Source organism: Podarcis gaigeae, assembly GCF_964106915.1.
Source record: "Podarcis gaigeae genome assembly, chromosome: 7".
Lineage (NCBI taxonomy): Eukaryota > Metazoa > Chordata > Lepidosauria > Squamata > Lacertidae > Podarcis > Podarcis gaigeae.
The window spans coordinates 6286529-6398662 of record NC_139683.1 but is presented as its reverse complement, the minus strand read 5'-3'; the positions used below and the strand labels follow the sequence as shown (position 1 = coordinate 6398662).

At 46.2% G+C, this 112134-nt stretch overlaps 1 protein-coding gene across 4 annotated transcripts; it reads right to left on the bottom strand.

Moving 5' to 3' along the window:
• Window positions 1–10802: 10802 nt before the first annotated feature.
• On the bottom strand, window positions 10803–101108 carry SLC45A4 (solute carrier family 45 member 4). Of its 4 annotated transcripts, none has more exons than XM_083749139.1 (9): window positions 101048–101108; window positions 56802–56932; window positions 49037–49702; window positions 26710–26898; window positions 23313–23492; window positions 21456–22531; window positions 20104–20203; window positions 19672–19883; window positions 10803–18077 (listed from the first exon to the last, which is right to left on the bottom strand). In XM_083749139.1, the coding sequence occupies exons 3-9, from the start codon at window positions 49275–49277 to the stop codon at window positions 17712–17714; spliced, it is 2364 nt and encodes a 787-aa protein (XP_083605265.1). In that variant the 5' UTR covers window positions 49278–49702; window positions 56802–56932; window positions 101048–101108; the 3' UTR covers window positions 10803–17711. The 4 variants fall into 4 exon arrangements, with proteins under 4 accessions (XP_083605265.1, XP_083605264.1, XP_083605267.1 ...); XM_083749138.1 differs by lacking the exon at window positions 101048–101108 and adding an exon at window positions 98895–99091; XM_083749141.1 differs by lacking the exon at window positions 56802–56932.
• Window positions 101109–112134: the final 11026 nt, after the last annotated feature.

The following is a 112134-nucleotide window of genomic DNA, read 5'->3' as shown; positions in this document are numbered from 1 at the left end:
TGCTTCGCGAGCTCACGAAAAACAGGGAAATGACTACCGAAGAGAGGATAGCGAGTTTGCAAAACGCAGTGACGCAGTTGACTGCAGAAATTGCGGCTTCCAGAAAGAAAGAACAGGAAGCAGCTGCTGCCTGCCAGGATCTGCGAACCAGGTTAGAAGTGCTAAGTACACAGAGGCTACCGGCCACCAGACCAGAAGGGATTGGGCTGGGAAACAGAGGAGGGAGCCTGGTATCTCACTTCAATGGGGACCTGCAGGAGTATCCTAACTTCAGAGCAGATGTAATTTATGCATTGCAGCTGCTTGACAAAGACTTTAAAAATGAGGAAGAGAGAGTGGGATTTATTATTTCGCATTTACGGGGGGAGGCAAAATCGTGGCTGCGCAATCTATGGAGAGACAAGGATCCAGCCCTCCAAAATGCGGCTGCCTTCATTAAAGTGATGGATGCGTGTTTTTTATCTGAGATTGATGTGGATATCGCTAGGAGGGAGATTCACGGACTAAGACAAGGTAAAGCCACTGTGAGGCAATATCATTCACGTTTTTTCGGATTGGTGAATGTACTAGCCTGGGAGAAAGAATCGCCTGCCGTCAGAGACCTGTTCTGGGAGGGGTTGAGCGGAGCTGTGAAAGACGAGATCGCAAGGGGGGGAAGACCCCAAACCACCAAGGACGTGGTGGAACGGGCACTCTCCATTGGGGTTCGGTTGGAAGGACGCCCTTGGGGCAAGGAGGAAGGGCATTTGGGACGCACGCCAGCGAGAGGACTGCCTCCCTTCCCCAAGGAGGCGGCGCGCGCTCGATCCATGCCTCCGCTGGGAGGGGGAGAGGAGCCGATGGAGATAGGTGGTGCTAAGGCTCACTCCACAGTCGGAGCCCTAACTCCGGGAGCAGTCAAGATGAAGCCTCCTAGAGGAACCAGGAAGTGCTACATCTGCGACAGTGCTCAGCATATGGCAAAAGAGTGTCCCCAGCGGTTTCACAAGCATACTGCAGCCGCAGCGACAGTAACAGACGCAATTCAGCAGAGGGAGTCGCAGCAGGAAAACTCCACTGTCTGGCTGGAGATGGCGTCTCTGGGGACCAGCCAGACAAGTCAGTGAAGCAATCCCCAGGGATCTTACAGCCCACCGACCCCCTCCCACCCAAACCAGTAGTGCAGCTCACCGCATCCCTTCAGCTCCCCAATGGGCTACTTGTGGAAATTCCCATCACCATCGACTCGGGGAGCAATGCAGATTTTATAGACATGCAGTTCATACAGCAACATGGCATAGCCCTTCTGCCAGCGGCGGTACCTCTGAAAGTCGTCACAGTGGACGGCAGGGAGCTACTGGGAGGGCAAGTGCTACAGCAGACGCCGCCAATGGTGATGCGCATTGGAAACCACCGTGAGGTCATCAGCTTCAACGTCACCCGCCTGTCAGACACGCCCATAGTGTTGGGAATGAGTTGGCTGGATAGGCACAGCCCGGCATTAGCTTGGTACCAGCGGCAACTGACCTTCGGCTCCTCTTACTGCGCAGAACACTGCATCCTGGCGGACTTGGAAGATGAGGGGCACGAGGATGGACCACAGCTGAACTTGGGCATGTTGCAAGCGGTGCCTAACAAATACAAGGAGTTTTTGGAGGTCTTCTGCGAGAAAGAGGCGGATAAGCTGCCTCCCCACAGACCCTACGACTGCAAGATCGACCTCCTGCCCGGGGCGACGCTCCCGACGGGGAAACTGTACTCCATGTCTGAGGATGAATTGCAAGAGCTCAGGGAGTTCATAGATCACAACCTGAAGCGGGGATTCATCCGGGAGTCCAAGGCGGCAGGAGGCAGTCCCGTGTTCTTTGTAAAGAAGAGGGATACGCCCCAGAAGAGGCTGGTCGTTGATTTCCGCTTCTTGAACCTCAAGACCAAGCCCTCAGCCTTCCCTATGCCCAAGATCGATGACCTGCTGGCGACGGTGAGGAAGGGTCGCATCTTTACCAAGTTGGATCTGCGCGGAGCGTACAATCTCATTCGCGTACGGGAAGGCGACGAGTGGAAAACAACCATGTTTACGCCGCTGGGCACTTATGAATACAGAGTTATGCCTTTTGGATTAAAAAATGGTTCCCACTGCTTTCAAGCCTTCATGCATCATGTCTTGGCGGGTCTCCTCTACAAGAAGTGCGTCTGCTTCCTGGATGACATCCTAATCTTCTCGGAATCGCCGGAGGCTCACGAGAGAGATGTTAGGGAAGTTCTGCAGAGGCTGCGGGAGCACAGGCTGTACGCCAAGCTGGAGAAGTGCCAGTTCGACAAGACGGAGGTGGATTTCTTGGGCTACAAACTGTCCGACAAGGGACTGGCTATGGACGGTGCCAAGGTACGTGCAGTACTGGACTGGAAGAGCCCACGCAATAGGAAGGAAGTACAGAGGTTTGTCGGTTTTGCCAACTTTTATCGCAAGTTCATCAAGGGTTTCGCCATGCAGACAGCGGCCATCACCGACACCCTCAGTTCCAAGAAGAAGAGGTTCATCTGGACGGAGCAGGCAGAGCAGTCCTTTCAGAAGCTCAAGCAGCTCTTCGCTTCCGAGGAGAACCTACTGCACGTAAATCCCAGCAGGCCCATGAGAGTGGAGACGGACGCCTCAGACAGGGCCGTGGGAGCCGTTCTGTTGCAGCAAGACCACCAGGGGGACTGGAGGCCGTGCGCTTTCTACTCCAGAAAACTCAGCAAAGCGGAGCAGAACTACACCATTTGGGACAGGGAGTTGCTGGCCATACATGCAGCCTTCAAGGCGTGGCGGCACTTCCTCGTCGGAGCCAAGCACACGGTGCAGGTCCGCACAGACCATAAGAACTTGGAGTACTGGCGCACGGCGAGGTTCCTGAACCAGCGACACATCCGCTGGGCGGAGTTCTTTGCAGATTTCGACTTCAGAATTGAGTACATCCCAGGAAACAGCAACGTCTTGGCGGACGCGCTGTCCAGAAAACCGCAGTATCTGGAGGCAGAGGCACCGGCGGCGGCCAAGCACATTTTCACACCACAGGCGTGGGCATGCGCGTCAGCCATGGTGGACCTGGACGCGGTGTGCCGCGCGCTGCAAACGGACTCATTCGCCCGAGCCAAGATGGAGGAGGTGTGCAGTGGCAAGGCGAGGGGCGACGAATTCCAAGTGCGCGACGGCCTGCTCCTACGCAAGGGAGTCCTCTACGTACCAGGAGACAGCCTCCGCGCGAAGGTCCTGCAACAGCTGCACGACGCGCCCAGCGCGGGGCACTTCGGCAAGGAGAAGACGGTGGACTTAGTAGCCAGAGACTTTTGGTGGCCTAAGATGCGGGGGGATGTCGCGGACTATGTCAATAGGTGCGACACCTGCCAAAGGGCTAAGCCTGTGCACCAGCCGCCGGCGGGCCTGTTGGAACCGCTACAGACACCGTTCGTACCGTGGGAGAGGGTGGCCCTGGACTTTGTCACAGATCTACCCAGCTCAAGGGGCAAGACGGCAGTGCTCGTGGTAGTGGACCTGTTCACCAAGATGGCCCACTTCATTCCGTGCGCGAAGGTGGCCACGGCCGAGCAGACCGCTAAGATGTTCATAGACCACGTGTTCAAGGTGCACGGCCTACCACGGTCTATTTTGTCCGACCGGGGGCGCCAGTTCATCTCCAACTTCTGGCAAAAGCTGATGGGATTCCTGAACGTCAAGGTCAGCCTGGCGTCGGCGAGACACCCGCAAACTAACGGGCAGGCGGAAAGGGTCAACGCCATCATGCAGCAGTACCTGAGATGCTACGCGAACCAGCAGCCATCGACCTGGGTGGACTATCTACCGTTGGCCGAGTTTGCCTACAACAACACGAAGCACGGGTCCACGGGGGTGACACCATTTTTCGCCAACTACGGGAGGCATCCCAGAACCTTCCCGGGTCTGGACACAGTGCGGGAGGGGGAGCCACAGGGAGCAGAGGACGTGGCAGCGGAGTTGCAGGAGATCCACGAGCAGCTCAGGAGGCAGTTAGAGTTGGCAAAACAGGCTTACAAAGTGCAGGCAGATCGACACAGGAGGGTTGGGGAGGACATCCAGGTGGGAGACTGGGTCTGGTTGGCAGCACAAGCAGTTCCAGCCAGATCGTTAGCCAAGAAGAAACTAGGGCACAAGCAGCTAGGGCCTTACCAAGTAGAGGCGCAGATCAACCCAGTGGCCTTCCGGTTGACACTCCCGGAGGGTTCCAGAATGCACCCGGTCTTTCATAGATCAGTGCTCACGCCCTACAGAGAGCCCCACAGGTTTCAAGCACCGGGGAAGGCGCCAGACCCGCTCAGGGAAGCGCCCAAAAAAGGGGAGTCGCCGAAAGGGGAGCCACTTAATGAAGCCACTGAGATTTTAGACTCAATGTGGGGGGAGGACGGGATTGAATATCTTCTCGCCACAGAGGACACCCCGGCCAGCGCCAACAGGTGGGTGCCGGATTACGCAGTGGAAGAGCAGTTGCTCAAGGAAGAATTCCACACACTTTTCCCGCACAAGCCTATGCCGGCGGGCTTTTTCGAGGATTGTTTGTTCACACCCACACTCTCGGCCAGCACTTTCCGGCGTTTCTCGTCAGCTGAGGACTCGGCTCCGGGAGGCAGCTCCCCGGAGGGATCGCTTTCAGGTTTTGGCACGGGGGGATCTTATTGGTGGGAGGACCAACCCGAAGTGGGCTGGCGCAGAGACATGCCGAAGGGGCCCTGGGAGGTGGACCCCCATCAAGCAACAGGGGGAGGAGGGCTCTTGGGTGATTTGGGGTCGAGCTCAGATTTCGAGCACACCGCGCAGGAGATGGAAGCGGAGGAGGTCGTCGTCGACGAGCCCATGGGGGACTTCCCGGACTTATCTCGATGGTTGCAAGCCTCAGGGGACGAGCTGTATCCTGGACTCATCCCTACAACAATGGAGCACCCGGAACCCGCACCGGAAGAGGGGGAGGGGGGAAGGGGGGGGCTTCGAGGGGGGGATGGATGTCAGGGGTTCAGAAGGAGAGACACAGGAGGGGGAGCAAATGGAGAGTGAGGAGGAGGAGTACGAGGGGGGCGCAGGCAGTGACAGTGGCCAGAGTTATTCCACAAGCCTCTCTAGCGAATCGGAGGACTCACAGAAGGGAGCGCCGGTGGCCAGAGCAAGGGAGATTCCAAGGGAGAAACCTCAAGAGGGAGGGGCCAGCGGGGAGTCCCTGAACAGCAGCTGGAGATCAGGGCCAGCGTCTCCACCAGAGCGCAGTGGGGAGGGGGAGTCCCAGGAGTCGGGACCAGTGTCCTCACCACCAGAGGGAGGAGAGGAGTCAGGTTTGGCAACACCCACATCAGGAAGCGGGGAAACGGTCAGAAGGAAAGTCACCGGCTGGGCGCGCGCGCCAAGTTCAAATGTACAGGAGCGCGGCACAGCGGGGAGCCCGGGAAGGGAGCCAGGTCCTAAAGCCCGCCGGAGGGAGGGGCAAGACTCAGGAGGCTCCGCGTCAGAGGAGTCCAGGAAGGAGGGAACCCCAGAGGGCAGAAGGACCCAACGCAGGAAAGAGCAGCGCAAGAGGTGGAGCCGGGCTAGAATCTTAAACTGGTGTGGGTGGAGCAGTGAGTCAGAGGGGACTTAGCTGGTCTAGCGTTAAGACGTGGGCCTGCGCGCCCAGAGCTTGGAAATGGAAACTAAACTTCAATAAAGACTTTTGTATATAATATCCACTGGGCGTTGGTCCTCTGTGAGCTGGGACCTAGCGGCAGTCCTGACAGTGTCCATCAATATTTTCACCCTCTCCAACTTAGTCTTCCAGTCACAGAATTGAAAGGGGACTTGGAGGTCACCTAAGGTCAACCCTCCTGGTGTCAAAGTGGGATTTGCAGTGCAGGAAGCAATTATTGTGTCCCTGAGAAATGTGCATCGTGCCACCGAAATACTACATACAGCAAAGGAGAGGACCCCAACTCTCAAAGCAATCTGTTCCATTGTCAAACAGTGCTAAGAAGTTCCACCTAACATTTCATTGAAAGCACAGAGGTGCAGCTCTGCCTGATCTGCGTCCCTTAACGGCTGGTCTACATCAGCTCTCAGTAGAGGCCGCTCATTGTTATGGTACAAAATTCACATCACAATGAGGCTGTTTCCACGGCTAGCCATTTCAGGAGTGACAGCAGAGGCTTTTAGGGTCTGGCGTCTCAGGAAACGCTGCATGGCAGCTATTAGGAAAAGGAACTGCTGCATCGCGTTCAAAGCCCTTTGTCTGCCTCCATTCTTTTCTGCTGCTCCCTGGGCTAAAATAATAAAAGGTTTTGCATCATGGCTTCAAAATTAAAGGAAAAGCGTCCGATAAAAAAATTGAATAGACAGAAGCCTGGAATTACGGGATGAAATCCGGTCCCATGAGTCAAGAGCAGTTGAGTGAATGTTCCCCTAAACAGAGAGCAGGGTGGGCCAAGGCTACAGCTCTCTGCCATACTAAGTCAGGGCCTGTTGTGCAAAGCATCATCACATCCCCATTCATTTTAAACAAGTGCATGGCTGATGTCACCTGTGCGTCTGGCCAGGCAGAAATGAGTCAGCCTCTTTGGCTGCTACTGCCTTCGTTACTGTAATTTAGTTAGGACTTGTGGGATGCACCAGATCGCAAATCTGGTACCCTCCAGGAGTGTTTGGGATCCCTCAGTCTGGGGTCTGTCCCAAGTGATTTATGGACCTATCCAATGCTTCCCCCCCCCCTAAAAAAAGGTGCAGAAACTCTCACTTATTTTTGGACGGATAACCCTAAGTTGTCGAGTATTTTTTAGGGGGAGTCAAAGTTGCTGAGCTTTTTTTAGGGGGGGAATGCTTTTTTGGAGGGGGCGGACCCTTCTCCGCCTGATTGTCCCGCCGCCAGCATTGCTGCAGCCGCATTACTACATCGCCTCCGACGTGCTGCCCCACAGCCTCTGACACAAAGCCAAGAGCGGCATGCAGCTTGAAGCCTCTGACGCGCAGCTCTGGCTACAAAGAGGTGCTGCAATTCCCCAAAGAGGTGGCATTCTAGCTGAAAAAAAGCCCTAGAACCCTCTGTGCTGCAGGGCACACCCTGGACTTGGTTTTCTGTCCTATAAAGCCCTCTGCAGCTTAAAAAGGTAAAGAGACCCCTGACCATTAGGCCCAGTCGTGACCGACTCTGGGGTTGCAGCGCTCATCTCGCTTTACTGGCTGAGGGAGCCGGTGTACAGCTTCCGGGTCATGTGGTCAGCAGGACTGAGCCACTTCTGGTGAACCAGAGCAGCGCTCGGAAACGCCGTTTACCTTCCCACCGGAGCGGTACCTATTTATCTACTTGCACTTTGATGCGCTTTTAGACTGCTAGGTTGGCAGGAGCTGGGGCAGAGCAATGGGAGCTCACCCCGTTGCAGGGATTCGAACCGCCGACCTTCTGATCAGCAAGTCCTAGGCTCTGTGGTTTAACCCACAGTGCCACTCATGTCCCCTCTGCAGCTTAGGTCCAAGCTAATTCTGTTATTGTGGAGTTGGAAGGGACTGTGAGCGTCACACAGTCCAGTTCCCTAAAATGCAGGAATCTTTTGCCCAAAGTGGGGTTCGAACCCACAGCCCTGAGATTAAGAGTCTCACGCTCACATAGGAGAGGGCCTTCTCAGTGGCTGCTTCCAGACTCTGGAACTCTTTCCCTAGAAAAGCCAGACTGGCTCCTTCCTTGTTGTCCTTCTGCAGGCAGTCAAAGACCTCCTTGTTCCAACATGCATTTGGGGATGGACTGCTTTTAGTGAAAAGGCTGGGGCTGTGCTGTTGTTGTTTAACTGTAATCACTTGGATAGTTTTAATAGACTTTTAATGTGTTTTGTGTGTGTGTGTGTGTGTGTGTGTGTGTGTTTGTGTAGTTTTAATTCTATCAGTGCTCGCTTTTAAATGAATGGCTTACGCCAATGCTTTTTATTTTATTTTTTATATTTATTCCCCGCCCTTCCTGGCCCTGAAAACTGGGCTCAGTGTGGCAACAACAAATTTAAAATACTTAATTAATGCAACAACAACAAAAAAACAGATAAAATACAGTATAAAATGTGAATAACAATTCAGAATTCAAAATTCAAAATTCAATTTAGGGGGAAAATCCATCCAATAAACATTAGATGATCACTAGGGCTAGCTGGCTAAATTAGTTCTATTTGGGCCAGCGAGGAGACCAGGGGAGAATTAGCTGTGGGTAATCTTCATAAAAGGGGAGGGGGAGGGAAGGAAGGGGAATAAAAGATCAGGCTAAGTTCAAATTAAAGGCCAGGCAGAATAGCTGTCTTACAGGCCCTGTGGCAGGAAGTTAAATCCTGCAGGGCCCTGGTCTCTTGGGACAGAGCATTCCACTAGGTTGGAGCCACCACTGAGAAGGCCCTGGCCCCGGTGGAGGATAATCTGACTTCCTTAGGGCCCGGGACCTCTAAACTATGTTTATTCATGGACCTTAAGGTCCTCTGCGGGGCAGACCAGGAGAGGCTGCTCTTTAGCTGCTCTTTTTCTTTAAACTGTAAGGCGCCTTGTGTTCCTGTCAGAGAGGCAGTGTGTAAATATGTATCATGACGATAATCTTTTCTGGATCACAGAACTAAAGGGAAGGGCTGCAATATCAAGGGGGCACTGGATAGGGTCTCCCCCCTTCTGCATTGCTTGAGTGTTTTGTAAGCAGCCTTGGAGATCATTTGGCCGAGTGGGGTGTGCGTGCATCAGCCTGGAATACAAAAATCAAATTAAAGCTATCGGTATAGTCCGTATAGGGACGCAGGTGGCGCTGTGGGTTAAAGCCTCAAGCACCTAGGACTTGCCGATCGAAAGGTCGGCGGTTCGAATCCCTGCGGCGGGGTGCGCTCCCGCTGCTCGGTCCCAGCGCCTGCCAACCTAGCAGTTCGAAAGCACCTCCGGGTGCAAGTAGATAAATAGGGACCGCTTACCAGCGGGAAGGTAAACGGCGTTTCCGTGTGCGGCTCTGGCTCGCCAGAGCAGCGATGTCACGCTGGCCACGTGACCCGGAAGTGTCTCCGGACAGCGCTGGCCCCTGGCCTCTTGAGTGAGATGGGCGCACAACCCCAGAGTCTGTCAAGACTGGCCCGTACGGGCAGGGGTACCTTTACCTTTACCTTTACCTATAGTCCGTATGCTGGGGGCTTCTAATGTGGAAACAGCTGGTTGGTGCAGATTAAAAGACTTGTTTCTGAGACTTTGTTAACCATGCTTCCCTGGGAGTCTTGTCTCGTTGAACTTGACTTTTTTTTTGAAGTCATCAGCGCCGTTTGTCTGCTGTAGCCCCAGAGGTGGCGATTCTTGCTCAGTGAGCCCAGGCACCAAGATGCCTTGGGATGTTTACAGAGTAGAGCTCACCACTTTCACGCCAGCATTTTGTACACGTGAGGATTGTAACTTGCTTACTTGGCACAGAGAAAGGACAAATGGTGTAGCTAGTGAGAGGGGAGGAAGGAGTTCTTGGGCTGCTGCCACACACAAGCAGCCACAAACAGCTTTAGTACCAGACAGGCAGTTTTTCCTGCTCCTTGATGGTGCGAGTCAGCTCCATAGCAAGAGGAGAACGACTTTGGACTTTAGATGGAAGCTGGGATGACGTGGGGGTGGAATGAACCCTCGAAGGAACAGTGCACACCCTGTTTAGCTTTTAATGTTTAATAGGTTACTGTATTTTAATATTCTGTTGGAAGCCACCCAGAGTGGCTGGGGAAACCATGTATGTATGTATGTATGTATGTATGTATAAATATTATTATTATTATTATTATTATTATTATTATTATTATTATTATTATTATTATTATTCCAAGCTCCTTGTGTAATGTCTGAAACCATCTTCCACTTCCCAGGGGTAGTGGAAGTAAGTGAGGAAAGAGAGAGCTTTACTGCGGCCTTAGTTTGTACAAAGGTGCGGTAACATTTCATGCCAGGCCTAGGAACCTAGAATCCTGGAATAGGGACCCCAGGGTCATCTAGTCTAACCCCCTGCAATGCAGGAATCTCAGCTAAAGCATCCATGACAGATGGCCACCCAACCTCTGCTTAGAAACCTCCAAGGAAGGAGAGACCACAGCCTCCTGAGGTTCCACTGTCGAACAGCTCTTACTGTCAGAATCTCCTTTCTTGTTAACGCGAATCCATTGGTTCAAGTCCTACCTTCCAGAGCAGGAGAAAACAAGCTTGTTCCCTCTTCCATGTGACAGCCCTTCAGATATTTGAAGATGGCTATCATATCTCCTCTCACTCTCCTCTTTTCCAGGCTAAGCATACTCAACTCCTTCAACCATTCCTCATCTGGCTCGGCTTCCAGACCCCTGATCATCTTGGTCGCCCTCCTCTGCATGCGTTCTAGCTTGTCAATATCCTTCTTAATTTGTGGCACCCAGAACTGGACACAATATTCCAAGTGTGGTCCAACCAAGGCAGAATAGAGCAGGACTATGACTTCCCTTGGTCTGGACACTAGACTTCTGTTGATGCAGCCTAGAATAGCATTAGCTTTTTTTGCTGCTACATCACACTGTTGACTCATGTTCAGCTTGTAATCCACCAAGACCCCTAGATCCTTTTCACATGTACTGCTAGTAAGCCAGGTGTCCCCCATCTTCTTATTACTGAGGGGCTGCATATCAGAAGACAAGGAAGAGGAACAAAACATTAGCAGACAGACTTGGAGAGGAACTAGGGCTAGAATGGGCTGGCTCACTTAAATTCTATGTGCACCCAATTATTTAGATTTATGTAAGAGCAGGACTGACTTATTTCCCATTCTCCACGAACACAAAAACCCCAGATCCACGGCTCATATTGAAATGTTTATTAAGATTGAACTGTAGAACAATGGATTGAACACATGTAAATGTGAAATAGTGGTTTGTTTGTTTTTTTCTCTTTTAAACTCTACATTCAGCCATTTCTATCCATAAATGGGTGGGTGTGGGGGAAAATTACAAAGAGACCAAAAGTGCAGAACAGTTAAACTGTTTCTCATGCAACAAGTCTTTACCTTGAAAACCAGAAAAAGAAAGCTCTGTGTCAAAATCAAATCCCAGAACATTCTGCCATCTAATCCACTCAGACACATTCATCGGTCACATTTCTTATTTATCCCTTTTTCCTCGTTAAACTCGAAACATTTATGTGTTTAACACACACTTATAAACATTGCTAAACTCAGCAAGAGCTAGTAAACTGCCCCAACTTAATAAGTTGATAAACAAGAAGTTGTCATATGGCCAGTTCACAATGGAACTAAATATATATATTTACTTATATATTTTTTTCATTAAGAGATGCCCTATATGCAGCTTTTCACTAGGGGAGGCATTTATTTTATTTCATTTTAATATTCAAGCTGGCCATTTGGCTACCAAGAAGGTTTCAGGTCCATGTTGCAGCAGAAATTCAACAACAGCAGCAACAAAAAAGTACATAGAGTAGGAAACATCAGATGATCAAATTGTATTATCCAGGAGGAGGTTATGCTTCTATTGAATTTAAAAACAAAACAGAACTAAAAGTCAATGCTAACTCGGGTGATGGCCAAGCCGGACAGAGCTGAGATTTTCTGGGTTCTAATTTTATGAAATTAGACACTTGACACTTGATCAATGAAGTTAGCTATTTTGTGACCAGAAGAAGAAAAGGAGTTTACATTGTAATTCTCCCCCCCCCCCCCGAGTTTTATTTACCTGGGCGCTTTTCATAGAAAGTTAATTTACTGGCAACTATCTGAAAAATGCATAACCTCTACAATGCCCCTTCCGTTTATCAGAAAGCAACATGGTATGCATGCCCTGTTCTCTTAAACATCAGACGAGGGTGCCTATCAGGTATCATTTTGTAACTCCAGGATGATTCCTCAAATTATTGCATCAGAGCTTTTAGGTGCACGTGGAGAGAAATTTACTGAATCTTAAGAGAGATGTGTTTAGAAGGAATTCCAGCTGTTTTTGCTTGTTCCACAGCTGTGCATAGCGAGAGAAGTTGCAGTGGGTGGAATTCTCCCTCGGGCAGTGGATTTAGTCTTTGCTCTCGTAGAGCAGATCTGGAAACGGATCACAAAAACGCCCTTGATCAAAGGTGGTCTGGTCTACAAACTGTGCAGAAGCCTCTTCACAGCTTCTAGCAAAGACCACCTTGAACACGCCCGGAGAATTTGCACAGCATGTTTTCCGCACCCAGGAATTATTCCGGCAACTTGAAAAAAACAAAACGAGCACCTTAGGGCTAGTCTACCTGTCAGAAGTTGCTGAAAGGAAGAATTCATCCCATCTAAGGTCCAAGTGTCACCTGACTCTTGAATTAAAGCCAAACCATTTCCCCCTCTGAATTTAATTGCCAAAAGGAAGTTGTGCATGTAAGGACTCTATGCTCCTAGAATTCATGTGGGTGTCTCCGAGACCCTTCCTCAAAAAACAAAATAAAATGGGGGCATAAACAAGTGTTTCAGCAGAAGACACATCCTCAGTAAAACTTTTTATTATGGGAGCAACATGAACCACAGAACTCTGGGTAGATAATATCTGCTTCTTTTTGTTCCGTTTTGCAAATGGCATTCCCCCCGCAATGCAGTCTTAAAAACCTTGTAACTTGGCTGTTTAAATGACAAAACCTGCACATTTAAGAATCCATAAGTTAGGAGAAGACACACACAGGTGAAATTTGGTATCCTTTTCTTTCTTTCTTCCCAAGTCACTTTCCCCCATCGCTGTGCAATATTTTTTGTGTCTTGTTACATTTATTTGGCCTATTAACGGGGGGACGGGGACAAGGGGTATCTGCAAGTGAATAAAAACCAAATCACTCCCCCCCCCACACAAAAAGACACTTCAGGTACTCAAAAGTTGCTACATGTGCTTACGCGGGGAGTCATGCAAGATTTCGGGTTGTGTAAGAAGCAACGAATGGATCTAAGTCGGAGCTGATTGCGTCCTGCTAGTAGACAGAAGGGCAGGGAACACCATGTTTCAATGTACAGTGAAAACAGCAGCAGAACGAGGCCCAACCCGTTCCGTTTTAATTCATCCTTAACCAGGACCAACCCCTTTTCATTTTTAAAATAAAGGAAGAAGCTTTCCAGCGACTGAATGGCGAAAAGGTGGAATGCCAGGTGCCCAGGTGAGCTCCCAAAATTGAGCTGCAAAGAAGAAATACTCCGCTGTGTTTTAGTTATCATGCTCTGTTTGGAGGTGGAGTGATGGGTCAAGCTTTGGCTTTGCAGCCTAACAGCTTCACTGCCCCCCCCCCCTTCTGCAGCACAAGAGTGTGCTTTAAAATGGGTGCCGAAAGCTGCCTTTAAAGACCGCAGAAATCAGACCGAGTGGCACAAACCCGCGTTTCAAGATTATGACTCCATGCAGTCAGATGAGGTTATTTGCGACTCTCATGATATGGTCCGATTCTGGATTGCAGACCAGAAATTGCAACTCTTCCGCCACAGCCTTCTCAAACAGGTTTCAGCAGAATGAATTCAAAACTGGAACTCAGGGCAGTTGATGCTATCCTCGCCCCAATGTATCCTGGCTAAGATTTGCCTTCTGGAAAATCCAGCCTAGGGACCCTTCGCCGGAGGTTTCATCCATAGGAACCGACCAGGAGGAAGAGAAGAAAACAGACATTCCTGGCAGAGGCAAGATGGCAGCCTCATTCGCCGGTCCTTTAAAGAGAGCTTTCTTATCCTCCACTTTCATGGAAATGGCCTAAAGTAAAAAGCAATAGACAGGGCCAGGAAAAATCACACGGGTTCCAGTCTTCCAATCTCCCGACGGCCTCGTCTCCTAAGAGGAGGATCAGCTGCCCACATGGTGCGGTTGGGAATCCTGAAGAAAGCCTGGCTGACGGAATAGGCAGGGTAAAGACCAGAGTATCAAAAAGAGTATTTGGGTTCAAATCCCCATGTGCAAATCGGGAGGAAGAGGTTATTGCTTTTCTCTCCACAAGCCGTCATAAATATACAAGCTTGAATATTGGATATTGCCACAGGAAATCAATTTGTGTGATTTATTTTTTAAAAAGATTACATATAACCCTATCAAGCCCTACAAAGACCAATAAATGCTGCCCACGAGACCAGATATCTGATGGCAACTACAGAAGATTTTCAGGGTGTTCAACGTGTCTGTGAGCCAGACACTCCACAAAGATTTGGTTGAAGGTGCGACGTCTCAAAATCAGCGAGGAAAAGGAAATGTCCCATTCTAACAGTATGCTCTGTAAGAGACAGATGAAAGAATGAGACGTGTGCTCATGATGTAAAAAACTCAGCGGCTGACGCTTCTCCTAAAGAACGCTGGAAATGGTGGGGTTGTTGGGATGTGGGGGATTCAGAGACCCCCCCCCCAAGCCAAAACCAGACCTACAATTCCAGGGTGTGTTGGCCTTAGATCTGCCTCATACCTTCCTGTGGAATGTCTAAACAGCTTTCACAGCCGGCATAGGAAGCATACTAATAGCTCCCTCTGCGTTTCCAAAATCAAGACGTTTCCCAATTCAGTTTTGCTCAACTGCATTTGAACTTCCGAAGGCGGCAAATGGGAATGACAATGATCCCGTGCTGGGATTTCATGAGACGGCACCAAGACACTAAATGCATCTACAAAGAGGAAAACACAACATGACTGGCTCCCAGAAAGAATTTGGGGCTTGCTCTTTCTGCCTGGGCTCTGGGCTCATCGAGGCCCATTTGCTCCGAGTTCTTTGCATCTCTCAACAGACAGCAGCACGTCTTGGAGGCTGCAGTTCAGAAGCCCTAAAGAGTAAATTCTAGAGCGCAGGAAGGGAAATGCTATTCAGAATTCTATGGCATAAATGTTGAGGAGGGTTTAAGCCCTGCTACAAGGCTAAATCTCTCGTTTGCCCATGTTCTCTTCACAAGGGTCCAAAAGATCAGAAAGTTCACCAAGACCTGGCAATTTTCTCCTAGCACCACAATGCACGATTGCGTTTCAGATTCTGGCAGAGCCAACCGTGACGTGAAAATTGTGACCCTGCAACTGCAGAAAGCCAGTGTTCGTAGGAACCAAGGAACTGCCAGAAAGCCTCCAAATTTCGACGTGCTCTTCTAAAAATAAGCTTTTGAGTCCTCTGAAAAGAAAGCTTTTTCCCATTTTGGAAAAAAACACTTGCTTTCCTCATCCTCAATAGTTCGGGCAGAGCAAGGCGGAGTCAAGGGGGGGGGAGAGCTTTCAAGGAAAAGAAATGTCAGAGCCGAATGGGTGACCTTCAAACTGCATCAAGGGGAGAGATCCAACTGAGGCGTTTGAGAGTGTTTCCTTTTCGCCTCCTCTTCATAGCATAAGGCAGGATTCAAGCCGCAAGTGGCAGCTTCCTATTTTTACAAGCCTTCGAGAGCAATGAAGTGGGGTCCTCGTAGAACAAGGTGCAATTTAGGCAGAGCACAGCTATCTCAAATTAATGTCGTGGAGTAGTTTTTCAAAAAATAAAATAAAAAAGTTGTATGTGTAGTGAAAGGAGACTTTCCATTTAGGTGGAGGCGAGGGCTCTCTTGGGTACAAGCTCCTGAAAGGTTTTTCTTTTTCTGACACCCCCCCCCAATAACTGGATTGCTTCAGTAGTCTTATACTGTGCTCTGAAAAGAAGTTTCAAACAAAATGCACCAAATAGTTGTCTTTCTTTTGGAGGGGTGGGGGACCTCAGACAATTAAAAAACGGTTTGTGAAACCCTGTATACAAAATGAGCATTCATGAAATCCTCGTGGCCTCTAAAAAGCCTATGCAAACCCTGTCCACCCCCCGCCCCGCCCACCTACGGAGGTAAAAATATGTAAATTGATGGAGAGCTAAGAAACAAACAGGAGATGCCATCAGACTACCCAGAGATGCCCGCCAGGCGATTTCCATTTCAGCTATGTCAAACATACATACAATTGACAATTCAAGTAATTTATTATAAACTGCGTTTCATTCTGAAATATATAGATAAGATAGGATTTTTGCTTTCGAATTGCTATGCTTGCAGCATGGTTCAAGGCATGCATTTTAAATAGGTGAGTTTGAGGCAGCAGAAATCTCTCGCAAGAGCAGCCTGGGTTCACTGCGGTTTCAGCCTGCAAACCAGCTGCGGCCTCTTTTGGCTCCCACTGCCTGCAGGCGCAAGGGGAACGTGCAAGGAGAAGCCCCCCCCCCCATTTCTAAAGAGAAGGACCTTCTAAGCTGGCTGTTCTTAAGGACATCCTCTAACAGGCTGTCGATCCCCAGCAATGACACTTGGCTTGGTATGAGAGCCTGGCTTACCCGACAACCTGCTATGTGTGTTACTGCTATTGTCCTGGACCCGGAATTGGGGAATTTGGAGGAGAGGGAGTCTGGGTTGAAAGGACATGGGAAAACAGCTTAGTAAGACTCCGGCATATCTAGGAATAAAGTTACAGCATTTTTTTTAAAAAAAATGGTGAATTTTGTTTTCTTTAAGGCCCAAAACTGTTTCAAGATACATTTTCCTTTTTAAAAACAACAACAACAATAACAACACACGCAACACACACGCACTCTCTCTCTCTTTCTTTCCAGGCTGCAGTTATCAAGAGGTAGGCCTTTGGTTTACGCTTGCGGGAGCCAGACTACCTTTCGAAACTCTCCGCTGTCGCAATTTCCAGCCCAGAAGTTCAGAAAAAAGTGCAATCGATGACCCCCTTTCTAAACAAAGGGGAACCTCACAGCCCGCCTGCAGAAACTGACAGCGCGGAATCCGCGTTCCCATTAGCAGCTTCGTCACAAAGGAGATGATTGGCTTTCAAACGCCACCAAAAGATGAAAAGAAAAACAAATCAAATTCTGACCGGCTCGCCGATCAAAACAGGTCACAGAATGTTCCACTGGTGCTCCTTAGAGCTACACATCTCGCCTCCCACCGTCCCGAGGCCAGCCGAAAGTCCCTCCCGACCACCGAAACATCACCATCTCTACGGCGAAGAGATCACACTCGAGGAATCCTTGGCAACCAACAGTCGGCAGGGACGGGTGCTCCAAACAGCTTGAATCAAAATCAAAATAATAAAAAAATAAAGCGACAGCAATTCTTGCAGTAACTGTTGCAATACGTCTAAGGGAAGTCGGAGGGGGTGGAATACTTAGTAGTAATTGCACGGAAAAATAATGAAATCCAGACTATGGTTCAAGGGGGGGAGGAACATAAACCGCGGCTGTCAGCCTAATAAAAATGACATCAGTTTTAAAATACACCATCCTACTGAACTTTCAAGGTCTGAAGGAGTCAGAACAAAAAAAACAGAAAACTTTTCTGCAAAAGCCACAGCCAGAATTGCTTTCGTTTTTTAATTACAGTTTTTAAAAATGGTGGTGTTGGTGGAAGGGAAATAAACAGTCCAAATGGGTAATTTGAGAATTTTGAAAAACCGCCACGAGGTCTAAAAAAACAAAGCAAACCATGCAAGAACGTTTTCCTGCCCATCGATAAAAGTCACCTTGGAAACGCGTTTTCTCGCCATTAAAAATACCTCTAAGAAAGGAGATTTTTCTGGATTGTAGAGAAAGCAATCAGCATCAAAGCTACCTATTCGAGGCTACCCTAAGACTATGGAATTTCATCTACATTTTTGCATGAAAGAACCATTTCAATCCGATGCTGCAGCAAGGATGTCCTTGGAAAAGTTCAGATTCTGCTTTGCGAGAACGTCCCGATTCATGCACCTGAAACAGCTTGGAATGTGTGCAAATGGCGGTGGTTCGCTCAAACGGCCGACTCGTTTTCCACTTCTGTCGCGGAGGCTTCTTTCCGAGAGAGCTTGATCACGGTCGGCTTCTCCCCATCTGCGTCGCCACCGCTCTCGGCCACCGCGGGAGGCGCCAGCCCTTTCTGCTCTTCCTTCGGGCTCTCGCCGACGTCGGGGTAAATCACCAGGAACGTGGCCGTCAGGAAGCCCAAGAAAGACCCCACCGACGCCACCATGGGTATGACCCGCACGGTGCCCACGGCATCCACCACTCCTCCCAGTGCAGAGGCCACGAGGATCTGGGAGATGTAGACTTGGCAGGACAAGATGGCGCAGTCTATGCCAAAACCTCGCTTTGAGTTCCCAGGGCTATGGTGGATATACTGAAAGAGAAAGGGACAGGAGATGCTATCAACAAAATGGGGAATCGGGTAGCAGAGCACACATCGCGTTGCAATATCTGAAGCAGCTTGCTTTGGGGACTGATACCCTGGGGACAAGTCCTCTATGTCTGTGATCGGGAACTGCAAAAAGGTGGAGGGAACGTTCTTTCATATGTGGTGGACTTGTAAAAGAGTACAGTCATACCTCGGCTTGAAGTTGCTTCAGGTCGAGCACTTCTGGGTTGCGCTCCACGGCGACCCGGAAGTAACGGAATGCGTTACTTCTGGGTTTCGCCGCTCACGCATGCGCAGACGCTCAAAATGACGCCACGCGCATGCGCGGAGGAGGTGAATCGCGACCCTGCATGTGCAGACGTGGGTTGCGTTTACTTCAGGATGCGAATAGGGCTCCAGAACGGATCCCGCTGTATTGTGAAATAATCTATAATGAATGGTGGGGAAATGTTTAAAATTACTTTCCCAAAAAAACCAGAGTACGGACAATTCAGAACGAAATTCCCAAGTGTCAAAAAAAGAAGGTTATATATGTATGCAACTTCTGCATGCAGCCCGTGTTCTGTTAGCCCCAAAATGGAAAACAAGTGAGGTCCCAACTGAAGAAGAATAGCGGAATATGCGCAGCTTGCAGATTTAACATATGGAAGCAGAGAACAAGAAGAACATATGTTTAGAGAAGATTGGGAAACTTTTATTTAGCATATGGGGGGGGAACTGTGCACACCTGAAAAGGTTGGAAGCATTAAGATAAATTCAACAGTGTAAATAAGGTCTGATGGATGTATTGATAGAATATTGAATGGTTTAGTTTTTGTAAAATACGCAGGAAGCTATGATACGAAAAACGAACCATGGAAGGAGAAGAACGGAAGTCATTGATATTTTAATGATGTTAAAATGAGTATTTCAAATTGTGTAACAGAATATATTTGTGTGTCTCTCTGTGTGTGAGTGTGTATGTATGTATATGTATATGTACAGTGGTGCCCCGCAAGACGGAAAACTCGCTAGACGAAAGAGTTTTCCGTTTTGGAGGTGCTTCGCAAAACGAATTTCCTATGGGCTTGCTTCGCAAGACGAAAATGTCTTGCGAGTTCCTGCGGGTTCCCCCCCCTTTCCCCCCCTTTTTCTAAGCCGCTAAGCCGCTTATCCGATAAGCCGCTAAAAGCCGCTAATAGCGCTAATCCGTCAATGGGCTTGCTTCGCAAGACGAAAAAACCGCTAGATGAAGAGACTCGCAGAACTGTATATGTATGAGGAACTGGCAATCCTCGGGCCAAAAGCAGCCTGAAGTGCTGGGCTTTCCAGCTGCAAACTACGATTTGATGGGCTTGTCTCCCTCCCTTCCCATTCCCTGAAGGCTCTCCAGAGCTTAAAGACTGACTCTGCAGGTCTGTGTATGCCGTGGGATGCTTTCAAAGCATCAAACCCCCTCTGTGCTGGCTGGGCCTGATGGGAAATGTAGTTGCTGCAGCAGACAGCGGCTGGGCTGGATGGATCTGGGGTCTGATTTCATCCGTCCGCATGGTTCTTGCTCAACTCACGCCCCCCAACACCAGGCCCACGGCCACCTTACCTGCTTGATGTCGTGATACTGCCCTAGAAGGGCATAGGGGCAGTAGGATATACTCATGGAAACGATGCCCATGGAGCTGATCATGATCATGGCGACGTACACATTGGGGAACATGGCCATCACTGCCGTGCCAATGGAGAAGCCCAGAGTGCCCAGGATGTAGATCACTCGGATGCTGAGGTCGTAGTTGTCCAAGTATTTCTGTAGCAAGGCTGCAAAAAGGAGGCCAAGCATGTCGCCATTAGAGAAAAGCGCCCCGCGCTCCGGGTGCAATTAGCCGCCCAGCTCTCCCTCATTAAAGCACTTCATGGCCAGGGCCTTCCTAACTTCCCCCGCTCAGTCCCCTTCCTCGATTCTCTTATCTGTCAGCCACACACGGCTTCTCTGGTCTGGGGTGCAGAGACTTTCAGCTGCCGGCACAGAACCTCTTACCTGAACACACAGCTGCAGTAGCGGCATAGATGACCAATCCCCAACAGCCCATCTGAACGCCAGCATTGTAGGCATGCAGTTCGGTGGAATTCGAAGGGGCCTGCAGTGAAGCAATAGAGCAGGGGTGAGCAAACTTTTTCAGCAGGGGGCCAGTCCACTGTCCCTCAGACCTTTTGGGGGTTGGACTATATTTTTTTTTTTTTGGGGGGGGGGAATGAACAAATTCCTATGCCCCACAAATAACCCAGAGAGGCATTTTAAATCAAAGCAGACGTTCTGCTCATGTAAAAACGCCAGGCAGGCCTCACAAACAACCAAGAGATGCATTTTAAATAAAAGGACACATTCTACTCATGTAAAAACATGCTGATTCCCAGACTGTCCGCAGGCCGGATTTAGAAGGCGACTGGCCCGGATCTGGCCCCCAGGCCTTAGTTTGCCTACCCATGCAATAAAGATTTAAGCAAAGGCCACACACACTATGAACAAGAGCATGGAAGTGTCAATGTTCGCACCTCTCTGCCTAGCCAAAGATTGATTGATTGGTTTTTTTTAATTTGCATACAGCCCTTCATCCAGATATCTCAGGGCAGCTCAGAACATAAAAACAGATAATAAAAACAAGAAAGAAGAAATATCCCTCCCCAATATAATTAAAAGGACACAGAATATTAATCAGCCAAAGGCCTGGTTGAATAGGAACATTTTTGCATGGTGAAATCTAAAAATCTAATGAAGGTGCCAGGTGAGTCTCCCTGGGGTGAGCATTCCACAAATGTGGAGCCACAGCAGAAAAGGCCTGCTCTCGTGTCGCTGGTCTCTGAACCTCTTGCGGAGGAGGCACACAAAGAAGGGCCTCAGAAGATAACTGCAGGGTCCAGGCTGGTTCCTATAGGGAGAGGCGGTCCTTGAAATATTCTGCTCCTGTGGCATTTAAGGCTTTACAGGTCAAAACCAGAACTTTGAATTGGGCCCGGAAACTAATCGGCAGCCAGTACAATTGGGCCGGGATTTACACTTTCGCTTATTCATCTGGCTTTTTCCCAACCTGTGTTTCAAAGAAAGATTCTCAAGAAACTCGGAACGATAAAAGGAGTGAAACCGAAACCAAATTGGCCATAAAGCAATACAGTTTCAGGCCACAAAGAACCAAACTTCAAATGTCCTTGCCCACCAGGTTGCCAAGGCAAATGATGATGAAACAAACCTGGGACCCTGACAAACCTGGGAAATTTCTTTGCAGCGCTCTCTGCTTGGGCTGAGCTAATTTGCAGGGCGATGCTAAATATCTATGGAGCAGAGGAGTGACTCTGTAAGCAGAACACGTGGCGGAGGCAAGCTTTGCGACTCACCTTGGGGTCGCCGTTGAAAATGACCTGCCCCATGAAGTCAGTGTAGAACACGGCTTCGGCGATGATGGAGAACCAGGTCAGGAGGTGGCAGACGCAGAGGCGCAGGAGCTCCTGCGGCATCTTCAGCATGGACAGCCACAGGAGCCGGACGGTCGTTTCGGTCTCGCCTTCCTCGCTCTCGGTGTCGCCGCTGGAGTTGGTGGTTCCGCTCTGGTTCCTGTGCCGGCACCTCTGCCGCTGCCTCTTCTGCATGTCGTAGATATCGTTCATGCTCCGCGAGGACTTGATCAGCACGATGGCGTTGGCCCGCCGGAAGCGGTAGCGGTGGGAGCCGATCTTGCCGTAGTAGGAGAAGGTGTGGGAAGGCTGCCGGTAGAACATGTGCTTGCGCCTGCGCATGGAGTTGGAGGTGCTCGACTGCTTCATGCCGATCCTCGCGTGCCCGTTCAGGAGGTCTTTTGGTAGGGAGCCGTTGCTGTTCGGGGCTTTGGCTTCGTTCAAGTGATTATCAAGTAACAGGTCCTCCTCCTTCTCGTTCTCCCTGAGGAAAGCAGACAGGCGGTTGAATTTGGACTTCATGTACTCCTGGCTGGCACTGTGCGGGGTGTTGGGGTAGGAGGAGTCCTGGAAGATGGAAGGCTCGATTTCGTGGAGGAAAAGCAGCTCGGATTCCATCTCCAAGGTGGCATCGGGCATGTGAAGGACAGAGTCACTCTTGCTGCGGACAATGTCCACGTCCAGGAAGTCCATGTTGAGGTCCTGCTCAGACTGCACCTCGTCCCGGTACATGGAGCTCCTGTATTGGTCTTCCTCGCTGATGACGTTCAGGCGGCTCAGGGGAGGGAGGCTGCCGCTCAGCTTGACGCTCGAAAGGGTGTCGGCCTCGTCGTCGATCCTGTCCTGTTGGGGATTGTATTGCTCCTCCTCGATGCTGCAAAGGTGGAGGACGACGGAGACGGAAAAGATGATGGCGGCAAAGAAGAAGAGGACTTGCTCCTGAGAGACGAAGATGACCCCAAAGAACGTCTGCATCCAGTCGAGGCCTCCCAGCATGTAGCCAATGGCTCCTCCAAGACCTAAGGAAGGAGAGATGGGCAAAAAGTTATGCACTGGCGGCTTTGTGAAAAGGCTGGGAACCACGCAAGTGGGCGAGGCAGCAGTGCCTCCTATCTGGCTGCTACATAAAAGAGGAGAAAGGGCTTCCTTTTTGGAATCCATCAACAATGGGGGCACAGATTCCGCATCCGGTAACAGTAAATTTTGATGTAGTTAATTTGTTTAGTTCAGCTGAGAACTGCAGCTTGCCAGACAGACCTTGCTTCTGGCACAGCTGCGGACAAATGAATGGAGCCGAAAACAGTCATTTCAACAAGCCAAGGTTTCAGGTTGACCATGGTTTGGAACCCAAAGCGTGGTTTGAACGTGCAACCATACAGTAAAGCCAGGAGCATTTTTCTCTCAAGTTCCCTTCAAACCAAAGCTTGTTTGCTCTGCTTTGCTGGCTGATCAAACCCCTCGCAAAGAACTCTGGTGACAGTTGACTTTCCTTAACCATGGTTTGGTGTCATCTCAGCTGAGCCACCTTGGGAAACAGGGTACAATCTTAAAAGGGAAGCGCTGTTGGAAGTTTAAGTATGCTCTTCTATGGAATAAATTGAAATAAAAATTATTTAAGGGACACAGGAAGCTGCCTTATACGGAATCAGACCCATATGGAGTCTAGCACTGTACTGTCCCACACTGGCTGGCAGCAGCTTTTTGGAGTTCCAGGCAGGAGACATTCCCACGCGCTACCCGGAGATGCCTGGGACAGAAACTGGGGCAGGTTTCCTTACAGAAAAGGACAGAATCACATACCAGCTGAGAAGGCGTGGATGTTGAGCGCCATGTCCTGTTCCTCGCTGTCCACCACGTCCAGCAGATAGGCCCGGATCGGCCCCTCCGTCGCATCAGCGCAGAAATCCAAGACCACCACCCCCAGCACAGTGAGAACGATGCCAATGGGCTGCTTGTCTGGGACATCTCCGATGGCCAGGCCTGGCAGGAAAGAAGAGCAAAGAAAACAAGGAGGGCATTTTCTCTCTCTCCGTTATTCTTTTCCCCGTAAAGAACCGACCCAAGAACAAAATAACAGTCCTTTTTATTATTAAGGAAACAAACGGATCTCCTTAATGGATCAGCTGCCAAGACGAACTGCTGGAATTATCCCTTGGCCGCTCTGGCTGGACATTTCAACCCTGTGGCATGGGTTAGGCCAGGGCTGGCTTGAGCGCTTGTTTTGCCTCGGTCCAGTATATCTGAAGGAGCGTCCCCACCACCATCGTTCTGCCCAGACAATGAGGTCCAGTGCCAAGGGCCTTCTGGCAGTTACCTTGCTGTGAGAAGCTAAGTTACAGGGAACCAGGCAGAGGGCCTTCTCGGTAGTGGCACCCACCCATAGCTGACAACGTTTCCCTTTTCTTGTGAAGAATCCTATTTGAAATAAGGGAATTTCCCTTAAAAAAAGGGAAACGTTGACAGCTATGCACCCACCCTGTGGAACGCCCTCCCACCAGATGTCAAAGAGAACAACAACTCCCAGACTTTTAGAAGACACCTGAAGACAGCCGTGTTTAGGGAAGCTTTTAATGTTTGATGCATTACTGTATTTTAATATTTTGTTGGAAGCCACCCAGAGTGGTTGGGGAAGCCTAGCCAGATGGGCAGGGTATTAATAATAATAATAATAATAATAATAATAATAATAATAATAATAACAACAACAACAACAACAACAACACAATGTGTTTCTGATGAGTACATTTTAATATTGCCTTGGGAGCTCTCGGTTACCTGCTTCTTCCCTTGTCAGACCGAGAAGGTCAGCCCAGGTTAAGGTGGTGTTCGAAAATTTTATTACGCAACATGCGGGAGGTGTGTGGGGGGAAAAAACCCCAAACAGAAAAAGGAGGAAGTAATGAAATGTGCTTGGCTACAGCCACACCACAGAGTGAGGAATGTACTCTTTTAAAAAACCCCAGAGCTGCCAAGATTTGAAGCATTTGCTGGGGGGAGAGGGGGGCTTTTAAAACACACGTGTTGCTTGTGCTCAATTGCAGGCAAAGCCCTGAATGTTCTAGTGGGGCAGATTGAATGTTCATGGGCTGAACCACCTCAGAGAGATCAGAGCTTGCAGGCTTTCTAAGTTCAGAGCGGGAGGAAGTGCTTCAAGTCAAGAAGGGGAGAGAGGCTGTGAGCTCTGGATTCAGAAGCTGCGAGGTGCAATACCTGACTTCTCCGGGCAGGGCTGGGAAAGACCCTAGATCAGTGCAGAGAGACAGCCTTTCCCTGCAGAGGACAGCTTCGTAAGTTCCAACACACTCCTTTTCCATAAGCTTTGGGAGCCTATTTTACAAAGTGTGAACACTCGATGCTGCTCCCATCCTTGAGATGAGAATGGCACAGAAGCGGGGGAAACTAATTGTTTTCCATTTTTTAAAATTGTTGTTGTTGTTTAGCCGTTTAGTCATGTCCGACTCTTCATGACCCCATGGACCAGAGCACGCCAGGCACTCCTGTCTTCCACTGCCTCCCGCAGTTTGGTTAAACTCATGCTGGTAGCTTCGAGAACACTGTCCAACCATCTCGTTCCCTGTCGTCCCCTTCTCCTTGTGCCCTCCATCTTTCCCAACATCAGGGTCTTTCCCAGGGAGTCTTCTCTTCTCATGAGGTGGCCAAAGTATTGGAGCCTCAGCTTCAGGATCTGTCCTTCCAGTGAGCACTCAGGGCCGATTTCCTCCAGAATAGATGGGTTTGATTTTCTTGCAGTCCATGGGACTCTCAAGCGTCTCCTCCAGCACCAGAATTCAAAAGCATCAATTCTTCAGCGATCAGCCTTCTTATATTCTGCTTTTCCTCCAAGGAGCTCCAGTACAGGGTTTTCTGCCTCCCACTTTTATCCTCACAACAAGCTGGGGTGTGTGTGTGTACTGTTTTGTTTAGTTATTGTTTTTATTGTATTATTTGTGTTTTTATCTTGCATTATTATCCTGCGAACCACCCTGAGATCTACAAATGAAGGGTGGTATACTACTACTACTACTACTACTACTACTACTACTACTACTACTAATTTAGGCTTAGAGTGTGTGACTGGCTCAAGCGCAGCCAGTGAGCTTCATGGCTGAATGGGGATTTGAGAAAATTAAACATGGACAGATCGTGAAGCTGAGGCTCCAATACTTTGGCCAGCTCAGGAGAAGAGAAGACTCCCTGGAAAAGACCCTGAAGTTGGGAAAGATGGAGGGCACAAGGAGAAGGGGACGACAGAGGATGAGATGGTGGGACAGTGTTCTCAAAGCTACCAGCATGAGTTTGACCAAACTGTGGGAGGCAGTGGAAGACAGGAGTGCCTGGTGTGCTTTGACCTATGGGGTCACGAAGAGTCGGACACGACTAAACGACTAAACAACAACAACTCTCAGGTCCTAGCCCTGCGCTCTTAACCACTGCACCACCTTGGCTAATACCCAGCAAACGTAAAGAGTTGCCAACGGAGTTCGCCTCAGGCTGAATCCCCAAGGAAGGTAAATTCCCAGCTTCTATTGTTTCCCCAGAGTGTTGCTCTAACAGCGCCAACGGGGATGAAGGAAAGAGTTATTCTTCCCCCTTTTAGTCATTTGATAAACAATTTTTAGATCTTGCCGTGTTCTGCCCCCTCTCTCCCCCCCTCAGCCTAAGAACAGAACAAGAAAAAGCGAAACAATCTTTTTGTCCTTCTCCCCCCCCCCCTTTTCAAATAATGCTGGAAACAGGATATGTTTGCCAGATATGCATTAAAGGGAAATCAGAGCACAACAGGAAACATTTCCCTGTGAACAGGTTCCTACAGTTTTCCCATGCCAAGAGCTGCAGTCGTTTCAGACCTGCTAGGATTTTGCTGGTAACCACTGAATTGGTGGGAAGGTGAGCTTGCAAATGTAGCCACCGCAAGCCGTCACGATAAGCCCGGCAGTTGCTTTTGATGAGAAGAAACAGAGGCCAAGGCACTGAAATTAACAAGCCTGAGTAAGTAGGACTAATGCTGGATACCACCCAAGCAAATTAAGACAACTTTACTTTCCGCAGCTTGTTCCAGTCACAGAATTCAGGCGCTTGGTAGCAAAATCCCACAGCGTCTCCGCAATTAATGCTTTTTTAGCTGGCTGCGGAGTGTGGTCCTTTGCTGCTTGTTTGAGCAGACAGCACAGTGACCCAAGAATATCCCCTGATTTACCTATAATGGAGCCGTTCAGGAAAAGGGCAACTCCAAAGAGAACACCAATGCAGAGGGCAAGGATAAAAGGCCGCCGGCGGCCCCAGCTGAGAGTACAGCGGTCACTAGCTGAACCTATTAGAGGAGTGAAGATCAAGCCCAGGATTGGGCTGAGGAACCAAGTGAGGCTGTAGTACTGTTCAGGAAGACCTAAAAGACAGAGAATTCAAGAGGGTTATTGGTTACATTTTGGAAAGCAAACATCTTCAGCTCAACACAGGACCCCCAGGCTAGCCAATGCTGTTGTAGGTTTAAGAAATGCAGTCAACCAAGCAAACGCTGGCCTGGTTCAGATGCAACAGGAAACCATGGTTTCCTGTTACAAGATTATGGCTGAATGACCCTTGGGCTTGCACTCTCCTTTTGGGTCCATGAGAAGGAGATGACAAGCACCCACTTCTGCTTTTAAACAAACCACAGTTCCCCGTTGCATCCCACCTCAGGGAACTGCAGTTTGTAAGTAGTGAATAAGCCAGGATATGAAACCATGGTTTACGCCTTGTACACCCATGACCCCACTTGGAAATAAGGATGTAAACGTACGGATCAAATGTGGAAATCCGTGCTAAATAAATGTAACTAAACATTAATGGAACAAGGGAATGCAACAGCTAAGGATGGGGAACATTTGGAAAGAAATAATCTTTGAGGGATCAGCAGTTCTAAGAGGTTAACAGCATCGTATGCCGCTTGTATGCGCGCCGCCAATGCAGAGTTAGAATCACAGAATCGCAGTATCTTAGAGTTGCTAGGGACACCAAGGGTCATCTAGTCCAACCCTCTGTGGTGCAGGAACCTCAGCTGAAGCATCCACGACAGATGGCCACCCAACCTCTGTTTAAAAACCTCCCAGGAAGGAGAGTCCATCACCTCTCGTGGGAGTCTGTCCCAATGCCAAATAGCTCTTACTCTTGGAAAGTTCTTCCAAATGTTTTCAACACTTAAAATAATAATAATTATTAAATCATTTTTCCGATACAAACAACAACTGCAAAAGACCCTACAACAAAAACCATAATAACAATAACACAATTTGACTATTCAGATTTAAATACACTGATATACCTATGACTGCACCCTTTTAACAATATGTTCCCACCTGTCTCTCCTCCCCCCACTTCCTACCACTATCCGCCTTATGGCTTAAATATTCATTCCATATTTCTTCATATTTATCCATTCTTAATTTGCGTTGACATGCAATTCGTTCACATGCAGCTAATCTGTCCATATTATCAATCCATGTGCTCAATGGAATCTTTCTGCGGCTCTTCCAATTCATCAAAACAAGGGTTTTTTTTGCTTCTAATATAGCGTGGTACATAATATAGCGTGGTACATCCATTTTTTTGGACCCCTTGAAATCTCCCATGTATCTGGAATATGATTTAGAATTAAATTCAATTCCCCTAAATAACAATTTCTTTTTATTACTCTTACTCTAAATAGTTCACCCACTGTTGATAAATCTTCTCCCTAAAGAGGTGGAGCACCAGTAGAGCATTTGCCTTGCAGGTAGAAGCTTCCAGGTTCAGCCCCCAGTACCCGCAGGTAGGCCTGGGACCAGACTCTTGCTTGAAACCCCAGAAAAACAGCTGCCACTCAGTGTAGAGCGGAGCTAGATGGACCAAGGATAAGGCCCCTTCCTATGTTTCTATGGATGTGGGGTAGTGCGTTTTCTACCTGCTTGCCTCCACTCACACTCTCCTTGCATATTTGCAAATACAGCATATCTTAAAGGTAAAGGGACCCCTGACCATTAGGTCCAGTCGTGGACGACTCTGGGGTTGCGGCACTCATCTCGCTTTATTGGCCGAGGGAGCCGGCGTTCAGCTTCCGGGTCATGTGGCCAGCATCACTAAGCCACTTCTGGCGAACCAGAGCAGCGCATGGAAACACCGTTTACCTTCCCGCCGGAGCGGTACCTATCTATCTACTTGCACTTTGATGTGCTTTCGAACTGCTAGGTTGGCAGGAGCAGGGACCGAGCAACGGGAGCTCACCCTGTTGCAGGGATTCGAACAGCTGACCTTCTGTTCGGCAAGTCCTAGGCTCTGTGGTTTAACCCACAGCGCCACCCGCGTGCTTTAACTCTCTGCCAAAGAAAGCCGAAACCTGAGCGGAACAGCCCCTTGTTAATTTTTCACTGTTCCATTAAGTAGGGAGAGAGCAACAAGACGGTGGATTCCTCCGCCGTTTATGAAGCCCAACGAAGAGACATTTATATGCTGGGTTTGCTGTTTTACTGGCTGTGAAATGCCACCTTTTGAGTATCTGGGAAAAGATAACACTGTATATTGAAGAGATTATTTAGTACGTGTAATGCTAACTTGGAGCCTGTAGATGGTGCCAGTGTCAGAATAACATGACAGAAGAGGCTGCTTTAAAAAAGGCGATCTCTTCCCCAAATATACAACCATGTTTTTGTTCGCCACTTCAAATAATCATCTGAGAGATCCCAATTAGCAACTGGGCAACCAAGGCCAATCTTTAAAACCCCACTGCGGTAAAAAACATCCGCTTTCCAAAGACACATGGCCAGGCTGTGCCTAGGATTTGACCTTGCAAACATGATCAACATGCATTTAAGGTTACTACTCTGTATTTGCCATCGGGATTACGCAATCTGTGTTCTGAAAAGCTGAAGCGGCTGTTTAGGCGAGACTAAAAGGGCTGTTATTTAAAGCACGGACAGATCTTAATCTTCCTGCAGACTTGCTTTGTGAGGTTATACGCCGGGCTTTCCAAAAATCCCTGTAGCGTTTGAACAGAAACATTTAACATGCATCTAAGGTTACCTTTAAAACAATCCAATTAATGTTCAACCTAAATATAAGGAGTGGAAACTTGTTTTTAAAAGATGTAGCTGAGATTTTGATGCCGAAAGCCAAGGCCAAGCAAAACAAGGTGGCGGCATTTAGGTTTATTTAACTCAGGAATTTGTATCTCGCCTTCGCAAGCTGCAAATTCCAGCATGGTAGTGTGAGCTTCTGCATCAATAATAATCATAATCACAAGATTAATCTTAATTTGCATTTACAACCTGAGAGGATAGAAAGAAGACAAGGGGCAACAAGGGATGGATTAAAAAGAAAAAGATATATTTCGGGTGAGCTGTTTTATGCCAACAGCAACTTCACCAGCTATGCTGTTTGCTGACTGGAAAACCTCTCCTTCAAACAGGCTTGTTGACGTCTGCATTCCTAAATTGGTACAGCCTGTTTTAATAAGCCTGTCAAAACTGTAGCTGGCAGAAGGAAAGAAAGGACAAACCTGACTAGTACACAATATTTTTTTAAGGTTGCTGGACGTTCACTGTGTGGCGTATAAACAAGGGAAAGGCACCCACCTGCAGAAACCCATCCGGCGCTTTCACTGAAATACTTATTATGGCTGCAGTTGTGAAATACAGCATAGAATTTAGCAGTGAATGCATGGGTCTGAGTATTGTGTATAGGGAGACCTGTTGCCCCGAGGTGTTTGCTAAGCTGCACCTCCCATCAACCCTGACAACGGGCCATCATAACTGCAGCTGATGGGAGTTGTAGTTCAGCAGCACCCGGAAAGTCAAAGGTTCCCTGCACCCACCAAGCACTGTGGGTTTCTGTTTGAAAGGAAGAGCAAGATTCTAGATGCCACCAGAGGGAAAGCTCACAGGCGTATGGGAAGCAATGAGACTCGTCTGTTGTCTTTGAGGCAGCGGTTATGAGAGAGGCGGCAATCCCAGTCTGCCCGCTTCATGGGCTCCCACAGGTATTCTCTCTCCCAACACCCACCCCTCAAGAAGTCCAACACACCTTTCCATAATCTAGAAACCACCCATTATATCTTGGTTTCCAGTTCACTCCTTTCCTTCCACCACCCTAAAGGTACCCTTGACCATTAGGTCCAGTCATGGCTGACTCTGGGGTTGCGCGCTCAACTTGCTCTATAGGCCGAGGGAGCTGGCGTTTGTCTGCAGACAGCTTCCGGGTCATGTAGCCAGCATGACTAAGCCGCTTCTGGTGAACCAGAGCAGCGCATGGAAATGCCGTTTATCTTTGCGCAGGAGTGGTACCTATTTATCTACTTGCAGTTTGACATGCTTTCGAACTGCTAGGTGGGCAGGAGCAGGGACCGAGCAACGGGAGCTCACCCTGTTGCAGGGATTCGAACCGCCAACCTTCGGATCGACGAGCCCTAGGCTCTGTGGTTTAGACCACAGCGCCACATGCGTCCCTTCCACCACCCTAGGCTCAGTTTAAAACAAACAATTCTTCCCAAATTCAAAACTGGATGCACACTGCCTGCTTTGTTTAATTCATACTAGTTGCAGAATCCCAAAGTGAACACAGAAACAGTTCTGGCTCCCCTATGGCTTTAGTATCAACACTGATGACAACATTAACTATACTATCAAACTATATTAACTATACTATCAAATACAGGCAAGTTTGTACAGTGGTTTCCCGCACTCCTGATAGACGAGGCACATTCTATTTTTACCCTTTATTAAAGTTGGAACATGGTTTCTTTCCACCCCCCAAAACAGTGCAAGATTAAGGACTCAATCAACTGTGTTTCTTTCTGCAAGAGCTAAGGAAGTCCCTTGACTGGAGCAGGGACTCCTACAGAGATGCAACAGGCAGCTTCCTCTGAGGGAGGGCACTGCTGCTGCACCCCTGTATGGGAGTGACCAAGTGATCTAACCACAGAGAGCTATGGCAGACTTCCCTGCTGCCAGCAGGGGCTGAATAGAAAATGAGTGGCGCATGGCTAAGGACATTAATTCGGCGGATGCTGATACCATGTCCCCAGGGGATGGGACAGGTGTGCTCTAGCCACAAAGCAGCCTTCTATTAATTCACCACAACCTATTAGGGGGCTGTTTAGGAATTAATGCTGGTGGCACACCACAAGACCACCTGAGTGCAATACATTTGGGCTAGGGGCAAGGAACTCCCGTGTGGGCATAAATTTCCAAGTCTAAATCCAGGAGAGGCATGCAATGCGCCAGAGACAAAATACAAGCGCAACAAACCCATAGGCAGTGAAAACAAAACTAATTTGGGGAGCCTTTTTAGTACATCGTAAGTACAACTCAGATCTCAGTCAAGCAGCACAGCAAAAAGAAAGGGGGGGGGAGAGAAGGAGGATTTCAGGAGCTAAGCATTGTGAAAATGCTGCTTGTTTCTGACCCTATCGCCTCATCTGACATGGAACAAAACACAGCCAGGAATTTAGATCCAGGTACAGCAGCATAAAGGAGGGCTCTGTCTCTGAATTCGCCATCGACAACTAAGAGAAAGGGACTCAACACACCCTTAGCTTGTAGAGCGGCTCTTAATCTGATCCGAGCTGACCAAGCACAAAATTAAAACCCACTCTAAATGTTCTTTCAGCTGCCGGTAGGAATACGCTCTTGTTTTGGAGACCGAGCGCTGCAGGGCTTTGAAGAGTCGTAAGCCAAAGGAGGGCTGGGAACACCATGTTTTCCCGTTGCCCACACCGTGCTACTTGCAGTGATTTAAAATCAGGCGTCTTGGCAAGGAGTTACTTGGGCTTGCCATGCCTCTTGGCACCTTAAACCCGCCTGAAGGCTTGAGGGGTTCCATATGGATCTTCGCAGGTCAGGCTACGCTCACAGGATTTGTGGTGCGACCCCGGAAGGCCTCGATGAAATCCCGAGGAGCCCAAACCAACCTCTACCCTTCAAGCTCTCGGTTTCAAAGTAAGAAATGATGATCAACACAGAAGGAAAAGAAATCATGCTCCTCTCAAAGCGCTATCTGGGAACACCCTGTACTTTGGCTGCCCTCAAGAAATGACCACTCTCCCTATTTTGGGGGTAGGAAGGAAAGTACAGTTGACACAGTGGAACAGTAAACACGAGCGCCCCATAAGGCAACATTCTGTTGCAGATCCCCCTTGTATATGTACACTAATTGCTCGTGCTTATACAGTAAGCTCCCATTGCTTGGTCCCTGCTCCTGCCCACCCAGCAGTTTGAAAGCATGTCAAAGTGCAAGTAGATAAATAGGTACCACTCCGGCGGGAAGATAAACAGTGTTTCTGTGCACTCCTCTGGTTCGCCACATGACCCGGAAGCTGTACGCCGGCTCCCTCGGCACAATAAAGCAAGATGAGCGTCGCAACCCCAGAGTTGGCCACGACTGGACCTAATGGTCAGGGGTCCCTTTACCTTTTATACAGCAAGAGTATGGGGTATTAGGGGAGGGGGTAGCACCTCTAATGGGGAACATACTGTGCTCCTTCTGGGGTAGTTTGTGCACCTTTCGACCCCATCCTGCACTCACCTCTCACCTGTGGCTCCTAGAAGATGCCAGCATGTGACAGCAGCCGCACCACAGCTTCGACTGGCTGGCTAAACCAGGTGAGGGTAGTCACTAGGTCTCAAACTCTCTGTGAGCTAGGGACTTCCTCTGCATGCAAAGACTGGCTCCAGCAGACTGAGCGGAAGAGAGCAATAGTGGGTCCCATGGTCAAGAAAGTGGTTTCTGCATGTGATGTAGAGGGAAGGGAAGGATGGATGGGGCTCGTCGACCTGGGAAGATGGCCTATCTAGGAGGAAGAAAACTCTGATCCTAAACCTCCGCTGCCTCACGGGGGACATCTTTATGAGTAGAACAGCCTAAGGAGTAAGCCCTGCACAGATCTGGAGTCCCCAAGACAGTTGGATGGCGCCTTGTACGCAAATCCTGCAGTCAAGCTGGTGCCAAACGTATTTCTCTGCTTTCCTTTGGACCACAACAGCAGTGTTACAGAAAAATCTAGGTGTGAGGCTGCTCAGTCCCCCAGCTCGTCAGGCAGAGCCCGTGGGTCCCTGCGGAATAAAGGAAGCAGCTCAGCCACCAACCAGAGAAAATAGCTGTAGACCAAAGTTTATTGCGCAACAGGTTCAAAGAAGAATTTTGAACCCTGAGGATGGGCAAGCAATTGTCACCTCTGGGAACTTCATGGGGTCCCTTTCAAGGGGAAAATAGCTTTGGAATGGAGGAAACTGGCAAAGGAGTTGATCTTATATTATTTTTAAACTAGGTAACTTCCTTGAGCTGTCAAGTTGACATTCAGGCATAATATTTGTAACCTTTAACTTTAAAGATGTGCCCCCCCCCAGCCCAAGACCTCCATCCACGCTGCCCAGGCTTGCGTCCCGAGGAGGTCAGTTTGGCGCAGCTAATGCAGCGGTTTGACTTCACCCCCGGAGACGCACTCCATTGTCTCTCAAGACAGACGGATGCCAACAAGGCAGCGAGAATGGCACTGTGCCCGCAGAGTGGGGAGGCATCAGCCAGTCTGCAGGGGGAACCTGCAAATTTTCACAGAAGTATAAAATAACTTGGGGAGGGAGGCTGTAAAATGGGAGCCCACCTAAAACAGCCCCGTGAGGACTGAGCATGCTCAGCGGACATGATGGGAAGCAGGGGAGGGTGGGATTGGCAAACACACTCCTACGAAAACAACCGACAGGCCCTTTATGGCTCAGACGGTACAGCATGAGACTCAATCTCAGGGCTGTGGGTTTGAGCCCCAAACTGGGCAAAATATCCCTGCGTTGCTGGGGGTTGGAGTAGATAACCTTCAGGGTCCCTTCACAACAATTCTGTGATTCTATAACTCAAAGAACTGCATCCCAGCAGGTCTCTTCTGCCATGTTTATTCCAATGGGATAACTGGAAAAGAGAACAAAATGATTTAGCAGCGCTCATTATCAGGGACTAGGCTGAGTAATGCTTATCTCCCCCCCCCCCCCATTTGTTTCTGTTGACCTCCGGAGCGGGTGGGAATGATACACCTCTCCTGGAAGTTATTGAGGAAGTGCTGCAAAACAGTCTGGGAAAAGAGGTCACCCAAAAGCGCCCCTGATAAGCAAAGTTGATTGTAACTTTTTTTTTTTTAAAAAAAAGAACAACCTGCCTTTTGCACAAAGCTGTGACGTGCCCCCACAAATCAATAGAAAACAATTTCGTTTGTTTGCGGCCGCTGCTCCTGCTGAGACTCTGGAAAAATGGCATTTCCCAGCCAGCTACAAACAAACAGGACACGGAGCCTACAGTAAATAAGTTTTGTTTGTTCTCTCCCCCCCCCCCTCCAGACACATAGCACACAAAAAAAAAAAGCCCCAATGACTGACTGGGCAACAATAGTGGGATCTGAGGAGTTGGCTGTTCACAGGAAATTGCTAGCACGAGTCTCGGTCACACGGCACATTCAATATTCTTTTCGTGATAAGGTTTGCAGGGACAGGGATCTTGCACGAGAACCATCTTGGATGGAGAAAAAGGACTTCAGGGAGTCCGACTTTTAAGGCCAAAGTTCCCAGCTATCACAAGGAAGCTCCTTCTCCTGGGTAGCTCAGTTGGTCAGAGCATGGTGCTGATAAGGCCCAGGTTGCAGGTTCGATACCCGCATGGGACAGCTGCATATAACAACAACAACAACAACAACAACAACAACAACAACAACAACAACAACAACTTACTATTTATACCCTGCCCATCTGGCTGGGCTTCCCCAGCCACTCTGGGCGGCTTCCAACAAAATATTAAAATACCGTAATACATCAAACATTAAAAGCTTCCCTAAAGAGGGTTGCCTTCAGATGTCTTCTAAAAGTCTGGTAGTTGTTGTTCTCTTTGACATCTAATGGGATGGCGTTCCACAGGGTGGGTGCCACTACCGAGAAGGCCGTCTGCCTGGTTCCCTGTAACCTGGCTTCTCGCAGTGAGGGAACCATCAGAAGGCCCTTGGCGCTGGACCTCAGTGTCCGGGTAGAACGATGGGGGTGGGGACGCTCCTTCAGATATACTGGACAAAGGCCATTTAGGGCTTTAAAGGTCCGCACCAACACTTTGAATTGTGCTCGGAAACGTACTGGGAGCCAATGTAGGTCTCAGCGGCCGCTCCCAGTCACCAGTCTAGCTGCCGCATTCTGGACTAGTTGTAGTTTCTGGGTCACCTTCAAAGGTAGCCCCAAGTAGAGCGCATTGCAGTAGTCCAAGCAGGAGATAACCAGAGCATGCACCACTCTGGTGAGACAGTCTGTGGGCAGATAGGATCTCACCCTATATTACAGGGGGTTGGACTAGATGATCCTCAGGTCCCTTTCCAACTCTACAATGTCCAACTGACCTGCTGAGGACCCACCCCGCTCCTCTTGGGAGTTCCCACCCAGGAAAATTGGGAGCAGCATTTGCGAAGTCTGTCGCGAGTCCAAGCGTCTGGCAGACAAAGCTTGGCCTGAGGAGGAGGAGGAGCTGGGCCACAAAAATGCATTTTTCAGTTACTTTGCTCCTCTGCTCCTACAAGACAGTAATAAGATGGAGAAAGGAACCCAAATTCTTCCGGTGGCAAAAAAAAAAAAAGGTCATAGAACTGTAGAGTTGGAAGGGATGATGGGGGTCATCTAGCCCAACCCCCTGAAACGCAGGAATTTGTTGCCCAAGGTGGGACTCAAACCCATGACCTTGAGATTAAGTCTCATTGCTCTACCAACGGAGCTATCCTGGCTCTGGCTTGGAGAAGAAGCCTGTAGCTCAGTTGGTAGTGTGCCTGCTCAGCATGCAGAGAGTAAGAGGTTCAATCCCTAGTATCTCCAGCTGGGGCTGACAGTGTCCCCCATGCCCATAATCCTAGATAGTGCAGAACGTTTCTCCAACTTGGGTTTCCAGCTGTTTTTGGACTACAACTCCCATCAGCCCTGACCACTGGTCCTGCTAGCTAGGGATGATGGGAGTTGTGTTCCAAAAACAGCTGGAGACTCAGGTTTGAGAAGCACGGACTGTAGACAATACCGTGCCAAACAGATGCAAGGCGTGACTCTGAGCAAGACAGCTTGCTATGATTGCAGCAGACACGGGCCTGCTATCAAAAACGGCATTCGTGGGTCAAGATAATACCTGCCTCTGTAATAGGGAGTAACACACACTCCACAGCCTGCAATTTTGAAAGGCAGAGGTGGTTGGCGGAAGCAAATCCGCTCCCCTGGGAGAATCTGCTCACATACGAACACAAGCATAATAATAATAATAATTTATTATTTATACCCCGCCCACCTGGCTAGATTTCCCCAGCCACTCAAACAGAATATTAAAAACACAATAAAACATCAGACATTAAAAAGTTCCCTAAACAGGGCTGCCTTCAGATGTTTTCTAAAAGTCAGATAGTTGTTTATTTCTTTGACATCTGATGGGAGGGCGTTCCACAGGCCAGGCACCATCACCAAGAAGGCCCTCTGCCTGGTTCCCTGCAACCTCACTTCTCACAGGGAGGGGACTGCCAGAAGGCCTGCAGTGCTGGACCTCGGTGTCCAGGCTGAACAATGGGGTTGGAGATGCTCCTTCAGGTATACTGGGCCGAGGCCTTTTAGGGCTTTAAAGGTCAGCACCAACACTTTGCAGGGTCTCAAGGGACATGGGCTACTTGCCCTATATTCCCACTGTCCCTGTGCGAGCACGTACAAGAGGAACGAACTCTGCACATGCTCAATTCCACAGGCACACAAACTGACACGATGCTCACGAGCAGAGGGGGCGGAAAGGTGGTTTGGCTCCTGTCCACCGAGATCCTAATCAAAGGAAGAGATCTCCTTATCGTCCGACTGCGCCCTCTTCTCGTGGAAAGCTGCTCAGCTCTGGCAAGGGGAGTGTTTCAATTGCACAGGTTAATTGCAGAGTTGGCTCAGGGCGTATCTTTTATATCTGGAGGGTGACCCAGCAACGGGAACACACCCTGCGTGACCATTCGGGCGAATGACTACTGCTCCGAACAGGCTTGGCAGTGGAAACTGCCACCTGCTGTTCACTTGGGTTTGCTCGATGATGCAACGGGTGTGAGATTTCTGTCTTTTCAGGTTTCATATCGGCTACATGGAAACAAGGACACCTCCTTATATGCCAGGTGCCTTAGAGACTGCCAACGCTGGCCATTTTTTATCTAGTTATCAAGGTTGTGTCCACAGAAGCGGTTTTTTGGGGAGCAGTTTTCGGGAAGGAATGAAGTCTGTGCACCCACTTCCTGAGTTACTCACACACAAAACTGTGCCATTACAGAAGCATAAGCGGTACCTCTAGAATGAGATCCGCCCACCTTTTACTTTTCAGGAGATTGCGGAGAAGCAGCTGAAGTGTAGATGGGGCTCCAATTTTGGAACCACAGGAGGACAGAAACCAAACTCTCCCGGTTTTGAAATTCTAACAATACAAGCCATGTCCAGAACACAGCTTGTATTGAGTTTGGTGTCCAGCAGTCAACGTCCCCTCAAGCAGCCCTACTGATTTTGAAGTGCAAGGTTGAAGATCAGAAGCAGGGAGTGGCTCTCTATTGTCAAGAAAAGAATTAAAGGCCTCATTTTTAATGCACTGCTTCCCGTTAGTGTGCATGGGGAGAGTAGTTTTTATTTAAAAAGTATCTCCCAGGAGGCAGAAAAAACTAAGGTCCTATCTACACCATGCATTTAAAAGTCCTGGGAGCTACAGTTCATCCCTCACAGAACTACAATTCTCAGCAGCACAGTTCCATGATTCTCTGGAAGAAACCCTGTGCCGTTGTTTATCAACAGCACATATTCAGAGTAAGTTGCGATTCCTGCATTGCCTTTCCAACTCTACACATCTATGATTCTGTCAATGAAGGAACAATTGAAATATTTTACTGGACAAACAAAAAAAGAGAGAGCTTTAAGTCTTTGGTGCAGGGAGATCTAAGACCAAAACAATGTGCTTTTAAAAGCAGGAAACAAGTATTTCTGCAGAACACAAAGAGGACGCTGCCTGCTTTTTGGCATTCCCCAAACATTTTATTTGGACGAAGCTGTTCCGCGAGATCAGAGCAAGCATGAAACGTCCTCCCTTTGAAGTAAATGGCCTTGAATAAATTGAAGTGAGGCTCCTAGTACTGAAGCACCACTGGTTTGCAAGTAATTTATGTACTTGAGCAAGTAGCATCCCTCCTTGGTTAAGCTGTTTTGCCTTTGACCAGATCAAATGCTCGCAGAATTACTGATGCAATAGAACCAAGAGGAGTCTGACGAGGGAGCAATTGGGCCCTATTGAAAGGGGTCAACAGGCTAGTGGAGGTAATAGAGAGCCCTCTTTCCTGCTGCCAATTATCCCATCTGCTCATTCTTCACTGAATCCTACCGTCACTGCGTTCCCTGCCATCCTTCTGTGCTACACTGAGCGAGAGAGCTAAGTTACTGCTATGCTGCTGTATTCATCAAAGGTTGTCACGTTTTATTCGCTGTGCAACAAAAAACCGCCGGGGCAGAACGTACATGGCAAAAAGGCAGCAGAGGAGCAGGGCATGCATGTCACCAGCAACACTGCCCAAGAGCGGAATCCAACAGCCGCTTTTCTTTTAAAAAGCAAGTTCCCAGGGCTTGTGATTTGCTGGGGGGAAAAGAAGAATTTGGGTGGCAGCCAGTGAAATGAAACCGAGGAGGCATCTGCACCGGGTGTTCAACTCACTTTGTGGCTTGTAGGTGCACAACAGACCACAAGCGACAGCTCAGTCAATGGAGCATGAGATTCTTAATCTCAGGGTCGTGGGTCTGAGTCCCATGCGGAGCAGAAGATTCTTGCATTGCAGAGGGTTGGAGATGGCCTTTGGGGTCCCTTCCAATTCTATGATTCTTTGACAGAAAAGAAGTATAAATCTGCTTTTAAAAAAAGAAGGAAGGAAGGAAGGAAGGAAGGAAGGAAGGAAGGAAGGAAGGAAGGAAGGAAGGAAGGAAACCCTGTTTCATTTCAGAGAGGTTCGCCGCAGTACTGCTTTTTGAGTCCACGGAATCTGAATTTTGTTGCATGCGAATTACAATCGTAAGAACCTGGTTGCTGTGATCAGGCCAGAGGCCAAACTTAGCTAGCACTCCGTTCTCACAAGTGGCCAACCAGATGTTCACGTGAAGGCCACAAGCAGAGCAATGAGCGCAACGGCCCCCTCTCCTATCTCTGCGATTCCCAACCGCTGGCCTTGCGATAAGCTCATCTCAATTCACTAAAAAACAAAAAGGCTGTGCATTTGAAAGCAGAGACGGATCTGGGCGAGAAAATGTTGGAGGGGATGCCGGCAGGTGTGTGTCAAAGCCCCAACTCCTCCTTTTCCATCTCCAATGCTGATTCCTTGAGACTCTTCATGAACCTCACATATTATAACTTCAAATTTTCATCTATTATCAATCCAATCTTACATTTTACCATGTTGCTAGAACCCCTTCATTTCATTTCAATGTCATCAACATTCAGAAATTTTACAATGTTTCTGTAAATAAATTTTAATCAAGGATAAACTAGTAGGATATGAATTTGCTGAACCAATTTTTAAAAGGGATACAAAAAAGGGAGGCGTGAGGAGGTCAGGAAAATAAGTTAATCAAAGATGAGAAATTAAAAAAGAGGGATTTTTGTTTTTTTGTGCTTTTTTTTCCTTTTTATGTTAAATGTTTGTATTTTTGGTATTTTGTAACTTTGTATTTTTGTGTTTTTGTATTTTTCTGAATTTCTTTACTGTTAAAACTTAATAAAATATTATTAAAAAAAAAAGAGAGAGAGAGACTCTTCATGAACACCTGTAAATTGCCCCCTTCCCCAGCGTGCATGTTCACACTTAGAAATTTGCTGACTTTGCAACGGACTGCTGTCAAGTCAGCTGGAGTGACAGGTACAAGAGGCAGCTAAGAACCACCAGCACCCCACGCACAGAAGGAAATACAGTGGGTACAGTTGGGCCTGCCCCGAAAAAGGATCAAGCCTTTCCCAAATGGTCAGCAAGGTGCTTGGAAGATCACACGGACCTTCCCAAATACTCCATGAGAGATGCCAGCCTGCAAGAGCTCGGGTTTTTCCGCTGCGCTATAATCTTCCTCTCCCCCTCTCTGGAGGGCTGTAATTAAAACGTACAGGCTGCACATGAGGCCCCCACTTACGTGCCACATGCGTTATGTAAGCCTGCAGTGCTCTCGCTGAAAGATTAGACATCAGTTCTAATGACATGTGTCGCCCACAGACATGCAGCAGCCCAGTTTACCCAAAGCTCAATAGAGCTTTTTTGCAATTCCAAGGATATTGACCAATTTAGGAACAAGTTCCCATAAGGGTAATGCACACAGTACAGTTTGATGGGGAAGCTTTAGGGGCAAACCTGGCTATATGTATTTAAAACGGATTATTTTCTGGATGCTCTTATAAACATGGGACCTCACAGCGTCACTATCAGGGTTAAAATCCCTGGTCTGCTACCAGGAGGACAGTAATATTGATCTGTCTTGACAAAACCTTAGTTGTCTCTCTAAAATGAGAATTACCTGTATCAATTTCAAAGTTGGGGGGACGGACATTGATTATACAAGATATGGGCAATGATCTCATTATCCCTGGGACGGAATGCCAGGAAATGCTGTGGGCTGAGAAGGAGGGACTCAATGAATAAGTTGTCCAAAAGAATTGGCAGAGGTTAATGAAAATGGTTTCCAAACTGATCCAAGAAGCAGTGTGTGGTTTATTGGCAGAGGAAAGAGAAATTAAAAATTTTTTGGGAAACAGTGGGGGCAGCACAACAAAACTGATGACATCAGACAGAGAAACGACGTCCTTTGTAAACATGTGGTTAGATAGCACTTTGCTAGAATCAATGAAAAAAGCAGCTGGATGCTATAGAGTGCCATGAAACAATGAATAACAGAGAGAGAGAGAGAGCACAGTAGTGTGAACTGCTGCAATTTTCTGGAAAAGCAGGAATACTATTTTATGTCACGTGTTCTACAACCATTTGCATTTGTTCCAAATTAAAGAGTTCTAACGTATTTGCTGTTGCAGAAGAGAAACAGAGAAATTGAAATCAGTATTAAGAAGTGTTGGGGTGCAATTTATGCTGCTCCAAAAATGCATCAAGATGAAAGCCATGAAAGTGTCACCCCCACAAATAAAAAACCAGTCTGGATCCCTAATTTTTGGAGATGTGGGAATGGGAAAACACAAAAGCAGAAAAGTGTGCATTGATGGGAACACAGGGAGTTGTCTTAGACCACATTAGGCTGCTGACCCACATAGCCCAGTGACTGACAGTGGCTCTCCAGAATTTCAGGAAGGGGAGATGCCAGGGGTGTGTAAACTAGGTACTCTATTTTTTTTAATGAAATATTTATTAAAGTTTTACATAGAGTACATAGGTACTCTACAGGCCCAGCATGTTTTGGGCAATGTGATGCTATTAGCAGCACCCATTTTTCATATTAGAAAGACTTATATTAGAAAGCTCACTTCGATATACTTGTTGCAGGAAGGACTGGATCCTGCTCCCTTCTCTTCTCATTAAACACGGCTCTTTTCTGCAAGTTCACATGCTCTGTGCTAAAATCTCTCTCCCCCCCCCTTCCCACCTCCCAAACCTTTTGGGTCCCAAGTTCATCAACGTTCTGCCTGGGAAGGTCTTTGTTTGCAATTCAAATATTATTTTGCTTTGCTATGGGGTTTTATTTCTATATGACGTACAGTGGTACCTGGGGTTACAGACGCTTCAGGTTATAGACTCCGCTAACCCAGAAATAGTACCTCGGGTTACAAACTTTGCTTCAGGATGAGAACAGAAATCGTGCTCCAGTGGCACGGCAGCAGCGGGAGGCCCCATTAGCTAAAGTGGTGCTTCAGGTTAAGAGCAGTTTCAGCTTAAGAACGGACCTCCAGAACAAATTAAGTACTTAACCCAAGGTACCACTGTAGTGTGGGGGTTTCAAATAGGCCTGATGGAACCCTGGGTTTTTTAAGCAGCTTATTGGGAGTTGAGCACCTTGAGATGATCGGTATCGGGAGAACAGCTTTGTCTGAATCTGAGGCTCCCCACAGGATGAAGAGAATTTAGATGCGTCACATCAAGAACAAAAATGAGCCAATGGGGAGGCATGATGGCCTGGCCAGCACCTTCCATGAGGAATGTGCCCCAGAATGCTTTGCCATATGCCAGTGGCTTGCGGTAGTTGTGTGAGGAGTTTCTCTCCATAGATGAGTCAGTTTGGGGTGGGTGTTGCATTATACACCAAAACAGCAAAAGGGAAGCTTTAAGTTTCCTGCAGACTATGCAAAGGAAACCACTGAGTCGCCGTATTTACCAACCCATTACAAAACAAAACGCAATCTTTGTTATCCTTTCAAAAAGGCCTATGATTACCTAACCAACAATGGTGATGAATGCACAGCAACTAACCCCCCCCCCCGGGTGTTTGCAACCCACAGTTGGGGTATTCGGAGGTGGTTTTACTGCACTCCAAACACACACACAAAAAGAACCACTCGCCCCAATTCTTTTGTCGTCAAAAGGGAACGCAGTTGCTGATTCATATGTTCCAAGCATTCCAATAGATCCATCAATCCCTTTAGCCCCACCGTTCATTGAAAACCTGGAACTGGGAGGGTGTTCTGAAATAATTGCCTACTAAGCTTCATTAAAAATAAAAGTGTTTGCCACTTCCGAGGCATGTGGCCTTTATTGAAGCTTGTGTTTCCTGTAGCTGTGAGTGAGATACACAAATCCTATTTAGTGCAAAACTATGGGGGCTTCATTCTGTGTGGGGTTGGCTATTTAGACAATCAGCTCTGGGAAGCCTCTATATAGTACGCCGGTTGATGACTGAAGCTCATTCATGAATGGAGGACCATAAGTGCTTAGGGTATTAAAAGGCCCATTGTGCTTGCAGCACTTAATAAAGTTAATTCAGCTGTGCCAGTTGAATGAAGTGATAAAATTAATACTGCTGCGTTAGTCTACTGGCTGCTCCTTCTACAACCCCCCTGCAAGCATATTTTAGAAACGGATTTTTATTTGGAGTGGGGAGGGGCACAGGGACACAGCGGGAGGTTTTACTCCCCCATGCCAGGAAGTCAAACCTGGTGATTCCAAACTGGCTGAAATTTGAGAATCCTGCCAAAACACAGAAGGATACTGTAAGAGTTTTTGACACAAGGTGGCTCAGATACACAGCGATGGGATATAAAAGAAAGCCTCTCTCCCAGCCCATCAAGGGTTGTTATAAAACTATTTGCTTCTTCCAACATCAAGAAGATTAAGCAGGGGTGTTGTTTCCCTTTACCTGCATTTTTACCTGAAAGCCACAGAATCCCAAATGGGAATGATCCTTCTCAACATGCTTAATTTGAAGTTGGCAAGACAAAAGGGAAGAAATCAGGTTTACAACAGAGCCGCAGTTTCAAGTCATCCTCTAATATCTGAGGATTTCAAGTGGAGGATTCTTGAGACAGCTTAATCCCCTGACAATGCAGAAATCTAGTTTGAAGCCACATCAACCTCTCATTTTTTGGTAAGGCACAGAGCAGGTATGTCTTGATTTCTCTTTGCTAAAGAACTCGTTCGCCTTTAGCAGCCAGCTTTCCAAACTGGGAAACAGAACAAAACCTGCAACCGACTTAAATCATCACAAACCACCTGCAGCCAAGATAGTTTGCATCATTTCAAAGCCCGAGAGAGAGAACCACCAAGCAAGAGGGACGTTCGTGTTTGGCAGAGAGCAAACTTAATTTCACACCGAAAGGTAGAAAATAAGCTTAGATTTAGCTAGTTCTTGAAGACCCAAAGGAGGCCAGGAACAAGAACTGGACTCTTGTACATTTTACAGACTTACTTTTTTGACCTTGCAAAGAAGAAAAGAAAAAAAAGAAGGCTAATAACTCACAAAATGATTAACTCTAAATAGCATGCAAGAAAGCTAGACTTCAATGGGGAAAGGGAGCTGGGTTACTCTGCCCTGTGCATGGTCGATCACAACATCCTCACTCAACCACAGGAGAGGCACCCGCTGTGTACTCCCCCCAAACTCCTTCTCAGACTGCAGCCAGACGTGGAAAGAGCTGTTGCTTCTCCCAGAAATTATCTGCACCTCCTTGGGATGCCCACCTTTAATGCCAGAGAACCGATGCCTCCCAACGTACTATATTCACTAATCGACTCCTGTTCATCCCCCCTCCTTCTTAAGTTGCTAGCCTGGGGTTGGGGGTGGGGTTAGAACAACAGAAAAGCAAGTCATGAAAGAGAAACCTGCCTGATGAAATAGGGCTTACTTTCCCCTTGTTGCTATGCCACTAAGGCCCCGGATATGGTTACATGCTCCCAGCTACCAATCTGGAGAATGCACTGTTCGAAGGGTAACGCAGTTTAGAACAAGAACACATGCAAATGAATGGCCACAATGGGGGGGTTTGTTTGAGGAGACCTATCTAGCGGAGGTCAAAGGTTCTCTTCCATGCAACTGGTACCAGGGTTACTGCAAGTCAATTTCGAAAGTCACAAAAAAAGAAAAAAACCCACCACCAGCACTGCGGAGGCATTTTGCAATGGAATGTCAGTGGAAGTGCCCTCGTTTAAGTCTTCAGAAATTGCACATATAAATGTCGGCAGCACTCTACTTAATATGCAGTTATGTAAATGAGGGACTGCTGAAACCACCTTGCCAACACACCTCAAAGCGATGAGGGCACGAGTCCAGGTTTCAATGTTGAAAACAAGGCATAGTATGAGTTTCTAGACACAAGCACATGAATGAGGTCGCTCCCCCTAAATCTCCATAGCTTGGTCCTTTTTTTAGAGGACAGCCTGGAGGCAGATCACTGGCTGTAGAGAGCATCACCGCTGAGGTCACAGAGAGGAAGGCAATACTGTGAACCACTTATCATCTCTTCTAATATCTACATTTTATCCCATCCTTTTCCGAAGGTGATGGCAGGACTAAACGGTAATCAGGCATTTAATATGGAACTGTTTAAAAATATCAGAACCTATTATGGCACGAATCCTGTATATCTTAAGAGTTCCTTTGCCTATAAAAAAACTCCTCTGCTGTCCTGGACTGGCTGGGTGCAGAGGAATGCGGGGAGGAGTTGGCTGGGAAATTCCCAAGGGAAGAAGGCTCAAAGTCCGGGAAGTGGGGGTGTTTGAAGCTGAAGAGGTAACAGGGCTTAGTGAGTGAGAGGAGTCTACGGCAGAGAGATGCCCAGAATCAGTGGCAGAAGCTGAAGCAGGCCAAGGGGCAAGGATAAGTGCAGCTGGTGAAGAAGCCCCCTTCTGCTTCTCCCCCTCCTGCGGCGACAAGCTCTCTTCCTCCCTGAAGAACCAGGAGAGATCTGAAGAGGGTGCAGTCTAAGATTGCTTCGGGTGCACCGCTTAACACTGCACCCTCCTTGAGTGTTTTTGCCTGTCTAGACTGTGTCCCTGACCTCCAACAAGGCTTTGTGCTTGCCTGGATAGAGAACAGAGAGGGATGCATAGAAACTAACCTACAATTCAAAAGGTTAAAATGATCCGATGTTACTCCACCCACTTTTCTCAGTCCCCGCCCAAAAGGGTGGGTGGCAGCTCACCTTGGCCTCTCCCTAGGAGGCACACCTGCCCCACACAATTCTCAAGGGGCAGTTTTAAGTTGCCAATGCCAGAACACTGGCACACCCTTGGGTGAGTGTAAACGCCTGCCCTGCGTCCAAACTGAGCCATCCAACCCACAGGTCTTTGGACAAGTTACGGCCAGATTAAGCTCACCGGGGTCAAAGAGAGATGTTAAAGATTTCCGAGAAGAGTTATGGCACAAACACCTTTCCAGGCCATATTTCGCAAGCTAAGCTCCTTATTTGTAGGCAACATTTTGCAAACAAATCTCTGCCTACTACTGTACGCCTCCATAATTTTTTTTTTATGGCTTTAAATTATGCAGCAAAAGCCGCTGAACGTTCACTCATTGTGGATAATCTGTCTGAGAGATCTGCAGTTAATTGGGAGACATGTCTTGCATCTTAAGATAAAGTCTTCAACACTACGGAGAGCTGCCCGTCACTCACTTCCAACTTAGATCAATCCCTTTTGATAATCACTATCCTGTATGCTATGTATGTCACACTCTAAGGTTAACATTACAAATGCTCTGTGTAGACATCCTTGAGTCAATGTAAATAAGTTAATTTGTTCAGATTTCCCACCCTATCCTGAGGGTTCAAAACTAAATTGGTGCTTCTAAGCAACATCGTGTGAGGTAGTGTTAGGTAGGAAATGTGGCTTGGCCACACAGCAACTTGGCCCCTCGTCTTCTGCATATGTTAATGAGACATGATCTACTGTTCTACCTGCGCTTCTTAAAAAAAAGGCGAGGACTTAGATTAGGCTTTGGAACATCTAAACTGAAATCTAATTCTAAGCATTACTGTACTCCTGTTGCACAAACAACAGCTTCAAACCATCAAAACTTCAGGAGACATTGGTATATGTATTATTCGCTGAGTAATGTGAACTTCAAGAGCTGAGACAACTTTGAAAGAAGATGGACTTTGGTACTGGAAGACCAACATTATTGCGACTTTAAAAGTGTGGTGAGTCAGTTGACGTTTCAAGGATAGCTGAAATAGTTGGCTTTTGAACAGGGATTTGCAATGACCTGGGGGGAACCTCAGAAAAAGGAGAACGGCTCAATAGTGCGCTACAGGTAAGGCCTAGAATCACAAAAGGCCAGGCATGAGTACAAAAACATGTGTCCAGTAGTGTCCTTAGGGTGCGGTGAATGGGGGTGATCGCCCCAGTCCTCAAACCTAGGGAGGCCCTGCACAGGTTAACACAAAGCACTGTGTCACCCAAGGTGAATGTTACTGCCTTGGCGCTTTGCTTCCCTCTCCTTTAGCTAAAGAAGCTGTTCTGCTGCTGCTAACATGGCAGTAGCCCTAACACTCACTTCCCCTCTTACTCTTAGGAAGGTGGGGATCCTTCTCCGAGAGAGGCATTCTCGGTGTAGCCCAGACCAGCGCTTGTGTCACCACCAGTTCAAAGTTGCTTTCAACATCACTTTCTCATAAATGAATGCTGGGCTTTCCTTTGAAGCCTGGAACAAACTAGCCTACCCATAAATACAGCAGAGAGCTAAATCCTTTAGGATTGCCAAATGCACACCTCGGGAGGCAATAATGGGATTATTGGAAAGTGGGAGGGGGGGTAATTTAGTGGAGTGCAACATGTAGTAGTATCTATTGCCAGGTAGTTGGATGTGCTGCTGGTGATATCGGCCTTGACCAGAAGCCAGGGTGGATATAAATAAATGATTTTTGTAAAAAAAAATATCAATCAAAAAATTGTAAAATTTAAATCGGATTTCTTGATTTAAATTGGATTTTTAAAATACAATGCTTTTGGAGGAAAAAAATCTTTCTAAAGATGGTTTTCTATTTAAGTTACATTATAGTCCAAAGGCTATTCATCAGGAAATAAGGATTTGTTTTAAGTTTTTCATCTGTGCTAAAACTCAGTCTAAGCTTTTTTAAAAGAAGAAATGTTTAACCACATCCGTTAACAAACATGGATGCATATACTATAATGTTATTGTTTTAGTTTAATAACAATTTTAACAATTTATTTATTAAGGAAATGATTATTTTTCTCCTTCTAATAAAGTACAGCAGAAAAGTTGTCCAAATATAAACAGTTAACTTATTAAACCTCACAATAAATTCATAATTATCTATGTATTTCTATTATTGTTATTATTATTGTTGTTGTTGTTATTATGAGTCTTTCTGTGAAAAAATGATTTAAATCAAGTTTTACTTACTAGTGAATTAAATCGTGATTCAAATCGATTTAACTTAAATCAAATCCACCCTGGCAGAAGCTAAAAGTTTTGCAAGTCCTCTAAGGATGAAAGTAGAAAAGGGAAAGGGGAAGGCACAGAAGGCAGAAAAATTAAGGTAACTCTTAGGAAACACAAACACACCAATAATGGGATCAGTTAATTTCTTCATATGATACCTACAAACCTGCCTGATTCAGTGAAAGTTACAGTTCCTTCTAACTCCCAACCCCCCCATACCAGCCTTGTAGGCTTTAGATATTCCTTCCTGAACTATGGTTTTGTTGAATGATACTTTTGACTTGAAACCGATCCATAAACCACTGTAACATGGCGATTGGCTGGCACACAGGGAGGCAAACTGGGTTTGGTGGCTGGATGATGGGGTTACTTCTCCCATCAGCGTGGCACCTCCCTTGGAGCCAAGACACTGGTATGGAAAGTAACTGCATGATCCATTCAACCCGCATGGCTCCCGGTTACACTGATGTGGATTGATGGTTCCAACACAGGAGTGGGTTACTGAGAACCAGCGGCTTGTATGCCGTGGTCTCTGCATGCCTCTTGAAGAGGTGGGTACAGCAAAATCAGATAACACCTCCAGAGGGCCAACTTGTTCTGCTGTTTCATGGATAACAGAGGATGCAAGATGGCGACTGTTCATGGTTATGCAATTCCACTTACCAATTTGTAACAATACTGGCGTCACCAAAGCTGTCTCCATGGCGTAACAGAATTCTCTGCCAAACATCACGGCCCCGTGCATCACCCAGAGGCGCACAGGTATCCGGTCTATGGATCCTTCGCTTATGGTCTCTTCCTTACTCTCATTCTCGTTTTCCGGTTTCTGAAGCTGAACCACGGGTAGCTCTTGAACTTGCATAGATTCCGAGTCAGCATTCTGGGGAGCCATTTTCATTACCATAAAAAATATATAATATATATATATATATTTATATATTTATTTATTCTACCTATATAAATAACACTATCATCTCTAACGATAAGTTACGGTGTCTTCTCTTTCTGATGGCGTCGCGTTCCTCGCGCAAGCAATATTTGTAATTCCCCTCGTTACGAACAGGTTCCGTCATCAATTTCGTGTGTAGGCGTTGAAACATTCAGAGGAACAAAAAGCTATATTTGGTAGGAAATTCAACATATGGCTTGCTGGGCTTGCGTTTTGCTTACTGTGAACTAGAGTTAAAAATCCATAATTGCCATTCAGTTAATACCAGTTTCATAATTATTATTGAAGAGGTGCTGAAGTTGTTTTGCTTGCTACACAAAGGTGGAAAGGTGACACAAACAGCTGCTCCACTGGTAATCCCCATCGAGTGGCTGATTAATCTGCAAAGAAGGACAAAAGGCAAGTCACCAGGGTGGATAAATATCAATGATTTCTATTTTTTTTTTTAAATGGATTTTTAAAATTTAAATTGGATTGTTAAAATAAAATTCTTTTGGAGGAAAAATCTTTCTATAGATAGTTTTCTATTTAAGTTACACTATAGTCCAAAGGCGATTCATCAGGAAATATGGATTTGTTTTAAGCTTTTCATGTGTGCTAAAACTCAGTCTGTTTCTTATTAAAAAATGTGCTTAACCGCATCAGTTAAGAAACATGGATACGTATGCTGTAATGTTATTGTTTTAGTTAAATAAAATTGTTTTAATTGTTATTACGGAAATGATTTTTTCTCTCCTTCCAATAAAGTACAGCAGAAAAGTTTTCCAAATATAAACAGCTAACTCATCAAACCTCACAATAATTTCATAATTATCTGTCTATTTATTTCTCATAGTACAACCAAATCAATAATTTTTGATATAACTGTAAAAGCTACTCTGAAAATTTATTATTCCAAAAATGAAACCTTCACCTGGCTGTAAATATTAAGATTATACCAGCAAGAATGAGTCTTTCTGTTAAAAAAGTGATTTAAATCAAGTCTTTCTGACTAGTGATTTAAATTGATTTGATTTAAATCAAATCCACCCTGCAAGTCACAGACCATCAGGGCACCTTGAGACGAGCTACATCTCATCTCCCTATTCAAATCAAGGCCTCTTCCACCACACTTATGGACATGTCCCCAAATTATGCTCTCACTGTGAACACATAGCTCCATGGAATCTATGGCTCCATGTTAAGTGACTTTCGTTATATTATTTAGTACATTTATATTTTCTTCAGTCAATGAATTTAAGGACCCAGACCTACTAAGCTTCAGCAAGGTGGGTCCAACAGATGTCCTCAACTTTGTCAAGCAGCTTGAGGCAACTGAAAGGGCTGTGGCTGTTCAATTCTCCTGATCAGGCTGTACCCAATTACAGTTCAAAAAAGTTTCTGTAACTGAGAACAAGTACTCAAATATGCTTATTTCCCCCACCCTCTCGACCCATCTTCCCTTTGTGTCATTTTTTAAAGGCTAAGCCTGAGGGCAGAGACAGCCTTTTTAACAAAAGCAATTTAAAAAAGCAATTTGTAAGTTGATATGTGGGAATAAACAACCATCAAACATAACACTTGCTAGTTCTGGTAAGAGTCACAGTTGCACTGGTTGTTAATTATATATCAGTATCGTTGAGCAGATTTCTAGGATGTACTACTGCAAGTAGAATACACCGGGGTTGTCCAGAAAGGGTAGGTTTGAGAGCTCAAATCTAGCTGTTCAGTTAACTATATGATTTACTTAAAAAGCAAATGATAGCTTTCAGTGACTAAAGCGTACAGCCCTAATTTAGGACGTCAACACTGTTTACAGTGAGCTACTGCCAATCTGAGTTATTTAATGATTCTCTACTCTGTCCAATTTGCATCTAATTCTGCACAGATTATTATGCACCAATATACATGCATCAAAGAAAGCACTGTGGACTGCAAGAAGGTGAAATGATAATAACATTCCCATGTTTCAGTCCCCCCCCCCCCACCGCCACCATTTTCTGGAAATTCAATGCTGGGACTGTTATCTCCATCCATTATCAGTGGATCACAAATGACAACAATGTTTATCTTTCTAGGTCAGAAAGATGCACAAACATGCAAGTTCAGGCCTATAATCTCCAGAGCGATAATTTCAAAGATATGAAATGATCTGGCAGATTCCTTAGTCATAAACACTTACAATACTTTATGCAGATATGTTCTGTTGTTGCTGACCTTGTTTGGCAGTTGTGCTCAGTACAAGTCTCTTCCACAACAAACAAGATGTGAGCCCAACAAGTGAAATGTGCTATTGCACAACCATTAGAAACTTTTAGAAACCGGGGAAGAAGAGTCCTTGACTGAAGATGTCCCTTTATTAGCTCAATTATTCCACATTGATCTAGCCGTCCATCAAAGCTGCATGCATTGCTGGTGGGGATGTGTTGGTAAGGAAACCCAGCTTACATGCAAACCAAACAGGCAATCACATTAAACGGGAGCAAATGAATGGCAAAAGGGAGATTTCACTGGGAGGTGAATGCAGTTCCTTGTGGACAAATATTTCAGCTTCTGTTATTCAATTGTGGAGCTTATCACAGGGCTGGCCTATAGCAGTTCAAGAAACCTGAGACTCTGACCTGATTTTCACCAGAAACTGACACTGCAAATTGTTTTGTATTAAAAATAAAAATCTGCTCCTGTAACAAGAAATGATGCCAAATTATGTGCTTGCTTTTTAAATCGCTTGCAAAATGCAAACCTGGTTATGCATAGGTAGGGTTGCCATTTTTCAAATAGTGAAAATCCAGAACGGAAACTTTTTGAGCTTCTTTGAGGCCAAAGTTATTGACCTTTTTTTTTGCAAAACCGACACTGCCATACATACAGATTTTCCAGGATATTTTGCCCAATTCTGCATGGGCAGGACTTGCAGCTACAGTATTTCGGATATGTCAGGAAAATTGTTGTGCTCTGTGTTCAGGATCTAAAGAGCTACAGGTTACGGCTGCTCCTTCTCAAAAGCAGACCTCCAGGCCACATCACACACCACTTTTGAAGTTCCCTCGGTTTCAAAATCAGCTTGCCATGCAGTACTGCAGGCTGCTTGTCGAAAGCAGGAATCAAATGTCCCCGGAACTAGAAGCATGATTATTCAGACATGCACAATTCTACTACTGTTCCATAATAGTATCTGGACTTGTTGCAACTATTGACAGCAATGATTTAAAAACTGAAAAAGAGATCTAATAGTGGCAACCAAGATACCAATGGCTAGATTACTTAAATACAGTGGTACCTCAGGTTAAGTACTTAATTCGTTCCGGAGGTCCGTACTTAACCTGAAACTGTTCTTAACCTGAAGCACCACTTTAGCTAATGGGGCCTCCTGCTGCTGCCGCGCCACCGGAGCACGATTTCTGTTCTCAACCTGAAGCAAAGTTCTTAACCTGAAGCACTATTTCTGGGTTAGCGGAGTCTGTAACCTGAAGGGTATGTAACTTGAAGCGTATGTAACCCGAGGAACCACTGTATGTAGAATAGAATCACTGTTGTAATAATGGGTGTAGGCGTCGAGCTGTAGTGCCTTGATAGAAATACTAACTAATGCATAAAGATAGGGTCCCTATCTTTTGTTGAAACAAAAGAACTAACTTACACCTTCTGAATATAAAAAGTGTTGATAAGAGAAGCATCAGTCCAAAATGAGTAACCGCGCACTGAATTTCAAACTCGTACGTTCCAGGAATGGATGAACACAGCAAGTTTTATCCAACACCGATCTAAATTCCTATGGGAATGAGCTCACGCAGCCTAGTAAGATCCCAGGTTGTTGTTGCTGTTTTCTGACTTTGCTAGCAATAAGATCTCCTGCAAGGCTGGCACACGGCACGGTGTGCGAAGTGATACTCCAAGTTCTGCTCTATTTAGGCTGAGGCCTGAATACAACCCTCATTCATACAAGTGGTGGCTGGCTAGGCATACCAATGACTATGTTGCTTGTATGGAACCTCCATGCTTAAGTGACGGCATGGAAGTGAATCCAAGACATCCAGGGGAAGAAAATAACAGAATGCGTCCATGTATTTACACCCTGTTTGTGGACTTCGCCAAGGCATCTAACTGGTCACTATAGGAAGCAGGATGCTGAAAAAGACGGACCTTTGGTCTGATCCTGCGGGGCTCCTAATGAGTGTGGATCACTATAGACATTCCAGCAGGATCCTGACTGAGTGAACAGTTTGGTACTCAGAGACAGTGATAAGTCCATCCATCAAGGCAAGGCAACTGGCTGATCTGTACCTAACTGGACCAGCCCAAGTAGCTGGAATGATAAGTTGCATTTTGAAGGAAAACGGGATTGTATGCTAGCACCGAACACATGAAGCATCGTGGATGAATTGCCTCCACAGGATCTCACTGGGCCTTGGGGAGCACTTGTAAATGGCGACCCATTTTCAATATTCCTAAGTTAGCTTGCAACACCCTTTCCCCTTCATGCCCATCAGAGTCTGGCTACTCTAGCATTTTGCAATGGCCTGGAAGGGCAATAAAACTTTGGCTGCAACTGTAGTATCATGTCTGTTCACATCCCCTAAGATAAGGAAGACATTGACTTTTCATGATCTGTCTTGCTGACAGGCAAAGGTTAGCAGGTTTAATTATACCTTATGCCAATTATTGATTACAAGGGCAAACATTTAAGAAAGACTGTTTAAAGCAAGACTGTCACAATTAGCGATCCCTTTATAAGACACCCTAACTTACGGAACGACTGCATGGTCATTGCAAAGGTCCACAAGACGGATTAGATTTGTAAATGGGAAGAATCAAGGGCCAGTGGTGCCTATTGCTCCTGGATTCTTGTATCAGATACCTATGGTCTCCCCTTTGCTTCTAATGTTCTAATGTTATAGCGGTCCTGGACATCAAATCTATCCTACCGATCTGCCATTGTTCTGATGTTATGAAGAGACTTTCTGGCTTAGGCTCGAGGCAAGTTAATGCTCAGGAGGCCCTGAGAACCTGAATGCCAACACCGAAAAGCAACCTATGCAGAAGTGAACCTCTGTGCATCGAAAATCCAACGTTAAGGCTCATTTGTGTGGCAGGCCCAGGAACTGTACACCTGCGTACATCAACGGTGCACCCGTGCTGCTCAGATTCTGGAAACCAGTTGTGCCATTCTAACGCTTCAAAATCCTGCAGTTGCCATTCAGATGGCGCTTGTCCAAGGAGGACAGAAGGAAGGCAGTTATTTGCCTGGCTTCCTGAGCCAAGCATGACAACAGCAGCCAGTGTGTACTATGCTGCATAGGCCAGGGAGTGGCATGCCTTTAGAGCTTTGCGAATAGGGAATTATCTCAGAGATGCTATCTTTCAGCATCTAATATTGCAGGTATCATCCATGGGTGTTCGCTCTCAGATTACAAGAGGCTCTTTGTGTACCCCTTGTTACCAGCTTGAAATGTGAGAGTTCTTTCATCACGGCCCATTGCCTCATAATGGAGAGAGAGTGAGCAAGATGCGACTTGCTTCTAGTCTCATGACATTGACAACATCTCTCTTTACCAGCCTGTACAGATGCTCTCCGGACCCAGAATTTGTGCTCTTTTGGGGATCAGCAGCTATGGGATGGGATGCTTTGCGTCTTAACTGCTGTAGGATTTCAGTGTGATGATTACATGAGGTTTCCCTTTCCTAAAATTACCCGTATTCTAATGGATAAATGTCAAATTCCATATGGAAACAGGGAAGGCTTACCTCAAGAGTCATCACCAAACCAAAGCCACTTGCCCATACCTCAACGGTTGTGTGACCAATCATTTGGTGGCTGTGTCACAAGGCAAGGCCACAAGGAGAAACTACAGCGTCACTCACTGCAGTTGTAAAGGTTGTAAAGGTACAACCTTTAGTACATATGTACAGTGGTACCTTGGTTCTCAAATTTAATCCGTTTTGGAAGTCCGTTCCAAAACCAAAGCGTTTCTAAACCAAGGCGTGCTTTCCCATAGAAAGTAATGCAAAACAGATTAATCCGTTCCAGACTTTTAAAAACAACCCCTAAAACAGCAATTTAACATGAATTTTACTATCTAACAAGACCACTGATCCATAAAATGAAAGCAATAAACAATGTACTGCAGTCATGCAATCAATCAATCAATCAATCAATCAATCAGTATCTGAACTGGGTTCCACATAGTCACAAAAACAAAAAAAAGCGCCACAATAACAAAAACGCAAAATAAATAGCAAAAACAGACAGACCTCAGTGTAACACTCAAAACAGAAGTGTGGCACTCAAATCGGAAGCGTAACACTCAAAACGGAGCTCGTTTGGCTTCCGAAAAAAGTTTGCAAACCACAACACTTACTTCTGGGTTTGCAATGTTTGGGTTCCAAGTTGTTTGAGCACGAAGGTGTTTTCGAACCAAGGTACCACTGTACTACATATCTTGCTGTGGTGTGGCTTTGTCTCTAGGCTACTGAGCTTTCAGGTAGACAGCAGTGCAGAACAGACACAAAAGCCAAGACATGAGTTCAGACATCACTGTACGACAGCTCCTTATCACTGTTGGCCCCTTATTCCCATCCAGGGATGCCACCAACCCTTTGCCAAGTATGCCACTTGTTGTAACTTCGCTGCGAGCTGGGTTTGCATGCCAAAGACCACTGCAACCTAGAAGAGGCCAAGGACTCGAGTTTGATTTTAAAAGCAGTTAAAATTTATTCAACTCTCTGCATTACTCAGGTTATTTTCCATTTCCAATTCACTCCTTGCAAAAAAAGATTTCTGCAAAACACAAAGACTTTTACCCAGACTGCTGCAAGCAAAATGAGCAAGTTCATGAAGAAAAACCATATTTGCATAAATTATACTGATTTGCATAACTCATTGCATGTCTGAATTGACCTGGCACAAAAAATGTCTCCCATCTAAAAGAAAGGGCAGACCCATGTATCAGTTGCGGCTAGCTATATACATTCAATTTTAATTTTGAATGTATGCATGCATGCATGCATGTCCTAACCCTCTTTGAAGTGGACTGTGGCATGACATTCTGCAATACTTGCTGAATTGAACACTATTGTGTCTTAATACTTGCACTAAAATGTGCGATGCAAGGCCAGAAAGTTATTTTTGTTCTTTACTCTATGTTCTGTCTACCTGATCTTTACTCAACTACATTGTCTGTAGTTGAGTATGTTTGGTGTGAGATGTACCTTTTTTGAATATGACCAAAGTGAGCAGCAAGAAAAAAAAAATCTGAACAAAATTAAATGAACCAACGCATGCTTATGAGCTTATATAAATGGCCACGAGATAGTTGCTCATAGAGGCTGGCAATTAAGGGCTCTCCTTTCATGCATTACAAACGAAAACTAATTATCAGTTACTCTGCACTGGAAAGACAGCGAAGGTCTGAAAAATACAAACCCGATAATTTTTATTAAACGTCTAAGCATTCTCAGACAACATTATTGCAAGCGACCCATTGGGTGGCCATTTTTTACCTGTCATTCAAGCAGTCTAGGCATTAACACAGCTGGCTTCCCCTTCCTCAAGCAGAGCAAATGAAGAGGCACAGTAAAGAGTTTTACCCAGGCAACGTCTATAGTGATGAGACCGACAAACCTCAGGGCATCTTAAATGCAAAAGGAGGAAACAATCAGTGCATTGTGACAATCAATAGAGGGCTCACGACAACTTAAGACAACGCAGTACTCCCCGCTACCATCCACTCCAGAAGTTTGACTTCTTCCTTCTTAGTCGTAGTAGTAGTAGTAATAATATTGTCATAATAATAATAATAATAATAATAATAATAATAATAATAATAATTTATTATTTATACCCCGCCCATCTGGCTGGGTTTCCCCAGCCACTCTGGGCAGCTTCCAACTGAATATTAAAAACAATACAGCATTAGACATTAAAAACTTCCCTAAAGAGGGCTGCCTTCACTTGTCTTTTAAAAGTAAAATAGTTGTTTATTGCCTTGACATCTGCTGGGAGGGCGTTCCACAGGGCAGGCGCCACTACCGAGAAGGCCCTCTGCCTGGTTCCCTGTAACCTTACTTCTCGTAATGAGGGAACCACCAGAAGGCCCTCGGCGCTGGATCTCAGTGTCCGGGCTGAACGATGGAGGTGGAGACGCTCCTTCAGGTATACAGGACCGAGGCTGTTTAGGGACCACATCTTAATTAATAAAATTAATTAAGATGTGGTCCGAAAGTATCCACCCAGAGAAGGATACCAATTGCATCTCCACATGACCTCCACCATGAGCTTTGCCTCTCTCCCATCATCATCATCATCATCATCATAATAATGTCAGTCTTATCAGTCTTATCTAGATGCGGTTTTCTGCATTGGATAAAGTGGGATCATTCAATTGCTTCCAATCCAGCAGAGTTACCAACTGTTGAAGGAAGCCCAATGCGGCAGTGCAAAGACTTGCTGTTTTCAAAACATTGCCTCCTTCCAACAGGAAAAACACCACCTCCCAGGCCAATAATTCATGCAGTGACACAAACAGACGGACTCTTCTGGAGGCAGTTAATTGGTAAAAAGGTAAAGGTACCCCTGCCCGTACGGGCCAGTTGTGTCCGGCTCTGGGGTTGTGTGCTCATCTCGCTCTAGAGGCCGTGAGCCAGCGCCGTCCGAAGACACTTCCGGGTCACGTGGCCAGCGTGACGAAGCTGCAGCTGGCGAGCCAGCACTAGTGCAGCACACGGAAACGCTGTTTACCTTCCCGCTATAAAGCGGTCCCTATTTATCTACTTGCACTTAAGAGTGCTTTCGAACTGCTAGGTGGGCAGGAGCTGGGACCGAACGATGGGAGCTCATCCCGCCGCGGGGATTCGAACCGCTGACCATACGATCGGCAAGTCCTAGGCACTGAGGTTTTACCCACAGCGCCACCATAGTTAATTGGTAGACACTCTTAAAAAATACTTTGGGGTGTACGAGCAAAAATGTGGCTCTTTTCCAATTAAAAAAAACACACACAACAATGCGCCTCAGCTATAGGAAGTATGTGTCTCAGTATCTCTATGTGGAAACACTCACAGAGAACACAAAAAAGTAAACAGGCCGTAAAAAGCCCCAGAGGCAAATTCTGTAAGTGGTGAATGTGTGTGCTTTGAAGATGGGTAATTGGGATTCTTCCAAAGCTTTAGTCTGGCAATACTGATGTTAATTCCACCAAATTAAAAGAGAAGGGGGCCTGTGTCAAAAGCTAAGATTGTAGTAGGAAGGCAAACATGTGTTCGACTTTTACACACACACATATATAAGCTACACTGTAAGAGGATAAGCATTGTGGGCACTTACCAGCCTCTTAAAGATTATTTGCTACAGATAACATCTAGCAAAAAAAGCAGCCAGTGATACTGTGAATAACTTAAGTCATCAATCCAATTTGTCCAAATTCACTGTGAAATATGCATAAAACCCAGTTCTGGCAGAAAAGATACTTAGCAAACCAAAAGAGCTTCCTTTTTTCAGATGCAGGGCTTCACACAATAAGACAAGATGGCTGCTTGTTCCACCAACTGGAATGCTGTTAGCAAATGCACCTACTGAATAAACTCTCTGGGCATTTGTTGGCCGATATAAACATTTTCAGAAGCTGCAGTTCCTTCATTTTGAAAGAGGAGCATCTATTTGCCCTGTCAGAGCTGCCTTTAACCTCCTTTCTGCACAGCATTCCATCCAACAGCGAGGTTGGTCTTCAATATCTTACACTGAGAAGTAAGCATAATGTGGGCGTTTGTCTACCCCTTTTAAGCTACAAAAATTATGAGCGGAAAAAGCTGCATTTGCAGCCTGGCACTCGCCAAAGCAAGCCTCAAGAGGAGAGGCTGAATCGAAACATTCCAGGCAAAAATCCTCTCAGCCGTGGCTGAGCCTTCCTGCACAGGAGTGCCAGCAATTCTTTCCTGTATTCAGTTTTCAATCTGCGGGAGTGCCAGCTCAAACCATTTCATCCACACAAGTAAAATATTCTACCTTGCTTACTAAACAGAAGGATGACTCCAACTGCATATAGGCCTATGCGGGCAAAAGTCACAGTTACCCTAAGCACAACTTCAAAGGAACTTGGGGGGAGGAGGAGGATGAGACAGATGTTTAGTGCTTCTATTTTGCATTTGGAAATATTATTATATTTGCATACCACCCTTCATCCAAAGATCACAGGGCGGTCTGCAACATAAGAATGCAAAATGAGAACACAACTGCATTTTAAAAAGTAAATAAATATACAGTGGATGCTCGGGTTGCGAACGTGATCCATGCGGGATGCACGTTCACAACCCACAGCTGTGCGTCTGCGCATGTGCGGGTTGTGATTCAGCACTTCTGTGCATGTGCAAAGCGCAATTCAGCGCTTCTGCGCATGCGTGGCCACTGAAAATGGAAGTAATCTCTTCCGGTACTTCCAGGTTTTGGCGGTCCGTAACCCCAAAAAACACAACCTGAAGCGTCTGTAACCAGAGGTAGACTGTAAATGCACCAGATGAAAATTGGAAAGTGGTAAGGTGACCCAAGTAATGTAATATTGCTAATGCTTGCTTATGCATAGTAAAGAGTGTTATGTACTGAGTTGAATAGGATTCAGAATGCAGCAGTCTGATTGGTCCTAGAACAATAGGATCCAAAATGCAGCAGTCTGATTGGTCCTAAAACAATAGGATCCAGAATGCAGCAGTCTGATTGGTCCACAGAAGACACCCAATCCAGCTCCAGGTGGAAGTGAATCCGCAACCTGATTGGCCTACAGAAGAATCCCGGAATTAGCCAATCACGTGCGGCCCCTTGTGTAAATAATGTATATAAAGCAGACATTCTGGGGGAACTTCCATTCCTCCTCACCACTATGAGCTGAATAAAGAGCATGAAATCCACTCTTGACTCTGAGTATATTTCAAGAGGTTAAGCCACAAGTGCATGGCCTTGAAGCCCAAACAAAGGTGGTGCAGGGAGTGGAGGATGTAGGTAGGTAGGAGGTGGTCATGACCCTTGCTGAAAAATACAGGGGGGTCAAATAGCATCTCAAGCAAAATCCAGCAGGCCCGGGGGCAGTGAGTGTAACAGGGAGAGAGCAATATACAGGAGATTCCAGAAAATGCCACTCGCAGAGAGACTATTCCCTGTAGGGTCCTATAGAACCACTTGTGCGTGTTCTTTTGCACTGCCCCTTGTATCAGATAATTCGATCTAAATTCATTCATCAGTTGGTTGTTAGCAGGGAGTGCCAGTAAGGCGAATTGCAGGGTAGCCTTCCTAATGTTTACTTGGGACAAGGATAAGATGGCAATAGCAGCCAGGTTTCTGCAACACGCAATGGGGATTCGTGAATGTTATACAACAGTATTTTCATCATTAGATGCAGACTTTGCCGAGCGATTTTATTCTACTGAACCTTTCGGAATCTTGTCTATATGCCAATAAAGGTTTGAGATTTGAGTCTGAGATTGTAAACCACCCTCTGCTAGCTGGGAGATACTGCAACAGGGAATAGGGGCAGGGAGATTTGGCTCAGAGGACATGCATCCTGCAATATGTGGGAACTGGGGCCAATCTCCCCTTTCTGAGTGAAATTTTCATAGATCCTAGTCTGGCTATTTTCTGTTTTGAGCGACGCTATTTTACAAGCAAGCTTCGTTGTGGGTTCCTACTATTGCCTTGTTTTTTTTCCAGTTGGCTGCACATATTTCCATGGGCTTAAGAATATCAACCGCGTTCACTGGCAAGCCTTTCATATTTAGTCCTGGCAATGTATGGAGCCCACGAAGCAGACACAGAGAAAGTTAATCTCAAATATAAAAACTTCTCAACTTGCTCTACTGAACTGCCATATTTAATTCTCAGGTATATTTGTCAAGAGTGGCAGGGTGGAAAACCATTATTATTTTCTCTCTCTCAATAACTGTAAGCATTCCTCTTGCCAATAACTTCTGGAATAGCACCCCTTCCAGCCCGATTTTTATCTTGCACTAAGGAGAGAATCACCACAGTGGCCCCTGATTAATTTGGGCTTTCAGTTCTGACAACCAGCATAGAATCCAGCACTCTGTGCCCAATGGCAAGGTGGTCTAAACCACTGAGCCTAGGGCTTGCCAATTGGAAGGTTGGTGGTTCGAAACCCTGCGACGGAGTGAGCTACCGTTGCTCGGTCCCTGCTCCTGCCAACCTAGCAATTCAAAAGCACACTAGTGCAAGTAGATAAATAGGTACCACTGCGGAGGGAAGATAAACGGCATTTCCATGCACTGCTCTGGTTTTGGTGTTCTGTTGCGCCAGAAGCGGCTTAGTCGTGCTGACAACATGACCCAGAAAACTGTCTGTGGACAAACACCGGCTCCCTTGACCTGTAAAGCGAGATGAGCGTCTCAACCCCAGTCGTCTGCGACTGTACTTAACAGTCAGGGGTCCTTTACCTTTTTTAAAAAGTCTTTATAGGCAAGTCTGGAATGTATTTAGGGGCATGCTTGAAGAGCACTCTGCTCCATGCTCCTTTCACAGCTCTGAGCTTCAAAGGAGCAATCTTCACTCTGGGACCCAACTCAACTCTTTCTGATCCTGCAGCATAAACACCGTTGTTGGTTGTGATTTTGTTCAGATTTAGAGGATTACTGTATTGCCATATGCCATCCCCAAAAGTGTGCCAAACACCGCAGGCCCTGTTTCTGTTGCCTTTCAATAGCTGCATCAATGCAGCCATTGCTGCCGCGTAATTGGTGTTTGCTGATGCAAAGCGGAGGAGCAAAGCTGCCGTTGTTGTCCGAATTAACAACTTCCTGTATTGCCTTGTTTGAAACATAAAGGCAACTGATGCCAAGCAACGTTGACTTTCCTCAATGCAGTGCTGAGCCGTGAGTAGCATGCAGCTAACCTTGGCTTACGGCATCTTTCATCGTATGCCACACCTCCATAAGGCCAGTGCTGGGTGAGCTGAGGATCCCACTGAACAGTGACTAGCTCAACCACTTACAACAGGGATGGCCAAACATGGCCCTCCCGATGTTTTGGGACTACAATTCCCATCATCCCTGACCCCTGGGTCCTGTTAGCTAGGGATGATGGGTGTTTTAGTCCCCAAAACAGCTGGAGGGCCAGGTTTGGCCAACACTGACTCACAAGGTATTATGATAAAACACTCTGGGGGATGTTGCCAACGCCTTGGAGATCCACAGATCCTGGTTATAACTGAATAATTCAACCTTGGTTCTGTACTCATCTCCAAGCATCCCCAAAGCATTCTGCTGCAATAATGAAATGGTGACAACTCACATGCCACATTAAACCATTGCCCTCCCTTGCTCCTACCATGCTATATAGACCAGGGGTCAGGAAACATTTTCAGCAGGGAAGCAGTCCACTGTCCTTCAGACCTGGACTATATTTTGAAAAAATATATATGAATGAATTCCTATGCCCCACAAAACCCAGAGATGCATTTTAAATAAAAGGACACATTCTACTCATGTAAAAACACGCTGATTCCCGGACCGTCCGTGGGCCGGATTGAGAAGGCGATTGGGCCAGCTCCGGCCCCCGGGCCTTAGTTTGCCTACCCATGCTATAGACGAACCAAGCTGGGGTTTGGCTTGTTATGTTATGTAATCCTTGGCTCAAGGGGCAAAAGCCCCAAATGAATCTCGGCTGCCGTGTGTGGTTGGTGTGGAGGAAAGCAAACCAAAAGTCCGACTCCTCTGTGATTTACCTGCAGTGGAGCTGGCGGGAGCAGGGGAGGAGCACTCGGGGAACTTTTGAGCAGCTTGCACCAACATCCTGCTCATTCACATTACTTATCAAAATTTATACTGCTTTACTTGTAAACAATCCTCTAAGCAGTTTACCAAAAAAAGAGCACACCATAATAAATACATTAAACCACAGTTCAAATTGTGGTTAGTGAGACTTATGAACCAGGGTGATATTGGAAACTCAAGCATGGCATTCATCAATCATTCGATACTGCTAGACATACCAAGGCTGGAGTTAAGATTTCCGCAGAGGGCAAAAATGCAAGGACATTTCATACCTTCTTCTGTAATTTATAATGGAGAGGCAGCCACAGTTGTCTGGCAAAGCACATGTTTTGCACACAGAGTTCCTGTTCCAGTCTCTGGCACCTCCAGATAAAGCATCAGAGACTTCTTCCCAAGATACTACAGTAAAACCACCACTTGGGCTGTCTGAGCTATGTGTATTATATAAGTTCCCGGCCCTTCCTCTTTCCAGTCACAAAGAACTTCAGACGTATCTTTAGGTATTGTATTTAACTATATTTCCTTTACTTGGGAGTCTGCTTTCAAATTTGCTGTTGATCCTGAACTATGACTGGGAACCAGATCTCTGAACATGCAAACTGGCTGAAGAGGAGGTGCCTGTTTCATAACCATTTCATCTGTAGCCATTCACAGCTTTTGGGGTTGGGCTCCTGAGTTACAACTCATAACTCATACAGTGGTACCTCAGGTTAAGTACTTAATTCGTTCCAGGGGTCCGTACTTAACCTGAAACTGTTCTTAACCCGAAGCACCACTTTAGCTAATGGGGCCTCCTGCTGCCGCCGCGCCGCCGGAGCCCGATTTCTGTTCTTATCCTGAAGCAAAGTTCTTAACCTGAAGTGCTATTTCTGGGTTAGCGGAGTGTGTAACCTGAAGTGTATGTAACCCGAGGTACCACTGTACCTTCAAAAATGTCTCAGCTTTACATTTAAACCAAATGGGGCTACATGGCTTTGTGCACAAAATATATATATTAGGGCCCCATAACATTTTCCTTCCCTCCATTAACTAGGTTAATTATTAGAGCGTTAATTTTGAGGCACTATGTATCTCAATACATGATATGAAGGGACGACAGAGGACGAGATGGTTGGACAGTGTTCTTGAAGCTACCAGCATGAGTTTGACCAAACTTTGGGAAGCAGTGGAAGACAGGAGTGCCTGGCGTGCTCTGGTCCATGGGGTCACGAAGAGTCGGACATGACTAAATGACAAAACAATAATTTTTTTTAGTTTTACAGACAGGCAAAGGATTAAGACTAGTTCTGGATGTCCTGGGAGGAGATAATACTGTGTTTTCGACAGTGAAAAGCCCTTTTTCAAGGATTCCAGCCAATCGTCTGGGGTTACTAATTCTATGCCATTCTAGGCCATGGTGTTTTATTGCTAGCAGATCCTCACATTCTTAAAATGTTTGCTTTCCTGAGAGAGGAAGGAAAGAAGATTATATCAAGACGAAGCCTGGCTTATTTTGCTTTCTCATTCGAAAGGTGCGTGACTCCAATGACCCTTTCTCTGTTTTGAAAAATCAAGTTTTAACTTCACCACTCAAAATCATGAATTAAAACCAGCGCCTGGTGGTAGGTCACAAGATTATGTCTTCAGAAACAGTCCCTTGAAGCAGCCAGCTTCCACCAGCTCCTCCAATATGCCTGTCAGCTCAACTATCCCCCACCACAAAGGGAATTCCTGATCACTTATGATATCTTAACAATGGGCTTGCTGAATCAGATCTAGTAACCACTCAGTCCCTAAGCATTCTGCTTTCAACTATGGCCTGGCCAATGGCTGCTGGAAAAACACAAGCTGGGCACCATGCCCCTCTCCCCTGCTTGCCTCCAGTGCCTGATATTCAAAGTTACTTGGTCCATGAACTCTTGTCCCCCATTTAGTTAAAAAGGCTAACAGTGACTGATACAATCTTGGCCTACCCCATCAAATGCACTTGACAACCATGGATTTAAGGTGCTTGTTAGTTCTTCAATCCTGCTGAGCAAAGGAGTTAGTTGTCTGACTTTTCTGCTTTTAAAATAGAGATGGAATGCCTGTGGTCTTCTATAGGTTGTTGGACTTCCGATGTCCATCAGCCTCAAACAATATGGCAAGTACTCAGGAATCATGCGCGTTGTAGTCAAGCAATATCTGGAGGGCCACAGGTTCCCCATACCAGTTTTAAAAGATGTTGCATCTAGTTTCCTATGGTCAAAGTTCCAGATTTATTTTTTAATACACTCAAGCACATTTCTATGCTTTTAGGCAGCAAGAAATGAAGAACTAACCATTCTGTCCATGGAGGACAGTACTATAACTACCACAACAATATCATCAGGCAAGTGATCTACACGACCTGGATGAGAGATGGGGTTGCAGAATCAGCTGGCATCAATATTCCCCCTTCCCATCCCATGATGCTATCCATCGCTAGCAGGGGAAGTATTTTATGAAGAAATACTCCTTTTGCAATGTCAGCTGCATGCTTTGTGCCTTGCTCATTCTGTGCAAAGAGGAAGTGGTGGTGGCCGATACTTGTGTTTAAATTCATGCATGCATACACCTAGGAAATATATTACATTTATCTACACCAGGGGTCAGCAAACTTTTTCAGCAGGGGGCCGGTCCACTGCCCCTCAGACCTTGTGGGGGGCTGGGCTATATTTTGAAAAAAAAATATGAATGAATTCCTATGCCCCACAAATAACCCAGAGATGCATTTTAAACAAAAGCACACATTCTACTCATGTAAAAACACGCTGATTCCACGGGTCAGATTTAGAAGGTGATTGGGCTGGATCCGGCCCTTGGGCCTTAGGTTACCTACCCATGATCTAGACCTTGACTTCATTTGTTTTGTTGTATATAATCACTGGTCCTCTAGGTTTGGTTTCCCCAACTGGTCTAAAATCACCACAACTCCCTACCCCCTAAATCAGGCTAAAAAACAAGAAAAACTGAAAGTGGACTTTTGTAATAGGACTGAGCTCAGTTCTCATACTGAAAACCAATCTATAGGCTCAGAAGCATCCTGTTCTTTAATTTAACTGTATTTGTTCTGGTTGGTAATAATAATGGTAAGTATTATTATTATTATTATTATTAATCCATTATTTATACCCCACCCATCTGGCTGGTAGATCTTGGGGTTTGGGTGAGGAGAGGTAGATCTGATAAGCTTGAAGTCTGCCTATTCTGACATAAGGGACCTGGACTGAGGCTCTCAACTTGTTTTAGAAATGCATATCCAACCTTTGAGTAAATATATCCCTTAAACCCCCACGTACCCACTCTATTGTGCAAAAATGCTGAATGAAGTGACTGCACATACAACACCACTAAAAAACATAGGTGTAGTTGCAGCAGCAACAAAGCAGAGTTACGCCATAAATGTTTTTGTTATATCAGGATGACGAAACACCCAAGCAGTATGGTGATGGTCCTGTTGTTATGCACCTGGCTTTTTAAGTTTTTTGTTTTTTTTTAGTAAGCGTGGCAAATGGTGAGTGTAGGCATTCCTGCACCGATTTTCAACTCTGCAAAAAGCATGCAGTCAGAAATGCTGCAGCGCACACACGGCTGACCCAGTTTCGAAACAGCAGTTTATGTGCAATAAGTGCTTCGTGGAGTCTGCAGCATCTGCAGAGCTCCAAGAGTAGTAGCTGTGGTATATTCACAGCTGACTTCAGGGTTTCTGAAAGAGCTACTTCCTGTCTCATAGGCTGGGCGAAATAAGTACTGATGCCAGAACGTGGTTGCTTTTGCAACCTATATGCAGCTTAAGCAGGTATCCTTTAACTTTTGATACTTAGTCATTTCTCTCAGTTAGAACATACTCTTACAGTGTTAAAGCCTGTACTAAGAATGCTGCAGGAGCTTCCCCTATAGCTCTATAGTTCATTTTTCAAGTCTGTAGCAGTTTTAAATTAGATCTGGTTCCAACAGAGTTTACCAACTATTTTTTGCTTCTTGAATGCATTGAGTTGGGTGGTCCGCACCCTTTCCAAATGCTATGCATAGTGCCGTGCTAATACTACTACTACTAAGGTAAAGGTAAAGGGACCCCTGACCATTAGGTCCAGTTGTGGCTGGCTCTGGGGTTGCAGTGCTCATCTCGCTTTATTGGCCGAGGGAGCCGGCGTACGGCTTCCAGGTCATGTGGCCAGCATGACTAAGCCGCTTCTGGCGAACCAGAGCAGCACATGGAAATGCAGTTTACCTTCCCGTTGTAGCAGTTCCTATTTATCTACTTGCACGCTGACGTGCTTTCGAACTGCCAGGTTGGCAGGAGCAGGGACCGAGCAACGGGATCTCACCCCATTGTGGGGATTCGAACCGCCAACCTTCTGATCAGCAAGTCCTAGGCCCTGTGGTTTAACCCACAGTGCCACCCACGTCCCTTTACTACTACTACTACTACTACTACTACTACTACTACTAAAAATAAATGATAATTATTATTATTTTTATACTGCCCATCTGCCTGGGTTGCCCCAGCCACTCTGGGGGGCTTCCAAGAAAGTCAAACATCAAATATAGTACAGCACAAAACATTAAAAACTTCCCTATACAGGACTGCCTTCAGATGTCTTCTGAAGTCAAACAATTATTTCCTTGACATTTGATGGGAGTGTGTTCCACAGGGTGGGTGCCACTACTGATAAGGCCCTCTGCCTGGTTCCTTGTAACCTCGCTTCTCATAGTGTGGGAACCACCAGAAAGCCCTTGGAGCTAGACCTCAGTGTCCGGGCTGAACGATGGGGGTGGAGAGGCTCCTTCAGGTATATGGGGCATAGTAAACCAGAGGAAAGAGAAGTTTGACTTCAAATTGCGCATGCAGATGATTCAGAAGCAACGTGGTGAACAGCTAAAGCTATATGGGAGAACTGGGAATTTTAAACTGTACAAATGTCACCATCAAGGAAACAACCTGACCAAAGTTTCACCCACACACTTTTGCTGGCACAACCTTCAGCCCTATCTGGTGACCAGCAGGGCGTAGGAGGAATTCTGGAGACCAAAGGCCTACCTCTGGTCAGCATCTTGTTCTCAAGAGTGGCCAACCAGGTGCCTACAGGAAGCCTGCAAGCAGGAGCACAACTGTGCCCTCCCTCCTTCTGAATCTCCGCCATTCCGTGTTCAGAGGCATGCTGCCTCCCAATGTTTCATCATAGATGTTATTCTCATCAGGACCAGAGTATGGAGGGAAATTTGCCCCTTTCTTCCACAGCTGTGATCGTGGATACCACCCACTCCTGAACACCACAAAAGCTCCCACTTAGCACAAATGGTGGTCCATTAATGTCTTCTGCACCAAGTAGTCACCAGGGCTCTCAAACCATGGAACTGTCTTCCATATGGAAAATCCGTATATAATTTGCGTTTACAGTGATCTAGCCAGTATCATACTCAAAAACCTTCTTGCTGACCAAAACAAGACAAGGTTTAAAATTCATGCTTTGTGCATGAAATACACACACACACACAATTTGCCATAAGAATAGCTTGGCACCACAAACAACTCCAACGTTTGAAATCCAGTGCCGAGACCTAATGGTGCAAACTTCTTTTGTCTATGTGGGAGGGAGGTGTTGACACCATTTTTCAATATTTCCCCCCTTTTCTCATGGATAAAATACTGTCTTTGGCACCCGTCTAGTTATTAATCCCTAATCCCAAGCACATTTTCCTAAAAAAAACTTGAGTCATTTCCTTTCTGCTTCCTGTTGCATCCTGTCTGTAGCCTCTCCATCAGATAAGCCATTGGCAAAGCACAGACGGAGAATGAAAGAAGGTATAGAGGGCATGAGAAAAGGGCAGCTAGGAAACTAACTGGCACCCCTGGAAGACAAGGGGCCTCAGCAGTGGGGAGAGACAGGATACATTAATGTCTTAGAAAACATTGGCTGCACATGTGTTTTTTTCATGAGCTTAAAGACTGAGCTGGCATAGATTTATCTACTGTTTGCAAAGCACAGACGTCCAACGCTAGCAATATGCATCGCACCCCATAACATCTAGTCATCTGCAGATCTGCTTTGGGAATGCAGGCCGCTCTGAGTTTTAGACTTTATAAGCACAGGTAGCTGTGTCATTACAAGAGCTGCCATGCAAAATCCAGCTTCTTGAAAACTGAAGATTCACCATTTGATCTTGTCCTAGGCATTTTCTTTTACTCCCCAGAGTTCTACATTTTGCTGATTTTTTCCATCAATAGTTGGGTGCAAGGAGCTATGTGAGATTAACGTGGTCAGCCTTGTGGCAAGAAATGGAGGCCTAGCTGCGTTCCCCCCCCCCCCCTTTTATCACAAGAGTAAACACAGCTCTGGCCAGGATTCTCATTTATTCTCAGCTGCAACACATACAGAATCATTGAACTGTAGAGTGGGAAGGAACTCTGAGAGTCCTGTCAAACTCCCTGCAATGCAGGAATCTCAACAAAAGAATCCATGACAGGTGGCCATCCAACCTCTGCCCAAAAACCTCCAGTGAAGAAGTGTCCACAATCTTCCAAGAGAGACCGGCTGTTCCACTGTCAAACGGCTCTTACTGTCAAAGTTCTTCCTGGTGTTTAGTTGGAATCTCCTTCCTTGTAATTTGATTTGGGTTTGGGTCCTAGCCTCCGGATCAGGAGAAAGCAAGCTTGCTCCATCTTCCATGTGACAGCTTTCTAGATATTTGAGTCTCCTCTTTTCCAGGCTAAACATACCCATCTTCTCCAACCAAGCTCCCCCAGGCTTGTTTTCCATACCCTTGATCATCTTTGCCAGACCACGTCCATAACTACTTGTAGCATAGGAGTATCTCTGCAAAGTTAGTAGTCATCTTCAGGTATTTTCAGGAGAACAGAGAACTCCCCAGAGTTGTGGGTTTCTTCTAACAACCCCACATGGTTACAGAGAAGACTTGCATACCTTTGGAGGCTCCCCACATGAGTGGAAACCCAGATCTCCAGGCGATAACATCTGAAGGGTGTTAGCCCCATGCTGGAAACCAATTTACACATGAAAATGTCTCTCTGCTTTGCAACTACCAAGCAAGCTCCTAGATCTTCACCAACAGCCTTGCGTGGTAAAATCCGAAGCTGGAAAGCAGATACTGGTTAGTGGGTTGTTAACATGCACAGTATACTTTCCCAAGGTTTCTGAACTTTTAAGTTCAAGGCTCAATCATGCTAAGGTTACAACTGCTTACTAGCAATTCTTGCGTTCCCTTCTCAGGTGAGGAAGAGGAACCCAGGAAAATCATGCATCCCGGGGAGGGCAGAGAACTCTTTCCCCACGCTGAGTGGTCAGGCAGTTTAAGCAACTCCGTTTTCATCCTGAGGAAGTGCTGTACACACAGCATGCATTCCTTGTGGACGTTCACATGGCCGGGAGCTCAATGTTTATCATGGCTAGCTTATATTTTTAGCCACAGCTAGCCCTTTAATCTCCTGACGTAGAATCTCACATGGCAGCAAATGCTGACAGTAGATAGATCAGGTTTTCCTCTGAGCAGCTCGGCAGCTATTTATGCAGCCGTAAGCTAGCTAATCCTCGAGCCCTCTGCTAACATCTTAAAACATGCAAAGGTTGTGGCATCTTCATTATTGAAAGAGGATGAACAAGCAACTTAATTCAAGTTGCAGTAGGCAGCTTCAGTATTTTTATCCTGTAGTTTCAAGGTAACGGACCAAATCACACCTACCTCTTGTGAAGAAGGGACAGTTCCTGTTTGCACAGAAGCTGATAAAAGAGTTGTACAACACTGAAGCTTAAAGTCCCCATGCTAACATAGGTTGCTCAAGAGGGAGTGCCTTCATCCCTTTTGTATCTCATTTTATTTATTTTTTAAATGATATTTATTAAGAGTTTCAAGATTACAAAAAAGAGAAGAAAAAGAAAGAAAAAGAAAAAAATACATAAAAACCAATACAACACAACAACAACAACAAAAGAAAAATACAAATCCCATATTACATATCTTTATCTTTCATTTGCTTGTTTCCTTGACCTCCTCACACCTCCCTTTTTGTATTCTAGCTTAATTAGTTATTTCAGCAATTTCTTTCCATCTTTTTCAATTTTTTAAAATAATTTATCTTAACAGTCTAACCTATTAATTAACTCAGCAAATCCTTTCCATCTTTCACCATATTCTGTTATTCAATTTGCCTTACTTTATTTAACCTTATCTTACCGTAGAATACCTTAAAACTTAATGCTTATTTATACCTAACTCCTTATATCATTTCTACTAAAGCCAGACAGTTTCATTCCAACATTTTCCCTAATATTCATTAATTTTACACTAGTTCCCAAAATAAATGGTTTTCTTTATAGACTCTTCCAATTTTCATCCAACGTCCCTTCTTCCTGGTCTCGGGTTATGTCAGTCCTTACTGTCCATTCCATCTAGTCCATCAACCTGGTAATCTTATGTCCGAGGCTCTTAAATCTCTTCCATGCCTATTGGGTCTGTTTCCAGAACTGGCCAGCCCCATGTCTCCAGGAAGCCTATAAATAGTGTCTAAAAGCAATGGATCTCACCAACTCTTCCCTGAACCCTCTAGGTATTCAGAGACGCACTGCATCTAAACATGAATGCTTCAATCACCATCATTTCACTATTAGCCATGGTAATAACTATCTATGCACCAAGCCAGTCAAGGTTAATCAGCTGTGCTGAGGTATAATAATTCATTCACCACCCAGCTCGATTTCAGAGCAGCTTGCAAGAAATAAAAAAAGCAACTCAATCGTTAACGAAACCAGAATAAAAGTAACAGAAAGAATTATATTGAAACTTACTAAGAGCAACAAAATCGCAAATGTCTCATTGAATTAAAAGAAACATTTTCCAGGTGCCTGGAGGACAGCAGGGCAGGCACCAGGCAGGCTGCCTTAGGGAGGGAACATCCAAAAAAGCTCTGCCTCTGACAGCCACCTTATCTCAGATGAGGCAGGAGAGCTTCAGCAGATTTTTTTAACTGTTGGGCAAGCTGATATGAAAGTATTTCATTAATCCAAACACAGAAGGGATCACTAATGTGGAAATCGTTGTATTTTAAGCATTGGCCAGCCTTCATCTCCATCACTGAGCCAGCCTCATCAAGGAGGAAAACTATGCTGTCTTTCCTGTTACGGTTTACCCCGTTCCAGTTGTGTCAGATAAAAACAGCCCTAATCACTAGCTGTGTAATGTTGCACCCGGTGCTGCTGTGTCTATCTCATGCAGCAGACTTCCACTTACGCAACGGAACTCCATCCCACAACTGTAGCACACACCCCCCCAGCACACACTCAAAATCTGTTCCAGAGGGTTGAGGGACCCTACGATGCAGGTTTTTGGGGTGCACAGAGATGAGGGGAAGGGGAAGTCCTGTTGAGCAGGTGGAACACCATTTGTTGTTTAGTGAGCTGTCAAAAAGTTAAACTGAGGCAGTGAGTGCGAGTTCCTGACTTCATAGAGCAGTGGCTTCAAGCTTTCTGCCCTCAATGATCCCTTACACAAGATGCAAGAGAAAGATGGAAAGTAAGGGGAAGGAGCTCAAGACCTGCTGAGGGTAGTGGTAATAATAACAACATTAATAATTTATTATTTATATCCCGCTCATCTGGCTGGGTTTCCCCAGCCACTCTGGGCGGCTTCCAACAAAACACTAAAATACAGAAACCTATTAAACATTAAAAGCTTCCCTAAACAGGGCTGCCTTCAGATGTCTTCTAAAAGTTTGGTAGTTATTTTTCTCTTTGACATCTGGTGGGAGGGCATTCCATAGGGTGGGTGCCACTACCGAGAAGGCCCTCTGCCTGGTTCCCTGTAACTTGGCTTCTCGCAGCAAGGTAACCACCAGAAGGCCCTCGACACTGGACCTCAGTGTCCGGGCAGAACGATGGAGGTGGAGACGCTCCTTCAGGTACACTGGACTGAGACGATTTAGGGCTTTAAAGGTCAGCACCAAACGAACACTTGTGCTCGGAAACGTACTGGTAGTCAGTGTAGGTCTTTCAAGACCGGTGTTATAGGGTCTCGGCGGCCACTCCCAGTCACCAGTCTAGCTGCCACATTCTGGATTAGTTGCAGTTTTCGGGTCACCTTCAAAGGTAGCCCCACATAGAGCAGGCTGGCCTGGAGGAAGAGGGATGCAGGCATCTACACACAATTCAAGAGGACCACGATGAGGATTAAATAACCGATACAGTCGGAAAATACAGGTTCGGGAGGGGCAGCCCATCCCAGGTGTTCCAAGCATCACTATGTAGGTGGCTCGTTTTAATATGCTGCCTAGAGCAAAATGCTTCTCTAGCACTGCCAACAGCGAGTTCCAACACCAGGAGGAGTGGGGAGGAGAGCAAATCTGCAGGCAACATTTGCAAAGATTTGCAGCTACAGTCAAATGGTGGCAATGAGAAAGTTGTCCAAAGCTGTTGAACAGAAGAAGCTGCCATCCAAAGAGCTAGACCTGCTGGTCCACCTGACGTGCTGCTATCTTTTCTGACGCGGGAGGAGAGGGCTCATGTAACAATGCAAAACAAGGGCATAAAAAACTATTTTTAATAATACCAAAGTCCGTCTGCAAGGTTTTGCTCTTCAGAGCTTATGCACCTGAACGCGAGAAAGCCCGAATTGGTGATTCTCCAACTGTGTGCAAGTGAGAGGAACAAAGAGAAAGAACGAAATCACATTCCCACTCTTCTCTTGGCAAAAGTCATCACACAGGGCAACCCTGATTTTAATCCAGAAATAAACAGAGCCTCGGATATCAGAAGGTGGAGAAGACCAGCCTACACACTTCCAGGTTCCTTAGCCACTGTCAAGAAAGAGACGCTTCGTTCAGACATTTTTCACACACTAGTTTGGGTCTAAGAAGAGAAATGGAAGGAAGGCTTTTTAAAAATTATGCAAATTTAAGAGTTCATGAGGGGGGGATTCTTTTTAAGGCGCCCATTACCTAAGAAGCCTATTTTTCATCTTAGCAAGCCTGGGGAGGAAGACCATATTGCCTTATCCATCACCCTCTCATGCATTCCATTAGTGGCACTGCTTTACTGTAAGAAACAAATCCATCAAATTAGGGATGTCAAAAAGCCACGGCCAAAAGGGAAGCAGTAAAATTTAATCAAAAATAAGAGCCAGCTTCATCAGAATCCTGTGTAGCGTAATGCTGACGGGAAGGAAAGCTCTTCTTTGGAAAATGGCCCATGTGCATGAGGACCCTGTGTCTGGATGCTGGCAAGTGGTCCTTAACTCCTTACATTCCCCAGCCATCCTGGAGTGCCTGGAGGCGGTTGGAGGATGGATGGCAGCTAACAGATTGAGGTTGAACCCTGACAAGACAGAAGTACTGTTTTTGAGGGACGGGGGGCAGGCAGGTGTGGGGGACTCTCTGGTCCTGAATGGGGTAACTGTGCCCCTGAAGGACCAGGTGCGCAGCCTGGGAGTCATTTTGGACTCACAGCTGCCCATGGAGATGCAGGTTAATTCTGTGTCCAGGGCAGCTGCTCCACCTGGTATGCAGGCTGAGACCCTACCTGCCTGCAGACCGTCTTGCCAGAGTGGTGCATGCTTTAGTTACCGTATTTTTCGCTCTATAACACGCACCCGACCATAACACGCACGTAGTTTTTAGAGGAGGAAAATCCGTAGGCATGCCACCTGTAGGCATTTCCTCCATAACACGCACAGACATTTCCCCTTATTTTCTAGGAGGAAAAAAAGTGAGTGTTATGGTGCAAAAAATACGGTATCTCCCGCTTGGACTACTGCAATGCGCTCTACGTGAGGCTACCTTTGAAGGTGACCTGGAAACTGTAATTAATCCAGAATGCGGTAGCTAGACTGGTGACTGGCCGCTGGGACCACATAACACCGGTCCTGAGAGATCTGCATTGGCTCCCAATACATTTCTGAGCACAATTCAAAGTGTTGGTGCTGACTTTTAAAGCCCTAAACAGCCTCAGTCCTGTATACCTGAAGGAGCGTCCCCACCCCCATCGTTCAGCCCGGACAGTCAAGTCCAGCGCCGAGGGCCTTCTGGCAGTTCCCTCATTGCGAGAAGTGAGGTTACAGGGAACCAGGCACAGGGCCTTCTCGGTAGTGGCGCCCGTCCTGTGGAACACCCTCCCTTCAGATGTGAATGAAATAAGCAGCTATCCTATCTTTAAAAGACATCTGAAGGCAGCCCTGTTTAGGGAAGTTTTTAATATTTGATGCTGTACTGTTTTTAACACTTGATTGGAAGCCGCCCAGAGTGGCTGGGAAGACTCAGCCAGATGGGCGGGGTAAAAATAAAATTTATTATTTTTATCATCATCATCATCATCATCATCCTGCTTGGTGGCTCCTTGGAATGGCTTTGCAGATGCAAGAACCATCAACTTAATTTCCCTGGCCCCTGCAGGCCCAGAACAAGAGCCCGGGCACTGATCTCTGCTTTGCTTTTTTGTGCACAGGTAGGAAGACAACTACCGTGGAATATACTCTCCTTACACTGCCCTCCACAGTTTTCATTTAAGTCCGTGCACATACTGCTTCAAAAATAGGTACACACAGCTTTCTACAGCAGGTAACAAGTCAGCTGTACCTTGGAAATCCAGGTACGGCCTTTTGAGTGTTCTTGAACATGAGCCGATTTTGCAACAACTAAATAAAGCTGAAACAGTTCCAGACAGATGTTACTAGGGTCCCTGGTCTGGAGGTGGGCTGGCAGGAGGAACTACACAAGCTGCAGGGAAAAAACCAGCCACCTGTGTGACATGGGGGGATTACTTGATGCTCCTCTTCTCATTCAAGATCTGCCACTCTGGCCCTTCATGCCACATACAGCTCCAGCAGAATGGAATAGAGCAAGAGTCTGTACCATCTTGCAATGGTGCCAGGTCAGCAAATACTGAAGCTTTGTGCTGCAGCAATTTCTTTCCTCCCATCCTGTTACATTGGCGCAGCCATCTTGCCTGACTACTGTAATCTCAAGGACGCAAGAACAAAACAAAACAAAACAAAAAAAGGACTTTGTACAGTTCTGAGATCTGCTCTGGCACAACGGCTGATGGTTACTCAAGGCAGCCCAACTTGATGGACACGATCCAGTATGTCACCTCGACCTCACATTACTGAAGTGCCTTCCATTTAGCAACTTCCTTCTATCTTATTTTGTCCTGACATGTTGTGCTGCTTGTTTTTGCTATCCGCTCTTTACACCAGAGAATGAGACTAGGACCTGGGCTGCACCAAGACCTGGGTTGGAGATGAGGGAGCTTGGCAGGAGGCAAAGAGAAGAAGCGGGGAGAGGAGGGGGGCTTGGAGGCACCCATTTTTAGCAGGCGAGAGTCCTGAGCAGATGCAGGACTCATGCGGGCAGAGCCAATATCACTTATGCACCAATTCCAGAGCATCTCAAAGCTGGCTCTGGGTCCATTGGAACAAAGCGCAGAGCGCAATAACACCTGCAAAGGGAGTTCTACAAATTGCTACATACAGGATTAGCATGCAAATGAACTCCACGGAAAAAATATTAGGCAGCCAGAGACTTGCCCGTGCTGGATCCTGGCCACATGATATGGTGGGACTAAATGCTTTCATTAGCAAATCCACTTGCTCAACAGGTACGCCTCCCAACCCAAAAAGAGAATCACTTTGTTACTTTCCTTGCTAGGATCCATGCCCTGTCCACAATTGCAACAGAAAGACTTGCCATAGCCCTATGTATTTTTGCCATTTTGTTATGCCACATGGACATAATTTAGCGACTAAAGTGTTTGTCATTATGTTTGAGTATTGGCAGGGCGTGTGGGTGATATTTTGAGTCCGTGGTTTCTTAACGCAGGTCACGATGTACCCCCGAAGCGGTAATGCTATGCCAACGAACATCCTGCCCTGGCATTTGTTGTGTTCCACATGGCTTAAGACTGGAATGCTTGCAGGACATTCTTAAAAGTCAGATCCTCAATGAGAAAGCAAGCCTAGCTCTGGGCTTCGCCACTTCAGACTGCAGGTGGGGACGAACATAAGTGAGCATTTCTCCATACAGATACAGTTCCATCCATATACAAAAGTAGATGTCAAGGAAGAACATACCAGCCCAACCTTCTCGCATACTTAACAGGGTTTATGCACTACTTTATCATCAAAATCTCCGAGTGATTTACATAAAATGGACATTAAAAAATACAAAGAAAACTAGATGCTAAAAAGAGGGTGACCAAAACTAACCCCATAAGATTGCATGTTAAAATACACGTCAGATTTACATGGCTTGCCCTAAACAAAAGGGTTTTTAGCAGACACCAAAAACAGTACAGTGGTACCTTGGTTCTTGAACTTAATCTGTTCCAGGAGTCCATTCGACTCCCGAAACTGTTCGAAAACCAAGGCGTGGCATTCAATTGGCTGCAGGAGCCTCCTGCACTCAATTGGAAGCCGCGTCAGACATTCGGCTTCCAAAAAACGTTCGCAAACCGGAACACTTACTTCTGGGTTTGTGGCGTTCGGGAGGCGATTTGTTCGGGAGCCAAGTCATTCGGGAATCAGTGGAAGTCCTGCCTAATGTCAGTGGGCAGGGGTCCCCAAAGTGCAGGTGCTTTCCCACTGAAGATACAATCCTTGCAAGTGTGTAATGAATATTATGTGGCAGATGTAAAAGTGCCGGTTCTGCAGATCGGTGCTAACTACCATATTTTTCGCTCTATAAAACGCACCAGACCGCAAGACGCACCTAGTTTTTGGAGGAGAAAAACAAGAAAAAAATATTCTGAATCTCAGAAGCCAGAACAGCAAGAGGGATCGCTGTGCAGTGAAAGCAGCAATCCCTCTTGCTGTTTTGGCTTCTGGGATAGCTGCGCAGCCTGCATTCGCTCCATAAGACGCACACACATTTCCCCTTACTTTTTAGGAGGGGAAAAGTGAGTCTTATAGAGCAAAAAATACGGTACACTTTCTGGAACATGAACAAGCCCCACATGAAGTGCACTGCAGTGGTCCCATGCTGCAGTCACCAGTGCCTGGACTACTGTGCTCAAGCTATTCTGGGCCCAGAAACAACAGCAGTTGTCACAGCCAGACCTGGTTAAAGGAGCTCCTAGCCATCACGGCTACCTGAGCTTTTGGTGGCAAAGCAAGATTCAGAAGCACCCCAATACTGACCTTTGGCCAATCCAGTGGTACCTCCGGTTGCGGACGGGATCCGTCTGGTCTGGTCAGATCCTGAGGTTTCAGCAACCTGAGGACCGCTTCTGCGTATGTGCGCACTTCGAAACCTGGTAAAATACATCCGGGTTTGCCATGCCCGTATCCCGAAGTTTACATAACCAGAGGGTTACGTAGAAGAAGAAGAAGAAGAAGAAGAAGAAGAAGAAGAAGAAGAAGAAGAAGAGTTTGGATTTGATATCCCGCCTTTCACTCCCTTTAAGGAGTCTCAAAGCAGCTAACATTCTCCTTTCCCTTCCTCCCCCACAACAAACACTCTGTGAGGTGAGTGGGGCTGAGAGACTTCACAGAAGTGTGACTGGCCCAAGGTCACCCAGCAGCTGAATGTGGAGGAGCGGAGACGCGAACCCGGTTCCCCAGGATTACGAGACTACCGCTCTTAACCACTACACCACACTGGCACGTAAACAGAGGTTCGACTGTAGTCAGATTCAGAGCGAGACTTGCACTCTAGTCTTCGTCTGGCTTGCTTCACTGCCCCTAGCTTCCCATAATACCAATGAGTTTTCTAAGAGCAGATATTCCTTTTCCTACATGGAAACTGTATGAGCCCCGACCTACAGGTCAGAGACACAGATTTAACACTTCAGTGGGAGAACTACAGATCTATAAGGTGTGTTTTAAAAATTTCCACCTCCCAGATAAAAATCTGAGAACATGCAGTGAGGGCCTCAGAAACTTGGACGTCTCTGGGTGTTGAACACTGTTCAGGGCTCAGCATGCCTTCTCTTCACTCGAGCAGAATGATGCAGAAATAAGGAAATTCTCTTTGTCTGCAAAAATGTATTGAGGTCACAGGATTTTTGTTGTCCTCAGCACAGAATACGGGATTATTTCAACACCGCAGTTATATAGCCTGACTACTATTATCTTCGAGTTCAAAGGGCCAGTTTCTCGCGTCACCTGTTCAGTTACAATAGGTAGCTCTGGAACTTGTCCAGAAAATGATGCACACAATAAACGCTACGTTATTAGGCAGATCACCAAAATCCCAGCTTATCCCTGAACTGCTGCACACTCTGCCGACAAGTCTCAATGCAAAACTTCACATGGATAGGAGGAAAACAGGTCGAAAACAATTGATCTGTTGACAAAAGTCCCGGTCAGGGGAAAAGGAAGAGTATAGGTAAATGTTAAACAAACTAAGAAACTAACTAACTTCTGAATGAAAGGGTTGGAGACTCAGAGCACAATTCACCTGTTTATATAAATAACGTTTCAAGTTATCAGTAGAGAAATGACTCATTCAGGCAGATTAAGAAAGCATTCTCCATTAGACTAAAGTGTAGCATTTAAAACATGTATTTCCAAGATACATGTTTGCTTTGTGGTGTGGCGAGTCAGTCAGGAAGCAAAACTTGCTTAAGCTGCGTTTTGTTTTCTGTTTTCTTTCTTTTTTTACAAACAGAAGTGAAAATGAAGCAACCGCGTTGAAACACCAAGTTCAGATCAACAGCTCAGCCACCAGAAGCCTGACATCAGTGCTTCCAAAAGAGGTTTGCAAGCTATCTGGCATCGCATGTTACTGGTCTCTGCAGCTACAGCAGGCACTGTGATTCTCCTATAGTTTGATTTCACCCCTGGAGGCGCACTCCATTGTCTTTCAAGATAAACGAATGCCAACAACAATTTACAATGTATTTCTGCATGGCTCTTGCTACGAATAATTTGGGCCAATCCCTGTTATACAATGTTTCTGCTCTGTGAATTAAATATGACTACCCTAGAGTAGGACAGCATTCTAAGGTGTTAGAGAAGTAACCCAAAAACACTTGCGGGAGGAAACAACAACTCAGAAATATTATTTAGACCAGTAGACCAAATTTAACTCTAGTTTTCAACTAACAGCTTAAATACTATGGCCAAGAAATAATAGGAAACTATTTAAGTCTGTGTTTTGAATCCAGAAGAGTAAGGATGTGCAGCAGTTAAAACAGGCAGGGGAAGGAAATCTATTTTACAAAATTTACACCCATTTGTTTAGTCTCCGTTTAACCAGATGGCCTCACACTGTCTTTGGAAGTTTTAATGAACTTTCCAGGAAAGGAGTGCCTTAGATGCTGAGCACTTGTGCATACTTGCTTGTTTAAATCCAATGAACACACTTAAATAAGGCACTCTGGTTAATGCTCATTGGTCACAAGATGCGAATAGCCCTTTGCCCTCATCCAGCAGGTTCTTAACTAAATATTGATAATCTTAAAAACAGGTACATCTGCTTTTCAGCTGTCTACATGTACAGGGTTCATGGGTCAAACCCACCACCCTAAATCACCCCCACACCTTTTTAAAAACACAATATTCCTCCTCCTCCTGTGTCCTCACTGCCACCCTGATCATTATAAGTTGCAAGTCTGCAGGCAGACAGGCAAATCTGTCCTGATATTGAACAGCCCTAAGCCTGGAGGCACTTTAGGAATACGATTTCTGCAGCCTCGTCCTGCAAGGAGCGGGGGGCTGAGCCCCTCTGCTGTGTCCTCACCCATTACGCCATGGCCCTAAGAGGACTCCAGGATAACTAGAGCTCCTTATACGCATCAAATTATGCGCACAAAGCAGCTGTCTCCAGTTTCATTTGGCGACATAAAAATTAGCATGGTGATCATTGAGCTTTCCAGCTATCAGTCACAAGCTCTAAGATCAGAGGATAAAAGAAAGTCAGAGAACAGGGACTCCAGCATCCTTCTATATCCCCACTGTTTTCTTTCACGCAGAGGTGGGGGGCAGCTGAGAACCAAGTGTGGCTGCCTCTTCCAGGACCCACTTTCTTCCGAGGGAGACATGTGTCTGCTCCAGAATAGAGCTGTAGCTATTACAAAGCTGGTGCTTAAATAGAAATTGCCTAAACAACTAGGATGTTAAATCACAAAAAATAGGCCGTTTGTCTCTAGGCCAGGCAAAGAGCAACAACACATAGACTTCTGAGTCATTCATCTGGGACCACCCCAGCCAGCATCCAAGACACACACAGCTATCCCTTTACTAGTAAACATAAGCCAACAGAGAAAATATATCATGCCTTCCTGAAAAGTGAGTATGGCAATCAATCAATCAATCAATCAATCAATCATCACATTTCTTTACACTGTAAAGACACAGGGAAGGAGCACTTGCTAGAGAAGGTTTCTGATGGCATGAAGGCCACTGCTGCTACCGGGGTCAATGAGAATGTCAGCTTCTACTTCTCCAAGACAAAACAAAAAAAATTCCTTCCACTAGCACCTTAAAGACCAACTAAGTCAGTTCTTGGTATGAGCTTTCGTGTGCATGCACACTTCTTCAGATACTATCTGAAGAAGTGTGCATGCACACGAAAGCTCATACCAAGAACTGACTTAGTTGGTCTTTAAGGTGCTACTGGAAGGAATTTTTTTTGTTTTGACTATGGCAGACCAACACGGCTACCTATCTGTAACTTCTCCAAGACAGTTGGTGTTGACGTTCCGCTACTTCAAGATTCACAGGGTTACTTTTGCCATCTCCCACTATCAGAAGAGGGGGGAAACAAGGGAGAGCAATGAATACAGAGACTCTCACATCCCCTGGACACAGCTCAGACTATCCCCAGGTCTCCTGGGCTCAAAGAGGTCCAAGTCCCAACACTACCTTGATGGACGTGTCCAGAATTACAAACAGCCTGGGCCAATGCCAGCCATATAGGGCTTGCACTATACAGTCATACCTCGGGTTAAAGTTGGTTCACGTTGAGTGTTTTCAGGTTGCGCTCTGCGGTGACCCAGAAGTAACGGAACGCGTTACCTCCTGGTTTCGCCGCATGCGCAGACGCTCAATATGACGTCACGCATATGCACAGAAGTGGCAAATTGCGACCTGCGCACGTTGCATTCTCTTCAGGATGTGAACAGGGCTCTGGAATGGATCCCGTTCGCATCCACTGTATAGATGCGGGGGTAAAAAGATGCCCCATCCTGATTCACAGAGCACTGCGGCCAGCGACAGCTTTGAAGTAAGACGCTGTGCCACTTGTCTTTTCTTAACTTGATGCATGTTTCCCAACAAAAAATGGAAGATGCTAATGCAAAGGCTAGTACTGGAATTTATTTTACGCATCTGCTCCCAGCTCCTGCCTCAACAACATTTAATGTCAAATTCCTATCGGGTATCAGAGGAGCATTTTCTACAGCAGCGAATGCAGGTTCTGTGCGAAAAATACACTACTGCAAAAAAGATCAGAGTTTTCAGGAAATTAACTGCCAGGGTGGTCAGCTTCACAGTTCTGGAACACGGCACCGAGTGACTGAACCACAGCATACTGGAAGCTGGCCAGGGCAGAGCGATCAGACAACACCAAAGGCAAGAATGGGATAAATTAAGTGCACAGACCACCTTCATGACGTTTGTCTTTAAATTTGCCCCTCCCCTCCAGTTATTTGGCACTTGATAATGGACTTGTTTTGAAGTTACTGGGCTTTTTTGCTTTTCGTTTAATGAGCCAGCAGTGCGTGCAACAGAAGGCTCGCCAGCTGAAGAAGAAAAATATGCAGGGTCAGCAAAACACGAGTGTCATATTCGGCTACAAAAACATTACTGTTCCCCTTTAAACAAAGGCAGACAAGTTAACGGAGACTCCAGCGAAAAACACCCCCTTCTCACCCCTACTGAAAGATCAGTACAACTTGATATTGATCACCACGTCAAAGAAACTTTTAATACTTTAATGCTACAACCATGAGTACATGGAGGTTGCCATCAAACTACACAAAGGATGATCTGGATACCAGGACTCAGGGAAAAGGGGAAGGGTCCTTCTTGGAGTTCACACTGAACTTTGGAGGCACATTTGGAGCTACTATCCCAAAGTGCAGTGTGAGATGAGGTTCTGAGGATCCTCGATTTGAGGCAGGGAGCAAGGGAGTCATCATGTTCACCACACAGGGAAGGACACCTTCCACGACGAAACAAATTTGTGGATCCCAATATCTGAAATGTGCAAGCCAAATTTACGTTTAGAAGCCTCTGGCTAGCGCAAGCACTTTGAGGCTTCAAACTGTGTGTCTTTTCTTCCTCACATTCTCTAGGTAGCTAGGGAATTGAACATCCTGCATTTGGAGTTTTAAAACATTACTTCTATACCAACCTCATTAAATTGGTCGTCCTCCCCCACATCCCATTTTTAAACCTTGAGAACCAGCCCAGAGCATAGATCTCTAACATGCTTTTAGCTGTCAGTAATGGAACGCTTAATATCCATTTGCTGACAGTGTCAGCTGGCAATCTTCAGGGCATGAGCTGCTCTTACTCAGAAAATTCCCCAAAGGTCAAGTGGGAACATTATTTATTATTATTATTATTATTATGATTATTGTTGTTGTTGTTGTTGTTGACAATTGCATGCTGCTCCTGGGTGCAATGAAGGCCTTTCTCCAGCTATACTCAACCGCATGGATTTCCATGTCACCTAGGACTACCAGCTAAGTGTTTAAATACAAAACCGCCTTAAATCTACTCCGGCAATGAGAGCGAGGCATCTATCAATGATCAGCCAAGTTACCTTCACGTCCGAGGGAGTAACAGTACTCTGACCACAGAGGGGCAAATCAAGGAACGTAGAAGACAGCGGGAAGCCCAGGAAAATTATATTTGCAACAGAGAACATTGCACAGTAGTTAGGGCAAAAGATCAGGCCAGAGGAAGCAGCCTGAGCAGGGAAGGCAACCTGGGAAGAAATGCACATAACTAGCGCTTGAAGGTGTGAGGAAAGCTCAAGTTCCAATTTGGAATAATTAAACATACTTTTTTGGTCTGCAGGCCTTTAAGCATACATAATAGTATGTAAGTTTATAAGCCTCCAGGTAAGTCATTATTGCATGCTAATTACAAAGCAAGCAACTACAATGACATAACCATGCAAGGATTTAAATTGCAACTAAATCTGGAAGCCATAACCTGAGGATAAGTGCAGTACACCCTCAATTTCGACAGAGATCGCTCGGGTTCCCCCCCAAAAGCAAATGCTGGCTTCACAGCATCCAGAGTTGCTGGATTGTGTTCAAGGGTTTAACCGCTGAGGCTTGTTGACTAGAAGTTTCAATCACCAGAGAGCCCGATCATCTCCAAAGAATATGATCTAAGATTAGAATTAGTGCAAATTATGGAACAAGGTAGCTTGCCTGATTGTACACCACAATTCCTCTTAGCAGAGGCCCCGCCACTTAAGTTCTGAGCGGTGCCAAGCACACTGTTGACATTAAGGTTTTAATTAGCATCAGTACGTGAAAAGCTAATCATCATCGCTTTACAGGGTTTCCTCCCCAAATCTGAGACCTACCAGTATATTATGGGAAATTGAGGTGTTTTGTTTTCCAGCCTACATGCTCAACAAAAACATATGGTAAAGCCCTCCTTTGCCGTTTCAGCCTATGGGTGGGGAAACAGCATGCTGTGAGTTTTCTTCCACCTAGAAAAGCATCTCCCTGCATGCAGAAGACTAGCATACCAAAGGGAAGAGCTAGATTTAAATCTTTCTCACACAAGCTAGACCTTCCACAGGTAGATAGTTATAACATGGAGGAGTCAATAGATTAGACCAACTTGGCACAAGAGTACACATTTACAGTGGTACCTCGGTTTACGAACTTAATCCGTTCTGGAAGTCCGTTCTTAAACCAAAACCGTTCTTAAACCGAGGTGCGCTTTCCCTAATGAGGCCTCCTGCCGCCGGTGCCCTTCCACCATTCGGTTTCCATTCTGAGACCGAGGTAAAGTTCGCAAACCGGGACACTACTTCCGGTTTTGTGGAGTTCGTAAATCGAAAACAGTGGTACCTCTGGTTGTGAATGGGATCCATTCTGGAGGCCTGTTCACAACATGAAAAGAACGCAACCCACAGCGGCACATCTGTGCACGCACGGGTTGCGATTCGCCGCTTTTGCGCATGCGCGTGACGTCATATTGTGCTTCTGCGCATGCAGCGAAACCCAGAAGTAACCCTTTCCGGTACTTCTGGGTCGCCGCGGGACATAACCTGAAAGAACGTAACATGAAGCGGACGTAACATGAGGTATGACTGTAGTTTGTAAACAGGGCTGTTCTTAAACCGAGGTACCACTGTATTCGCTGGGACCAAAGTGGCAACAGCTTATTGATAGATTTCCTTTAAGAAACCAGTTCCTATAGACAACCCTTGTAAAGATGAATCTTTGCTTATTTTCAAAAAGCTATTTGTGTTCTATTAAAGTTATTTCCAATGGGGATTATAGGTAGGGGCCATTAGGAATAACTTGCACACTAGTGTGTTACCAACCATTTGAAAAATGGGGTTCACAACAGGCGATTTTCATGAAAACTCCCTGTTGCTAACATTCTACCAATTATGCAAATTCCACATATTCTGGCTTCGTGGTAACTAAGGGTCAAACTAGATTTCAGTGTGGGAATTATTTCCAAAGAACGTGTCACTTTCAGAGGCATGCTGAGATCCAAAAGACCAACATATTCTGTGTCTTCTATTCGCATTAAAAACAAAACAAAAACTGGCACACTTAACACAACTTTGAAGTCACGTCTAGTTTGGAACTCATTTGAAATCTTCCCCAGCAATTAAGAAGTGTTTGTGCCATTACTATGCTATTTTAAAAAAGCTACACCAGCTGGTTAGCTGGAGAATTAGTACAACCAAGCTCCACACTTTCCAAAATTATTTGCCATGCTTTACTTGCTGAAGCTTTAATACTTCACTGCAGAATTCCTCACACCTGTAAATACGATTAGGTAACAGTAACGGTACCCCTGACAGGTCCAGTAGTGGACGACTCTGGGGTTGCGTGCTCATCTCGCTCTATAGGCCGAGGGAGCAGGCGTTTGTCCACAGACAGCTTCCGGGTCATGTGGCCAGGATGACTAAGCCGCTTCTGGCAAACCAGAGCAGCGCACAGAAACGCTGTTTACCTTCCCTCCGGAGCGGTACCTATTTATCTACTTGCACTTGATGTGCTTTTGAACTGCTGGTTTGGACCCCAGTGCCACCCGCGTCCCTAGAAATATGATATTAGACTGATGCTCAAATCTAAACTGCTATAGAAACACCACAAAGATATCACAAAAAATACACCCACCAGTGGCTGACTCCAGTGTTTGAAATTAGCCAGGCGCCAGGCTCATTTTGCACCTGGCATTCGACCACTTGCAACCAAGTGAAGATGTCTGGGTTCCAGGATGGCACCTGACATCTCCACCATCTAGAGGTGCACCGCTGGGGATCATACCCCGGCTGTTTTCACACAACAGTACCAACCACATCCTGTAGAATTCTCTCAAGTTACATTTTATCTGCATCTTCGGAATGGATTTCTGGAACCAAACTGCTTTTTCTGCACAGCCTGAGCAGGAGCAGTCACCATTAACAAAAAAAAGGGGTTGGCACAGGCATATGTGTGAACTGTCCTTGGATCAAGTGACTTTTCTTCTTTCACTTCTCAAAGCTCTTAACCTAGCTCAGGGTTGTCATCCGAACTAGCCAGATGTTTAACTGAGAATCCATCTCAGTCAGTCCATCATTTAAAAAAATAACACGTCTTGCCCAAAAATGTCAACAAGACATTCCATTTTGGCGACTGAAACCTTGGTTTAAGGAGCTATTGGGCACCTAGCTTATATATTTGAGTTTTTAACACTGCTGCCTGCAAAGCACTAATCTATGTGTCAGGAGATGTGGGATGTTGTCGTCGGAACATTTTCTGGAATGGTGATCCTGGCCGACCGGCCAGGACTGAATGTAACATCTTGTTTACTCCCTGGATTTTCTTGAAGAAGCAAGATGGAATTTCAAATATGTGAAGCCTTGTAGCATATGATGTGGGCAGGAGTATATGCAAGGAGACAAGTGATCCAAGGGGAATGCAATTAGGCCAGCTCCAATCTAATCAGCCTGGCTTGCAAAATACATCTGACAGCTTCCAAAAGATGAGGCTACACACTGCAGCTGTGATTGAACTGAAACAGGGCAGGGCTGGGCAAACTGCCCCCTGGCTTGAAAAGTTTCAGTGATCAGAACCTTGCAGCAGGTTAGCTTATTGTGGCAGGAAAGATCCGCTTCCTTCCACAACAGCCCATCTCTATAGTGCAACCAAGAGTCAGGTTGACGAACTAGCAGAATGGAACTGTGTTTGCCAGAACAACTACCATCCCCATCCCAAAGAGCCCTACCCACGATGGCCTGCCTGAAGTTCGAGCAGGGATGCTTTTAGCTTCTGATGACTCCCGTAACAGAAAACATTAGGATTCTAAAGTTCCATGACATCATAATGTTAATGGAAGCAGCTTTCAGGGAACAGCCAAGCGATCGACATCAGATTTATCCAGGGCTTCTGCTGGGAGGGACTGCAGGCAAAGGATGAAATGAGCCAGTGTGGTGTAGTGGTTAAGAGCGGTAATCACGTAATCTGGGGAACCGGGTTCGCGTCTCCACTCCTCCACATGCAGCTGCTGGGTGACCTTGGGCCAGTCACACTTCTCTGAAGTCTCTCAGCCCCACTCACCTCACAGAGTGTTTGTTGTGGGGGAGGAAGGGAAAGGAGATTGTTAGCCGCTTTGAGACTCTTGAAGGGGAGTGAAAGGCGGGATATCAAATCCAAACTCCTCTTCTTCTTCTTTGACGGCAGTTCTCATGGATGCCCTATGCATTCAAAATGAACATGCATGCAAGAGAAGAACTCTAAACTTTTTCTACACATTTGCTTCCCCACTTTGAGCCTTCCCTTGTGCACTTCAAAAGACATCACAGATCAATGTAGCCTCCCTGTGACCCCTTTCGTCCACTGATTTGCCTGAATTTGGACCCAGAACAAGGGCAAGTGCTGTCAAACCACAGGAAATTGCGGGTGGCTAGGAGGTGCTTAACATGCACCTAAGAAATTTGGAATATTTCCCAATTCATATATGCAGACATACATGAAATTATTGTTAAATCGAAAGATGCATTTTTAACATACGTGGCATTAAGAGATAAATATCAGCTATTGGATGTAACCCAATGGCAGTATCTGCAGCTACAACATTCTATTAACAACTTTGTTTGGACCAGCAGCATTTTCAGTTTCTGAGATGCTTGAGATACTAGAACAAGTGGCTAAATACTTTAAAACTAAAAAAAGAAAGAAAAGTGATTACCTTTTGTTTATAATTGTTATCAATAAATCAATTTGAGATGCAGGTGTTAAGAAATGAATGGAATAAAGAATTGGAGGTTCCTATGTTGCCTGGACAGCAAGGCTGTCAGTGGACCTGAGTTATACAATATTTAGAATTTATTGGACACTATGTTTACATAGAAAAGAACTGTCTGAAACAGCATTTTGTTGGAAATGTAATAAGCATAATGCTTCTTTAAAACACATGTTTCTAACAATGCCTTACACTTACTAAGTTTTGGGAGAAAATAGTGGATTAATGTAAGAATAACTGTGTGAAAAAGGCTAAATTTTTCATAGGACAATATTCTTTTGAACCATACACCTACTATATGGAATTTGAGAAATGGACAATGGATTCTCTGTACCCTTAATCTGGCCAAAAGACTGGTATTGCTGCATTGGAAAGATAAATATGCAACTCTGTTTATTCAATGTGTTGAAGACCTTACTAGTGGATTGCTTACAGAGACGACTTTGCATGGACAAGTATAATGAAATTTGGAACGCATTCATATAAAATACCGTAGATTAGAAATTGTAATTGTTAACTGTTTACAATTGTTATAGTGAAATACCACATTCAGGGTTTTTTTTTAAAAAAAATAGCAACAAAAAGAGATACATACATACATTGAATTCTTTTTAAAGTCATTAAAATGTATTTTAAAATTATTGAACATTGCACTACCAAGGGCTTCTTCAAATGTTAGCTTTTTAGTGTGTGTCTGATATAGCATATCTAAACACAAAGTGTTGGTTAAAACCAGGTATTTGGTATATGCACCATATAAATAACACTTGTCCAAGATCCAGGCTTGATTACAGCATGTCAGAGATTCTAACCATACTTGCATGCAAAATTAGTGTTTTGTGAGCTGTCAAAGTTAAAAGCTAGTTTCAGTATAACTTAACTCATTGTACTTTAAAGAACTGTAGCCACGGCAGTCTGTAGCAGCAAATACAAGTACAGTATTGTGGCACCTTAGACAAGGAACCTGGATTGTTGAGCCAGGATATTATACAAATGAAAGCCTACATGAAGCAGATGGAGGAGAGACATTAAACCTGAAATACAGGAGGGAACAATGGTTGATGAAGGGCGGGTCTACACTGGTCGGCTATAACGTCAAAAATACCTTATAAAAATGTGACACCAGAGGGCGCTGCAGAGTAGTGACCCATCAGCAATGGGAAATTGCATTGAGAGCTATATAACTTTCTTCATCAGTGTAGATCCAGCCCAAGTGAGAAATAAAAATAATAGGTAATAGTCGGCTATGACTATTTGCTTGTGAAATGGAAACCCACCTATGCAATGGGGCTTTCGGTTCCTCTTCTTCCCCCTCCAGTCCCCGTGCTCCAAAAGTTCTGCTAGACTTTGGAGCAGAACTAGGAGGCCAGAGGGGGCGTAGGTTTTGAAGAAGTCCCTTTGCAGAAGCAGACACCTGCTGGTGCAATACAGGATCACACCCAGTAGGTATGCAGAGAGCACATCGTAGGAGAAACAAAACAAAAACCCTGCATTATACCAAGTCAGATCATTGGTCCATATAGATTGATATTGTCAACATGGACTGGCAGCAGCCCTCCAGGAGTCCAGGCAGGAGTTCAGCCCAGCAGTTCAGGCAGGAGTCCAGCCCTACAAGGAGGGAGTGAACTTGGGAACTTTTGCATGCAGAGCATAAGCTATGGCTCTTCCCCATGCTGACAACTGGTAGTGTCAAGCATGGACACATGATTCAAACTCTTGCATTAGAGTTGCAGTTATGCCGAGTAGCAGAAACAAGACTGGTCAAATACACCAATGTGATCACCATCTAGTAGATCGTTCACACAATGCCACACATCAGAAGCTGGCTACGTTTAGGGCAAATGAAGATTAGCTACATGAGATGCTTTTTCCCCTGTTTCCATCTGCAAGTTTAAAAGCCAAGCACGGGGCCAGTAAAAGCACAAAAAAGGCCATGTTATGCAGTCAATCAAAGTCCACAATCAAGCTTGGCAGGGCGATGCCTGTGAGCTGCCAAGCCAATGACATCTTCTCCTAGGATAAACAAACATCTTTTTTCCAAGACCTTGGCAATGGCCCCAGACCTTGGGGTGAACTTCAGTCCTTCAGCCAGCCAAGTGGATGGAATGCAGGGTGTAAGAAGTCAAGAAGGATCACTCTGCAAGACAGATCTGATGAAAAAAGGGAGCTTGGCTAAGCATCTGAGTATCTTAATATGCAAAAGGGGAACTGCTTAATTTAAAAGGGAGGCTGAGCACATATGAGGTATAAATAGTGCCAGCTTCTCCAACTACATTGGGCTTTAACAACTTAAGCTTTTATCCTGGCATTTGCAAAATTCCTCGCAGAGCTTACGTTAAAGTAGTCTCCATAAAGAGATCTTTAAGTACTCTTCGCTGGTAATCATAGCCCCAAATCCTTGGAAAGTGAACATGAACTCTAGAAGCTGCTATAAACTCCTCACCTTGCTCCCTTCACACGGGATGGTTCAAACTATGAATACTCACCACTCTAGCTTTGCATCATTTTATGTTCTAAAGCCAAAGCTAATTAGGCAGGGAGAGAAAGTAATTCACCCGTAGAACCATTTGTCTCAGAGAGTTGGTGAAATCTGCATTTTTAAGGAACAGCCCCTGAACTACCCTGTAAAGGGCCGAGCTGCGGCAAGTTACCCTCTGAAATTATATAAAAATGGAGGCTCCGTAATAAATCAGCTAAAAACAGAAAAAAGTGCTAAACCTCCGCAATCTTCTTGAAGCCTGACGTATGAATAAATCCAAGCCCAATGCACTCAAATCAGAAAGCGAACAACACGGTGAAAGAGCCACGTGGTGGACAAAGCCAAGTAAAAACACTTGCAGAAACACAGGATTATTCGTTCCTGCTGCCTCTTCTGCTTGAATAAGTAGTCTGAATTGTGAAGCATGCACAACAACAGCCGTCTATATAAGCTAGGTTTATGCCTGGTTTCAGGCTCCTTCACTGTGCAAGCAACAGCTGAAAAACTATGATGTAACCTTCCCCTGAGTTTGCAAGAAGGGAGTTGTACAGCTGGGGCAATATTATATTAAGCTACAATGCCAGATGAACTCTCTGAAAGAAATGCCGAGTGCAAATGCAATATTTGTAGTGTGCCCGTCGCGGCAGAACTAACACCCTAAATTGCATAAGATTTCAGATTCAGTCACTGACATCCCCAGTGAAAGAATCTCAGGTAGCAAAGTGGGGGGGAAAGACCCCGGGCCCAAGAGTGAAGAGGCATGCCGACAGCCAGCTGTTAAAAGGGGGCTAGAGAGACCAGTGACCTGACAGTGTCAGACCCGGCCAACACTTGCAGCAGAATGAGATGGTAAATTTGTGAGTTGGAATGTACCACTTCAGGATGCAAGTGCGGGGGTGTGCATGCAAACCCCATTTTTAAGCAATATTGCACATAAAAGCTCCCTTAAGTAGAAAACTAGCATGCAGATAACAGAGAAATTATCCCCAGTTGCTCCCCGATTTTTATATTTTGTTAATGTGCTGCAGCATTCAAAACCGATCCCTCATCCCTGGCAATCTCAAATCGTACCATGTATTCAATCATCTCAGAATTCTGTCTCATTTTTCTGAACGTGTAAACCAAAGCATCTATGTATTTGCATCCCTGCCTGACTTATCAGCCTTTTCCCCGACTGCCGGAGCCTCTCTCAAGCCATGTCCCTGGAACGACTGCTTGAGAAAAACAACCAATGCCCACTAAATGAAAACTGTGCTCCTGAAAGCCCCAGCCTAATGTTTACTTCCAAGACAACAGCTGCTGCTGCTACCTTTAAGTGCCTGCATTTCGGCATCAGCGTTTGTCATCTTTTTGGCAGCGGCCCCAGTAAAAAGTAGCCCTGAATAACATAAATGAAGCTCGAGATACTTCACTCTTTGTTGTAAAGAACAAGATTGCTCAGAAACCATAAACTGTACAATTTTCCCTTTGGAGTTCCGAGCCCGTTCCTTAAGGAAGATTGGTTCTGAAGTGTTCATTACAAATGAGCTATTCATTTAAAGGCATAGTGCCCCAATTGTGCAGCCTCACTCGAAAAAGCACGGACTCTTAGACCAAAGGCTGGCGATTTTGCTACAGTTCTCGCCAGCAAGGCTATCTTGCTCTATGAAGCAACTGTGGGCAGAATAATATGTACCCGGCAGAGCAGAGTGCACATATAAACACACTAACCGAATGCTGTGAAGCAAGTATGACAGCTTATGAATCTCCCCTGCCTCCCAGTTATCAGACTGTTTAGATACACTCACCCTTCTGTTTCAAAGCCAAGCCAATATCCGCCCACTTGCGCCGAAAGCAAGCAGCAGAAGATGCGGCTGATTTTCAGCAAATGTTACCAGCAGTGCTTAAGCCAGGCAGTGCAATGCGATACAGATCATAATCAGACAGATAATTATGCCAGAGCAGAGTGCCGTGCAAGCCATTTTAAATGTATACATTTTCAGAAGTTAAATGGCAGTAAAGGGATAATACCATTAGCACTACAACTCTAGGTAACGGGCAGTTTGCAAGTGGGCATCCACATACCTTTGTAGACCAAACCCTCAGTTTGGGTATCAGTCAACACAGTACACACAAGAGCCAAGCAATGCTGCTGAGCTTCTTTGCAGATCCTCCTCCTCCTCCTCCTAACAGGCAATCTAGCTAATCAGCCTCTCAATCCACGTGCACCACCAGATTCGCTCCTTTTAGTTCCTCTAAAGCTGGAATCACTGACAACACCAACGAAAATAACGGGTGAAGGATCTGATGTAAGGATAACATGCAGTTAAAGCGTTATGGACTGTGGAGATAGTTATCAAGAAAACAAATTGCATTTTTCCAGGAGCAGCCTCAAGGTCAACCATGCCTTTCCCCCCTCAACACCGAGAAGAAATTTCTCTTTAAATACACTTCAGCCATGCCTAAATAACTCAATATATTTCATGTGGCTTCGGGTACAACATTCCAAACAATATCTGAGAGATCTTTGACACACACACACACACACACACACACACACACACACAAATTACTTTTGTATTTTTAGGTATGGAATGCCTGTCTTCAGAAATCCTTCAGTTAACTGTGTTTGCATCTGTAACATTAACTTTACACAGGCTGCTGCTGCTGCATATTTATAATACGGGGGCAAAGAATTTCACCCCCGTTGGGTTCAAACCACAAATATGCAAACTGAAGCACTTTACCTGATCAGCAAAATGAAGTGACCATTTGCATTACAGGCAAAGTGACACAAAACAGGATTGATTGCTGGGTTTATAGATGACACCCAGTTTAAGCTTCCGCTCCCTCCTACCAGACCTGCCCAACCCCAACAAAATTTTGTCACGCAGGGAAGGTCCCCAACACTGAAAGGGAAAACCCAATACACATTCTGGGTGCAACAGATACGATGAGGCTGACCCGCTAGGCTACATCTGGAACAGCTCAGTTGGTAAATAATGAGACACTTAATCTCAGGGTTGTGGGTTTGAGCCCCATGTCGGGCAAAGGATTCTTGCATTGCAGGGGGTTAGACTAGATGACCCTCATGGTCTCTTCCAACTCTGCAATTCTATGATTTAATGACCCACAAGCCACGTCTCCATATAAAGCTAATGCATACCAAAAGCTGCTCTCCAAGACTCCCCCAGTAGATATAATAATAATAATTTGTTTTTTATACCCCGCCCATCTGGCTGAGTTTCCCCAGCCACTCTGGGCGGCTCCCAATCGAGTGTTAACAACAATACAGCATTAAATATTAAAAACTTCCCTGAACAGGGCTGCCTCCAGATGTCTTTTAAAGATAGGATAGCTGCTTATTTCCTTCACATCTGAAGGGAGGGTGTTCCACAGGGTGGGTGCCACTACCGAGAAGGCCCTCTATCTGGTTCCCTGTAACCTCACTTCTTGCAGGGAGGGAACCGCCAGAAGGCCCTCGGCGCTGGACCTCAGCGTCCAGGTAGAACGATGGGGGTGGAGACGCTCCTTCAGGTATACAGGACCGAGGCCGCTTAGGGCTTTAAAGGTCAGCATCAACACTTTGAATTGTGATCGGAAACATACTGGGAGCCAATGCAGATCTCTCGGGACCGGTGTTATGTGGTCCCGATGGCCACTCCCAGTCACCATTCTAGCTGCCGCATTCTGGATTAATTGCAGTTTCCAGGTCACCTTCAAAGGTAGCCCCACGTAGAGCGCATTGCAGTAGTCCAAGCGAGAGATAACCAGAGCATGCATCACTCTGGTGAGACAGTCTGCAGGCAGGTAGGGTCTCAGCCTGCGTACCAGGTGGAGCTGGTAGACAGCCGCCCGCCCTGGACACAGATGCCTCTCAGAATGGCAAAAAATCCCTCTCTCATGCTATGCTACCTCCTCCTATAATCACCCTGTTTTGTCACCTACACAGGACACTCCACACACCAGCAGTTCTTTACCTGCAACACTTCTCCCCTTCCACTTCTCTGGCTTTTGCACCCCTCTTGTTCTTGTACCCCAAACCCTTCCCCCTTTGCCAAAAGTCACTGCAACCTTCCCTGTGATTCTTTCCCACCCTGTATTCTGCCCTCGAAGTTTGTTCTGACAGTTGCCGACTCAAGCACTACAAGGAGCAAAGTTCCTCCCTCATTTCACTCTCCTTTCCAGGATCGACACATTTATTTACTTCTCGCTTCTTCCCTTTTCTCCCTGTTGCACATCCTGCTTTAGAAAGAAACTCCTTGCCTCAAACCCCAAGACCTTTGCTCACACTTAACTCATCCTGCCTCCTCAACCTGACCTTGCACAGATAAGAATCGCCTCTCTCTCTCTCTCTCAAGTTCTCTTATAGCCCCTTCAGCACCTGGTTTTTCTAGGGTTGGTTTTCTCACCCCTTGCATGCACCACACACAAATCCCAACACGTGATCTTTTCTCCTCTTCTCTTACCTTATCAGACAGCCTTATGATCTCCACCCACCCCCAGTTATCTCCCCCCATCAACCAACACACTTGGACACGCAACAAACTTTTTGCTTGTGCAGTTATTTCTCACTCGCCCGCTGGGATTCTGCTCAATTGAACTCCCTGAAAAACATCTAAAGAATAGTTCAAAAAATGTGTCTTCCCTCTTTTCCACAGGCTGTCTTCTTGCATCGCCCACCAAACCCAATTCTCTCCCTTGTCCCAAAACCCTGCCTCTCAAACTCAACCCCTCTCCAACAACACCCCAGCCTTTCTTTTTCTGAACCCCATTTGCTAGGGTCCCTCTCTTGAATCTGCCGTTCAAAGAATTGCAGACCTGGAAAGGACCCCGAGGGTCATCTAGTCCAACCCCCTACTTGTATCCTCTTTCGCTTCCAAGTCAATGTACACACCAGGCTTCCTCTGCCCTGTGTTGGCAGACCGACTCTGCGTTACAAAGATGCCTCCAAACACGAAGGTTGGCAACATCAACCCCGCTGTGTGGGAATCTCTTACAGACAACCTCAGTGCCTGGAGGCAGAGAGTCAGGCTGTGCAGCCACAGCAGTGACCAGCGGAGGAATGACCGCTGGGAGGAGCGCAGAAAGAAGGAACGCCGTGGTGCATCTGCAGCAGCACAACCAGACGCCTTCGTCTGCCCCAGCTGCAACAAAACATGTCCCTCCTGTATCGGTTTCTGCAGCCACAACAGGATCTGTAACTCAGGAAAGGCACAATCCTCCAGCAACAAGAATCCCTCAGTCACACAACAGCCTCTGCATTCCTCCAACTCCCACCCCGGGCGCCCAGAGACACACACACACCCTCTACTCAAATACACACACCTTTCGATAAGAATGCCCCTTCCCCAGCCATGAAATCCTCTTTCAAGGCAAATCCCCTAAGACACTCCTTTGTGTGTTTTCTTTTGGGTCCCTTCTTCCACCACTCTCCTTCTCAAGGAGTTCTGATCCCTAAGCCCACCCTGATGTGGGCTTGGTTCCCTGAATTGCTCCGCTGGTCCGACAGATATATATTTTAGAAAACCAAAAATCAGGCAGCCTTTAGATTAACTGGTTTGTGGCAGGGAATGATTGGTAAATCCACACAGGGTTATGGAGTTGTCAGCCACGTTAAGGCACCAAAAAAGACACCAAAACATTCTTATCACTCATTCTTTTTATTCCTTATGTTTACATGCCACTCCCCCCCCCCCAAGGTGACATAAATGTGGTTCTTAGGGTGTCTCCCACCCAGTGACTAACCAGCGGTCAGCAAACTTTTCCAGCAGGGGGCCGGTCCACTGTCCCTCAGACCTTGTGGGGGACCGGACTATATTTTGGGGAGAGAAAAAAAAGAGCGAATTGCTACGCCCCACAAAGAACCTAGAGGTGCATTTTAAATAAATAAAAGCACACATTCTACTCATGTAAAAACACCAGGCAGGCCCCATAAATAACCCAGAGATGCATTTTAAATAAAAGCACACATTCTACTCATGTAAAAAAAACATGATGATTGCCGGACCATCCGCAGGCCAGATTTAGAAGGCAATTGGGCCGGATCTGGCCCCCGGGCCTTAGTTTGCCTACCCATGGACTAAACCCAAACCTGGTTAACTTCAACCAAGGTGGTGGCCTCATGTGTCTTCACACCAAATTCCAGGACCTACTTGTATGGTTTTCATATTCCAAGGGAATATGAATTTTTTTGCTGCTGGTTGCTCTTAGGCCTTGCTTGTGGGTTTCCTACAAGCCCCAGACCAAGATCGAAAACAAAATACTGGGCAAGATTTTAGCACTACATTTATATCCCACCTTTTCTCCAAAGAGCTCAAGGTTGCATCCCTTTCCCCAATTTATTCCTCACAGCAACCCTGTGGGAAGGCAGTGACTGACCCAAAGTTACGGAGTGGGATACATTAGCTGAGTGGGGATTTGAACCCTGGTCTCTCAGATGCAACACTCTAACCACTAACCCCATCAACACAAGGCAACTTGCAAGGCTAGAATACACATCGTAAACAAATCCTGAAGATTGCTTAATTTTTTTCAAAATGTAGCCAAGCACATATTTGAATAAATGTGTTCTCAGGAGATTAGATTACCTCTGCATAGAACCTACAAGTTCAGAATCACTCTGCCCCTGATATTCTGGTATTCTTTAGCAATTTTACCTACAACAGCTGAGTAAAACCTCCAGGGGCAGAGGCACTGTACCTCCAAATGCCACCTGTTTCAGGGTGGGGCATTCAGCAGCAGGGAAAGCTGTAAAACCTTATGCCCACCCGCCAGACTGCTATGGGGGACAAACAACCCAGAAGACTGCTGTAGCTGGACCACTCCGATGTGCAGGTGTGTGTCAGGGACATGGGACAAAAGCGTTGTGTGGATGGTGCGTCTCAAGGAAATGCCCCACCCCTGGCAGTCTGTTCCAACATGCAGGTGAACGTCAGGGATGCGGGATAGAAGAGTCATGTGGATGGTGTGCCATTGCCCTTCCTGCCTCGGGGAAATACTCCAGCCCCCACTCCAAACCACCTGTCCCTATACACAGATGGGTGTCAGGGTTGTGGGTCAGAAGGGCCGTGTGGGCGGTGCACCTGTGCTCTCCCTCCCTCACAAACACTTTCTATCCCTCCCGGTGCCCCATTCCGACGTGCAGGTGCAGGTCAGGGTCACGGGTCAGGAGGGCCCTGTGGATCGCGCTCCTCCGCAATCCCTCCCTCACAAACACCTTCCACCCCTCTCGGTGGCCCGTTCTGACGTGCAAGTGCGTGTCAGGGTCGCGGGTCAAAAGGGCTGTATGGATGGTGCACCTGCGCTCACCCTCCCTCACAAACACCTCCTACCCCTCCCGGCGCCCCGTTCCAACATGCCAATGCGTGTCAGAGTCACGGGTTAGAAGGGCCGTGTGGACCTCACTCCTCCTCAATCTTTCCCTCACAAACACCTTCTACCCCTCCCGGCGCCTCGTTCCGACGTGCCGATGCGTGTCAGGGTCGCGGGTCAAAAGAGCTGTATGGATGGCGCGCCTGTGGTCTCCCTCCCTCCCGCACAAACACCTGCTACCCCTCCCGGGTCCCTTTCCGACGTGCAGGTGCGTGTCAGGGTCGCGGGTCAGAAGGGCCGTGTGGACCGCTCTCCTCTACAATCCCTCCCTCACAAACACCTCCTACCCCTCCCGGCGCTCCGTTCCGACGTGCAGGTGCGTGTCAGGGTCGCGGGTCAGAAGGGTTCTGTGGACCTCGCTCCTCCTCAATCTTTCCCTCACGAACACCTCCTACCCCTCCCGGCGCTCCGTTCCGACGTGCAGGTGCGTGTCAGGGTCGCGTGTCAGAAGGGCCCTGTGGACCGCGCTCCTCCGCAATCCCTCCCACCCAAACACCTCCTACCCCTCCCGGCGCCCCGTTCCGACGTGCCGATGCGTGTCAGGGTCGCGGGTCAAAAGGGTCGTGTGGACCGCCCCCTCGCCCCGCGGCCCTCCCCTCCGCGGCCGGTACCTGCTCCTGCCGGAGCGCGCTGCTCTGCCGGGGCCCGGCTGCTCCCCCTCGCAGGGGCGGGCTGCTTGCTGCGCCGGGCTGCTCCGCTGGGGCCGGGTCCTGTCCGGTCACGGTCCGGGGTCGGGGTCGCGGGCGGGTCGGCCGGGCGTCGGGCTCTGTCACGGCGACCGGGCAGCAGCGGAGGCGGCAGCGGGCTCCGAAGCGGGCGGCGCAGGCGGGCGCTTTATACCCTCGGCTCCTCGGAAACCGTCTCCGCGCAACGCTTCCGCTTCCGCCCCTCCCTCGCGCCCGCCCGCCTCATGAATATGCAAATCGGGGCGAGCGGGGAGAGGGCGCCTGAGGAGCGAAGGGCGAGAGAAAGAGGGGAGGGGAGGCGGCCAGCCAATGAGGGGGAGGGCAGGGCTCCCCCCGCAGCGCGCCGATTGGCTGCGCTCGCAAGGAAATAGAACGCGCGCTCCGCGAAGGTGGGAAAACCTGCAGAGCTCAGTGACGCTGCAGCATCCTATTAGCAAAGCCCAGGCAAAAGGTGGGGGGCTGCTGGAAGGGCGCCTGCTAGGAATCAGAGGGAGTTAATGGCGGGGGCGAGTGGCAGGAATCGCAAAGCACCTTGCTGGGGCAGGGACGGCTCCTCGGGGGATGCAGAAGCAAGCGCTGTATGCTCGCGCCAGGGGAGACTTAGAATGGGGTGCATTCTGTCGGGGTGCGGGGAAGGATCCCCGGCATTGCACGTTTTGCGTGTGCAGATAGGCACCGGCTCATTTGCATCCGGTGCGTGCGCGCGCACAAAAACAAGCCCAGTGGTGCATAACTCCCAAGCAGCCTCAGAATGCTGATTATTCTTCCCTAAAGTTAAGCTGGCTCTAAAAATAACAAACGCCCTTCTCTAAAGCCCTTCTGCACATGATGGATGGTGGAAAAGAAATCCTACACATGTCTGCACTTGCCTGGCTTGGAACTGATCCGCCTAGAATGGATTCTAGCAGGTGCCTTTCATATGGCAGAGGTTTATTTGCTCAATCTCCGTATGGGCAACCAAACTCCTCTCCCAAGGAACTTGGATCTGCATACACAAAGTAATGCCAACAGCCCGATGAGGTAGGCATAGCTGAGAGGGACCCGTGGCGTACCCAAGGAATCTGGAATTGGGTACAATGTAGTCAATGTAGGTTAAACTACAGAGCCTAGGACTTGCCGATCAGAAGGTCGGCAGTTCGAATCCCCGCGCCGGGGTGAGCTCCCGTTGCTTGGTCCCTGCTCCTACCAACCTAGTAGTTCGAAAGCACAAAGTGCAAGTAGATAAATAGGTACCGCTCCTGCGGGAAGGTAAACAACATTTCCATGCGCTGCTCTGGTTCGCCAGAAGCGGCTTAGTTATGCTGGCCACATGACCCGGAAGCTGTATGCCGGCTCCCTCGGCCAATAAAGTGAGATGAGCGCCACAACCCCAGAGTCGGTCACGACTGGACCTAATGGTCAGGGGTCCCTTTACCTTTAGTCAACAACACCATAGCGGGGAATCCTGGAAAATGGACTTTAAAAAAGAAAAGAAAAATACAGCTGCTGAAAACAGTGACAAGCAATTGACAATGAAATATAATTAAGCTATCAAGAAGAAAAGAAAAAGAGCCATTAAAGTTAGTTGGAAAATAGCAAGAAGCAATCAGAAAAACATACCGTCCATCAGATTCTCTGGAAACTACGGCTCCAATGAGTTTTAAGGAAGGTTATTCCACAAACAAAGTCGCAGCACAGAAAAGTCTATAGTTACTGATTAGTGGAGGGATGCTGTACATTCTAGTGCAGCGGCTCCCAATTAGCACTGCGGACTAATTAGTACTGTTTTTCAGAAGCCAAGCCGTGGACCCCCTACTTTTGAAAATGATATCTCTGTGGTAGGTTTTGTTATGTGAATGGTGTCATTGTACCCTTCAACATGTCCCATTGCAAAGTCAGGTCACGCAACTTCTGGGCCGTGCTCCTGCAAGAGTCCCGTGCCCTTGTGAGAGCATGGCACCCAAAATGGGATGTCCCAGATGGTGGCCAGTTATGTGTCATGGGCCCACTTGGTGGGTTATTTATCTACTTGTGGTCCACAGACCAATTGGCATCCACTGTGCACAACCAATCCCTGTGGGTTGTGATAAGGCTCTTACCTTGCTCAGATGTAATGCACTGCCACAAACCTTGAGCTCACACGTCCCTCTTCCAGTGTGCCTGCAAGGAAGATTTGAGAAGCTGAAACATTCATTTTATTTTATTTTAATTAACTGCATCTTGCTGTGTTGTCTGAAGCTCAACAAACATTGCTCGGTTCTATGAGTACTGAAAACAAGTCACCTGCAAACCATAGTTTATGACCTGGCTTGTTCTTAGTAATCATTGATAAGACTGACCATAGTTTAGGGTTTGAACAACACAGTAAACTTTGGTTTGTCTAGAATGGGAATGCATGCTTTACAGAACCACCTGTTTCTGTGGGAGAAAATTCGAAAACTGTAGCTCCAAGCCACAGAGTTCACAATAATCAGTTGTCTCTCGTTATCTTCAGTCTTGTGACTTTTCCAAGAAATGAGTTAACCAGTTTGGGCAGCCTCAAGGCAAAATCTTCAGCTAAGTGGTGGGCACCCAAATTATCTGAGTAGTTAAAAATGCCGCTAAGTTTTTGTTGTGGCTAAAATCTACCCACAGCTTTGAAAAACTCACACTCTTTTTCTCTTTGGTCATAGCCTGAGTCAACCAATGAAGTATACAGATTTGCAGTTTCATGCTATACCCACAAGGATTTTGTGTCAGATCTTCTTTATATATAATTGGGATGGGCAGTTGTCAAACACCAAATAGAATTATACAGTTGGAAGGGACTCTGGGGGTCATCTAGTCCAACCCCGGGAATACAGGAATCTCAGCTAATGCACCCATGGCCCATGACCATCCAACCTCTGCTTTAAAACCTCCAGTGAAGGGGAGTCCACTACCTTCCAATAGAGTCTGCAAGATTCAACCAGCAAGGCAGTGGTCTTCGGCCCTTGGTGATCCTACCAAATCATATTTTATTTATCTAAAAGCATTTCTAAGCTGCTTAATGTTTCAAATCTCTGAAGTTGTATGCAAAATACAAACATAAAAACAGAATAATAAAATTTGGGGGTTGAAAGTTCTGCTGAGAGTAGACGCATTGAAATTAACTATGTTTTTATATATGCTGGAAGCCTCCCAGAGTGGCTGGGGCACAAATAATAGATTACTACTACTACTAATACTACTATGAAGGGACGTGGGTGGCGCTGTGGGTTAAACCACAGCGTCTAGGACTTGCCGATCAGAAGGTTGGCGGTTTGAATCCCCACGATGGGGTGAGCTCCCATTGCTCGGTCCCTGCTCCTGCCAACCTAGCAGTTCGAAAGCACAAAGTGCAAGTAGATAAACAGGTACCGCTCCAGCGGAAAGGTAAACAGCGTTTCTGTGCGCTGCTCTGGTTCGCCAGAAATGGCTTAGTCATGCTGGCCACATGACCCGGAAGCTGTACGCCGGCTCCCTCGGCCAATAAAGCGAGATGAGCGCCGCAACCCCAGTCGGCCACGACTGGACCTAATGGTCAGGGGTCCCTTTACCTTTACTAATACTACGAGTGTAAGTCATGTCTATTAACTTCAATTGGTCTACTCTTAGTAGGCCTGGTATTGGATACAACCCAGAGATAATAAGAAGAATCTACTAATAAAAGCGGGTGGCGCTGTGGGTAAAACCTCAGCGCCTAGGACTTGCTGATCGCATGGTCGGTGGTTCGAACCCCCGCGGCGGGGTGTGCTCCCGTCGTTCAGTCCCAGCGCCTGCCAACCTAGCTGTTCGAAAGCACCCACAGGTGCAAGTAGATAAATAGGGACCGCTTACCAGCGGGAAGGTAAACGGCGTTCCGTGTGCTGCGCTGGCTCGCCAGATGCAGCTTGTCACGCTGGCCACGTGACCCCGAAATGTCTGTGGACAGCGCTGGCTCCCGGCCTCTAGAGTGAGATGAGCGCACAACCCTAGAGTCTGTCAAGACTGGCCCGTACGGGCAGGGATACCTTTACCTTTACCTTTAATTTTAATGGTCAGGAAAAAACCTGGTTAATCTTTACAAGACGTCCAGAGCAATTGTGTTTATTTAAAAGCATCTTAATCCTGGTAGAGTTGAGAAGTTAGCTGGTTTTATTCACAGAGATGAAAGAAACATTTTAATGTCAATTTTTAGCGAACAGGTAAACAAAGTCACACATCTTAAAAGACTTGTTCCTGAAACCCCTGGTAGCAGCACATCTGGAAATCTCACAAAACTGGAAGAGGTTGGAGAATCTATTTGTAGCCCAGACTCTCGAATGTGGCAGTTGGCGTTGAATGAAAAGCAAAGCGATTCAGAAAAGCAAGGGGTGAGAAAGACAAAAATAGATTTACTGAGGTATGGTCCCCTTGCCTCCAGTTTGCCAACTTCAAACAGAGAGGGCAGAACCCCATCATCTCAAATCTTATTCTGGTGCGCTGTGTCAGTAGCAGAATGCATTTTCTGATAATGTGCTCCCTATAATAGTTGTGACACTGTAGTGTTGTTAAATACGGGTTTATTGGTTGGAAAACTTAATAAAAAATACCATTTAGGTATTTCATGATAAACAATTCCTTGGAAGTTCCTTTGTGTGGCCTGAAAGGTGGATTTGAAATGCTTTACTTAATAAATAAAGACAGGAGATTCACGAGAGCTGATTATTTCCTATAGTTCTTACCTAGTAAAGTAAGGACTAGACTGCAAGTCCACTCCACACACCCCTAGCAGGAAGAAAAGGGAAAATTCCACTACTCCCTAAAGTAAATAGTTTGCCAGGACACATTCTCTTGATCACAGGGGTTAATAAGTAATGAATCGAGTGTCTGGTGCTTTGGTGGCTATTGTCTGGCAAAACCCAGAGGACTTGTGCCAAGGTGTGCTTTTGAGGCACTGTAAGAAAGGATACACAAATGTCTTGTGCTAACTCGGAAACAGCTGTGTGTCAGGCTTGGGAATAGGGCACCAATGCAAGGCCTGCTCTTCCGTATTTTCAAGAGCCACAGTACAGATCAACATTTGTGATAGCTGCTTTTTTCATATCTAATAAACAGCCAGAGACATAAGTACTCTGGGCAGCGGGGAAGACATCGAGTGGTCTATAACAGGTTATGTATCTGGAACACAGAAAGTTTCCTTATAGTTGGTGAGACCATTGCTCGATAATATTTGCATTGACCTGTAGTGTTAACCTTGAAAATGAAGGAGAGAAAAGTGAGATGGCCATCTCTGCAGCTAGAAAGCAAGGAACGGCCAGAGAGATTTTGAACTGTGCCTTGTGAGTGTTTGCCGTAGGTTTCCAAGTTTGCTAAAACTGGTCCAGGAACACAAGGGTTTAAAGAGGTGAAGAGCTAACTATGGCATGTTTATTATTAGCAAAATCATGGAGGGGGGGGGACACATACACTTGCCATCTGGGAGATTCTGGAGAAAGGAAATGTGGATTATTAAGTTAATGAGGAAGATTACTAGCTTATAAGCCTTTATGGAGAGGAAGGAGGAAATAGCTTTTTTAACATACCATTTCCAACAATCATTACATAACTTCTTATCTTATACAATATTTTAGACTTCCGTCAGCAACTTCTGAAGATTTTCCGTTCTTTAGCACTTGTTCTCCATTTCTTAATTTCTCTATTACTTTTAATTATCATTAATGAATAGTTCTCTTCGTAGTCTTCCTTGCAATATTTCAAATAGTCCTCCTTACAGAACTTATTGAAGTCCTACTAGCGTAATCTGTTTATTACAACTGCTTTTCAAATAGTTCAGATATTTACGTACTCCAGTCTTCTAAGAATCTCTGATCCCGCAGATTTCGAATCCTTCCTGTTAATTTATCTAATGAACTAATTCTGTATCTTAGCCTTGTCTAATATGCTTTGGCTTCAACTTTTGAAAATAATAAAAGCACTCGAACCCTTTGCAGCTGAATTTGCTAGCCAACTCCAATGAAATGCATTGGGTGGCTATAGAAGAGGATTAGACAAATTCATGGAGGGCAAAGTGTTTGATGGTTCCTGGTTGTGATGGCTGTGTAACTTTCCTCCACTGTTGGAGGCAAAAATAGTTGTTGGGGTTTGCAAGTGCTGTTGCTCCCAGGACCTCTTTGCAGGCTTCCGTGGGCCACTGTGAGAACAGGATGCCGGACTGGATGGGCTTTTGCCTGGTCCAGTAGAGTGTCTTCTTATGCTCTTATGCCCTGTGCTTGGTAGAATGATGTGGAAGTCTTGTCTACCATGTTTCATCACATGCAGTCACAAAATGTTGAAATGTGACCCTTAAAAACCCATGAAGCTGCCTTATATCAAGTCAGAACCACTGTCCTTGTTAGGATATAGTTCCGTTCCACCTTAAAAGGGTACAGGCATGACATTTGTGGGTCACGTGCCTGTTTACTTCCAGCACTCGCTAGGAACTTCCATTTGTATATAGCTTTTGTGTTACTGCTGTTTTGCTGGACACGAAGGGAAGCAGACATGTTTTCCTTTGTTCCTGAACTATACTGAATAAAGTGCTGTACATTATGCTGTAAGGTAAAGGGACCCCTGACCATTAGGTCTAGTCATGAGTGACTCTGGGGTTGCAGCGCTCATTTCACTTTACTGGCCGAGGGAGCCGGCATACAGCTTCCGAATCATGTGGCCAGCATGACTAAGCCGCTTCTGGTCAACCAGAGCAGCGCACGGAAACGCCGTTTACCTTTCCACTGGAGCGGTACCTATTTATCTACTTGCACTTTGACGTGCTTTCAAACTGCTAGGTTGGCAGGAGCAGGGACCGAGCAACGGGAGTTCACCCCGTCACGGGGATTCAAACCGTCGACCTTCTGATTGGCAAGTCCTAGGCTCTGTGGTTTAACCCACAGCGCCACCTGCGCCCCTACATTATGCTCTACATTATGCTTAAACATCCCTCTGTCTGCGTCTTCTGCTGTGAGAAGATGTACACACTCTGCTGACAGAGCGTGCACGGGTCTCTAAACGTATCTGAGGCTCGTGTCACTGTTTGATGCTGTTCCAAGGGAGACCGGCTGCCGGCAGGTGGCTGGAGCCAGCTGGGGGCCTGCCTGATACCTCCGTCTTCCTGGCAGCATCCCAATAGTCCTTCTAGCTCAGGATTGCCCTTGAAGCAGATCTCCAGTGTTTTAGCCAGCCCCCACCCCTAAGATGCCCAGAATCTGGGATCTTCATGTACTTGACCTCTGAGCTTTGACGCCGCCAAAAAACCTAAACATCTCCATTTTGTTTTATTTCTGGCCCCAAAGCATCATGAGGCCCCAAACATCTTGGGGCAACTCCTCGACAGGGGAACTTTTTAAGCACAAGGGTTCCTGTGATCTTGACCCTTGTGACTGAAGGATGGCGGTGTTATTCTGTGCTTTGTACCCTCTCCAATAAGCAAACTGGCACAGAGTTTCTTACATGCCGTCAGAGCAAAAGTGACAATGATTAACCCATCAGTTAAGCATGACTGTGGCTAAACTGGGGTGTATATTTATGGTTTGTTTTATCTGATTGGAAGCCCAAGTGTGGCTTTCAGCTGGGTTAATCTACAATGAGAACAGGCCATCCAGCAATTTGCTCTCAAGCTAGCTAGACTGGGGAAAATATGCATTAAGAAGCACAAGTTGGGCTGGTTTGAAGGCACATGGAGACTCCAACATTACTGAAGCTCAGCAGGTTTGGGGTGGGCCAATGGCTGTAGAGGAAGCCACCAGAAGGTTATGTACACGACCTTGATTTTGACAAGGCATCCAGCCCTACCTCCGTCCCCCAACTCATGACAATACGGAGCTAAATGGGCCAATGGTCTGAGCTGGTGCAAGGCACCCTCTGTGTAAAAGCATGTTGGGAAGGACAAGGTTTTGAAAGACCCCTGGACTTACTTTCAAGCTATTCTTTTTGTCTCTCGGAAAAAGCAACCGAGTTCATCGCCAGACTGCGAATGCTTCCCACATACATCTGCCAGTACATTCCTGACATTGGGACAAGCTTTGGTGGTAAGGGGGTGGAGGAGGAAAGCAAGAGCAAGAAAGGAGATGGTGGAAAGGAAAAAAAGTATTTGTTCCCAGAAGGTGGGACAGGGGAGGTGTAATCTCAGAACGACAATGTCCAGTGTTCCGCAGGAAGAGGAGACGGGCTAAACCAAGGCTGGATCTAGACACATCAAAAAAAAGCTTTTCAGAAAAAAACGTGTTGTAAACCTCAAAGTGGGAAATCACCTTGGCGAAAGACAGGATTCCACAGGGCCATCTAGTGTCACAGCATTATAACGTATACAGAGAAACGTCGGGTTACGTTACCCTCAGGTAATGTAAACTTTGGGTTGTGAAAGCGGCAAACCCAGAAGTGTTTCGCCGCTCACGCATGCACAGAAGTGGTCTACGGTTGTGAAAACTTCGGGATACGGCCGGACCTCTGGAACGGATCCCGTCTGCAATCGGAAGTACCACTGTATATAAAACACTTTTTCTTTAATAATGTAGCTGAGTCCCAAATTTAAGTCCTTCAGTTGTCCTTAATTTATTGAGCAGGGATGATGGCTTGTGCTTGCTAACGCACACTAACTCTCCCTTCCCTACTCTACCATTTCACAACTTCGTCAATGGCTTTGTTGGTTGAGAATGTGCATTTTGAAAGCATCCTAAGACAAAACCCACACCTCATTAAACAAGCGCGGATCTCTCTTCAGTGTCCCTTATCGTTGTAAGCTGGTATTGCGCAGTACCGGCCACCTCCCTTTCTATTGTTGTTCTTCAGATTACTGTAATGCTTAATGTGTTTATTTCTCTGAGACTCTGCATTGCAAAGGACAATGCCAGGAATGCAGAACTGTCAGCTTTTGTGCTCTGTCGATATTAGAACACACTTCTGTCTTTGCATATATTCAATCCTTAAAAAAAAGTATTGGCTTAAGGTCCGAAAGATACAATAGGAGGAAATTTGCATGCATCTCAAGGAGTCAGTGTTGGCAGGTGAGAATGACTCCACAGCTATTATTCCTGGCCTGTTCTCTTCTTCCTGAGATGGCAATGTTGCAGGAGTGATAACCGCTTGTTGCTGGCCCAGTCTGGCTGATTTCTCCCAATAGATCACAAGCAGTGATGTTGGGAAGAACCCAACTGAGGAGGCAGAGAGGCAGTTGGCTGAGCCCAGGAACTCTAATAAGGACTCAGCCTTTAATAGGGTCGGAATACGTCTGGAATTTCCCATACATACCCAGAATATTGTAGTCGGAAGCAGTGTCCGAGCAGAAATTGGGAAAATGGCAGAATCCAGATGTATGGCAAGCCATGTCTTTTTGGGGCGATTTGGCCCAAAAAAACCCTCAATGACTTTTGCCAAAACAAAAAACAACAACAACACTGTCACTTATTGAAATACGGCAACCCTACTTTAGAGGGACAACCTGAAGAATCGACAGGTAAGAAGATGGGGCAGGATTGCAACAGAGTGGGTGTGGCAAGAGCTATGCCTACATGACAAGTTATACAGTGGCCGGAGTCCAGCAGAGGATTAAGCCTACAGGAAGTTAAAGGATATGAAAGAAAGATTTATATCTAGATGTTAGGATAGAGATGATAAAACAGGAAGACACAATGAGAGATAAAGGAGGTGCTGTGGGTTTGGTGGAAGTCAATGTCTTGTTGTCGTCGTTTTAGTGTTTATAATATTAACATGTAAGATATGGATTTTTTTGTTGTTGCTTTCTTTAGTTTTTGAATGTTGATTTTTGTGTGTTGTGTATTTATATATATATATATATATCTTTCGTGTTGTTGTGTGAAAAATACTAATAAAATTTATTATTATTTTTTTAAAGCCTACAGGATCTCCATGGATTTGAGCCGTAGGCCTGTGCACCCAAATGCACGCTGCTTTGTAGCTAGTAAAGAACCTGCTAATGTGATGTTGGAAACTAGAGGTGGAAGGGTTCAAAACAATTCTGATGTAGAGAGGTGGGTGAGTTCAAGGCATTTTTTTAAAAAGTTGAAGCTTCATCACAGTGCATAGTTTCTTTAACATTTCAAGACAAAGAAAAGAGAATACTTATCCAACCAACACATGTGGAACTCACTCCCCCATGAGGCAGGCATAGATGGCTCTAAAAGAGGATTCGGTATATGTACCATATATGTAAAGCAAATTGCTTCCCTCAAGGAATCCTGGGGATTTACCCATGACAATTCTCAGCACCCTCAACAACCTACAAATCCCAGGATTCTTGGTGTGTGTGTGTGCTTGAAATGGGCTTTATCTGTATATAGCCATTGCTGGACTCCAGCTCCCATCAGTCCCAGCCAACATGGCCATTGGAAAGGGATGATGGGACTTCGAGTCCAGCAGCTACATTGGCAATACAGTGGTGCCTCGGGTTACATACACTTCAGGTTACATACGCTTCAGGTTACAGACTCCGCTAACCCAGAAATAGTTCTTCAAGTTAAGAACTTTGCTTCAGGATAAGAACAGAAATCGTGCTCCAGCGGTGCGGCGGCAGCAGGAGGCCCCATTAGCTAAAGTGGTGCTTCAGGTTAAGAACAGTTTCAGGTTAAGAACGGACCTCCAGAACGAATTAAGTACTTAACCCGAGGTACCACTGTACAGTGGTACCTCTGGTTGTGAATGGGATCTATTCCAGAGGCCCGTTTGCAACATGAAAAGAGCGCAACCTGAAGTGCCGTATCTGCGCAGGTGCGCAGCGCAATTTGGCACTCATGCGCATGCGCAAAGGACAATTTAGCGCTTCTGTGCATGTGCGAGCGGCGAAACCTGGAAGTAACCCTTTCCAGTACAGTGGTACCTCAGGTACCTTCTTATCCTGAAGCAAAGTTCTTAACCTGAAGAACTATTTATGGGCTAGCGGAGTCTGTAACCTGAAGCGTATGTTACCTGAAGCATATGTAACCTGAGGTACCACTGTACTTCTGGGTTACTGTGGGACGTAACCTGAAAGAACATAACATGAAGCAAACGTAACATGAGGTATGACTGTATGGGATATCGGTCTTCAACAGGAGGCCATGACAGGGTTGCATCTCAGCTTAAGAGCTGAAGCTTTTGTGGTGCTGTTTCTAAGTGAGAAAGTAGGAGCAAAGGGGGCATTTACAAGGTGGACATTTACTCAATAAAATAAAATAAAAATAACAGTGGATCCTATTTTGCAGGTGGATTTGAAATACGCTGTCGCTGACTGCTCTAAAAGGAAGAGAAGATGAGTTTCAAGTTGGGCCTGTGGTAATTAGATTACAAATTGCCTGGCCTCTTCTGGAGGGATTGAGTTACACAAAGTCAGAAAAACAGGGCAATGGGGGGAAGAAAAAGAGCTAGCAAAGTGCAGCAGAAGCATTTCACAAATACTGCTGTCTAGATTAAAGGGACGCAGGTGGCGCTGTGGGTTAAACCACAGTGCCTAGGACTTGCCGATCAGAAGGTTGGCAGTTTGAATCCCCACCACGGGGTGAGCTCCCGTTGCTTGGTCCCTGCTCCTGCCAACCTAGCAGTTCGAAAGCACGTCAAAGTGCAAGTAGATAAATAGGTACCACTCCAGCGGGAAGGTAAACGGTGATTCCGTGCGCTGCTCTGGTTTGCCAGAAGTGGCTTAGTCATGCCGGCCACATGACCCAGAAGCTGTACGCCAGCTCCTTCGGCCAATAAAGCGAGATGAGCGCCGCAACCCCAGAGTCGGCCATGACTGGACCTAACGGTCAGGGGTCCCTTTACCTTTACCTTACGTCTAGATTTTCCTGGGCATTACCGGGATTTCAAAGGCAAGAATTGGTGCTTGGGGGGAATTTCAGCGCTTTGTCCTGGATCTTAGACAAGTCAATTTGGCATTTTTGTTTTTGTTTTTTGTTTTTTAAAAAAAGCTCAATAATTTTGGGTGTTTCCTAAAAGAAGCTCATCAACTTTCGGGGTGTCCTGGTTTTTTTTACTCTTTGAAATATGGCAGCCCTATTCAAAAAACTGTTGCAAAGAAGCGAATTTGTAAGCAGGGAAACCCAGCCAGATGGGTGGGGTACAAATAATAAATTATTATTATTATTATTATTATTATTATTATTATTATTATTAGGGCTCCTGACCAGATTCCCAGGGACCCTCCAGGCAGGCTGGTGTTTTGTTTTTAAAAAATAATATTGCAGGTGTATGGATGCAATAACAGTGCCGCAGAACAACAAAACAGAGGCACCCCATTTGAACATCTGTGGTGTAAGAAGTTATGGGATTTCAGCAGAAAGATACGGAACATGCACTGATGGGAAACAAGACAGCTTGTCTGCCCTGAGCCTGGGTGTAGCCAGGTTTTTTTTTTGGGGGGGGGGTCAGTACCTCAGATTTTAAAAATATTTTTTATATCCCCCCCTCCAGTTTAAATGCTTTATTGAAATTCATAGATAACATACACAATATACCAAGATGAAAACAATTGTGTATTGATAATCTTATATATGTTTACAAAAAATTAAATTAAAATTAAATTTAAACAATCTCTTTTTGCTAACATAGAATAGACTTCATTTCATTTCCCCATGCGTATAACCTTTCTGGTGATGGATGTACTTATCATTATTACCTTACTCTTTATGTATTTTCTAATACCTTTCTACAACAATTTGTACCTTTTTGCTTGTTTCTTAGCAGTTCGGTTAGACAAGGGTTATTCAAACGCTGCCATAGATATTGTACCACTGTTGTTATTCTGTAGATATCTCTTGAACACACCCCATTTTTGAATAAATGATTGCCTCATATTTTTATTGATTTGGGGAACAGCTGCTCCCCTGCCCCCTTGGCTATGCCCATGCCCTGAAATGGCAGGAACAAATAGTATGGAAAGTGGAATCATGTACAACTGCTTCATCAAACTCAGTTTGGTCAGAACTGAGTATACACATCCATTTCAAAAGTTGAAATACTGTAAAAATATTAAACAATGAATGTAAAATAATGTCTAAAACGTATAAAATACTGTTGGAATGGCATTTGAAAGATGAGGAAGTGAAATCAGTAATGATACACTGGGCAAAAGACTTTGGGTGTAATATACAGCTTCAAGAATGGGAAAGGTTGTGGAATGAAAGGATAAAATTATAGCCTGTAATGCTTTGAAAGAGAATATGATGAAAATGATGTATAGATGGTATATTACACCAGTGAA

What these genes read in the sequence shown, in the direction of transcription:
- SLC45A4 (XM_083749139.1), bottom strand. Translation starts at nt 49,277, where the DNA reads ATGGTAATGAAAATGGCTCCCCAGAATGCTGACTCGGAATCTATGCAA. An exon ending in TTTTCAACGGCGACCCCAAG is followed by an intron (nt 20,204 to 21,455) that starts GTGAGTCGCAAA and finishes GCTTCACTGCAG; the next exon opens with GCCCCTTCGAATTCCACCGA. An exon ending in AGTATCACGACATCAAGCAG is followed by an intron (nt 18,078 to 19,671) that starts GTAAGGTGGCCG and finishes TTTCTCTTTCAG; the next exon opens with TATATCCACCATAGCCCTGG.